Source organism: Phaethon aethereus (genome assembly GCF_964289735.1).
Source record: "Phaethon aethereus genome assembly, chromosome: 3".
Taxonomy (NCBI): domain Eukaryota; kingdom Metazoa; phylum Chordata; class Aves; order Phaethontiformes; family Phaethontidae; genus Phaethon; species Phaethon aethereus.
In genome coordinates this window covers 3,082,537-3,212,405 of record NC_138576.1, presented here as the reverse complement: position 1 = coordinate 3,212,405, position 129,869 = coordinate 3,082,537, and the positions used below count along the sequence as shown (strand labels likewise).

The 129,869-nt window shown below is 45.2% G+C and overlaps 2 protein-coding genes across 2 annotated transcripts; both read left to right on the top strand.

Annotated features, from left to right (window-relative positions):
- Positions 1–18,170: 18,170 nt before the first annotated feature.
- PINX1 (PIN2 (TERF1) interacting telomerase inhibitor 1) lies at positions 18,171–81,983 on the top strand (the record flags this gene model as incomplete). Its single annotated transcript, XM_081997983.1, has 7 exons — positions 18,171–18,189; positions 23,344–23,453; positions 25,808–25,900; positions 26,636–26,714; positions 30,341–30,433; positions 33,165–33,241; positions 81,378–81,983. 7 exons carry the CDS (start codon positions 18,171–18,173, stop codon positions 81,981–81,983), a joined length of 1,077 nt encoding a protein of 358 aa, XP_081854109.1.
- An 8,261-nt stretch (positions 81,984–90,244) lies between these two features.
- On the top strand, positions 90,245–93,038 carry SOX7 (SRY-box transcription factor 7; the record flags this gene model as incomplete). The annotated part of the gene is made up of 2 exons (XM_081997328.1): positions 90,245–90,470; positions 92,140–93,038. 2 exons carry the CDS (start codon positions 90,245–90,247, stop codon positions 93,036–93,038), a joined length of 1,125 nt encoding a protein of 374 aa, XP_081853454.1.
- Between the last annotated feature and the right edge of the window lie 36,831 nt (positions 93,039–129,869).

Here is a 129,869-nt window from a genome sequence, read left to right as displayed (position 1 = left end):
ACTCAAAAATACAGAAAGGCAGAGCTTTAACTAAAGTGAAGCAATTTTTTCTGCCAAGGGTAGTTGGATAGGAAAGAACTGTTCCATCCCTTAAGAACTTTTGTGAATTTTTTTTTCCAGCGCACATGGAAACCTCAAGGCTAGCAGCAAACTAAAAAAAAAAAAAAAAAGCAAAACAATTGCATATGCCAACAAAACCAGTTTTGGTATCTTGGAGGGAGGTTGTTTTGATCTTTCGTGTTTGCATCCCCCTTTTTTTGTAAATTACCCTGCATTTTGAAATGAAAAGCTGTTCTGAAAATGAAGAAAACTGAATGAAAATGTCAAAGATGACATCCAAGAGCCTCAAATCACATCCTTTATTTCCCCATGGCTGTGGTATTTTTCAACAAGAAATGGCTTGAATCTGGCATTTTCCAATAAGTTTTAACTGTGATGCACTGGCTTTTTTGGGAGGGGAGAGAAAACAAATTTTCCAAACAATACCCTTCACATCCCTTGACCCTTTAGCCCACCAGGCACAAACCTTACAGGGCGCTCTGCAATGGGTTTGGCTTTGATACGGGAGCCCTGCGTCTGCAGCAATGTTCTGAGCATTGCAAACAGTTTGTGCCAAGAGATCCTCCCTTGCAGGACGCAAACAACCAGGTACCCAAGAGGAGTTAATCCCCATCAGCCTGGAGAGCACCAAGGAGAGCTGGCAGAGGGAGCTCCACCTCAAGTCCTGCCTACACTTCAACCGAGCCAGGATGGGGCTGTACATCCTTTCTGAGGTGATAAAGTCTTCTACTGCCTTAAAAACAATCAAACAAAAGAAAATCCACTCTTTGGTTTGTGCAGTTTAACTTCCAGCAGCAATACAACTCCCAAGACCAGTACCAGGCATTGAGAAGTTTTATCTAAAGGTTGGCAGGAAGATCCTCTCTAATACTATTTTTAATGTAACCGTGTTTCTTTTCCCCTTTTGGGTGAAACTTGAAAAGTTCCTGGAATACTGAAATTTGGAAAAAATCACCATTACCCAACAGGGAAGTCCATGCTCACACATCCTGCTCCGCACAGCACCTTGTCCATTGCCCCAGAACGATAAGCACACTGTAGAGGTTAGAGGGACCATAACAGCCCATGGCTATGGTGACAAAGAAATAAGCACACCGTTGAGACTAAAGCACATGAACAAGCCTGCTCCACGATCCTGATAAAAACCGCTGCCTGGGAGTGAATTCCCCACTGCCTCTTCTCAAAGGTCCCAAACTCACATTCACACCCCCCCTCCTCCCTTCCCGCACTGCAATTTCTCATCGAAGACATCACCCTCCTCTCCCAGGCCAGGCTTACACCAGTATATTCTGCTCAGAGCAGCTCTTGCCATCAGGACGAACCAGAAGGGAGTCTCTGTGGAAGGTCCCTGTGTGCCAAGGGGTGATTTTCCTGGGAGTGCGAATAGCCCTGGGAGCTGCAGGGGAGCCGTGTCGGCAAACAGGCGGATTTGCAGGTCTACATTAGGTGCGTGCCGGCAGACCTTTGCAGGAGAAGCTGGCCAGCTGGCTTATCCTGGCAAAAGCTGTTTTGTTAGACCTGGCCGCAATGCCTAGAGCTTTGCATCAGATCTGGGCTTGTGCACTTGCCTCTTCCCCGTCCCATTTGCACGCTTTGATTTCCAAGCTGTTTTTTTGTACTGTCAGGAATTTTTTAAACCGTGTTAATTGTAGTCAGCTGCATAATGTTTGTTAGGCCTCTCCACCAAGCTCTTTAAATGAACGTCAGTGGCTGTCTTCCCTTGGACAATAATGAATGTATATATCGTAAGTGCAGACTATACAGAAAAGTGGCTAAGTCAAGGATCAGAGGGTTTTGTAAAGCCTGTTTATTTTTTTAAATAAGTTTGAGCATTTATATTTTACCACCATTTACGTGGTTTTGGGGAACCCAGATTGTGTCAAGATCTCATGCCAAAACAAGCCAAAAGTTGTTTGATTTCAACCTTTTCTTCCATGAACCATATTTTAAATGATACTTTAAATGTCATTTTAAATGTTTTATTGAAACATGTACTGATGAAGAAACAAACAAAATGTCATCTTGACAAAAGATTTATACATGAATCAGAAAGTATTTATTTCAATTTTGTACCTTTCCATTTTAATACATTATAATGTATTGACTCAACTGAGATAATATAAACAGTTCATTTTAATAACATGTTTGCAGCGTGCTGTGTCTTTTTATTCTTTCCTTTCTACTCCACACTGGACACAGAGCCTATGAAACCAAAAGCAGATCTGCAACATTTCAGATCCTGGCAATCCTGAGTTTCTTTTAAACCAGAGCAAGAGTGTGTCTTTAGCAGGATGCTCCAGGAAAAACAAATGGGCACCGGGTGAGGTGACTGAGGACCCACAGGATGAGGTGGCTGGAGAGAGTAGAAGACCTGGTGGGTAAGGAGAGTCCTGGGTTAGAGTAAACTTCCATGCAGCTGGAAATCTGTCTGCTGCTGATGGCACAACCACACCGTGACTCCTGTGTGCACCACTGCAAGGGCAGCAGTTTGCATCCTCTGGCAGTGGTGTGGTCCCCACACTGAGACTCCCAGGTGAGTCTACTCACACAAGGACTGGCTGATACCTGTCCTGTCTCTGCTCATCCCCACTCACTCAATCCGTAAGGATTGACTGTCTCCTCCACCAAACCCCCAAATTCAACTCCTATTCCTGATTTTCTTCCTTCACCTCCTTTGTCACCTCCTGCTGCTCCATGTCCCTGCCCAGGATGGCGCATAAACCCACTATACTTATGGAGGGACACATCTCTATTGCTGCCAATGAGCTGTGCTTTTGTTTCTCTGCTTCAGTTTTCTGACTTCAGTTTGTGCCTCTTACTGAGTCCCTCTCCCAACCTGCTGAAGAATCCAAACACATGTTTAGGCCGATTAATGAGAATTGACCCCTTGATCCATCCCTTTATAGAGAAAGCCGAAGTATGAAGCAGGCTATGCAAGCTGTCCTCCTTCAGACACCGGTCTATCACGCAATGAGTAACTCTTGCCTACGAGCACCAAGGATGTGCCAGTTGTGATGAGAGAAACTTGCTTGTGAGGCCTCTGTATTGGTACTGGAGGCTGGTGTTGCATGGAGAGCAAATCTGCTTGTGACCATGAGGTAAATGTTGACTACATCCTTGGCTCTAAGGCACCATCTGGCCAGGTCTACGCTACCAAACTCCCTCAGCCTCCAGAGCAGCGTGGTAACATCCAAACCACCTGTTGGGAATGGTGTATTCTAACTCTTGAGCCAAGTCCAAGGACTATTTGGGACATTTCCAGCTGACTTGGTCCAAAACTGTACTCAAGAGTGTGCTCATAAACCTGTCCAGGAGCTGTTTAATTTACTGCTATAGACATAACCAGTGTGGGACACGATGCCCGGTTGTCGGACTGCACGGCACGCTAACAACAAAGGGGAGTGGACACTCATTGCAGAGGCCCAGTGGGGTGCTGATCTCTGATGATAGCTTCTGGATATTATCAGGAAAAGCAGATAATATTACCCATGACTGAAATACATAGCTGTTCCCCTCAAGAATCTGCTGTTCTCTTCACTCTGGAGATGGTTTTTGTAGGAATATGGGAATATGAACCTGCAATTTCTCCACCCCCGTATTTCAAAGCAGAATGAAAGCTCAGTACAGACAGACTCCGGGAAGGTTCCTCCTCAAACTTGTCCAGGCCATTAAAAATAAAAACTCTTTGTGGTACCAGTTCTGTTGTCAAACACCTGACCCCGGGAGGTAGAGTGAGGACTTCTTGTACAGTGATGTCCCAAAATTGTGACCTTTTCCAGAAGGTATCAGCTTCACGTTAAGAAACTCCCTTGATACAAAGAGAGTAACTCATTCTGCCACATCTGTCATAGTTTGCAGCAGACAGGACTCCAGCGCTAGCCCTACGCATCTGTGAAGCTCCAGCATTTCATTGTGTATCAAAGAATACACAGTGGGAAGAGAGGCATCTCACACACAACAGTAGCTCAGACCAAACATCCTTCTGCTTCCCAGATGCTCTGAGCTGGATCTGAATTTCAGGACACTGCCAAACTTCACTTGGAGGGCAGGTCTGGGAAATATTGAACAGAGAAGGAAGGGAAAGGGAATGGGGGCTGTGAACCTCAATGTTACACCTAAGGGACGTCAGAGAAGAAAGCACATGGCTTATTGAGAGGCATCTGGAAGAAAATCAGGTGAGCATGGGCACTCACCACAGATAACTTCCTTTATTCTGACTCAACTTACCCTCTTTGAGCTGAGTAATTAATACGTCTCTGATAACCAGTCCAGGACAGGCATCTTCTACATTGCATCTGTTCCTCCCCAAAGGATGGGGCAGCTGCCATCTGGAAAGATGGCATGAGTTGAGGGGAGTCTTGGAGTCCACCTTCATCATGACTCTAAGAGAGAAGAATGAGTCTTACAGATTGCTCTCCCAAAAGGGGTTGCCAGGTGTGCTGGAGTCCTTTAGAGTCAGAGGAAATAGGTCACAGACAGAAACGCTATGTTCCAGGAGAAGCCAGCTTCTTCTAAGTAGAGGCATACAGGGAGACCATTTACTCTGGGGTGGATGTAAGTCAGTGCAGCATACACTGGCTGTTGTGGAGCATCTTCCTCTGCTTCCCACCAGGAAGGAGATAGGATTTTCAGCACAGGAGGAATTGTGTTGGGGATAGCATCCAAGACAAACTTTCACACCATTGTCCTATGTTTGTGTGAAGGCGTTTCCCTTTCCAACCACTGTACCCTTACCTGTTCTTTCAGGCGCAGGAAGACACAGAGATGGACCATTCCTCTCTTACCCCAGGACTAGAGGGATGATGGCCTGTGTGCTGCAGCATGTGGTGAGGGTTGGGAGCCACCAAACCACTCTCTTGGGCTTGGGTAATCAGCCCTGAGATGCAAAGAAGATCTCTTCTTAACCCTCCATGCTCTCAGCTCCCCAGATGCGTCAAAAGTGATGAGATCCCTGCACTTCTTTGCATACAGTGAAAAGTCTGACTCACAAGCATCGGGCAAATGCTTTAGCAATGTGGTCTTCGAGGCTGGGATGTGGAAGAGAAGGGAGAGAAGTGGAGTAGCATATAGGGATGAGGCTGCAGATATCCTGGGACAGTGGGAGAAACTGTGAAGGGACCTAGGGGAAGAAAAAAACAGCCAGGACACATTTGATGGTGGGAAGGGAGGCAGAAATAAATGCCAAGGGAAGAATGCCAAGGAAGTTTAGCCCACACCAGGGCCAGAGCAGACCAGCAATCCTGGAAAGATTTCTTTCACTTAGCAGGGTGGGAAAAAAACAAGTGAAGAAATTGCTTTACGCAGTTATCTTTCTTCCCAATACCCATCCCAGGACATCCTCCTGACAAAATAGGCTCCATGTTCCCTTTCATCAGTCTGTCGAGTTCCCTTTTCCCCAGCTTGCTACTAACAAACAACTTCTGGAGAGGACAACTTCAACTCAGTCTACAACCTGACTGCTTTTTGTGCTGTTCCTCATCTGACTGCAGAGGAGGCTCCTGCCACATTATAGCACAAGGTAGGTAACAGTTGTCTCCACCTAGACCAGGTTTTCAATCTGAATTTTCTGGAGACTTGCCCAGTCTTCGGTTCGATAGGAAGGTTTGGAAGTAGTTTCTTTCACAGGAGCTGAGGCATATATGCCCATTGACCCATGGTGAGGGTCAACATGGTCATACCCAACCTGCATGTTGGGACTGACTCATGACCTCTGCTAACTCCTTAGCAACAGCTGGCTTGGCTTAGTGCTAGTTGGCCTGGGTTGAAACCATGTCTAGAAACTAAGGCTAGTTTCTGGATTGAAACCAGGCAAATAAGAGTAGAGTTGCAGGGACCAGACACCAGCACCTTCATCTTCACAGAGAAGAGCGCCAGGCCATGAAATCATTGTTTAACTGAAGACCACGCATTATACAATGCCTGGCACAAGGGTGGCTTAGAGATCTTACTGTGATAAGATAAATGGTCTAGAAAACAACCCAGTAAGGAAAAAGTGAACAAATGGACTTGAGGCTGTAAAGGAGCATGAGGTGAGACAGTAGGAGAAACTTTTTCCTGGTGGATAAGGCACCACTGGGTAGGTTATGTGCATGGGAGCTGAGCATTCAAAACTGGACATGAAGAAGGGGTTAGACACACTTCAGTAGGACTGGCTTAGGTACCACTGATCCTGTCCTGACCTCTGGCAATGCCTGCTTTCTAAGTACCACTGGGAACGTAGACTCTATTCCAGGGCTTATTTAGAGGTACACCTCAATAGATTAAGCTCTGTTTTTTTCCAGCTCCTTGCCCAAAACTTAACAAAACATCTGATCATGTGTGCATGTGAATTTTACCTGTTTGTAAATCTCTCTCTCTCTCCATAGAACAAGCTGGGACCTGAGTGCTGAGTTAAAGCGAAGATTTTCTTCTCAAGCAGAGCACTTTCCCAAGTGCTTCAGAGAATGCTAAGTAAACAATGGTATTTACAAGCACTATTAGTGCTGCCATTTGTGCTAGATGTGGATTTGAATGCATCTATGGGATAAGTGTGCCATGAGACATTCCCTGGCTCATTGAACAAATGAAAGCTCCAGCCCAGCTCCTCTTTTACAAGGAGCATACGGAAATTAAAAAGTTTGCAGTGTTCGAAACAGAAATGTCCTGAACTATGTCATCTACTGAGTGTTTCCTGGCTGCTTGGGAAGCCACAAGAATGTGAGATCACTCAGTCATCTGTTTTATTGTTCCTGTTGTAGATCATAGATGCTGTGGTAGCCCAGCTTGCCACCCCATTGAGGTACGTAGCAGGGGCAGAGAATCTGTGGGCAGAGTGAGCAGAGTCATGGACTCGAGCAGCCAAATATGCTGTGAAAACCAACTGGTTTGTTGTCTTTGGGCTCCACAAAAAGCACCATGAACCTGCATTCGGTAACATTTGTAAAGAAGAATGATCACGTTAAATCAAATTGAAGGTCTACCTAGCCCAGCACATGGCCAAAAGCTGATGTGCAGGACAAAGTGTAAGACACATGGCAAGTCTGGAGTGACTTTTCTGTTTTGCACATCCCTCTGTCTGCTATAATCATGTCTTTAAGGACATCCTGAACTGGAATCAGCAGCTGGACCATTATGTTTAATGGCACCTGGTGGACCTGTCCTTCAGCAATGTGTCAGACCCCTTTTCAACCCCTGTATCCTTCCACAGTGTCCTGCAGCAATGAGTACCATAATGGAGCATAGAATCATTTCATAGAATCATAGAATCATTTAGGTTGGAAAAGACCTTTAAGATTGTCAAGTCCAGCCGTAAAAGCAGTTGTGATATGGGGGGAATGGTGGCAAACAGAAGGCTCCTGTGTCAGTGCTGCAAAGAAAAAAGCTGGTAGGTTGACAGAGGTCTTGATTCAGGCAATTTCAGTTATACCCCAACGAAGGAACGATGGGGCTGGATCTAACCTTCCCATGCAGGGAAGCACTTGGTTTATTCAGACTCATTTTGCCAAGCGTCCCTGGGTAGCTGAGCCTGGAGGTGCATTCCTACACTTTTACAAGGAGTCCCTCCACAGAAAAGGCACTACCACTTATTTGCTTTGGTTGACGGGCATAACTCACACTTCTCCTCTTCTCTCTGATCTGCCCAACCAGGCTGCAAACCTTGGGGACAATCCTTGTGACATTGACAAATGGTGGTTTTGGAGTTGCCTGTCCCTCTTGCTGCTCCAGAGGCAGCTGATGACCCCTGTGGCTGCCGTGGTGCTCAGCTTGCTCATGATATAGCCCACTAGTGGCAGATGCAAGGCCTGTAGGAAGATCAGCAGATGTCAGTACTTCCCCACCCTTATCGTACACTGGTCCAAAACAAGATGGCTGCATCCACATTGCTCTTGGGAATAACTCCTGGCCTTTGCTGGCTCTTGAACTGTGTTTGGGAAGATAAATGCTGGTTGTTCTGAGCCAAAACCAGGCTAAGGACCATGCTGACAATTGACCACTGGGGACAACAGCTTCCCAGAACCTGAGCCCAAGCTAGTGTAGTAGGATTGGTGCAGTCAGTAAGTCTAAATGATGTCGCAGGAAATACCCTACACACATTCCCTGCCTTGGTGAGTCTAGAGGGCCAGCTTTGTGTAGACAATCCTGTGGTCCAGGATTATGGAATTTGTTACGGATATGTAATTCAGCCATACCTGTTGAATTTGGTTTAAAACTAGAGTTGGTAATGTGGGCACTGCTGTAACCTAAGCTTCATGGATGTCTGTTTAGCTGAACTCACGGTTGCTTTTTTAACACACGCCTCCTACTGAAGATGCACCTGGACTTCATGTATCAGGACAGGCTCTGAGCATTTCAGAGGCTGTTACTGTCACTTCCCACCCTGTTTTACCTGCATTTTCCTTTCCTTGATGCTTGTCTTACCATGGGCTTCATGGGGGGATCCATTCTTCCAATCTGTGGGGAGGGATAAGAAGAGGGACTGGAAGTGAATCATACCAGTGTCCACCAGCCTAAGGCAGCTCCTGGCATTGCCCGATCAATGTCAATGGTGAGATCACAGGTCAAAGTTGCAAGTGTAGATGAGTGAAAGGAAAACCAATGTGTAATTAAAGAGCTAATGAGCCTGTGTTGGCTATTTTTAGTGCTCTTTTATTTTCCAGTGGCTGCTCAAAGAGCCCTGAAATGACAGTACGGGGTCAGCCTTGAAAGTGCAGCTACAGTTTGAAAAGTGAGCAATGTCCTTGTGAGTTTCCCTCTTTATTTCTGTTCAAAAGCCCTAAATCTAATTTGCTGTATTTACAAAGCTGAACCCTGCTGAGACTGTGAGCAATGTTGGTTCTGAAATCTTCAGAAGTAACCTCAATCCTGCCTTGAGAACTTCCAGACAACCAGGGCTAATGAATAAAACAGGCTATAAACTGGATGCATCAAAACAGTTTAAAAACTGTTGCAGATCTATTTGGGGTTTTTCACTGCTGACCCCTGTTTGCTGCTGCTGGATTTTGACTAGTCCTCAGCATATAATTTTTCATGAATAATACCTCAAACAAGCTTTACTGGGCCTGGCATTTTCTCCCTTTCATGGAAAGCAATGAACTTTCCTTGTAACCATTTGCAAATCCAGAAGTATTTGATATCTGGGGCAGGAATGCTTTATTTCAGCAGTTTCATCATTAATATTTTTTGTGGGTCCTGTTGAGCTGAGCCATTGGCGTTGCTCATGTGCTCCTCACCTACTCCTTTTCTTGCTTCCTGACCAGAGAAGCGATTCTTGTGTCTACAAATGTATCATTTACTTCTTATCTCATGTGTGTGGTAAATAACACTGCAACCTGGGTGGGAACAAATGTCTTGTGTAAATGAAATTTTGAAATTTGCTGCCTAGCTGCTTCTCAGAAAATGAACTCAACGATGGTGGAAGGGAATTAATTTTGAAATCCGAACAAGCATCTGCAGGAAATCCTTTTTTTTTTTTCCTTTCCCATCTCATTTTGAATAAAGCAAGTGAGTATTAAATGATTAAATGGGACACTATAATTTGCAGAAGAGTAAACTGCACTTTATGGAAGAGTAAATAGCACAGGATTGGTTTTGTGGTTAAGACACTGCATTGGACCTGAGGAAAGAAGCATTCTGAGAGGGCTACCTAAATTAATTCATAAAGTGATAGATATGGAGAAATGGATGAACTGGAGAAGCCTTTGGGAAGCCACCTAGCTCCTCTCCCCATTCTACGGTCAAGTCAAACAGTCCATCCATGACAAGTTTGACTATCAAGAAAGACAGTCCCACCACTGCTTAGCCAGTTCCAGGTGTTCTGGTACCCTGCGTATTCTCCAACATGCTAAATTATGTAGATTTCTGCTTGTCCAGATGGCAGTGGACAAGGAAACCAATGGCTTGCCCTCATCCCTAGCAGCCTGCACTGGAGTTCCTGTACGCTTTTCATTTCTGGAGAAAACAAGTCCAGTTCCTCCAAGCTCCTCCTCAGACTGTCTTTTCTAATCATCTGGTTGTGCCCCTTCCTCTCTTCTGTGCTTCTTATCTGGTTCATTCCTAATTTCCTTAAGTGCAGTGGCAGGTATGGGAATGGTATGACAGCTATGGCTTTTCCATCTCTGAGACAAGGAGCAATTATTCCCTTTCCTCACAGATAATGTGGTCCAGAAAGAAACTGGTCCTTTTGAACCAGCATTTTACTATAGGTTCTCATTTAATTAGTTGTGTTTTAGCCCTACTCCTTCCTTTTTTATTTTCCCCCAGTGTTAGTGCCTTCTGATCATTCGCAGTTCCCCTACATGTGCATTTCCCAGGATCAAGTCTTATCTTGCTGCCTGCTATCTCATTTTTTTCAGGCTATTCCTCCACTTCAAGTGATTGGTTGAGTTTTGATCCTGCCTTCCACAGTGCTTGCAGCCCTTCTGTGCGTAGCACATCAACAGATGGTCTGCCCCACACCAGGTTGCTCACAGAGCACCAACTAGACACATTGTGCACCCATGCTATGGGGAAGCTATCAGGAATGTAAGTCCGCATATGGGATGGTGCTGAAAGTCTTCTTAAAGACTGTTTTTTCCCTAGAAATGCTCAACCTGGGGCTCTTTGAGTTGCAGATAGTCTGTGGAAAGGCCAAGAGCAAATCCCATATGGGAGCTTTGTTGCATGATTGGCAGCAAGCTGGGGCTGCTGTGGAGGCTGCTGGGTTGTCCAAGTCCTTGGGTGTGGGAGGATGTCAGCCACCAGGATCTGACACCTTCATGTTGCCCTGGGACCTCATCATACATCCTGGGCTTCAGACCAGACTCATCCCACCATGGGGCCAGGGAACCATGAGGAGCTCCAGTCATCTGTGAATGACTCCCAAAGTTCCCCATATCCTCTTAAGGTGTGCACCACAACCTTAGTCACCAAAGCCATCTTTCTGGTCAGAGACAAAAATTAGGCTGGTTTGTTGAGAATTGTTCCCAACAAGTCATGTGGGTAGTTTTTCATCACTCCTTTGTCCTTCAGTGGTCAAATATTGAACCAATTATGTAAGAACTTCTGCAGTGTTTTCCCAGGGACTGGAGTCGAGGTAACTCATCCGTGATTCCCTGACTCCACCACTGTCCTCTTTCTCCCACGATAATGATTAGTGATTCAAAGACTGTTTCGTGACATTTCTCAAATTCCAGGCTGAGCTTTACCCAAGTTACCATCCTCCAAGTAGATATGTCAGCTCTCTCTTCTCACTCTCGAACCTGCACTGTTAAATTGCACTGAATATTCGCTCAGGATTTGGGGAAAGACTAAAACAAGAACATGCAAATCCTTCAGTCTCCTGACACTATTTTTTATTGGCTTGTTACCACCTCATCTACATTATGAGCTGGCCCAGACTGGCCTGTTCTCCTTCTACCTCTCCTGCAACATATTTTTAAAGCCTCTGCTTCCTGACAGTTGCACCCTTTCCTGCCGATTTTATCTGTAGCTGATGGTTTCCAAGGGTACATCTGTGCAAAGACTCTTGACCAGTTTGTAGATCTTACAGTCCTGCTCCATGTCTTGGTTTCCAGCTCCCTTCCCGATTTCATCTCCTCTCAGGTGAGCCTGGTCCTTAATAGTTTCTGACCTGCCTCCCTTTATCTCTTTTAAATCAAGTCCTGAGCTTCTCCCCATGTCTTTAGGATCCTCATCTTCACCCCACCCGTGGATTACACCCTGGCTTGCCCTTGGGGCCTGCTGGCTCTGACTTTTTGGCTTCCTGACCTTCTTTGGACTGGTCCACTTGGTATCCTCTGGTGCCTGGCCTCGCCCTGCCTTGATTGCAGCTCAGAGCAATGCTTCCAACCCACATTCAGCACAGCCCAGCCAGGAAATCTGATCACCAAAATATCAGTCATAATAAAAAACGCACCAAAAACTCCACCCTGTGCCCATCAACATGAGTCTAATTCCTCAGTAGCATCCAACTCTTTAATACTCCTTTATATTTTAAAATATCTCCACAAGAAATGCAAGCTGTTAGCACCTTGACTTTCACATCATGCTTGTGCCTCTACAAACCACTGCTGCCTTTTCATCTGCTCCCTACCTCCTTTCTCTGTTTGGGTAAGAAAAGCTTACAAGAAGACTTCAGTCTCACATCCCATAAAGCCCAGGCTGATGAAATAACAACAGCAATAGCAAAAATAATAAAAACATACTGTGCTCATGGAATAGACAGAAAATTATCTGGCTTTCTGTCTGCTGCCTCCTTTGCCCACACTCCCTCCAGCGTTCCCTGCCAGGCACTGCTCACTGCGGCTGAGCTCTTTGCTGGCAGCATTTCTAGGAACATCACCCCTTTGCCTTGAGCCTGTTTCGGCTCCTGCCCAGTAACTCTTGTTTGAACCCCTTGTCTCCTGGCTGCGGGCACCCGTTCTGACATCTTTTGCTCCATGGGTCAGACGTTGTTAATCTCTTGCTCCCTGCCTGGCACTTGATGGGCAGCTTCTCTGCTCCACTAATACAGCTTTAGAGCAGAGCTCACCTCTAATCCGAGTGTTCTCTCAAATCATTGTCCTAAATCAAACCTGTCTTTTCATTTTAGGATCTCCAGGCAGTCCTTGTCCCTAGTGCTTCCATCACACCTCTCCCAGGACTCACTCAATAAGCATTTCCAGTCTGGCCTCAGGCCATTATCACACAACAGGGGCTGATTTGTCTCACAAATGACCTGTTGCCCAGCCAGGACTTACATTCTATTTCTCTACTTGTTTTCCTCCTCCTTTTTTCCCCATTTCTCCCTTTTTCTTTTCCTGGCCTCCTCACCTCTCCCTCCTCACATCTCCCTTGTTGATGGGGCATTTGAACGGTGCATAGAGAGAGAAAAAAGGCTATTCTGACTGATACCGTTCCTTCTCCATTCGAACCTGGGGCAACACATTCTGATATAGGCATCTCTTGCAGGCAACCTGAACCCCACCTGTGAGTGCTTGTCTCCCCATCAACTCCAAGGGGGTTGTAACACCTTCATGGATCCCACCCCACTGTCCTCAGGTAGCAAGACTGGTGTAGAGCTGTATGTGGCATTAGCCCATCGCTGGTACTCACAGCTGCCCTCCTGCGGGGAAACGTAACTCCCTTCCCCACTCCCAGGTCTACCCTGGGTGCAATGGTACCAGCAAGGTGGGAATCAGGCTCAGATGCGCTTGCAACCCTCCTCCATTCATCTGCTGCTAAATTTCTCCGCATTGTTGGCTCTGTTCATCCCAGCTGGATCTCTCCCTAAGAGCCAGACACTCCAACCTGTGAGTGGGATCAAAGGAATTCCCCAAAGCCTGTGGGGACTCTGGAGCTGATGCTGACAGCACAGCGCAGGCTGCAGCCATGGTGAGATCGATAACAATGTGCCAGGAGGAAAATACCCTGCTCAAATCTCTGAGCCCTAAATGATCTTTGCAGTGCTGGCTGTCAGGAAACACCTCTTTTCAAGTAAGACCCTTGGGAGGAATCACTAGAGAACTCTGAACGTAATGCCCACCAGGCATCTTTATCACTTCATTTTTCAGAGAAGAGCTACATTTCAACCATCCAAGCACACTGGAAATAGGATTTCAGGCTATATTCTTAGTGGGCTATAATCACCCATATCAGCTGTTCTTTCTCTTGGAAAAAAATACATATACAAACATACATAGATAGGCATACATAGATTTTTCTTTCCTGTGACACCAGCTTTTATTCAGGTGTGTAACTGTGAAATACCGTAATTCCCCTGGATGGAACTTTCCCTTTTTCTGCGTATTGCCCAATTTCACTGCCCCTGTATAGATTCATGTACTTAAATGTTTTTAGCATCAGCTCTTTAAACTACTAGTTTGCAAGAACTGTGTCTACATCTACGTAAAATAATTTGGACCTTGACCTCAAGCCTACTGTTAAACAAATACAATCAGCAATAATTAAAGCAGGTATGATCTCATTTGTGTTTTGAGCTGTGATTCTTTGCAAGCAGGGGAATAAGACGGCTTTGGAAGTAGGAGTGCTCTGATGCAGTCGAATATTATGTTTCGAAAACAAACAAGAAAAAAATCTCAACCTCAAGGCATCATCTAACAGAAATTACTTCCAATCTTCCACCTTCAGTGATGTCTTTGTAGCACAGGGAAGCTGACTCAAACATGTGTAATGCTGCTACCTATTGGAGCCATCAAATATTACACTCAATTCTCAGGTAAAGACTTAAGACCTCTCCAGAATCAAAAATGGAAGCGGAACTTGCCTGGTGTGAAACAGCTCATGCAAGTTAGCGACCATTCAAACACATAATGCATGGATGACACTACAATTTAATTGATATAATAGAGTCCTCAGAGGGATAATCCATAGAAATAGCTATTACTGCCAGGAGCAGGAGAACTTTGTTCAAGTAGAAGGATGACGGAGGGGAGGATACATCACCTCCTATTTCAGATCCAGATGACAGCAAAGAGTGGCCACTGCTGAGAATCCCTGGGTGGTGATGAAAGGGGAAGAGGACTCTGGTGGGTGACCTGTGAGCATTAGGAAGCAGACGGGGTGTCATGTTGAGAACTACCAGAATCATAGAGCTGGTGGTGACATGAAAGTTCAACTGGCCTGTCCTTCCTTAGGAAGGGAGTAGGGCTGATGGGATTCAGCTAGAACTATCCAGAGAATCAGCTGCGTATCTAAACACCCTCTGGGTTAGACGAAAAATGCGCACCAGGAATCCAGGTTACAAGCCTGCTGTGTACACAGTTAAGGGAGGTGGGGTGGACCCTGTCCTAGGCTGTCTGAGCAGGTCTCTGCTGTGTATGAATTTTCGTAGGACAGGAAGAAAGAAAACAAAAAGAAGGCTCTTCTAGGGTTGATTCTGATCTCCAGGGATTCCCTCCTGGAAGAAAACATTAAGTGAAAGCTTGAAAGCTGCTACATACCTGGTTATTTCCAGGTGCAAATGATGGTTCCTCTTCCTAGGGCAGGAGAGCAAAGGAGCCAAAAAACATTGACCAATTCCAGATACACCTCAGTAGGCTCACAGAATGACCATGCAGTCTCTTAGGAACCTGGTTTATCAATTAAAGAGAGTCAGTCTTTAATTGAGAGCAGCCCTGCCAAGAAGGACTTGGGGGTTCTGGTGGGTGAAAAGCTGGACAGGAGCCGGCAATGTGCGCTCGCAGCCCAGAAGGCCAACCATGTCCTGGGCTGCCCCCAAAGCCGCGTGGCCAGCAGGGCGAGGGAGGGGATTCTGCCCCTCTGCCCCGCTCTGGGGAGACCCCCCTGCAGTGCTGCGTCCAGCTCTGGAGCCCTCGGCACAGGAGAGACATGGACCTGTTGGAGCGGGGCCAGAGGAGGCCCCAGCAATGCTCCAAGGGCTGGAACAGCTCTGCTGGGAGGACAGGCTGGGAGAGCTGGGGGGGCTCAGCCTGGAGCAGAGAAGGCTCCAGGGAGACCTTACTACAGCTGCCAGGGCTTAAAGGGGTCTTATAAGAATGATGGGGACAGACTGTTTAGCAGGGCCTGTTGAGACAGGACAAGGCAGAATGGTTTTAAACTAAAAGAGGGTAGGTTCAGACTATATATAAGGAAGAGGTTTTTGGCAACGAAGGTGTTGAACCCGTGGCCCAGGTTGCCCAGAGAGGTGGTCGATGCCCCATCCCTGGAAACACCCCAGGTCAGGTTGGACGGGGCTCTGAGCAACCTGCTCTAGTTGAAGATGTCCCTGCTCACTGCAGAGGGGTTGGACCAGATGGCCTTTAAATGCCCCTTCCAACCCAAACTATTCTATGATTCTATGACTATACGATTCCTTATCTAACATTAGTAAGTGCATGAGTGCATAAGACCCAGCTGCAAGCCAGCACACAAGAAGTAGATGTAGGCCTAACTTCTGCAGAGCCCATACAGACATATAGTATGAGCATGAGATAAAATGAACAAAGTTAAGGCATTGAGTGAGATACAACCTGCAGCTGCAAAGCTTTATATAGGGCAGCAGGCATAAGAGCAAATGCAAGGCTGATCCGCTACACAGAAGAGGAAGCAGGGCATTATTCATCAATTCAGTCTTCATTAGAAGTATTAGATGCAATCAAGTAGCTAACACAATTAATGACAGAGGCAAAGGGAAAAGCTCTCTCTCCCAGGTAGTGAAGGACTGGAAAGTATTTATTTCTTTTCATGTCAGTCAAGCCTGATGAATGTGACCTGAAAGCACACAGAGAAATGGCCAAAAAAGTCTGGTGACAACACACACTGTGAGAATTTCTGATGGCTGGATGTGGGCTTAGAAGACAACAGAAGGACCAGCTTGATACTCCTCTTTAAAGGATGAAGTGGAGCAGACAGCTTAATAGGAACTGAATATAAACTATTTAAAAGCATCAACAAGCTATTTTCTCTTTTTATAATTTGCCAACAACGTATCAATCTAACTTTGCTGACTGACAGATTGGCTCTTACAGAGGAAAAGACATGCTTATCGTTTGTTTTCTTTGTCTATAAAGTCTTTAGAAACCGTCTTGCACACTGATCTCATGAGCAAACAGGGAAATGTAATCTAAATCAAAAAGCACAGAAACAAAGCAGTTTGAAAAGCTGAACTGGGGGAGCTGTAATCCAGTTGTCATCCAAATAGAAGTATGGATGAAGAGAGTGGTGGGCAATCTGTTCTGATCCTGGTAGGTCTCAATACTGCCATTAATGACTTAAGGTATAGAGTACACTTATGACAATTGCAGGCGACTCCAAGCTGGGAAAGAGACAGCAGAGACACCGGAGGTCTGCAATTCAGACCAACACAACAAAATGGAAACACCGAAGTATTGATTCCGTAAGGGCAAAAAACAGGATTAACACAGTGCACGAACACAAAACACAGAACCTCTTGTATAGCACTTCTCTGAAAGGGATAGGGAGGTTAGAGAACAAAACATTACACTCAGACGCAAAATGTAACCAGAGAGGAGACAAAGGAAGCTGCCTACTACTCCAGTTAAGTGCTCTGAAGAAGTCAGTAGCATCACATTTTGGGTGTTGAATTTCAAACAAAAAAACTGAAAAGTGGCTAAAAACCAGAAAACATGGATGACTGGGGGCTCCAAAATGTGACCTGCAAGAAAAGACTGCTAAATAGAGGTAGTTAGAGCCAGCAAGTAAAGATCAACAAGGTGTTGCACTCGGTCTTCAAATACATAAATTCTCTTGCAGAAAGGAAAAAGTATTTTTTCCACATCTAAGGTGGGTAAGACAAGAAGAAATGAGCTGATATTATTGGAAGGAAGCTCTGAGTTCATCACAGAATCTTTAAAAACCTTGAAGAGGAGAATAAAGACATAATTTGCCTGAGGAGGCTTCAAGTTGCTGCTGTTAAGACATCTTTGACCGGTTACATACCAATAGCTGTCCTGGGACACAATCACAGGTTCAGCTGTGTTAACAAGAAGATAGAGAGAGGATGGGGCACAAAGCATGCGGGGATCCCCCCACCGCCCACCACTCTTCCCTCCCGCGACGGGCACACATTTAGGTAAGCTCAGGAACGAACTTTCGCCCGAGAATTCAGACTGCCCGTGCCCCTTTATTTTTAACCACACACCCCGAGGCCACAGCGAGCGCCGCTCATCCCATTCCCCCCAACCCGCTCACAACGGGCTCTGCCTGTGCAGACCGTGAAACGCCACGAGGGGGCCGAGCTCGGCCTGTGCGGGCAGCTAAACACCCTAAGGAGCCCCACTACCCGCTCACAGCGGCTTTAATAACTCCAGGGCAGCACTGAGCCGCCTGGAATAAGCCACAGCACAGGCCCGACAGCGGCCGCGTCCTCTCTGTGGAGACAGCTGCCGCCCCTCCGGCGCGCGCGCTTTTCAGCTGCCTGCGAAAGTGCCTGTCCAATAGCCGCCGGGAAACGCTTGAGAACAGCCGATATACAACACAACACGTCTTTTGAGTGCTTTAGTAGAATTTTAGCAGGTTTACACCCTCTGTTTACACTCGGGTGGCCGCTGCACTCTCTTGCTTCGAGACTTTTTTAATCAGGCATTACTCAAACCGCCTTTTTCTGCGCCCGAGGTCACAAAAGTCCCTCTCGGGGATGGGGGGCCGGCGGCGTTCTGTCGCCAACGCGCCGCGGAGGGCGAGAGGCCCCCAAGATGGCGATGCTGGCGGAGCGTGAGTGCTGTTCCCGCGGGGAGGAACCGTGCTGGCGGGGCTCGGGGCGATCCCCTGAGAGCGGGGTGGGTTGGGGAAAGAGCCGTTATCCTGGGCGCTACCCCTGGCCGTCCCCACCGCCCTCGGTGATGGGCCGGGACCGCGCTGTCCCTCCCGAGGGTGGCGGGCTGGACGCTGGCCGGGTTCCCGCAGGCCCCACGGTGACTGGGTATGGGTCTCCGAGGCTCTGTCGCTTCCCGGCCTGGGGTGGGACGCGTACAAGATCGGAGGGGATGTCTGCCCCTTTAGGGCCGGCATTTCCTTTCAGCGCCTCGGTGCCATTTCTGTGGCGGTGTTGGAGAGCAGATACCCTGAAGCCGGGGCTGTGCTGGGGTGCCCACTGCTGTGTGGCAGCCAGGCAGGACTCGGGGGAGCTGTGTGTATGTAAGCATTGGTCTTTTGATCGCACCCAGGGTTAGCGGTTGAGCTTAGCTCGTCCTCTTGCCTGTACAGGGAACTTCAGACATCAGCAACGTTCTGGGCTGGGAAAGGTGAGAGTGGGATGTAAGGGATTTTAGACAGGTGCTTCAGAAAAAAGCAAGTAAATCCACTGAACTGATCGGGAAAACTCAGGGTAAGGCCATGTGGTTGTCTTATGCCTTTTGTGTAAGGGTATTGCTGAGTGAATCGTTTCTGAATGTTTTATTTTATTTCACCTTTTCCTGATATTGGAATCAAACAGAGCTTTGCTTTTAACTCTGAGGTGATTGAGCACTTGGGGTCCCCATATCTAAAACAATTGATTAAAACGATGGATGAGTATCCTGACTGATAGCTCTTTCTCAGGTAAAGCTCTTCAGGGACAGAAGTCTCTTGGGGCTGACCAAAGTGGGAACTAAAACCTTTTGCTGCCTTCTCTTCCAAATTGAAGATGCATTTCTGTAGCCTTTTCTAGTAAATTTAAAACTGTATATGGGTAGAAAGACTAAATTTCTCAACTGTATATTTTTATGTAACAGGACTAATATACTTGTGTATGATTATTGCTAATGTCCTTAAGGGGTTTCAGTAAGCTTGCTGGTGTCAGGACACCCTTAACATGAGAGCACAAAATTTAAAGAATTTGTTTACTTGTCTGCAGGAAAGATAGACTTAACGACTAATTAGAAAATATAGTTTCCAGTGGGAAATACAGGTGTGAATTGAGGAAAACAAAATTGCATTTCCATATGTAACTTTCTAAGTATTTTACATGTAAACTTTCTTCATACAATTTTTTCATAGTGTGTTGATTATTTTAATTGAACACTGCAAATTTCAATAATCATAGAATAGTTTGGGTGGGAAGGGACCCTTAAAGGCCATCTAGTCCCACTCCTTCAGTGAGCAGGGACATCTTCAACTACAGCAGGTTGCTCAGAGCCCTGTCCAACCTGACCTGGGATGTTTCCAGGGATGGGGCATCGACCACTTCTCTGGGCAACCCATACCAGTGTGCTCATGTAGTATTAACTACATACTACTTCGATACTTCTGTATGTAGTGAATTCTAAAAATCAGATACCTTAAAAAACAAATCTAGTTGCTGAGAGCCACCTTTGTGGAGTTCTATGCCTTTGTTCATTACCTTCAACTGCAGTTATAATTGTGAAGCCGTGTTACACACGTGCATTTTTGTTTGCAGTTCTGGATCAAATTCTGATGATCTTCTTAATCTTCATCCTAAAAAAGAGTTGGGGATGGGGACTGAATTGGTTTTACTACAGCTGTGAAAGCACATGCATTTCAGAGACTTAAAATAATTTTTTATTGGTACCCAGTGGCAGAATAAGGAGAAGCAAGTACAGATTGAAACACAAGAAGTTCCTTCCTTTTTTTTATTGTGAGAGTGGCCAAACACTGGAACAAATTGTTCAGAGAAGCTATGGAGTATCAGTCTGTGGAGGTATTCAGAACCAGACTGGACATAGTCCTGGACAACCTGCAGGGGGATGAAGTAGATGATCTCAAGAGGTCCTTCCAACTTTTGTGGTGCTGTGAATTAAACTGAGAAAGGACACACTTGATCATTCTGTGCTTGTGCAGCATGTAAAAATGCATCAGTAGCAGAAATGGCCAAAGAATTAGCTTTTATTTTTCACTTATTTTTAACTCTAACTTTTAATAAACTGATTAACTGCCTATCATAGTGGTGCTCATTGGGGAAAAAAATTTTAAGTTAATGGTGGATTTTGTAGCTTGGATCAAAAATAAAATCCCTTCTGTGGGCAGTGTATTTTTTTTCCGTTCAATTGAGAAATTTAACTTGTTTAGTATTATAAATGTTATCATCATATATGGGCACACAGCAGGGGTTTGGATGGGAACTGATAGGGAACTTTCAGAAATTATAGTTATGCACATGCTCCAGGCACAGAATTAGTCTTGGTCAAAGGGTTTAGTAATGGATTTTTTTCAAACCGTAGGGTACCCAAGTGAAGTATCTGAAGAAATGACACTTTTCTCCACTGGATGGTGCTGCTTGCTCAGACTTACATTACTATCTCTAGCATCATTTTATGAACAGCCCAGAAGTTTGGTGTTAACTTCTGAGCTGAATTTTTTAGCTGGAAGATAGTATATTGTTTCCTTTCTTGCTCTTAAAACATTGGTGAACAAATATTTCTCATAAATTGTTGACTAAACAGGGTTTTTTTGTTGTTTGTTTGGAGAGGAGAGATGGTTTTATGGTTGTTTTATGTGGCTTGAAGTGGTTTCTGGCTTTCTTAAATACTTCTCTAAAGATGTAAGCAAGTTTTTTTATTTTCTTGTGTCTAGCTTGCCATATTTGAAAATAAGAGCATGTTAACCTGGCAGAAATGTGGGAATTAATCCTATAACAGTAGTTAAGAGGTTTGAAATACTTGGATTAAAAGTGCCAGGAAGGGGAAGGTCTCTTAAAATTTCAAGCTTGACAAATCTCTGTATTAGGTGCTTTTGTGTTTTGATAGCAGGGTCCTCCTGGAAGTAAAACATCTTACGGCTTCTCTACAGAGAGATATTCAGGAAAATTAATAGAAATCAACTTTTACAGTGGATTAGTTGAACTACATCAAACAACTCAGTTTGGAAGTGAATTTAAATTCACACATTCAGTTGACATGGATTACCTCCACTGCGTAGACAAATCCTTAGATACATATGGTGGCTTTACAACCGTAAGAATTGCATTGAGTTTAATTTCTTGGGATTTGCAGAGTCACCACCTGAGGATCTAGTTACAGAGAACATAACAGAATATGGGCATACTTAAAATGGTGTTATAGTTAGATTTAAAAAAGGCATTGAACTTTTTTTGGTGACTGAGTGAGGGAAAGTTGACATTAATCAAGAGATTTTAAAGAAAGGGACAAATTATGAAAAATTATTGAAAAGGAGGACTGCTGCTTGGCTGGGCAGCATAACCTCTTAAATTGCTTCTTTTTATTGTCTTTCTTTTTATGTTGTTTGTTTCACAGTCAGCTATGGGTGAAAGCAACAGCCAAGGTGTTCCGTGTTTTTATAGGACTTAGCTTTTGCTGCCAGCTTGATAGCTTTTTAATTCATTCCTCCCACAAACCACTGGAAACCTGGGTCCTTAGCGATCATTTGCATCTTGGGTGAGGGGAGATGACAAAGCCTGTTAATTGTCGCAGATTCCTAGCTTGATGTTTCAAACACTGCAGTATATGAGTGAAGTGAGCCACCTCATTAAGGGAGCCAGACTTTTTTCTTCTCAGTGGGGCAGCAGGGAACCCTAATTTGCTTGGGCGTTTAAAATCACAGTCCACAGTGGTGCTTTATCATCCTTTGTTAGCAGCACAAGGCAAAGCTTGTAGTAGATTCTTCTCTGAAGGCTGCCTTTTGGAAATAAATTGTTGTTTTCCTGTAGAGAAGTGAACTAAGTGAAGGCTGTGTCGATTGCTCCCACAGCACTCGGTCATTTAACCTACTGTAAAATCTGGTTTGTGGACTGTTTGGGGTTTTATGAAATTCTTTATCAGACTATTACTTTTTATGGAGCTGCCACGTAGCACCTATTTTGAGCTTCAAAGATTCGGAAGTATGTTAAAAAAAACCCACCATCATGCATTTTGACAGTACTAGTTCTTCTTTAAGAACGGAACAAAACTGGGCAAAAATGAATCAAACATCCCTGTAATATTCTGTCCCTCTGGCCCAAATCCTAAGTGTTGCGTTTTAGGGAAGGATGACTTCCTGATTATGTTGAAAGCACCTCAGTGGACTTGGCTTCTCACTGACTTTGTATGGCCTTGGGTTAATTGGTCAGTTTTGATCCACCATTTCCCATTGTGTTTAATGAAGTTTGTAATCTTCCTGTCTCCCATTCTTTGTTTGTCTTGTTTATTTAGGTTGTCTTCCTGCATATGTTTAGGTGCACACACTTAAAGTGACTGGTTAACTGTGCTAGCTTTTCTTCCTTGATTTCAATGAAACTATTCCTGATGATAGAGACAAGCTCACGCATGTGGGCCTGAGGGACTGTAGTTTCTTTAGCAGTATGCACAGGACAAAGGAGCCTTGATTCTCGTTTGTATCTCTTAACACCTGCAATAATTTCCGGTGACTTTTCAGTTTCTGAATAAACCATTTTCTGGCGAATCCAAAAGCTGAAATCCCACTGGTTTGTGTTCTGTAATTCAGTTTCTCTGGTCACTTATATTTGATTTTTGACTGGACTTTTGTTATGAAGGCAAATATTAGAACTTCTGTGTTCTGGTTAAAAGGAAAACTGGCCAGTGGATATTGTCCACAACTGGGAAAGCCAGCACTGAAGTTTCAGCCCCTATAGATTTCATGTTGAAGCCAGATACAAAACAAAATTGGAATAAATACGGAATTTAGGTCTGTACACTTAAGTGGTAATCCTTAAAGCCTTCCCTGAATTTCAGCCCATCTGTAGGGATGAAAACTTTCATAGCAATTTTACTTTGGCATTCTTCATATTAATAATTAAAATTTTCATTGGACTTTTTTTGCAGTGTAAGGTTTAGTAAAATTAAATCCCCAGAACATGTTTGATTTGGCACAGGTTCTGTTCTTTTGCAGTGAAGAGCTTTTCTGGAAGTGATAAAATACCAAGAACACTGTGGAAATGTAAATAGAACCTGTTTGAATTTTTTCTTCCTGCTCTAGCCCGTAGAAGGCAGAAGTGGTCTGTGGATCCACGAAATAGCGCTTGGAGTAAAGATGAATCTAAATTTGGCCAGAAGATGCTGGAAAAGATGGGCTGGTCCAAAGGAAAGGTATGATCTAAAGGAGAATTTGTCTTGCTGAAAGGTGGGTGACTTCCAGGGACTCTTGATTTCAGTATTTTAAACAGCCATGTTCTTTCTATTGATTTATTCTTTTAAGTGCGCAGAGAATTTGAGCAATGTCAGATTTCTACAGTTTGTTACAAAGGTAATTGGTTGCTTGTGCCTATCCTGCTTTCCAGTTTTTCTTCCCTCTCTTTGACAAGGTCATGTCCCCAGGTAAGAGCAGGAGTTGGCACCTTAAATCAGGTGGTGGTTAAAGGCTTCAAGTTGCCTTTATGCCCTCAGTTCTCTCTCTGGCTTTTGTTACTGTTTAGAGCAGCTTCAGGACCTGCTTTAATCTTTTACCTGTTTTTAGAGGTTCCTTCTGATCTGTGCCTTGAATGGCCAAAATGCAGCATTATGTGAGCTGTATTCCTTCCAACTTCCAGCCTGTACCTGTGGGGTAAGGTGACTGGTTTCTGGTGCTAAGAATAATGTCTAGGTCAGTGCAGACAGCTGTGGACTTCTCAGTTGCACCTTAAAGAAGTTTAACTTCCACAAAGGTGCCTCAGCAAAGCTGAGATTTGGGCCTGCATGTCAGCATGTTTAATGAAATGAATGCAGGCAAAACTCCCACAGTATCTATTTAATTCTTCTCCTAGATTTTCTCTCACAGCCTTTTTTTGAAAGGAATAAAATTAGGATCATTCTGAATTCTGTGACTGTATTAAAACTTAGAAAAATAAGCCTACTTTTGGATTTCTCCATGTAGCCTACTGTTGCCTCAGTTGTCTTAGTACATATAAATCTGGTTTCTAACTGCCTCTCATTTCATGAACAAGCAGTGGTACTTGATTAAACAACTGCTGAAGTTAAGGAACTGGCATGGGTTTCACTAGGCTTTAGACCAGACTGTTAAGAGTATGAAGCTTGAGTACTGTCTTTTTATGTAAATTGTATGCATAGGTGATTTATGTGTGTAAGATTAAAATAGATACGTAAACCAGAGTAGAAAAAATGCTGTTAAGTGTTCCGATTGTGTTTTAGGCAGCAGCTTCTCTGACCACAGATAACGCCTTTGCTGTTACGAACACTGTTTGTTCCACGGTGTGAAAGGAAGGCCTCATGTTGTTTTCTGTCTGTCACTCCTCCCATCTTCTTCACAACAATAAGTTTCCTACGTGAGCTACCAGATCTTCCTTTACAACAGTTACAGTTGCATGAGAAGGATTCATCTCTCCATTCCACTACAACTTCAGACAAATGGAACCTTAGCTTGATCAAATTAATGGGCAAAAGCCCATCTGTGCAGTGAAATTAAGCTGCTTACACTAGTCCTGTTACTAGTTGTATTGGAATTGGGTCACGGCAGGATGTATAGCCAAGTGTCCTGCCTATAGAGTCATAGAATAGTTTTTACGTCCATAGTTCTTGCTTACTTACATACTTTTTGATTAGCAGAAGTTTCAAGGTACATTTTCCACCCCTGACCAAATAAACTCTATGGGATTTACAGTAGCAACAGCCTTTTTCAAATATGCCTCATCACTTCGAATAGTAAATATGGCCAGGATCTGTCCATAGGGCTTCCCTCCCTTATTCCACCACATATGTGTTTATTACAGCCATACACTTAGCTGGTGATTTGTTACTGATGACAGATTAGTGAAAAAGCAGGTATATACCAGGACTAAAGTTTTAAACCAAATGCTCTGTCTTTTTTTTTTTTTTTCCCCTCTGATCATACAATTAAGGCAGGTAATACTGGGCCTAAAGGTTGCTTCCCAGATTTGAATGATAAGTGGTTTTTAGGATAGACAAACCCAGCATTTGTTTGCTCTAATATCTTCATCAGCGTATTAGTGTGAATGAGATGGAAGAAGTTCTTAATGTCCTGCTAGCTCCATCTGACCCTTCCCCTCCTGCTTCCCCCCTATATAACTTCGTTCTGTATTGTACATTCTATGTGGTATCTGTCTTACAGCCGTTACAGCTGCCTTCCCAATGACGGAGGTATTTTTTGTGAGAGGCATGTTCTTTTTATGTAGTGTCTTGTTTTAAAATTGTAAACACTTTGGACTTGCCTAGGAATGTCAGGTGGCTTCCTGATTAATCACCTAACTACTTAATGTTGTTGCTATTTTAGTGTTTATAATACTTCGCTGGAGGCTTAAGTAGTAAATTAAAAAAACTTAGTATCTTGTGTGTACTAATGCCTGTGAATGAATTCAGTTACAGGCAAGCAAATAAATAGTTGTGATTTCTTGCTGTATTTCATTGCAAACTATCTTATAGTACAAAAGCTCTAGATGCTTAGTCACCACTGTAAAACCCTCATATTTTTACTCTTAAATCCTCCTTAGGGTCTTGGGGCTCAGGAACAAGGAAATACAGAACATATCAAGGTTCAGGTGAAAAACAACATGCTGGGGTTAGGAGCAACCATCAATTACGAGGTGAGCGCTAGACCCAGGTAAGGAAATGGCTTCCATTCCCGCTAAAGCACAGTCTTTGTAATGGGACGTTAGTGAAATCTGTTGTCAGATCTGGTGGCAGCATGTACCTACGCAAACGTCTCTGCAGAAACTCTTGACCTGGAGTTTAGTTCTGTTTTGTTGGGTGTTTTAGGGAGTAAGTACCTGCTTGGAAAAGTTAGTGAATTCTGGGAGCAGGCTGTTCAGAGATTTTTTTGCTTCCAAGCAAATCACTGAAATACTTGCTTTCTCTGTGTCTTCTGGCCTGTGTAGCTTCATGCCTTCTGTCGCTTTTCCTGATGCTGTCACCTTTCTGACTGTAGTTCAGATACATAGGCAGAGCAGAACATGGTCCTAAAGGAGCTTGTCTCATAATCACATCTTAAGTAATTTTGTTTTTGGAAAAAATCACACTAGTATTTCCTGCTTACTTTTGAAAACATCTTGCGCAGACAGGGGACATGCAGAGCCAGCAGCAGCTCAGTATTGTTTAAGGACTCACAAAAGCTACCCTAATCATTTCTGCACTTTGGAGTGTCTGTAGCGAGCTGTTCTTAGCGTTGCTACCTGTGGAGTTCCTGAGGGTCCCTCCCACCAACAAGGATTGAGTATATACAATTAAGTGACTTAGACTGCAGAGTCTTAATATATGTTTTAACAAAGCTTCTGTTAGTTCTGAAGACTTTTACCTTGTATTCATGTGGGTGATATCTACAGGACAACTGGATTGCTCATCAGGATGACTTCAACCAGCTTCTGGCTGAACTGAATGATTGCCATGGACAGGGTGAAACAGGTAGGTTCATGCTTTGCTCAGTCAGATGCTGGAAGCTTAGCAGAGTTTCCATTCTTTGTCTTAAAAGGCTAGCTGAGGCCCAATCCTTTGGGCTGCTAATAGTCTTCCTGCTGAGGTTGACAACTTCCCCTTCTCCCCCAAAGTCAGTGGGAGCTGAAGAATGTGTTGCCATCCATGACCATGCTCAAGCTTGTCTGCTTGGATATGTAGGTCTCAGTGGATCAGTTTTGCTCTCAGTCAGGCCTCTATTAAAGGCTTTTTGCTGGGGAAAGCAAACATAAAATTCTGAACTCGTTCATTTTATCCAGGGCCACAACCTGGGGGACCTTTTGCTGGGATGTACTATAGCAGCACTTTTTTCTTTATAAAGCAACCAGAGCCAGTATGAAGGCTCACAACACACTCACCATTGCAGCGTGTTTGCCTTCCTTTTACTAATGAGCTGTCACACCTAGCTTCCATGCTCTGGTGGTTTCTTAAATACCTACTTTTCCTGTCCTCAGAGAGCTGCTTCTTAGCTTTTGACTCAGAGTTATGCATCTCTGTTTTGAGTGTGGTATAATGTGATTTTTGCAGCTCTGAGGTAGAGCACACAAGTGGGGAAATTACACAACTCTCTCAAGAGGGCTATTTATAAAGTCTTTTAATTTTGAAAAGCTTTGTACAATTTGACCTTGGTTTGTAAAAACGAAGTTACGCACAACTGGTGGGCGTGAGCTTACAGAAAGAACTCTACACATCAAATGTTTTACCATCTCTCCTTTAGTTAGACTCGAGTTTAAACTCCAATTATATATCTAAACAACTCTCTGTGGAGTGTTGTTAAACCAAGGGCTTCTTTTTGGACACAGCAGCCTGTCCACATGCTGCTAAGTGGCAGAATTGCCAGCTTAGTGAATTTAGCAACTGTTCATTCATTCATTCTTAACATTTGAGCACAGAAGGTTTTCTAGGAGGGGAGAGATAGAAAGAGGAGGAAAATCAGTTAGCAAGAAAGATCTTGGTTTCTAATCTTGGAGAACTAGGATTAAAATTCTGAATCTGATAGAGTTTTTTTTAATTCTGTGTAAGTTATCCTTGTGCACTGGAGCCCTAATCATGGTTTGAGGCCACACAGTGCTAGGTGCTGTAGTTAAAGTCCTCAAGAGGTAGAATAGCATATCGTAGGGAAATTCCAAAAGTTCCTTTCTACCTTTATAACTAAATCCTACCCAAGTTCCAACTTGAGCCATGGGAAGATCAGTTAGGTGTAACTGGTGGGAAACCTGCAACCTGATGAGCAGAGAGCTGAAATGACTTGCCCAAGGACACAATGAGTCAGCAGAGAGGCAGGTTCATTGAGCAAGGCTGTCTTGTTCCTAAATCTGTGCAGTATTCCCTGGATCATCTGTACGTATGCAAAGTGGCCCCTGAAAACCATATTTCTCCCAGTTTTATTCAGTTATTTTTATGTGGTCTTTTTAGGAGCTGGGACAAGAGTTTTCAATCACTGAGGACAAATTCGGGTGCATGTTGAAAATTCCTGGTCAGAATCACGTTTTGTAATTTGCAGACTGGAAACATTGCCCTGAAACTTGTTTTTTTGGCAATTGTTTAAGCTGGCAAAACTCATCCAGATAACTCTGCCTGCAGCTGTGCTACAGGATCAAATGTTACATTATTGGCCATCATCCAGTTTCAAATTGCATTAAAAGTCAGCTGAAAAACTTCATTGTTCTTAAATAACTGGTGTAGTTGCCAGAGTTGGATTGCAATTAGAGATCGGGAAGGAAGGGCCCCGTGGTGGTTAGTATGCCAACATTCAAATACCCTTGATGTATAGTTTTAGCTTTTTTCTTTTTTTTTTTTTTCTAGCTGAGCACCTAGTGAGGAGTTTTGATTCCTGGCTGTTTACCTGAGATACTAAGTGATGATGACTTTGTTCCTTTCCCATTTGTAAAATGGGGCAACAACACACTGGCCGTCTCTGTAATGTGCTTTGGAATATTCATCTGTATCAGATTTGCTATAGAAATGACACTTGGCTTTATTACTATGACTAAATTGCTTTCAAAACCACATTCATATTCCTGCAGTGCTTGCTCAGTTTGTCAGAGGATTTACCAGGCACAGGGATGTACCTGCCTGTCCATTGCAAGTGCCAGCACGTTTCCGTAGTGAAATTCCTCCTTGAAGGCACAAGGCGGTGCTGCTGCCCCTTTCGCTGTAAGAATAAAGTGGAGGAGGAAGCCCTGTGGAAATCCTTTGCTGTGTAATATTCTCTTCCGTACAAGTGGGTCGGAGAGCAGACTCAAAGTGCCTCATCTCTGGTCGGGCTATTTTAGTTCTGATGCTTACTTTCCCCATAGACCCTTTTTATTGAGGATTTTCGAGTTGACTGCAAACTCTGTCTAAAACTGTGTTTGGTAGTCCTTCCTCTTCTTACTAGGGCTTAGTGTGTAAATGGAGGAGTAGATCTCAGACTGCTTTCTGGTAGTCAGCTCTCCCACTGCAGGCTGTGGATTTCATTTTTAGGTCAATGACTCTATCATCAAGTGTCGTTACCTACAGTAAAGTGCTTTAATTCCAATGTCAGAAAAGCTTGGTCTGCAGAGCTTTCAGGGGTGGGATCATATCAAAAAGGTGACTCAGCTTGGCCGTCAGGGTATGGGTTGATTTCCCTACCTGTCCCAGTTGCCACTGGGAGGAAAAAAGCCATCTCACCAGAGTAGCCTTTTCTGGAGTTACAGAGCGGAGAATCCTGTGGTGCCTATTTCTTTTCAGGACAGGACTAATAAAGTAGTTATTAACCGGACAGCGGGTTACCTTCTTCTGAGAATTTCTTGTAAATTCGTAGTCTCTGTGGATGCAGAGAGTATGTCTGTACCAATAAAATAGCTTGCCACGACACAGGAGCTTGGTATCTTTACTGTTACATAGTTAAGACTTCACATCGTTTTGACCTATGCAATCTAACATTCTCCCCAACAGTTCCTGAGTGAGTTTGGGACTTAGCCAACCCCGGAGACCATTCCCAGTGGACAGTTTAGATGCAGCCCCTTTTCTGGAAGCTAGGAAAATTAAATAATATGGATGTGGCAATTTTTTCTAGCTGACCTCAGGGACAGAAAAGCTCTGTGCCACCGTTTAATTTCCTTACACAGATGTACCTTGTGTAGCATTAGAAGTGGAAAGCCTGTTTGTGTGATTCCCGCCACCCCCCCCTTTTTCTTTCTGCCTAGTCAGGTTCAGTATTTTATTTGGTACTATTTCTTACATCTTTCTCAGACTCTGGCACTGGAGATATTTTGTAACAAACAGCACAATAAACCCTGACCTGTTATTCTTTTCTTACTGTAGAAATGGTGTTGAATTAAACTTTCCCTTTGACCTGGAGTACCTGTATCTGCCTTTATAAATTAAATTAGTTTGGAAATGGGAAAGGAAGGGGATGTGGCAAAAAAAATCAAGCACTAAACATGTCTCGGACAAAAGTTAGCATGCTTCCTTCAGTAATATATTGTGGTATGTTGTTGAGACTTGGTTTTGAGAGAGAAAGTTAAATACACTGATGTTTGAATTAGGTGGTTAGAATACCTCTAATAGGGTTCGAACCTGTTTGTTTTGGGGTTTTTTTTTTTTTTTAGAGTCTTCAGTAAGTAATCAGAAGAAGACATTCAGTCTTGAAGAAAAATCCAAATCTTCCAAGAAACGTGTCCATTATATGAAATTTGCAAAAGGTAAGAGGAGTTTTGTTGTTTTATAAGCTCTAGCCAAGATTAGAAAAAAAAACAAAGCGCATGTGTCAAGGTGATCTGTTGCCTTCTGGGGTCTAAATTTGGCAAGTAAAGTCTTGGTTAAGAAATACCCCCTGCAGCAACTTACATAAAGCTATAATATGCTGTTCCTCTTTATTTTGGAGAATTTTGGATGGCTTTAGGCTGATATTGTTGAATAAAACAATTTCTGTCTGAAGGAACCATCAGCTGAATGAAGGAGCAGTGAATATTCTGAGTGATCTGTGCATGGGCAGGGGATGGGAGGGGGAGGCAAAGGTGGTAACAGAGTTGCTTGGGCATCTGCACCGCACTATCCTCTGCAGTCTCCAATAACCCCTGCTAAGAGATCATGTGGATAAGATCAGTGATCAGATTAAACCTGAATGCAGGAAGAGGAAAGCCCTCTTACATCTATCAGATGCTTTATTGGATAAATGAGGACAGTGGTTGGTGGCCACAAAAACTGTATCAAGAACTCCTGGAGTTTAATAATTTCTTTCTTTCTTCGAGTGATGACATTATTTCAGCCATCCCTGGTTTTAGCTCTTGACCACTGTTCAATCCCGTGCTCTATTTCTCTGTTGGTTGCATTCCCCTTTCACAGACCCATGTGTACATGGTGTGTGTGTATATATGTATTTCAGTGTATGGATAGGATTGGTTTTCATAAATGGCTAATTTTTTGTAGTTAAAGCTCTGTGTAGTGTTTTCTGATAACTTTCTGCTAAAACAGAAGTAATTGACATCTGAATGGAGGCCAAATTCTGATATTGGGGTTCAGGTTTTCTGATTAAATAATTCAGCCTAGAAGTCAAACTTGTCAACATGACCCTGCCGCTTTCTGACACTAAACAATTAAATTGGTTCAGGGCTTGCAAGTACAGAGGCCATGGCCTGTTTGAGGTAGTAGCAAAGAGGATTTGTTTTGATTTGGATTTAACCTTTTGCTAAATATAGAGAAAAAAGAAGTGTCTTTTGAACATGCAAAATACGGAGCAAGGCTTTCATACTAACAATGTCCCTTATTTGTTTGGCTGCAGTGTTTCTATAAGGTAAGCCCCTGTTTGATTGTACTCTCTGTGGTCTAAAACAGGGAAATTGTCCTTTTTCAGGGAAAGAGGAAAAGTTATTTGAGAAAGGCTAATGTTGTTGTGGCCCTTGTTGTTCAAGTCCAATCCTGCTTCCTTTTAGACTAAACAAGACGAGCTGACACAAAAGCGGGAGAAGGAGCAGCAACGATAGAAAATGCAGCTTCCGTTTCTGGTGCTTTTTTGTAGCCTCGCTGCTGGAGGAACATAGGCACCACATATAGCCTTAGCAGCCACACTTGGATCTGGGAAATACACACCAGTATGAGATTAAGACACTGATTTCAATTGCTTTTCTAGTAGCTGTTCCACTGTGATGCTGCAAAAGATTTGAACTTTCAGCTGAGTTGGTTTTCTATTAGAGAATGCAAAAAGAGGAGGAGGATACATTTGCAGGGGGCGAAGGCATGGAAAGAAAGTGTAGGGTGAGAGGAGGAGCAGCAGGAATATTAAGTCTCATGTTCCAAGCCTTGGCCAAGATAAAGCTGGAAGGAGCCAGCAGTTTCATCCATCTTGCTTGGGAAAGGACGTACAGAAGCTGCGCTGTGAGACACCAGAAAACTGGGTAGCACTTTCTCCTCTAGGTTGATGTGTCTGCTTACCTTCTGTGGGCAGGAAAGGATCCTGAGAAGAAGAAACAAGTGGAATAGTCACTTTTTTTTTTTGTCCATTATAAGTATTTAGTTTAATTTTGAGGTCAGTGATTTTGAAATCAGACAATCGGGTGGATTAAGATAAGACCCCAGCAGACTCCTGAGTGCTATCACTTGGACTATGTGGACTAATTTTGTTTCTTTAACTTTTGCTGACTTTTTAAAAAAGAATTTTCTGAGGCAAGCTGTGGACAACTCAGAGGCTTCTGCACTGGAGAATCAGCTAAACTTTTGCTGGTATCTCAGAATATCACATCGCATCCTTTTGCTTCCCCCTCCCTGCTCTGTGTTTGATAGTCAGCTAGCCACACAACAGTCAGGTGGGAATAACAGTCCTACTGGAACTCAGAGAAATCTTTGCTTCACCCATGAAATTGTTTTAAGTCGGAATAATCCAGTACGTTGCAGAGATGGAGGTTTTGCTTTTCAGAAGCAATTTCATGAATCAAAGAAAAGCCCCCACTGAGTAAAGATAGATTTTTTTTTTTTTTCATTGTATGAAGGAGCTATAACTCCCTAACTCTGTCAGAGATGGGAAATTCTTGTGAGAATCCCAAGGTATGCAGCTTCTCCTTGAACTTTTCTTGTGTATTGGAGGTTACAACTCTTCTTTCCCTTTAGCATAGTGCAGGCTGCTTCCTTCATCTTGCTATGACAATTGCAGTATCAGGTGGGGGAAAACAAGCTGGTTTTTTTCCCTGTGGACATCCACCAGCAGGCTGTGGTTGTCTCCTCACCAGCCTTTCTGTCTATGCACACACATTTCCTCCTGTGTGTGGGAGCCATGGTCAGCCTTCATTTAGTGTCTCTAACATTCTCCTCCTGATTTTTTTTTCACCTCCAAAACCAATTTCTCTACCTCTGTGGGTCACGGTTTGTGACATCAAAATGTGCCTGTCATTACCAGATGTGAAAATTCAATGGTTTTTTACCTCCCCTTGACCCTTTCAGGTAAGGATCTTTCTTCACGCAGTGAAGATGACCTGTCCTGCATATTTGGGAGGCGACAGAAGAGTATGAAGACACAGGTAAACAAGAGGCTTCACCTTTCTCTTCTTTCCTTGCCTATTTTCCCTTATGACAAAACCATATTTAAATGTCTTTCTGCTAATGATATTACCACATGCTCATCAAAAGCAAAGGGTCTTCTGCCTGTGAAATTACTGTTCTTTCTATGTGCAGGCTGCAGGTGGAGAGCTGTGCTCTGAACCATTAAGAGTGAATTTAATGCATGTTTTTATGAATTACTGTGGTGTAACTTCTTTGGAATTAGTTACGAATCTTCATTATTTTAATTTTACACTTGTTTGGCGATATACACTGCAAAGTACTTAAATTTTGGTTGATCTGAAAGTTCTATAAATATATTAAAAAAAATTTGACATTCAACAGCAACTGGCCAGTCTCAGCAAACAGCCCTTATTTTCACAAGATTTGGGAAAAGCTGACCATCTGCAAAGGCTTGCTCATCTTTGAACAATGGATTCAAAGATGGCTTGAACATTGATAAACATTTAATGAGAAGACTTATCTCCAACTTTATATAATGAGATCAAGGTTTGTACTAAGATTTATTTTATTTTCTTTATGTATTCCTCAGCGTTTTGCACTTGCAGAGAGTAGGCCTGCTATATCAGTATATAAAATAACGGACTCACACTGCGACATGACTAATGTGTCCAGAAAAATTCTTTGGAAAAGAACCTCTGGAAAGCACAAATGAATACATTGCAAGAATTGCCCTGTTGGTTCAGAGGTCTCTGAAGTCATTTGTAGTTAGAGGGAAAGATTGGGCCTGGAATTGGATGGAAGTATCTGAAATACCCTGTATATGTTTGACACTTTGCTCGTTCTGCAGTACTCTTGAAAACTGTTCTGTTAATTTGGGAGGAGAGGAATAGAGGGAAGAATGTACTAAGGGATCCTGGGTAGCAGTGAAAGTAATATAAGGTTCGTAGCAGTGTAAATTCTAGGTGGGATGACAAGGGAGCTTGTGAAGAATGAATAGTGATCCACTGGGGATTATTCACTGGAAAAACTCTAATTATAAAATAACGACTACTTCAGCTGGGTGTCTGCAGTTGAGCCATTTGAAGGATTTGGTCTTGCCATTATCCCATATGGTGTTACAATTTCAGTGAATGTGGTGTAGGTTTTAAAGTTATTGGTAGGACAGAAAAATGTCAAGTCTGTTGTCTGAGCACTGTTCTCTAAACTGCAAAAATACAGTTACAGTTAATTAAACTGGGAGGTTAGAAGAAATTTAAACAAATTAAGAACTGTCCTGTCTTGTCTGCCACTGTGAAAAACAGTATGAACCTTTGTTACAAGTCACGTGGTTTGGCTTGAAACGTAAGAGCTTGGGAGGAGGCCATCAGCCACAACAGAACCCATCTTAATTTATTACTGTCTTGAAATGAGCGTTTGGGGACTTCAAGTCTGTGACAGCTGCTAGAGGTCTCAAATGCTGTAGCTTGCACCATCAGAGCCCTCTTGATTAACACTTCTGATCACCTAAATATGCCATGGATAGACTTCTTTGGTCCCTTGCTGTCAGGTCAATATGAAGCAAGACAAACTGGGATTTAATGCACATCAACAGTGCTATGGTTAAGGGAGTAGATTTTGCCCACCTATGAGTTGTCCCAAATAGTTGGTCTGGTTTTTTCTGCGTGTCCTGCATCTTTTGAAACAAAAGTTTGGACAGTGCTGTTGCTTCTTCGGGGACTTAATTCTGCAGAGCATTTGTTCTTTTAGAATCATAGATTACTTTGGGTTGGAAGGGACACTTAAGGTCATCTAGTCCCACCACCTTGCAGTGAATAGGGACATTTTCAACCAGAGCAGGTTGCTCAGAGCCCCGTCCAGCCTGGCCTGGGATGTTGCCAGGGATGGGGCATCGACCAGCTCTCTGGGCAACCTGGGCCAGGGGTTCACCACCCTCATTATGGAAAATGTCTTCCCCATATCTAGTCTGAATCTGCCCTCTTTTAGTTTAAAACCGTTACCCCTTGTCTTATCACAACAGGCCTTGCTAAAAAGCCTGTCCCCATCTTTTTTATAAGCCCCTTCAAGCCCTGGCAGCCGCAATAAGTCTCCCCGGAGCCTTCTCTGCTCCAGGCTGAACAACCATAATTCTCACAGCCTTTCTTTGTAGGAGAGGTGTTCCATCCCCCTGATGATTTTTGTGACCTCCCCTGAACCCGCTCCAACAGGTCCACGTCTCTCCTGTGCTGAGGGCTCCAGAGCTGGACGCAGCCCTGCGGGGGGGGGGGTCTCCCCAGCGCGGAGCAGAGGGGCAGAATCCCCTCCCTCGCCCTGCTGGCCACGCGGCTTTGGGGGCAGCCCAGGACACGGTTGGCTTCTGGGCTGTGAGCGCACATTGCCGGCTCCTGTCCAGCTTTTCACCCACCAGGACCTGTGGGGTTGCTCCTTCTCTGTGGGGCTGCTCTCCACCCCTTCATCCCCCAGCCTGTGCTGATACCTGGAGTTGCCCCAACTCAGATGCAGGACCGTGCACTTGGCCTTGTTGAACCTCATGAGGTTCACATGGGCCCATTCCTTGAGCTTGTCCAGGTCCCTCTGGATGGCATCCTGTCCCTCAGATGTGTCAGCTGCACCACTCAGCTTAGTGTCATCTGCAAACTTAGTGAGGGTGCACTTGATCCCACTGTCTGTGTCATTGATGAAGATATTAAAGAACACTGATCCCAGTATGGACCCCTGAGGGACACCTCTTGTCACCAGTCTCCATCTGGACCACTGCTGCCTGGGTGCAACCAGTTTGCATCAACCAATTCCTCATCCACCTTTTGTTGATAGACACTGCATTTATGGCTGCTTGTGAAGGGTATGTAAGTTTGTGCATGCTTTTGCTAATTCCTTGACCGATGCAGGAGTTGGCTGATGGCTGCTGGGCTGATTTCCATTTTCCCTTCACTGAACACTAAAGGTAAGATTCTGGCAAGAAGTCGCAGACTGTTCCCTGTGAAGCACGCAGATTTCCACATGCAAATACAGGCAGGAGGTAATGTAATTTGGAGCTGCGTTGTCGTCTTCTGGCTACCGACTGCTGCTGAGCAGTTACAGGGAGAGAAAGCCAGAGGCAGCATAATTGCTTTTTTTTTTTCCTTCCTTGTCCTTTTCTTCATGGATCAGACATCTGTGGAGTTTGCACAGAACAAAAATGCATTGCTCAGGCTCTCCAGCTCTGAGCAATTTCATTTCATTGCACCCATGAACTCTTATGATCCCTTTCCATCATGTTCCAGAGCCTGGTCCTTAAGGTGGCACAAAATGGCACTGCCCTGTGAGGATTTGGAGTACTGTTCTCTGTGTGTGTTTGCATTCTGTGTTGAAATCCCTAGGCTCTGGGCATTTCCATGATGTGGCAGAGCGCACACTCCAGGAGCAGAAAAGTGCTGTCATTCTCTTGGAAGTGAGTAGTTCATATCTGTTCCTGTATAGAGATAATGTAAGAAGACTCCTGGTGTCCATCAGAGCCCTGGGGTATGCCTTCAGGCTGTGGTAGGCTGCAGTCCCTTTTAATTGCAGCAAGTAACCGTTGTGTGCTGCTGTCCCTGTTCCAAGTAGATGAGTACAGCTTCCTTACTTACTGAGGTGCCGGAAGACCTACTATCAATTAGTCTGAAGGTTCCCAGCTGTAATTACAGCTGAGATGATATATGGAAGTACCTGTTATGTATTAATCCTGTAGCTTGAAGTCCTGTTTTTAAGGCTCTTTCTGAGGTATAAGGTTCCTCCTCTTTTTTCAGAGGGACGGTTTGAGAAGCATTCAGTCAAGATTTTGTTTGGACTGAATGACCTATTCTCAACTCGCAATAGAGTTGTCATTCCACTCTTGATCTTTTGACAAAGATATTCAGCATAGTTCTGTTTCCCATATTTCTAGTTGTTTCCAGGATGAGAACCATCGTGGATATAACTTGATGTAAAGATGCAGGAACTGCTTTTCATAGAATCACAGAATTACTGAGATTGGAGGAGACCTTTGGAGGTCTCCAGATCAACTGCCCTGCTCAAAGCAGGGTCAGCTACGGCAAGTTGCTGAGGACCTTGTCCAACTGAGTTTTGAGTATCTCCCTCAAAGCCTCCATTTTAAGCCTGTCACAAAATTCAGTGGATAGATGAAACAGATCACTTAAGAAGCAGTAACAAAATGCTTGTAGTATAAATGGACTCAGTTGTGTGACCATTTGCAATTCTGTAGGCATCAGAAACACGGTGGAAGTTATGGAAAGGTTTAAGCACGTATACCATTGATGGCATTATGGCCAGGTTTTTCATCTGAGTTGTGGAGCTTCTCTTATTCCTGAGAGCTGTTGTACCCATGGGCTTTGAGCTTTTCTATTTCTGCAAATGGCTTAATGTGCAGTAGAACCTGGTAGTGGCATTACATTACAGAATCACAGAATCATTAAGGTTGGAAAGGACCCTTGAGATCATCAAGTCCAACCGTTAACCCAACACCACCACGCCCCCTAAATGATGTCTCAAAGCGCCACATCCACACATTTTTTTAATACTTCCAGAGATGGTGACTCCACCACCTCCCTGGGCAGCCTGTGCCAATGCCTGACCACTCTCTTGGTGAAGAAATTTTTCCTAATATCAGATCTAAACCTCCCCTGGTGCAACTTGAGGCCATTTCCTCTCGTCCTATCGCTAGTTGGTTGAGAGAAGAGACCAACACCCTCGTCGCCACAACCCCCTTTCAGGTAGTTGTAGAGAGCGATGAGGGCTCCCCTCAGACTCTTCTTCCCCAGACAAAACAACCCCAGTTCCCTCAGCCGCTCCTCATCAGACTTGTGCTCCAGACCCCTCCCCAGCTCCGTTGCCCTTCTCTGGACACGCTCCAGCACCTCAATGTCCTTCTTGTCATGAGGGGCCCAAAGCTGAACACAGGATTCAAGGTGCAGCCTCACCAGTGCTGAGTACAGGAGCACGATCACTTCCCTACTCCTGCTGGCCACACTATTGCTGGTACAGGCCAGAACTGATGCTCATCAGCACTGTCGTACTAGGTCTGTCTGGTTGGCTGGCATTATACCAGACTGTTCTTAAAGATCAGGAAAAGCTGGGGGAAAAAGCAAAACCCAGGAAACTCCCATCTGTGCTTGTGGTCCAATGGAAACTAGTGGAAGGGCTGAAGGCTAAGTGACATGGTCCCTGGACCAGCAAGATAATCCTGGCTCTTCTGAAGTGCTTGTCAAAAATAGGTCACCTCTGAACTGCTGCTATGGTAAATGGTGTCTCCACAAATCAGATATGTCAAAGAGACACTGTTCCAATTAGTCATGTTCAATCTTTTCTAGTACAGTCATTAGCAATCATTTTATGATCTTGATCTGTGGAGTAGTCTTTGGCAGAAAATGTTTTGTGCTAGCTTAGTCTGAGCTGTCTTAACTGTAGAGCTGATCTCAGACTCACTTTTTAACTGTCTCAGTAGCCTAGGACTGATCTGGCTAATGGGTCTTTTCTCTTGTTTTGCACTGACACTACTGCAGTAAATGGGGATGTTGAAATTTGGATTATCTGCCTTATCAAAGGAAGAGGGAGTTGGCTAGAGGATTGTAAAGATTGCAAAAGAGTGGAATTGCAAAGGATATGGAAGGAAATGCTGTTTGCCCCTGAGGGTCAAAAGGAGTTTCTCTAGAAGTAATAAGACAGAGATACTAGTTTAAGCTATTGTTTTGATGGTTTGGGGATATGTGTTAGTAATCATAGGCACTTGCAACGTTTAATTTTCCTGAATGTTAAACATAACGGTACTTTTTATTATTAATTATTTTTGATAAATCATGTGTCCAACTAAAACCTCTTTAATAAGCTACACAGGGACTTTTGTTTAAAAACAAAACAAAACAAAAAAATAGTAAAAAAACCAGGGGGAAGAAAACAATGGCTGGGATTCAGAATGGACCTAAATTGAAAACGTCTGCAGTTTTTCCCAGGGAGAGTAAGTGATCGAAAATATTGAATTGTAATTATGATGCTCTCTGGAGACCTGCAGTGAGGACCTGTTTTGCAGGGTAAGATCTGCCAAACTTTTTTTGCCCCCACTTTCCCTCTGATTTTCTCACTTGCTTAGGAACGCTGGGAGCTGGGGAGACAGAAAAACAAATTCCATTAGTTCCTATCTGGTTGAACTTCCTGGAACCCCCACTATTTTTTTTTTTTTTGCTTCTCAGAATTTCCTTCCTCCATCCAGCTGTGTTTCCTGATGAAGCCTTATCACTGGAGAAAATGCTCCTGAGTGAGACTGAGGATTTGGGAATGAGTTACAGACAGTTCCAACTTGGTTGCTGAACAACATGATTCTGGCACTGATTTTGTTTTGGGGGCTGGGGGAGTAATTCTGATTTGCTGGCGCATTTGTAATAACTCTGTTTCAGATGCAGAGAAAACTGAATGTTTTGCATGTATCTCACTTCCATGTCTCAGGCCATTTGATGAGTAATCTACTTCCTCTGAATTTTTGTAACTTGGATGTAAACCTGCGTAAGTTCCCTTAAACCACCTAATCCAAGTAGCCCGAAAGTCTCGAGTTCATGGTGATTTCTTCCATGTTAGTCATTAGAAATGTAACTATCCACCCTGTTGGTTTTTCACTTTTTTTTTTTAAATCAGGAAATTGTCTTCTGACACATTTTGCAGAACTTCCTCAACTGACTTAGATTTCCCAGCACTTATCAGAAAAGCATGTTGGCTAATCTTAAGGGACATAACCGAAAATCCATTAAAGTCTGGCTCTGCCATGGGCTCACTGAAGCTGTGGGTAAACTGATGTAATTCCCTTCACCTCAATTTTCTCTCTGCAAAATACCCATCATGATATTGGTGTTTGTGGGTTTCACAATTGTGACTTTTAAGCAAGTTGTAAGTTTAGTCTGGGCTTTTTTACCTGTAACAAAAGTCTCTGTTGCAGAGGTAGCGCATAAACTAATTTTGTGTTCCTTTTTTCAGCACTGTTGGTGAACAAAAAACTGCAGAAGAGAAAAATTAGTTAAAAATTAACTTTGATTTTTCATTGTTCTGCTTTAAAGAAGGCAGCTAGCATGAGGTGTTTGGGACTGAGAAGCAGAACAGAAAAAGGACATCAAAAACCTGGAGGGAGTCCAAAAGAATTTAGTAAAATGGGCGACAGGGTTAGAGGGCATGTCCTAGAAGGAGAGAGTGGAGGAACTGGATACGGTCGTCTCAGAAAAGAGGCAGAAAAAGATGACCTCTCTGCCTATAAATATCTGGGGGTCGGGGGGAGGGAGGAACAGAGGAAGGGAAGGGATAGTAATCAGGGTATGCAAAAGCCAAGAGTGGTACTGGGGGTGAGAACTTCAATTAGAAAAAGGAAGACACAAGCTTACTCTTCAGCAGGCTTCCTCGCAGTGATGTCAGCGGGGCAGTGGAAGAGTCTCCTAAGGGAAATCCCAGCTCCTTAGTAAGTGACACCATTTTAGACCTGTTGGAGTGGGCAAAGATGAATTGGTTTAAGTGAAACATCTCCCAACAAGCCACTCTGTGAGCGGCTCCAGTACTGAAGCTTGGTTTCCTGTGGTTGTGTTGTGCTTGGGTTCTGTGTGACTAAAGGAGATGAGCTCATGCTGAATCCCCGTCCATGTGCATGCTGATCTGTTGGCCTTCTCTGTCCAGCTGCCTGTTGTCATGGAATATCTTAGAGTCTTAATACCTTTGAATCTCTAAGCTTCTGCTAGGTTGGATTAAAAAGTTGCTGCAGAGAAAGGAGTGCGTGATGTACACAAATATCCGGGGAGAATGAATGTGGAAACTTTGCTTCCATAAGAAATCAGAGTAAAGATGTAATTGCTGTTATCGTGTTCCAGAGGAAGACAGTAGGAAAACACTGAGATGGTGTCTTTAACATATTTCTTCCTTCTTTTATTATACATTTATTGTCAGATAGAGTAATTGCATTTTTAGAGGCACTGAGTATCTTATGCCTAGGTATTATAATTATCCCCAGGCTACAGAGTTTGTCAGATTTTGGGTTAAAATTCAGAACTGGACAGTGCTTATTCCTATATATGACTTGACCATTTCAGCACAGACGTATGTAATGTGTTGTATGTCATTGGGAAGACTGATTGTTATGTTTTACCAAGAATCAAGGTAAATGAAAACATCGGTAACGAAAGATGGGGTTTAATCCCACCCGACTTTATTGGTAGAAGATCTAGACATCATCTCCAGAATCCCTTCATAGTGGTGAGACACAAGTGCCCGAACAGATACGTTCACTGTCTGCAAAGATGATAAAGATGCATGAAACTGAACCCTTCCTAGAGATATACACCTCTTTCCTCACCGATCATAGGGGACAACTAACAGTGAGGTGCATCCTATCCAAAAAGTTATATTCTGCATATATATTCTGTTTTGGTGCAAAAGCTATGTTCTTGTAAGCATGTGATTACTGCTCAACCCTCTCAACCTATTCAGTTCTTGTGGTTGAAAGCTGCTTTGTTGCTTTTTTAACATTGGCTAGTGGGAAGAGGCTGGTGATCTAGTGGCAGAGCCTGCAAGGCAATATAATGGTGCTTTCATGCATTTGGTATCCTTGTGGAACCTGCTTTTAATTTGAAAGGTTTCTGTCAGCATCTAGTTCACTGCTGTTTTGGCCAGCATGGCTTACTCACTACAGATTTTTAGATGCGTGATCTAGGGAATGGTAACACTCAGCTTACAGTGGCTTAGTTCCCCTTGACTTCTATGGGAACTCGCTGTGTTCTGCAGCATCGGTATTAGAGGATATCATCAGGTTTGTGCATTTATCTGTTTTGGTTTTTTTCTTTTTAATACATTTGAGTGAAATGTATTAAAATTACCATTAGCAAGGGCTTTTTACTACATCTGTAATACTGCAATTACTTCTTTGGCCTCTCGAGTTTTGCTCTGCTGTGTACCATGGACTCTAGCAGCCAGAGGGATCATTTCCTAAAAAAAGGGAGTGGGGAAAAAAGCCCTGAATCCAGACTGCTCCAGCAATTAGCAGTACAAGGCCTTTTCCCATGCTTGCAGGGCAACCAGGATAGGTTGGTGAGACAAACTCACGCTGAGGACAGCATGACAATACAACTGAAGGGCTAAATGCATCTTCAGTGTACACAAGTGGTACAGGTAGAGCAAATCTTCTGGCAGCAGAGACTAGCATGAAGTGAATCTAAAATCCTGTTGCTCTGAGCTGGTAATTTGTAACACTGTAAGCAAGTCAGAAAAACAATTAGGCTCGAGGTGTTAATTTGGGCCATATTTTTAATACTTCCCCATGCAGATAAGATTGTTCCAGGAGCACCAGTAAAAATTACTTTACCCAGCATGGTGTCCTAGTAGTGCCTTTGATAAAAGGAGGAAGAGCAAAGTATTGATGTTTTGTTGCCTATTCTATAAGCACGTTGTTAATCAACTGAGGATAAATTACTGCTGTTGAGATACCAGCAGAGAGAGGAAGAGACATCTGATCTGGAAGAAATGGTGCTTTTTCTTCTCTCTTCACTGGAGAAGAGTCTTGCCTCTAGCTTTAGTTCCTTGGGGGGGTTGTTAGGAACAGAAACAAAACTGAGGGGAGCTCTGTTGATTTATCTTCTCTCCTTCACTTTTGGTCACTTCGATAGGCTTAAAGAGCCGAGTTGGCTTTAATGTGTTACCATTAGAGACCATGCATTAGCTGGAATAAACCATCATGCCTCACAGTGAAAAATATCCCTTGATTGGCTAATTAATCAGTCAAAGGGGAATGACATGGCCCTCGGCTTGAGGGACTCTGCTGCACAGGTAAACAGGTCATTGATAAATGGTTTACCCACAAATTCATATATCAAGAAAACTTAGTCATTTTTTAACTACACTTTGTGTGAAAGCTGCACTGCATTTTTGGAGGTGTATTTTTGCTGCCCTTGCTTTTTGCATTGTGGGAGTTTTTAGGTTACGAACGCTTTCAAGAAGAAAAGCCCAAAGAGAACTTTGTTACAATTGTAGTTCTTCTGTTTTCTGGATTGCAAGGAAAAAACCCTCAAGTTTAAAGAAGGAGAAGAAAAAAGTCATTGTCATGGCTTTGTATCAAGATTAAGTCTCTCATCAGAGCGGCGGATAGCTTTTTGTCATTTCACTATACTGAGACTATTCTGTGGGTCGTATCTTGTCCTCAGGCACTGCATGAACAAAGCTGACATCCATAAATGGGTCTAATGAAATAATTGAGGAAAGTATATGAAGTAAGACGCAGGTCTGTGTTGGTAAAAGACTTCATCTTAACCAATTCAGTTAGTACTAGCTTTTGGCATCTGTATGCTGAATTTTGGCATCTGTATACTGTATAACACCTTATCCTGAAAAGATAGTTCCCCTGTGGGATTCTTTACTGAGAGTTTAAAAAAAAAAAGGAGGTGGGAAGTCCATCTGTAAATAAAACTGCATGAAAATGTGATCCAGAACCACTCTTATACGCGGGGTGTATAAATAGGGTTAAATCAGTGTAACCATGTAAGGAACCATAAAACTGATATTTGGCATAGCTGCTTAAATGGGTGCACTGGGTGCAGAAAACAAATCCTAATTGTGCCTTTTTTCTTTTTTCCTTTTTTTCTTTTTTTTTAACTGTGTGTATACTGTGAGAAAGTAACATGCCAGTACCTAAAAATATGGGCTTGGGTACTAGAGAACAAAGTTCACCTTATTTTTGTCATGTGTAAACCCTTCCTCCCGAATGGCCCTTGTCATAAGCTTGCGCTTTTATAGGATAGCTTTGTTTTGTTTTTCCTTTTAAAAATATTTGTCTGATCAAAGAGCTTGCTTAAAAAAAAAAATAAAATTCCACTGCAGTAGTTCAAAACAAGGAAAAGTACATTTTTGATCCTATCATAACAGGATTTGTATATGGAAGTGTGAGCTAAGCAGGTGGCTTCCTGTTGATTTTAAAGCCAGGTGGGCAAGTTCTTGACAACAAGTTGATCTCACAGGCTGCTACCTGCCCTGCTTTCCCTGGTGTCCTGGTGCAAGAGTGTGCTGCGCGCTCTTTCCTTCTGCTGGTGTAGCACAGGGCCAAGATGATGGTCCTTTGTACGAGAGAGCTTATTCCTCTGTGCACAAGGAATAGGGGTAGTGTGAGATGGCGTTTGGGATTGGTACCTTGTGGGAATAATACTGCTGTGGGAATGAAGGGAAAGCAGCAGCATGTGTTCGCTCTCAGAAATCAGGGAATAGAATACATTTTATTACCCTCTAGGAAGGTTGCTGGATCCACTCAAGTAGCGTGCAGAAGGATTGGATGTTCATAGCACAGTCTTACTTTTGCTGACTTTTAGTTATTAAAGGGTGCCTAACCTTTCTCCAAGGGTGTCTTCTGATTTTGGCTTGTCAAACTGATTATGAAACTGCTAGTTGGTTCAGATGTGTTAAGCAAACCAGAAGTTGGAGCAAAATAAATGATTCAGCCTGAGAAAGTGCTTAAAATCAAAGAAACAAGATTTTCCACTTCCAATCCAGTATTTCAACCTCTCTACTGAATTGTTCTTTCTTCAGCTGTGAGTATTTGCTTTTTTTCCCCTCCAATCAGGAGAAATAGCTCGTGCTGGCGTGTGACTTAATAGTAAACTTCCCTATCAGGGTAACCTTGAGAGTGGATGAGGTACTCCTTCCTCTCTCTGACCTCACATCAGCTGCCTGATATATTTGAAAGTTTAGCAATCTGAAGTTAATTTGGGCTCATCTGAGTTTTCTCAAAGCAGTAAAACACGGTCAAAATCCAGTGTCTGTGGTTTTCCCTACATCTACAGCCTCACTCTGCAAACTATCATCAATCCCAGTGTGTTTTCTTTGAATGATTGTGTTGTTGCCATATATATAGGCAAATGTGACCTGCTGACTAATGTCACTAATTTGACCATCTGCTAGTAACTGCATGTATCCCTCAGTTAAGAAAAGAGGAAGACTATGATGGATATGGTGATCATGCAGTGGGATAGTAGGTACCTTCCATGCTCTGTTTGCTTTAGTATCATCTGTAAAATGGTATGTCAGTTCGCAGTACCTTGACGATGGCTTACTGTTCTCCATCACAGAATACTGTGGAGGAAAGACCTCAGATTTGGTGTTAAGGATGAATGTTGTCCAACTTTGATTGCTAAGCAAGATTGTCTGTTGTTGACAGGAGGGAGTGAGGAAGTGAGGATCTAACAGCTGAAGTAAGCAACAGAAAAGGGAACAGAGGGGAGCTCAAACAAACCTGAGTTTTGCTGATTTGGAAAGCGTTTGGGTGCTGTATTGTACAGATTCTGAAGTTTCCGTGCATGTAACAGTGTCTGAACTCTTGGCTGCACTGGATTAAGGGATGTGATGTCTGTCTGTTGTGCGTAGTTTGTTCTTTCCCTCCTTGGGGGAAATTGGTTGTGCATTCGAATGTTTTGATTTGGCAGACTCTCAGTAATACAAACCCAGTGGGTATTAGTGAAGACAAGTTGAAGTGTGCTCTGGCTTCGGAGCAGAAGATGATGCTGTCTGTGATAATTAGTTTCTGTGGAAGTTTGTTGCACTTTCTGCGATGGACCTCCAGAAGGTTCTGCATAGATGAGTTTTAACCTGCTGGTAGAAAATGCTCATGTCCCTCAGGATCCAGAATCCCCAGGGCCGTTTTGGTGACCAGCCCACACTTACCTCAGCTGAAGTTAAGCGCTAATACTTTGTTGGATGGCCCTTACACTGAACCTTAAGCTCCGAGGAATGATTTGACTGTAGATATCGGAGTGGGCAGAGGGTGAGAAGTGTGGCTATCTGCAGGGTTGAAGAGTTATGACAGTTTAGTTCTTTCTTATTATTTCTCTTTTGCTGGGGTTTATTTTAAATCTGCTCTGTTGTCACCATGAGCTGATTTCTTCCGATTGTTGGGACATGTTGTTGACAGCAGCAGAATCGAACCCAGCTCAGGCTAACTAGATCCTATGTCACCTGTGTGTTACAGGTTGTTTTTTAGCAAATGAAGAGAAGATCAAAAATATTGTCTGCCCTAAAATCCTATTTTCCAGAATATTGAAGAATTTACATGTCAGTCAGTACTTCAATACTTGAAAGAAAATTATTTATTCTCAATACTTTTTTTACAAAGAAATATCTGTAAGCTTGGGAGTAGAAGAAAGTTACTGTAGTACAGTGAGTTTGTCAAAGGTAATGCTAATTAGGAAATGCTTTATAGTTCACAGAAAATATGATAAATTTGCTTTGGAAAATTTCTAAAATTATTTTTGTTTAAAATAGTCAACTTGTATGTTTTGCAGTGAAAACTTGCAGTTAGAGAACTAGGCATTACTACAAATGTCTTGTTGCAGTCAAGTGCAAGCTTGCAGGTGCTTTTTTATTATTATTCGTTAGACCACTGTATTTCATAATGGAGTAGAAATCTTAAATGAGGGAAAAAATCAGCCATTTTTAGTTATTTGTTAGTCCAAGTATCTTTTGTGCGTATATATTTGTTTGATGTCTTATTAATATGAATATAGTTCATATATTTCTAGGAAAAAAAGGGGAACAGTGTAAGTAATTAAGCAGGAGCTTTTTGTTGATCCTCCCCACCTCTTATCTGCTCCTTTAACTCTTAACTGTGTTCAAAAAGCACCTTAGCCTTTACCAAACATTCCACCGTGCCTGCAACACTTCCTAGGTTTAGCTGTTATTTAGTAAAATAACTATAAAGTCCTCTGGATAGCAGTAGATGTAGAATTTCTCTGCAGCTACTAATGTATTAAGACACAATGGAATTTGGTATGAGAAGTGTCATAGAAAGCAGCAAAGACAACTTCTTCAATTCTGTTTTGATGCATGGCGTTTCAGGGGCTACTAACTATATGCCACTGCTGTCACATTCAAACAAAAGGTCTCTCCTCCAACAATTCTCAAATTATCTTAGAGCTTCAAATCTTTATTTACTTGTCTGCCTCAGCTCGTCCCAGTATCAGGTCCTTAATCAGTAAACAACACATTTAGCCCAGTGGGTTATTAAGTTTTCTAAGTATCTTCCTTTTCTATGTTCTCAATCTGTCCAGTAATGGCATCAGTTCAAAAGTCGAATCGTTGCATGAAGACCACCATAATAGTCTGCTTATATAAACCTTCTGGTGCTACTCAGCTTGAATCTGGGACAGTGATATAATGAAACACATGACTGTCGGGTTATCCAGTTCTCAAGTTTACTTCTACCTAAAAACGTTTCTCCTCCTAAACTGAAGAATGAGTGTTCTTCAGGGAGGGATTCAGTGTTGGCCAAAGTGACCTAATTTCAGCCTCTTAATATCTGTGACTGTGCTAACGCTGAAAGCTTAGGCATTCATTTCCATTTCATCTTAAAAGCAGTGAGAATGCTGGGCCAAACTTCGAGGTGATGAGAGAAAATTGTGTAATCTTACACGTCAGCAATCGACTAGAAGAGGAAGTTTTTTGTTGTAACTTGCACACTGAGAATTTAGAAGGCAAAATGTCCCTATTTTAACTTATGCCTTGTTAAGCCTTCTATTAATCACTGCTTTTAAACTCCTTTCTCCCAGCCTTTTGGCATTTTTATGCCAAGATGGATTTAAGCATGTGATTTGTCTACAGAGGACATCACCCCGCAGTGGATCCCAGGAATGTGGCTTGGGTGAGGCTCAGCAAGCCTGTAGTCAGGGCTCTCTGGTTCGCTTTCAGCACTGTCCTACTCACATGCTATGCAGCCTTGGGTCAAGTTACTTCTTTGCATCGCAATTTCACAATCACTAAATTTGGGGTTGTCACATACCCTGTGTAGGTGGTATTAGCCTGATTTGTGTTAAGCGTGTAGTTCTTTATGAACTGCACTGAGATGTTTAGATGGTGAGAATGTTTAAGTGCAACGTATATCATACATGCTCGGTTTCTCCTGATGGTCATTTCTGGAGAACTAGAAGAGCTGTTTGAAGTGCGCTGTATGTGCTTACCTGTTTACCTTTTGAACTCTACAGCCCTAGTGCCTATAAAAGCTATATTGTGGTTTTAGGAACATTGTAACTTAATTAAACTTTCAGAGATTCGTGAAGCGTGACTGTCTCTGGCTTTTCTGAAATCCCTGCAAAAGCAAGGCTGTTTACATAAAATCTGGGTGGGAGGAGGGAGTGTGCTCCAGAGCACCATGTTACTTGCACGACTGAGGGTGCAGGTATGTAACCCTGCAGATTTGTGAATCTTGGAAAGTTGAGGTCAAGCAAGAAATGGAGAAGTATCTACCTGCAGGAGTGTTTGTATAAATGGTTGCTTCTGGTCAAGTGAAGTAGCAGCCCTTGTTTTGACAGCTAGTACTTAATGTATCATTTGGGCTGCTGATTCTCTGACATCCATTCATTACAGCAGACCTCCTGTGACCAGTGCTTACCAAGCAGAGCACTGCAGGTTTGGGGTTTTTTTCTTTTTAATAAGCCTAGTGTTTCGCAGTTACCAAATGGCAAAGGAATGCTGCGTGTAGCAACTGCAATGGATCGCATCCAAAGGCGCAAAATATGGCCTGTTCCTTTTTCCTCCATTGTCGTAGGGAAATGGGTGTCTCCAAGAGACGCCCATCGCTATAGCTCTTGCTCTACAGCAACAAAAGTCTGGGTGTTCTGATTTTAACAGTTGCTACTAGAAAACAGAGGTTTGTCACTCCTGGCAACTGACTTTACAAAAACACTGATAACAATAAAGGGCTTCATGCCCAGTCCTGGCTTGTGCTTGCTTTCTGGGAATCTTCCAGTGTAGTGGTGATGCTGCCCCTCTGCTTTAACCCACAGAGCTGTCCCTGGATAGCAGAACTCACAGCATGGTTTGTAGAGCCTATCTGGTCCCAGATGCCCTCTGTACCTCAAAGTCTGGCACCTCCACAGGCTTGATGATATCTAAATTAAAGTTCATTTAGTCTTGAAGCTTCTTTCTTTCCTGTGAGTATTAGCGGAACAAAATGCTCTTCACCTGAACACAGAAGAGCTTGAGTAAATTTATGGGAATTTAAGATGCTTCTGTTCCCAGGAACCTGCCCTGCTGCAGTCATCTGAAGAAAAACAGCATACATATGCCTCAGCCACTAGTATACAGTGTGGCTCCTTAGCTTAACATGTTGGCAAGGTGGTTTTGCACTAGCTTGAGTGATTTACAGGCAGATGTTCTTCAGTGCTGATTTTTCTATATAGGGATGACGGTGACCTTCAGCAAAGAGATGCGCAGAGCTGGGTTTGCTGACATGTTCAGCTGCCACAGCAAGATTTGCCAGCGTTCACCTGTCAGCCCTTGGACTAGCACTGAGACCAGACCACTGTGGGGCAAAGTTGAAAAAAACAGGTGATTTTCTTTTAAAGAGCAAGGATGGGAACGTAGCAAGGATGGCTGAAGCATTGGGAACTGGTAGCACACTCAGAGGAAGCTTACAAGGTTGGTAACTAGGAAAAATTTATCTCACACTGATGTCAGGCAACAAATACTAAAATTTTGCTGTGACATCTCTAAAGTACTTTTTGTATTCATTTTTCCAGGAAGCTTTTCTTTTAAGGTTAAAAGTTTCGAACTGAAAGCTGCAAAATTCTTTTGTCCTAATTAGTAACCAATTTTTCTGGAACCTGTATTGTCAGGCTGGTAGGAGAATTCTCTGTCTTCCTGGGTCTGAAGTCCTTGAAAGAAAACATGAGATTGCTCTCAACAGAGAGTCATGGGGTTTAATACCACTTAAGGGCCCTGACACACAATCATCTTCAGGGTGTCGTGCAAGAGGTACCCACTTAGCTTTCTTGTTTTGTCCTTCAGGATATCTTGTTGCTGTGGAGATTTGCTGATAATGATGGAGTCAAGGCAATATTGTCCAATTTTTTCAGAGTTAAGCTAGATGCCTAAAGTAGAGGGAGATTAATCCTAGCTGAGAGGTTAAATATAGTGATGTAACATCTAAGAAGCAGGGGAAGAGGAAAAAGTACCAGTGAAGGGCCATTTAACCCACTTAAGGTATGACCTGTGCATTTGAGGGTCACCTCCCTCCACGGAATATGATGATTTTGGCCTCCAGATTTAAAGCTTCCACTAAATATAAATATGTGGAATGGTTCGAGGTCTGGGTACAAAGCTCTTGAATTATATGTATATATTGTAAATGTATAAAAGCTTTATGTTATTTTCCGTTACATTTGGATGCTTAGGTAAGGCATTACATTTGTGACAGTTTCTATCTTGCAGATTTGGTACTGCTGAAATGGTTCAGCATAGGACCTCAAGAAACCTTGGAAGGGACCACGTGTATACAAATTATTCTGTAAACTAATGCCATTTCCTAACTTTACCATAGACAAATGATCTCCCTCTCTCTGAATCACTTTCCTTAATCAACCTTTGGAAATAAAAATACCTTTATGTAGGAGATGCAAGCAGAAAGCCTTAAGGTAGTAGCTTTGTATGTCCAGTAATTTATAGGCACCTTTTCCCCAGCGTGCATCTCTGAATTGGTAGCTGGTTCTTATTTAGGAGGGCATATTATTCACTTTTCTCTAACATTTGGGAAAGCGGGACATGCTACTCATTTGAAAATCATACCAGCTCCTTTATCACTGCCAGTCACAGTTAGCAACGCTACATTCCCTGCTTGACACGAAGGAGGAGGTTTGCCCTGAATAAATATAGTAGATAAATGGTCCTTCTGTTCCTCAGAAGAATTTGGGCCACTTCTCAAAGTTGGTGCCAGAAGTACAGTAGCAGAGTGGCATGGTTAAAGTTAATTGCACTCAGATTTTAGTTAAAAGTCTAACTAGCTTGTCAGCTTTGAATTTATATTTTCACAGTTCACTAGGGAGTGATAATAGGGAGGCTTTGATGTGGCTTGCTGTTTTTTTGCTTTGTACCAAATGCCCTAAAGTTTAGTAAATAAACCTTTTTATTGGGGGGTGGTGGGGGCATGAATGACAGCTTAAAGCCAGCCAGAAGAATCACGATATACCCTCACTGAGGGGCAGCAGGGGCATCATAGCTGCATGGCTGGCATGTTAAGGAAGATTTCTGTGGAGCACCAATGCTGAGCCTTCTAAGAAACAGCTCATCAGAGATTTGTTAATTAGGTGTTACTGGAGACTTGCTGAAACAGTGAAGCTGTGATGTATGAAGCACTACCTAATTAACTCCTTAATATCCCTGTAATACATTTGGTGGTTATCTCCACTCAGGGAAACTGAGGCATGCTGTTTTAATTGCTTAGGATTCCCAAGGCTGCCCTGAACAGCAAGTGTTTGAGAGAATATAGATGTGAGACTGATTCAGAGCTCGTAACATGAGAGTATGGCTTCTAAACCAAGAAAAACCTCTCTAAAGTAACTGTTTTGAAAAATGGTGGTTCTAGCTTTAACTGGAACCAAAGTTTCCATATTTTTTAATTGCTGGAGAGAAAGGTTTGTGATGTAAAGAGCTGGATACTGTACGCCCACCCTATAACCAGGTGGGAAAGACCCAGGCTGTTCAGTCATCTTTTAAATACATAAGCAAAAAGGCACATTTAAAAGCATTAATAGTGTTTGCTGTGTCTTATTCTAAAATTACTGGTTAACTTTCTATTCAAGAGATTACTAGGGTTGATACCTCCCAGGCACCTCTTCTCTGGCTGGAGGGCAGATAAACTTCCAAAAGTTGGAGGGCTCCCCCTGATTCTTGTTAAAACCATTCTTGAACACTTTTAAAGGATTTGAATGTAGTTTTAATTCTTTCTTATTAAATGAAAAGAATAACTTATTCTCCTGCTTTGCCTGGTGATGTGTGAACAAACCACTGAGCTGTTTGAAGGTGTTTTTCTTGCAACTGCAGCCAGTTGCATTTTCCTGGACAGATGGATTCCATCACCAGGATCTCAGCGCAATAAAGACCTCGTCATACAGAAGCTACGAGTTTCCGTGCTGCAGTAGAGACTAACTGCCACAAATGCATGATGATGGAAATCATCTCTAAAATGCTTGTCTGATACCAAAGAAAGCTACTGATTATCAAGCCAGTGACCTTGAAATCATTCTTCAGTGGGCTGCCAATCCTTGGCGATCTGTTCATTGAGCTGTTCTTTCCGCTGCGAGTGGTTTTGCAAAGCAAGCTAGCTGCATTCAGACGTGGAGATAAACTTCTGCCTTTATACCTGAGGTTGCACAAGCGTAGATTACCACGGCCAGAGTTGGCTAACAGGAATGTGGTTTAATCCTGTTCTGGCTAACCCCAGTGAAAATGGGAATGTGTATTGCCAAAACTATTGGAGCATCCAGTTGCTCTGAGGAGTCCAACAGGCTACAGACAGGTTTTAACCACCTGAGTGGGAAGTGACTTTCTGTTTTGCAAGCCCTGGAACACTGATTTCAGCACCTGTCTGCATGGTTCAGGGGTAATGTCATCGCCTGGAGGAACAGCTGGCTTTATTTGAAAGAAAAGTTGGGTTTTGTCCATTCTGAACCAGAAGACTAAAAATTTCATTGTATTCAGAAGAGTCCAGAAGGGACATTCGACAAAAAGAATCCATTCATAACGCAAACAAGATGAAACATTTACTTGTAAAAACCATTAGTGCTTTAACACAACACATATAGTGTGGCTTCCTAAATTTCAGTGCAGGCTCTATTGTTTGTACTGATATTTTACAACACGCTTATCTTCTGTGTATTTGCAATAAATGGGCTCCACAGTGGACAGAGTCAAATGATCCAATGTAAATCTTTTTTTCCAATTAGTTCTAGTAAAGTGTATGTTTGAGTGTTGGTTGTACTCAAAATTCTAAGATATTTCACGATTACTGTCTGGGGTCATAAGCACTGTGTTTTAAAATTATTTGGGGGAGAGGATGTTGCACTTGTTTTTTTCGTGGCAAGGTTTTGAAAGAAGTTTCTCTGATGTCTTTAAGAAGTTTGCATGTATTTCTTTAGGCTGTCTTGACAGTACTTGTATTAAGAAAAAAAAAAAATCCATCAAAATTTTTGGTTTTTTCCCTACATAGCACACGTGTGGATGTCACACAAGGAATGTTTAATTTATCAACCGAATTTCATGCTTGTGCTTAGGCAAGGTTGGGTTTGCATGTTCTCACAGACGGAGTTTGGGCCGAGTGTGGATATGGGCTGGCTGTGCCTGTAGCCTGTGTGGGTTGAAGTGGATCAGACTGCATCTCCTAGAGGCCTTTATGTAATGCACTTCTTTTACAGTTAGGAGTTTAATGTTTATTTCATCCTGTTTCTGCACTATATAATATCATTTCTCAATATTTTATACTGAGCCTAGTTCAAATACCAATTCATGTAAATACTGAAAAAATAGAGATGCTGAATCTGAGATCAATCATTAGCTTGACTCCCTCCAATTCTACTATAAGATTATTTAGACAATCATAATTTTTAATTAGATAATTATGTACTATCCATTTCTCTGGAAATGACACTCACATAATGAAGAACTATTCAGTATTTTGTTTCCATTTGGGGTGTGGCCTTGGTCTTTATTTACTACATACAATTCAAATACTGCTCAGAAGGCAAAATTATGAATATTCTTGCTGGCTTTCTACACTGTTTGCTACATACCTCCTTTCTGTTCAGCATTTCTTCTGTGGTCTAGGAAGAGATCGGGTACTTGTAGAGGACAGTTTGTTATATCCTGAAGTAGGATGAGTCAAAATCTGGAGGAGCCTGAGCAAGAAGAATTTCCCCCTCAGCTGTCCCTGTCCTCACAATGTTGCTGTGAGATGGAGAACGTACAATCCCAAACTTTTGATGGGTGACAAAGCTCAAAAATTGTATTTTTAATAGTCAACTTCAAAGGCTGGGGTACTGGCCTATTCACTGACCTATGATTGTCCATGCTATTGAACTGGAAGCACAGTCCCTGGCAATATGGCATACTATGCCCTGGTCTGTTTTAGGAAAATAACAGATTTCAGGATCATTTCTTAGAAAGTAACTTGGGTGCAGCTGCCCCATTTTTTAGGTTTGCAGCTTGAGATAGCAGATACCTCAGCTTTTTTTGTTTTCATATTGTTTCAAATCATAGAGTTGTGTGTATTCACAGTATTACTGCTCTTGACTTAAGAAAAGCTCTGAATCGTTTTCAGATTGGGGTTTTTGACAGGCACTTATAAAAAGAGAAACAGAAATTAAGGGCATGACTTCATATCGGTGTGCTCTGTGGCCAAGGCCAAAGAAGAGATGAGTTTCTCAGGCCAGCGTTCAGCTAATTTAACCACAGGACTCTTGTTCGTTTGGCTCTATGCATTTTGCACCAGATGAGATGTGATCCTGTAGAGCACTGCTTCCTTCACTGCAAACCTCTGATTCATCTCTGAAGAAGTCTGTCCTGATCACTGCATGAGAGGAGGTCCTGGGCAAAACATAACACATAGCTACATAGTTAAAATGGTATCAGAATGCAAAAGCACAGAGGTGCTGAAAGAGTCAGACACCTAAATATTCTTGTGGATCTGAGTTACAGCAATCCCTCCAGCACCTATAGACTTAGAATCATAGAATAGTTTGGGTTGGAAGGGACCATTAAAGGCCATCTAGTCCAACCCCCTGCAATAACCAGAGACATCTTCAGCTAGAGCAGGTTGCTCAGAGCCCCGTCCAACATGACGTGGGATGTTTCCAGGGATTGGGCATCGACCACCTCTCTGGGCAACCTGGGCCAGGGGTTCACCACCCTCCTTGTCAAAAATTTCTTCCTTCCGTCTAGTCTAAATCTCCCCTCTTTTAGTTTAAAACCATTACCCCTTGTCCTGTGTCAACAGGCCCTACAAAGAAGTCCATCCCCATCTTTCTTACCAGCTCCCTCTAAGTACTGTAGGGCTGCAAAAAGGTCTCCCCAGAGCCTTCTCTGCTCCAGGCTGAACCCCCCCAGCTCTCCCAGCCTGTCCTCCCAGCAGAGCTGTTCCAGCCCTCGGAGCATTGCTGGGGCCTCCTCTGGCCCCACTCCAACAGGTCCATGTCTCTCCTGTGCCAAGGGCTCCAGAGCTGGACGCAGCACTGCAGGGGGGTTTCCCCGGAGCGGGGCAGAGGAGCAGAATCCCCTCCCTTGCCCTGCTGGCCATGCAGCTTTGGGGGCAGCCCAGGACACGGTTGGCTTCTGGGCTGCGAGCGCGGATTGCCAGCTCCTGTCCAGCTTTTCACCCACCAGGACCCCCAAGTGCTTTTCCATGGGGCTGCTCTCTAATCCTTCATCCCCCAGCCTGTACTGATACAGTGATGACTGGTGACCCGCCTAGTGGATGAGGGAAAGGCTGTGGATGTTGCCTACCTGGACTTTAGTAAAGCCTTTGACAATGTCTCCCACAGCGTTCTCCTAGAGAAACTGGTGGCTCGTGGCTTAGACAGGTGAAGTCTTTGCTGGGTAAAGAACTGGCTGGATAGCCGAGCTCAGAGAGTCGTGGTGAATGGTGTTAAATCCAGCTGGTGGCCGGTCACAAGCGGTGTTCCCCAGGGCTCAGTTCTGAGGCCACTCTTGTTCAATATCTTTATCGATGACCTGGATGAGGGGATCGAGTGCTCCCTCAGTAAGTTTGCAGATGACACCAAGTTGGGTGGGAGTGTTGATCTGCTGGAGGGTAGGAGGGCTCTGCAGAGGGATCTGGACAGGCTGGATCCATGGGCCGAGGTCAACTGTATGAGGTTTAACAAGGCCAAGTGCCAGGTCCTGCACTTGGGTCACAACAACCCCATGCAACGCTGCAGGCTTGGGGAGGATTGGCTGGAGAGCTGCTCTGCGGAAAAGGACCTGGGGGTGCTGGTCGACAGCCAGCTGAACATGAGCCAGCAGTGTGCCCAGGTGGCCAAGAAGGCCAACAGCATCCTGGCCTGTATCAGCACTAGTGTGGCCAGCAGGAGTGGGGAAGTGATTGTGCCCCTGTACTCAGCACTGGTGAGGCCAAACCTTGAATCCTGTGTTCAGTGTTGGGCCCCGCACTACAGGAAGGACATTGAGGTGCTGGAGTGTGTCCAGAGAAGGGCAACAAAGCTGGTGAGGGATCTGAGAACAAGTCTGATGAGGAGCGGCTGAGGGAACTGGGGTTGTTCAGCCTGGAGAAGAGGAGGCTGAGGGGAGACCTCATCGCTCTCTACAACTACCTGAAAGGGTGTTGTGGTGAGGTGGGTGTTGGTCTCTTCTCCCAAGGAACTAGCGATGGAATGAGAGGAAATGGCCTCAAGTTGCACCAGGGGAGGTTTAGACTGGATCTTGGGAAAAATTTCTTCACCGAGAGAGTGGTCAAGCATTGGAACAGACCGCCCAGGAAGGTAGTGGCGCCACCATCCCTGGAAGTGTTCAAAAAACATGTGGACGTGGCACTTTGGGACATGGTTTAGTGGGCATGGTGGTGTTGGGTTAATGGTTGGACTTGATGATCTTGAAGGTCTTTTCCAACCTTAATCATTCTGTGATTTTGTGATACTGGGGGTTGCCCCGATCCAGGTGCAGAACTCTGCACTTGGCCTTGTTGAACCTCGTAAGGTTCACTTGGGCCCATTCCTCGAGCTTGTCTGGGTCCCTCGGATGGCATCCCATCCCTCAGGGATGTCAACCCCACTACTCAGCTTGGGATCCTCTGCAAACGTGCTGAGGGTGCACTTGATCCTACTGTGTCATTGATGAAGATGTTAAAGAGTCCTGATCCCAGTACGGACCCCTGAGGGACACCACTCATCACCGTACTCCATCTGGACACTGAGCCATTGACCCTCTGGATGTGACCATCCAGACAATTCCTCATCAACCCAACAGTCCGCCCATCAAATCTGTATCTCTCCAACTGAGAGAGAAGGCTGTTGTGGGGCACCGTGTCAAAGGCCTTACAGGAATTCAGACTGACAACATCAGTAGCTCTTCCCTTGTTCACTGATGTGGTCACTCCATCCTAGAAGGCCACTAGATTGGTCAGGCAGGACTTGCCCCTGGTGCAGCCATGCTGGCTGTCTCGAATCACCTCCCTGTCCTCCGTGTCCCTTAGGATAGCTTCTAGGAGGATCTGTTCCATGAAGATGACTCATGAATTCTGTGACAGTTTAGTGTTTAGCTCTGAAAATTGTCTCTCCGTGTAATGCAGGTTTCAAAACCTAGGTTCACATACCTGGACCTGCAACATTTTAGTTTTTTGCTATTAGTCTTTGGCAAGAATAACTCTGAAGTACTAAAGAAGAGTTTTTGATGTCAGCCCTGCTTCTTTGTTGTTCATTTGTTATACATAGGAATGTTATTTTCATCCTTCCATACATGCCTGGATTAAAGAAATACGCATTATTTCAGGTGATATTATTCATGACTGCACAGTGGGAAGTTATTGTTTTATTAGAAAGGCAAATTATGCCTCAGGGAAACATCCTGGTCAAATCACCTTTCATTTAGAAGGCTATTCTGTATCCAACATGTCTGCTTAAAAAACAGACAAATTTGGAGTTTTTTGGGTATTTGGTTTCATTTTTGATGCATTGACACTTCTGCCTTTTTGGGGTTATATATTCTTATATAAGTACAGTCAGCTCGCTCACAATGGGAGGTGATATAAATAACTGGATAGAAACTCATCCTCTGAAGTTGGTCTATTAATCCATGCCATCAGGGATACTTCTCATATATGTCACCTTGTGAATGGTACAGGTGAGAAGATGGAGCATGAGAGCTTTCCATTCAAGTGGTGTTTTCTGTAAAAATACTGGGGGATATTTTTAGATGCCTGTGGCTATCTAAGTCTTTATATGTGATGTCCTTGTGTATAAATGTACACATACCTGGTTCTTGCCTACCACCACGTCTGTGCCTATATGTGCCTAGAAGTGATCATGAGCACAAATATACAGACAGACCATGTCTTGCTATCATGGTTTATTAATTAGATCTAATTCATTGCACTCATTGGGAATTCCCTCTGAACACTTCAAAGCACTCGATGCAGATATTTGCTTGCTAGTGTGTGATTCCTGGTGCGTTAGTTACTGTCATGTGGCTAGAAGACTTCTTGAATCCGCAAAGTACCTCATTTGTGATGAATAAAGCTACACAGACACTAGAGTCTTCAGACACTTGATAGCTGGTTGAGAACTGTGTTAATTGCTGTGTTACACTGGGGAAGGCAGCACTTCTCAAGCTCTTAATCAAAGGACCATAGCCCCTTTGAGAGAAACATCTTGCAGACTATCTTACCTCCAAGTGTTTGGCAGCTGGGGGCCAGAGAGGTACCCAAGTAGTTTATATTGAAGTAAGCAAAACCATATTATCTTACAAAACCCTCATCTTACTGTTTCAGTTAGCTTTTTAATTAGGTACTGACTGCTGTGGGGAATTGGTTCTTGCCTGTGTCTGCCTGCATGCAGTGACTCGTCCCCGTCAGCTGAGTGTGAACGGATTGCATGTGGGGGTTTTACAATCAGCCCACCTTCTAGTGTCTCAACGAACCAGCATGCTAAAGTCTTGGTTACAGAACAAGTAGAAGTCAAGCTCGTCTTTTCATCTGTTTTTGTGAAAAGAGCTTTCAGAAGAATAAAAAGGAATATCATAGTGTCCTGGTTTCAGCTGGGGTAGAGTTAATTTTCTTCCTGATAGCTGATATAATGCCATGATTTGAGATGAAACCCAGGTCAGTGTTAAACTACAACATATATGAAAGGCAAGACTGGTTGGGAAGGCAAGAGCTCGTTTGGTACACTTGGTTACAGAGAGAAAAGTGCCTGTGTGTGTGTGTGTGTGCAGAGGTAGTAGTTGCTTTTTACTTCAATTTACATGGTTGCTATCAAAACCTCTTTCCGGTTTTCCTACCTTCCCCACAATAGTTTCTGACTTTTGCATTAATGTAGAAGGCCCCACGTGAGTAATGTAGCAACAAAATATAGTTTAGACCTCTCTGAAGTATCTCAAAATGTCTTTGCTTGTGTGTGCAGAAACCATTTATGTATTATTACTGTGGAGTATTTTAAGAGTATGTGAAGAAGTAGCATTTACAGATTAGGTAAAAACTTTTCGTGCCAAGGTGCAAAAGCATCAATAGCATGTTAATGCTTTCATATTATGAGATGCTTCTCCATCATGACACATTCCTGTGATATACCTTGTACTTTCATCCTCAGTGTTCCTGACTCCACAATATGAACTCTGGTTTGAGGGTGTATCAGGGCAGAGAAGGAGAGCTTTGTGTTTCTTGGAGAGCTGTTACAGTTAATCCTGGAGAGCCAGAAGCTGCTCAGGTTTTCTTCCCTTCAGAGTGCTTCAGATACATGTTATCACACATTAACTTATCTTGATTAATTCTGCAGAAGATATGGGAGCAGTTCCCTCGAGTTCTTGTGAAAATGAGAGGGACGTACTATCTCACCATCATCCTCTCTTGGCGTCAGAGTGTCTGTCTACTGGCATTACTTTAAGCCAAGGGAAATTGCTTGACATCACTTAAATTTCTGAATATCTAGACAGCGGGAGTTTGGCACTCCGAGGATGAATTCTGAAGCCAATTTTATCCATTGGATGGTATAGATCATGTTGACACACACGCTTTATTGCTTTTACAAAATCCTCAAGGTAGACTTCCCCAGGTGAAGCAGCAGCAATTTCAAGGCATGCTACTAACCAAGCTCAGGATTTTTTTTTTTTTTCACCTTTTTTTTGGCAGAGATGAGTGGATGCCACGCTCCTATCTAAATGCATGCTATTTCTGAGCATAAGTTTGTGATTATGGTTACTCTAAGAGAAGAGATCTGGATGCTTTTCAGAGTCCAAGGCAAATCCTCTTCTGCGTAATGTAAGCAGATTAATCTACACTGTATAGAAAATCACACCGTTTCAAACCATGATTTCAGTACACTGGTATCGTATCGTATCCAGGTAGTCAGTATAGATCTATGTAAACTGCATGTCTTTAAGGCAGAGGTTATTAAAATGTGTCACTTTTGGCTTATTTTATTTGATGGAAACCTCCTTTTTCTAAAAAAAATAAATTCAAATAGCCTAGTTTCTGCTAGGGAAACTTTCTTCTGAATTGAACATGAAATGTTGCAGGTTTTTTCTTCTTTCAGAAAATCTTTTTCAGATGTGTTTCAGACTCTTGCTTTGATCAAGAAAGAAGTTGCCAATCAGACTATTGAAATTTGCAAAAGGCCCTATACTACTTTTCCAAAGGAGACCAAAAAAAATGTTTTAGGAAGTTCATTCTGAGTTTTGTTTCTTCAGACACTAGCTCAAAGCCAGGCTTTGCCAAACAGATTCCCCCTGAAATGGCTGTTGTCTGTCTTTTTTTTTTTTTTGCTTTTCATTTTTGTTGTTCTTTGACAAGACTATCTTAGTAGTGTCAAAAAGGACCTCACTTAACCAAAACAGCAGCAGTTAACAATATCCAGTCTCTGATCAGTGTTTTTCTCCTGAGACTTGTGTAAGTTTATTTTGCCATTCTTGAGAGGTGGTTGCTTTTACAGTCAACTCTGCCTTTGATATTACAGCTAAGTAAAGCTTCTAAATTTGTCCTGGCTGTGTTTGCTTTTTGAGGATTTTCTGGACAAGTGTTTCAGCTCTTCCTTTCCTGTTCTGTCTGATATCTAGGGATAAACACACCGGGACACATGCACATACACACACATGCTGTTTTATTCAGAATGCTGTGCATAATGCTGTTGTTGGATTCATGTCATTAGGGTCTTAAAATACTTGTTTCATTCCAGTCTGGTCTTGAAGAAATATTTGACTTTTTTGATGCCATCACCATAGTTCTTGTCTCGCCCAAGGATCATTTTATCATCAGTCTTTTCCATATTTTCCTATTATTGCAGGGGATTTGAGTAAGTACATTGTGCTGTAGCAGAACTTAAAGAGAAATGGCAGAGTGACTTAAAGATATGCTAATATATCAACATCTTTTTGAAAACTTCACTCAATAGCAGTAAGAGTAACAAACTAAGTTTTGGTATTCTGGGCATGTAGGGAAGTACTTTTTTCAGTTTAATAAAGATACTGAGTCAGGTTTAAGGGTAAAATGTATCAGGAGCACATTAATTTTAAAAGCAAAATTTTAGAAGCTTCTTTGTTTACCTAACAGGAAAATCCTGCTTGCACTAAAGAACCAATACATGGATTAGAGCTTCAGTGGTTTGTGTTCATTTTGGATATCCAGATGTTCTTCTGTGTAGATATGTAGATAGGTCTTTAAGTCACCTAGAAAGTTAATATGTTTGAGGATCTTGTGTGCTTTTAAAAATGAAACTGGACTGTTCTTTTAAACTTCACCCAAAATACCTTGTCCTACAAGAAATTAGTAGCAGAAGCGAGTCTGGAAGTCAGGAGTCTTGAACTACCCAACAGCTTTCCTGCGGCTTGCCTTTCAGTGATACCTTGCACATCAGTAAAGTTCTCCCCCCATTTTTATGGCACTCCATGACTTCTATGATGTGTATTTAATAGATGCTGCAATTAAATGTGGTATATTTTCTAAAATCATTTCAATGTGCAAAATGACTGACTATGCTGGTTTATTTCCTTTCTGTGGGCAAGAATAGTTTGGGTTTTGGTACTTCAGAAAGGCAATAGTAAATGGTCAGCAGTCATAACTGTCATAATGATGTATATTGAGGGCTGAGGAGGAACATAAGAGCAATTGCTGATGTTTCTGAAATATACCACGTGGCAACGATACCTGGGTATATGCTAAATGGTGTTTGGTTTTATATACATTTGTAGGTGAAAATGGGGCTTTGTAGAGATACTCAGAACCTGGTTTCTGTCTGGAAGGTATTTATCACCTGTATGTTCAAGTCGTAGTTGAGGATGCCTCCAAAAGTGGTGTTGATGTGTTAAAGGGGCACTTGGGGTGTGTATCTGTCCAGCTGGGGTGATGAATGTCAGTGCCACTTGCTATCACTTGGGCGGTAGGTGTAAAACCAGGGATGGTGGGATCTGACTCCTGGGCCTGCACTGCACAGGCAGTTTGCACCATCCCTGGAAGGTGAAACAGTGTCAGTAGATGTCAAAAACACAACATACATATATAGACATGGATGTATGATCCTGATGGTGCTGCTCACCCGCCAGAGTAGTATTTGAGGAGAATTTGAGAAGTACAACCACATCTTCCACAAGATTAGAAAGAAACCTTCAACTCTGTAAAATCCCATTATTGGACCAACATGCTGCTGTGATGTTGAGTCCATGTCACGGGTGGATGACAAAAGAAGTAACACCAGTTTTATGCAGGGTGGAGACTGAAGCACCCACAAATTAAATCGTATGTGGGCAGGTGATGGAAAGATAGGAGATAAACCGAGGTCCTTGGAGGCTCTGTCTTAGCCTGTCCTCTGCACACTAAGAAACTGAGGTGGAAGGGCAGAAGTAAGATAAAGAGGAGGGAGCAGTAGAGAAAGAATGAAAAGCAAAGGATGCCATGGAAGAAGAATTTTAGTATATCAACATAATTTCCACATGCAAGGAATGTCCTTTTGACAGCTAATTGTTTTTTTTTTTGCAAGGGAAATATTTCTGTCTTTCACATAACTAGTGAGATGTTTTAAAATGTAAGTCGTCCTGGGTGTGTCAGAGAAGATCAGTTTATATTGAGGATACAGAAGATTTTAGGTAGTTTTCAGTGCTCCCAAAAATCCTAACATGAAATTTTCCCCAAAACTTCAACCTTTTGGATTACATTTATGAGAAATACTTGAGTCTTGAGGTGCTTTTCTTTTTTCCTTTTGCTTAAGCAAGTTTAATTTTTACTGCCAGTCTTGGTGGTGTCTGTTCTGGAGAGTAGCAGGAAAAGCTGATAAGGGGCATAGGACAGAAATCTTTGTGCTTATCTCACTGCAACACATGGAGCTGAGAGTGCATCCTTTTCCTGTCCTAGGACAGGAGACGTAAACTGACCATCTCCTGACAGCAGTGACTTCAAACAGAGCCTCTAACGTCTAGAGGGTATGAATCTTCTCTCAACTTCAGAGGCCAGCTAGGTGAAAGTGGGTCACTGGCTGTTTAGAAAGCTGTTTTTGTGCCAGAAAAAAAAAAAACCCAAGCCACATTTCTGATAACTGCTGGGTCAATAGACATCTCTGTAGACATTGTAGTGTTTTGTGGGTTTTTTTCTTCCCAAAGGGCATAAATTTATCATGACTTCTAATTGTTTAGACTTCTACCAGAAGGTGAATTAAGTTTAAAAAAAACCCACTTGTTTAACTCTTTTTTTTTCTAAGAGAGTTTTATAAAAATCAGAGTTGTGCTATCAGATTTGGAACAAAGGTCAGACAAAAATTGTCCTGAAAGAAGGGGTTATTTGGACAGTGAGTGTCTTTATAGGCAAACATCAGAGGTTTTCTTTTATATATTGTTCTTTATGTGACCTAGAAATGAAGGGTCTAAGTCAAACAGAATGTGAATTAGAGCAAAGAGAAGCTTCCACCAGGACTGCCTGAGCCTTGGTATGACTGGACCTCAAGGTCTTAGCCAAGGTCTGTGCTGTGACGCTAGGTTAGTAACCAATTCTTGGAAAAATATAAACACAGTTATGAATTGGTTAGACCTGGTCTTTTCTGCTACACTTAATAGTTAGATTTCATTCTTAATTTTCACCATTAAGATAAGCAGAAGAAGCCCCAGCTTGCAGCTCTTCCTCTGGCCACATGTGGAAATATATCTTGGTAGCCAAAGCCCAGGACTAGAAATCCAGGAATGAAGTCAGGAGTCCCACATCAAATATTGATGCTGTACAGTTTGGGGCAAACTGCTTTGCTGCTTTCTGGGCCTTGGTGTCCCTATTGGTAGAACAGCCTAAGAACTTCATGATAATGCCAAGTTCAACACAGAAGATCACAGTGGGAAAGAGGCTTTGGAAGTGCACAGTATTTCTCTTCTAATTAACTGCCTGCCTGGTAACCTAGCACTTTATATAGTGGCTGTGCTCTGAAGTCTACCTTCAGGTAAGTGTGGCGCCAGGTCTTCAGTTACCCAAAGATCCTGGGACTAATGCAGTTTGCCCAGGTTTGACAGCAGTGTAGTATGCTGCCACATCAGCTGAAGGTGCAGCCTTATTATTCGAGCATTTATTTATTGCTATGACATTGGCATGCCTTGCTAATGCGAGTCTCCTCATCTGTTTCATATGTTAACTTTGAGACCTTACCAAGGCTGAAGAAATAGGTATGATCTCATCCTTTCCCTTTGTTTCAGGATGCAGAACGGTTCCTCCAGATTGATTTTTTTAATTTTTTTTTTTTTTAAGTCAGTCCTGTTAAATGTGAGCACTGTATGAATTATTAGCATTTCAGCTTTAGTCTGGAATTTCAGGTTTACTACAGTCCTTAATCTCAGCTCGTGGTCACATAAAACTTTGATACAGGCTGGCTTTGACGGGAAAATCAGCAAACTTTGTATCTCTTCCCTCCTTCCAATCAGATATGTTTCTGTCCCAGCAAACCCAAATAACTTCCTAAATGTAGCTCGGATAGTACAAAGTGGCTTTAGGACCCTTCAGCAGTGGGATGAGTGGAATCCCTAGAGTTGTATGATTAATCTCATTATAATCTCAATTTTCTAGTTCTCTACCAGTCCCCATGAATCAGATGCAAATTGTACCCTGTAGAGTTGGCTAATCTGTCACCTATAGCAGACTGTCAGCTACCTATCCAGACCTTCTCTTCTAGTATTTAAAGAGTCATCTTGGAACCTTTTACATTGTTTTTCTTACATGGCTCTCATCTCTCCACGATTCATATTATTTTCAGCTCTGCTTTAAAGAGAAAAGCACAACTGCTGGTGAAAGTTGCAAAATCTTTTCCTAAAGTGCTGCGAATCTGAGACCACGTTAAATTTATTGAGACTAAGCATTTTGCTCTGCCTTCAAACTAGTGATGGACATAAATTTTGGCAGTTTCGGATTCAGAATCCAAATATAGGGATGCTGAGGCTGGTCTTCTGAGAAGCAGAGCAGCTTGAGCTGGGAGTTCAGCTCCAAGCTTACACCCACATCCCCCTTTTCCTCAAGAGAGGGAAACTGGTCTGAGCACTGGGTGGGAAGATCCCAGTCTGCAAGGGAACATACCGCACCTTGTGCGTAGCTCACCCTTCCCCTAGACTTTGCAAAATTAGATCAGCTTCCTCTCTCTGAATCAGTTTTAGTTTCTGCAGTAGCACAGGGTTCCTCGGTGTCTGGCTGTATGGTGTGCTATGAACAGGGGCATAAAATGCAGAGCCAGAAATGTGGGTGGTAAATCTACCCACCCTTCGTTATTCGTACCTTTGTTACTTGTATTTCTTTGCAAGGTTCCCTTTTTCACAATAGTTTGGTCCTATTTAGGTCTAACACTGATAAAGCATTTTGAGGCTTTCCCATAGAAGGGTTACTGTTGACTGCGTTGCGTTTTAACAACTGGTCAGTAACTCTTGTGTAAAGAAACTTGCCGTTTGCTTTCGAGTCTAAAGAAAAATTCAAGTAGCTGTCAGTTCTGCAAAGCTTTCTTTCCTTGCAGGAGGAGCCTGAACAGCAGCTGTAATTTATCACCCATCCTCCACATCACTTGGCCACCGTCCGAAAGGACACTTTACCAAGTTTCAGTAGTTCCTGTTGCATATTGCACAGCTCGGGGAGGCTGTCACTCATCTCTCAAACTACCCAGGCTTCAGCAGCGTGGTAGGAACCGTTGTTACGTGAGTCGCATCAGCTTTTCCGTGCCCCAGGACATTTGGGAAGCTAACCCCACCGCCTTCCACCCGCCTGCCAGAGATTTCATGACTGTCGGTAAATTCCTTAGTTACTTGAGAAGCCGTTGCTATAGAAAATGTCCTTTTATGCGTGTTTGTACTGGCTTGTCTAAACGAGTGTCAATACCGGCATCTGACTGGGCAAAAAAAACCTGTCAGTATCTGCCTTCTGATGTTAACATTGGCAGCAGCTTCTTGTGACTGTTGCAGGGAAGTAGCTCTGTTGGCCAAATACTTTCAGAATTCAGATATTACCTGTTTGAATATTTAACTCTTTCATGAGATCTCTAAATCTCACCCTTTTCTGTTACCAAGCTGCTGACCACCAGAGCTTCTCAAGACAAGAAGCAAGGTGATCTGGAACCATTTTTCACTCGTAGAATGCAGTTTTTAATTCCTCTCTTCTGTGTTTCTGTGCATTAGGTTTCTTTTCATAGGAAGTAAGTTTGGAAAGGACCTTAAGGGCTCATCAAATCCATCACCTTTTCTCTAAAAGGGATCAGCTCTGCTCTCATGAGTCTTGACAGATGTGTTTTTAAAACAAAACCCTAAATGGGTGCCTCTTACATGAACTCCACAAACTCTGCAGAGTCTGTTGTGTGCTTGGCTAAACATGGGAAGGCTTTTCCAACACTTGAAACTGTATCTCTTTTGCTACTATTTAAGATCATTATTTCTTTACTATGGAGAACAGAACATGGAGATAAGACTGCTGTTCTTTTCTGGCCTTTGACATTAAGGTTGCTCTAGGAATCGTAAACCCCAAATCATGCGTTCCTACTTGTAGCCTTGGTTAGGGTTTTAATAGCTTCTGGCATGCCAGAGAGAGATATGACTGGCATATTTTAACTTTTTTTTCAATCGTGAGTCTAAATTACCATCTTTCTACTTACAGCAAGTACAACCTGGCCAGCCCTTAGTGTGAAGCAGGGGAAGGCTCAGACTCTGAATCTGTAGTATGGCATCTTAACCATTACCATGACCTTAAACCAACAGATTTTTACTGTGTCTGGCCTTCCCTCTGAATATATTGTAGGGAGTTAAACAGTATTAAATGGTTTTTCCAGTTTAGAAAGTGTGTATGGGAAGTGGGGGAAGATGTTGTATAGGGTAGGGCAGGTGGAACGGGAAGCTTGCAGTGGCTTTGGATTAAGTTCTCTTAAGTTACAGTGTATGCCTTTGCTCATATAACTTGGTCCTTCTTTTCCCTCCTGGATCCTTCTAACCAGTCATCCACATAAGTAAATTCCCTCCCAAACTCTTTCAAAGTGAATAAGCTGTTTCTCTTCAAGACAAAACCCCCTGTAACGTCTGGAGGTAGCATATGCCAGGGACCCTTCCCGGCCCAACCATGTGGACAAGAAGACTTTGTCATGTCTGGCTTCTTCCACCCTGTATAGTCCTCCAGTACCATTCCAGCAGTCTCTGAACTCCCAGACGTGCCCGTATCCCTTCAGAGGATGTGTAACAGATACCCTCAGTTTCATGTTGGGAAGCAGTGATGCCACAGGGCTGGCTTGTGCAATGTCAGGTGGGCTTTGTGGCTTGCAGAGGACTCTGCTCCTGCAGTTATACTGTCACTAATTTAAAGTTAGCTTGAGTACACATACACGAAAAGTATAAAACAAGAATTCCCAGAGCAGCATCCTATGGTGAACTCCTTCTGAACCGAAGCAGAGAGATAAATCAAAGTTTGTGCTTTTTAACTACTACAGATGGGCAGAACACACAGGCAAGACTATTAGAGAAAAGAGAATATAACCTCTCTCCAGAGAGTTGAACCTGTCCTAGTGACTCCAGGCATAACAGGATATACAAATGGTTCTATTTCGCTGCTTTGTTTTAATGTTGATTTGTTTGTAGTCTGCCCAAGATACTAATAGGTGTTTTACAAGTATAAAGACAAAGGTGTCTGCCCTGAAGAACTCACTAACCAAGAACTCTACTGTACAGCGCTAATGCACAGTCAAATTTTCTGCCTAATGAACCAATCACTTTGATAAAATCTCTACCTCTTGGTGAATTCTCTGCTTTGATTTTTCCCCTCAACACCCATCATCTTTTACATCTCACTTTATATTCTTTTTTGCTCTGCTTTAAATTTGGGGGAGCAGTTTGTGCTTTAATCAACATTTTACGGTGTAGCTCCTTGAAATGAAGTGAATTATGTCTTTCATTAGGAACAAAAAAAGTTGGTCTGATGTTGCAACGATATGGATATTTAAGCTGAAAAATTGGAAGACCCCGGCCTGGCACAGGATTTTAAGGGGACAGTGGTGCGACGTTAGCCTTTAATCCCTTCAACATGCTGCGGTTGATAACAGGTTGTAACATGGATGTTAGTTCCTGCATTTGCAATGCTCATATCCAGAATAATAATTGAACAATTCCTCCTCTTTAGTGATGTGTTGGCTTCTTACCACCTATGACTTAGCATGGATTCTTTTTTTCTTTGAGAGGTGTTGATTGCTGCAAAAATAGTCATGTTAATGGTTGCCATCTGCACCTTACCCTCACCACTTCCACTTCATAACAGGGGTATGTCATTGCCCCTTTTCCAGAGGTGATTTCCTCTGCAGCAGAGGTGGTAGAACAGACTCTGTGACTGCTTCTCATCTGCTTCAGCACAAAATCAGCCAGTTACTCCAAATCGTCTTTAGTGATGGTTTATGCTGTCATTATTGTTTTCCTGTTTCTTATTGGGCCTCACTTCCACCTTAAATCAACACCTACCTTTTAGCACAAATGTTCTCATGAAGGAGTTATGTCTGAGAAACTGGTTTAAAGGTAGTACGAATATGCATTAATGATAATCAGTGATGGCACACTTTACTGTTGGGGACTTTGGACTTCTTTAATCAGCATGACATGGATTTTCTTTTTAACCTGTATCTGTGTGGCATGCTGCTTTTAAAGTTGTCCAACTAGTAATGTATGCCACATTTTAGACGCGCAGAACTGTCAGTAGCAGTAGCAGGCTGCATGGACTGCTGCAATATGTCCTGACTTCCTAATTTTTCTGCTATTTAATGTTAGGTTATCTTTCACCCAAGTGCATTGCTTTATATTTATCAACACTAAATTTCTTTTGCTTCATTTTAACTACTTCAAGTGCTACCTCATTTTAAGCCTGGTTTCCAGGTCAGTTAAGCATATATGATTATTCCACTTGTCTATTCCATCCTCTCTTACTGATTTCAACCACATTACATAGGCTGCCAGCAGCCTTACAAATATTAAGTTCCTACTCTTTGTGAAAATAAATAATCGCATAAAGAGGAAAGTCAAATTGTTTTCCCAGCTGGGCTCAACTGTATTATCAGACATCAGAGAATCCACATAGAGGAAAGCCGTTATGAATGCTGTAACCACAGGAACAGCTTCTATCAGAACTTGCACTTCATTAGATATGGGGTCATCCAGCCACAAGATGCAAAACCACAGGAAGCCAAGTTGCTTTGCTTAAAGTTATTACAACTATCCTTTTTTAAATGAAAAACGTAGCTCAAATCTTGGAGTAGCTGTGACCTTCATCTGTGCTTGGAATGACTTCTTTAAAAACTCCGTGGCTCCACCCCCGCCCCCCGCTTTTCTTATGGCATTAAGTGTGGGGTAATGAAGGGAAGAAATAAAACTGAGCTGGCGTTGCTGAGTCACTGCTGAGATTTGAGACTGGCTGACTTGCTGGTGGAGCTCTGCTCATGATGGAGGGACCACCCAGCTTTTGCAGGTAGCAGAAGGGATCAGAAGGGAATAATAATGAAAGGAGAGCAGGGTAGTAGGAAGATTGACTGAAAGGAGGTAAAGCAAAAGTAGAAAGCAGCTTTTAAGAGTGGATTGTTAAAGTCTAATTGGAGGTAAACAAAAACTTCTAGAGCTTCTGTGCTCTTCCTAAATGCTAAGCCACTCAGGTCTGTTGGACAAGGGTCTCTTTTCCTCTTTTTTCTACACACTTTTAGTGCTCAACGTAGAGCAAGAATTTCTGTGCTGTCTGGCATCTGGTTTCTCTCCGCTGCAGTACACTTTGGACATCTAGGTGAACTACTCCAAGCCTTCCACTAAGGATTTGAGACCTTAGCCAACACCACTTCCCTCTCAACAGAACAGCTTCCCGCAAGACGGCTGAGGGACGAGAGTCAGCAGCTGTGGCTTACCCTGTACCCGTAGACAGGAGAGTATTAGGAACAAATGAGACATTGGGAATAAATTGGTCCTTCCTTTAATCTGACATTTCCTCCTGAGTCTTCTCTTCATTTTGCTGGTTATTCCTGGAGCAGTTTGCCGTTAAGCTGTGATAAGCATCCCGTTCCCATTCCTTTTTCAAAGCTCCTGTGCCAGGAGACGTTCCGGCATAGAACACGCATGCTGCCTGCGGGATTGCCTACCTGGCAATTATTTGTATTGTTTCGTACCCACTCATAGCTTTAATCTGCAAGTCCCTTGAGGCACAGGTTATGTGTTTTGTGTGGTTCACTGGGCAGCCATAGAGCACTTCATTCCCCTTAGGGCATTACATAAAGTGTTAATAATAAAATCCTAGGAAATCTACTTGGAATTACAGACATGGGGATTTTCTCATTGTCATTTTTACATTACCTCTAAACCTTTATGCAGGACCATAAAGCTAATACTTAGCATAATGAAAGACATGTGTGTCTTTAAAACTCACCGAGGCCAAAATTACAGAAGCAACCATCGCAAAAAAAAAAAAAGAGATAAGGAGGAAGGGGAGCAGCAAAGGGTGTGAAATGAAGGCTATGCTTTGCAAGGTGCAGAAATCAAAGGGAGGCAAGAAAAGCAGAGCAGAAACACAAAGGTCAGCCATGGAAAGCAAGCCAAAGGAAATGAAGTCTGAGGAGGGGTTTGAAGGTGGAAGGTGAGGCTCTTTACTCCCAGGGGAGGAAAGTAATGTAAACCGAAGAGCAGTCTGGACAGGTACAGATGTGAAACACAAATAAACTAAACGTTTTCATCTTTAATGCTTGGGAGATCAGAGCTGGATTGCCTCTGAGCAGAAAAGCTGAGGTAAGACCCTGACTGTGAGGGTACAAACTGTCTCAATGTCCTACGGCTGTCTATCAGTTTTGAAGCACAAGACCTGTCTTCTTCTTGGATATTTAAGGTTTTCTTTGGCATTGAAGCAGGCCTTGGTAACGTACCTAGTGCACATGCTGATCTAAGCTATTCTCTGCTCAAATGGCTTGCTTGCATAGGTTAAAGCAGATGAGTTGTTTTGCAGGTTGATAGAGCTAAAGTTCTGCCAAAGATTGCAGATTTCACAAATTGACCATGAAAAGCCAGGTCGCAGCATACGTGCTCTGTCTTGGTCAGGCCACAAGGCTGCACAGGTCATGCTGGAACTTTTGGTCTCCAAAGATTACCCATAAAGTAGTGCCAGCTGCTTGATGGTAGGTTTTCCACCTGCCTTGTGGTTGAAGTAGTCTGTTTGCTGTCATGTTCTCAGTAGGGATCACCTTAATGTGGTGTTTCAAGACAAGATCAGCTATTGCTGGATCTAAAATCAGTATTTCAGAGTAGGGTCACCATTGCTAACATACTCAAGGATGAGAAATGTGGAGATGTAATCACATACTTTTTCCCTCTTCTTTCCTAAACATTATTCCTTCTCTGTACATTGAAAGTGCCATTTTTCTTCATCGCAGCAAACACTCCAAATGGATCCTTTCTCCTTTTCTTCCCTTCTTTCATCTTTCTTTATGCTTCCTTAGCTCCCCAGGTCCCCATGAAGTGGGAAGTCTACTTCAGGCCTATTAGAAACCTTTGTCTAATTGCTTTGGCACCTTAACAGCCAGACTTATTTTTCAGTATCAAGGGGATTGAGACAGCATTGAAGGGATACCCAGGGCTCTTTACAGAAATACCTGTCCTAAAGTAGGAGGTCTCAGGAATGGGAAATACTTTGTTTCCTGCTGAAACAAGAGGGAGTTTTTATGTTTCCCCTGTTAGGACAGCAACAATTGCTGCCATTCCCTGCTAGCTGTTGTGGAGTGTGAGGATGAATACCCAAGGACGGATGTTCTGTCCTTGCCTCCTCAAGCAGTTTTTCCATACTAAATGATGTCACTTACGAAGTTTGTGTTGCATCTTGCTCGTGGTTACAGTCATCCTGTCTTTTCTTTCTTTGATACCCTTGTTGCCAAAGTTAATGTAGAACCAAATTATGAGCCTTTCACCTTGAATTCGGGGATTTATTAACTGTAGTGTTCTGTGTAAATATTTACTACTGGTAATGTTAATGAATGTGGAAAAATCGCAAGCTAAATCCAAATAAAGTCAGAACATCTTCTGTTTTCTTTAAAGCACAGTGTTCACCTTTGGTTTTTGCTGCTTGGAGTATAATACGTGCCTCCAGGAACTTGGAAGCTAACACTGCAAGTGACTACAGAACAATACAAGTCTCTGCAGAAATGTTGCTCTGATAAGTTTGCTTTTTTGGCCTACATTTCTCAGTGGTTATTATTTGTTAATTATGTTATATAGTGCTCACATGTGGGCTAATTGCTTCCCCAGAGAGCTTACAATAAAATGATGGACAGAACAAGGGCAGGATGTTACAGATATCACAGAGTAAAAGGGTAAGGTAGGACACGGGCAATATGGTTAGTTAAGCACTTAGGTCTGTGTTTGAAAACAGCGTAGCATTATGAAGCATAGTGTAGAAGAGTTGAGTTGGTTTGCTGGGGGAGAGGATGGGTTCTAATTTGAATTATCTGAGGAGTTGACTTGTCAGAATAGTTGTGCAAGGAAGCACCAAAACTGAAGGCAGCAATGAAGAAAAAATCCAGAAATTTATGAAAGAAGGCTGCAGGGAGATTGTACCTGGCTTGGTTGTAGTTGCAGGGCTGTACTGTGTGAATTCTTGAAAACAAGAATAAGGTCCATACGAACTGTAGGTATATTGCACAAGTGATATTCCTTGGAAAAGAAAACTCTCTCCTCAGACAAACTCTTTTCCTCAGACCCTTATAGATGGGAGAGAAGAAAAAAATGTGCGTATACATCCGTGCAGTTGTATTTCAGATTTCAGTTCTTATTCTTGCTGTTTGTCTTGTTTTTCTGCATCTGTCTTTTAGTCTGCACGGTTTCAGGCAGGAGGACTGTGATGGTATTTATGGTTTATGCTGCTCCAAATTGTAATGTTCTGATTCATTTTCCTGTGCTGCGAATACTTCTTCACACCTGCTTAGAGAAAAGGAACCAAGTCATCATGAAGGCACACTTAAGTGACGGACTAAAAAGTGACACAAGGTATTTCTCAGCAGCTCCTCAGCCACTGCTTGTGCTGAAAAACAGGAAACGTCTGTACGCTTGCACAGAGGTCTGACTTGATTTTGATACGTGGATCAGCTCTCTAGCATATTACCCTGTCAGAGCAAAGAAGCAGAAGAGTTTCAAGTGTGTATGTTCCTTTTGAGAAGCATTTTCTAAGGGGAAGGGGAAAGGAGCAAAGACTTGGCCATTTAAATTATCTGCTTTAAATGCTCCTAGAAGTACTTACTTTATACACAGATATTTTTCTACATTTATTATTAGAAAAGAAATAGAAGTGAAGTTTTACATAGGCAGGTCCTACTTCCCCATTTCAAAGTACATGTAGTTTCCTCTGCCAGAAGCCAAGCTGTGATGCGGGCTATGCTTGCTCTCAGAATGCCTTTTTTTCCTCTGGATACTTCCAATGATTTTTATTGCATCCCTTCTCTCAGTGGCTTATCTCAGCATCTTAAATCTTCAGAGCCCTCGTTAATACGTTTGGTTGTATCCACAATTTGGCTGGCCAAGCCCACTTGTTACTTCTCATGTAGTCCATGTAGTTTCTTCTGTATCTGTGGGGTATAAGAAGAAGTCCTGAACTCAAGAGTCAAGAAGGGTTCAGCCTTCTGAATCCTGATGAGAAAGGATTAACAGCAGCTGCCTATTCCACACACGTTACAAAGGGATAATGAAAAGTGCCCGGGGAATGACATGACAGTAGTAAACTGCTATGTGAAGAAGACTTGGATTGCTTCTGAGGGTGCCTTGCAGTACTACTGCCATGTGAACAATACCTACACTACTGGGATGACTGTCCTGGACGTTTGAAGGCATTGACATTTAGAGTATGGGTACAGGACAAAAAGATCAGTCTGCACTGATATGATTATAGTCCTACCCATTCCTTTACAATACTGTATTTGAAAGTCTCTTGATGATTTGATGATATACGGGTATATTGCAGAACAGACGAAAACTGTGATGTGTCTGTTCACTGGTAAGCGTTGCAGCCACGTACCACTGTCAGGCGAGGGGAACAGCGGGGTTATTTCAGTACTTGCACAGTGCCTTGCAGGTCTGCGATACCTCTTTGAAGGATCTCAAAGCACTTTACAAACACTTAATGAAACTCTTAGCTCTGCTGCGAGTTTCATATAGTTGATAAGGCATGTTTTGCGCTTTGATAGCCTGTACCAGAGCTGGAGGGAATAATTTCTCCTCCAGCGTTTCCCACCAGCTCTGTTTTTTAGCAGGGAAGAGAACTTGGGAAACGTGACCTTCCCAGTCCAGTGTTCGCTTTGCCGGACCATACTTCCTCTGTTATTCAAGGTGAGAACAGGACGGTTAGAATTGATTTAGGTGCTTCTGGGAAGATGAAGTCACTATGTTTGGATCTCTGTATTGTGCCAATAGAGAGATCCTAGGGGAAATCTCTTCCTTTAGTTTTGTTTATATTCAGTCTAACGCACAGATGTAATTTGCAAGGAAATGCAAAGGAAGAAAGGTTTTGCTGGCCTCAGCAGTGTAGCTAGAGTGAAATGAGATGTCACAAGGATATCTAAGTGTCTCTCTTGCGAGATATGAAAAGGATTTTTCTTTGCAGTGTGCTGATTTTTTTTAACTCTTTCCCTATGTGCCTTCAGTCTTCCGCACCTCTTGCGCATTCTCTCGCTGTGTGTATTCTCCCTTAGCCATTCACAGGCTGCCTCCTGCTCGTGGATTTTACTCACTGCCTTTGTTTGCTAAAACTTAAATGAATGCCTTTTTTTTCCTGAAAAGTGTAAGAACAGTAGGAGGAAGTTTGTCTGCTCTGTGCGACACGGCATCAGGGTTCCCAAGCTGACATTAGAAATACAGGTGCTGTAACTGCGAATATTGTAACTGTTAGTCCTGTAGGACTGACTGGGATCTGATAATGACAGCTGGAATGAATCCCCAGGACTATCTTTGTAATCAAGTCTCTGGCCAAAATTTAATCCGTTGCACTTTTGCAACCCTGTTGCTTCCTGTTACGCTGTTGTTTTCAGGCTGAAGGCAAAACCCGGCTGAGTAGTACAGCTTATTGTACGGCTCCCGTTTATTGACGGAAACAGGCTGGGATCCCATACGTCATACGACACTAAAAATGCGTTTATATGACAAGCAAATGGCATTTTGGATACCTACAGATTGCCTTCAGCAAGTGAGATGATGGCTTTCTATTTTAGCGGTAGTAATGTATGAATTATAAGAATAAATGAAAATGCTAAAACTGGCCACTTGCTGAGGGATGAGCTTTTGACAAAAATATAACATAAAATTACAAGACAGCCTGAGAGAATTTGGATGCAGTTTTAATAGAAACACATCACCACAGAATTTAAAATAAAAAGTGGAGTCAGCAGATACAATGTAAATATATTTGAAAACCAAGCACGTATAGATTTATATAGTAGAATGAAACAGGCGCTGTTTTGCGGTAATATCACTAGGATACGGTGCTGCATCGGAACAGGTATCCAGAAAGACTGTGGAACCTCCATCCTTGGAGGTTTCCATGACTCCGCCACAAAAAGCCGAACTGGTCTAGCATTGGTGGGAGTCCTGCTCCAAGCTGGAGGCCAGACTAAAGACCTCCAGAGGTCATTTCCAATTAATGATTCTGTGACTAACACCAGAATTATTCTACAGGTATTTATTACAATAGAATTTCTTTGCCTTTTTAATTGCAACGAGAGCAGTCTGATTGCTCCTTCCTTTGTAGTTGCAGATGGAGGCAGGTGTAGCAGAAATGGATCTTCATAATTCCATGGAGAAAATAGTTGGATTTTTTTAAAAGGTTTTTCCGTGTCCCCTTTCCATTAGTTACTTCCTAACTTCTCTCCTTGTCTTTACTGGGTAAGAGACAGAGCTGGTAGTTCATGTGGAGTAATTAGTTAATATCCAACTGCAAGATAGCAGCTGATTTTTCAATGTATTCTAGCACAGAATGTATTTTAATGGAGTCAAAAAGGAAGGGGCTTCTGTATAGTAATTGGAACTTGTCCTTTTAAAAAGTGCTGTCATGTCATACAGCCCAGCCAGGTATTAGACATTCCAGATCTTCATTCCATTTCCCATAAGTGGATTCCTTGCTATATTGGCATTCAGTATAAATAGTAATAAAATTAAACCTTGCTGTGGTTATGTGAGGTATCCTGGTGATTAGGATATCAGGGTCAACAAAAGAAGGAAATTGCAAGTGACCTGAATTTTTACCATTTCTTTCCAAGTTTAGTGTTCCTGCTTTTCATCTCTTTCATTAAACCCTCTTTTATTACCAGGAGGTCAAATTGTGTCTCTCTTTAAGTTTTTAAAGCATTATGGGGCTGGAAGATGCTTGTAGAGTCCAGATCTTCCATTTTCCATTCCAAGCAAGGACTAACTCCACCTAACGCTTTCCTGATAGTTGCCTGAGTTGCTTTCAATGGTTGAGACTCCCAGTGGTTGTCGAGGCTTTACATATATACTGATAGATTTGTCATGTTGGTAATTTATATCTGCTTGTCCTCTTCCTCGTAAGCACAAGGAAAACTGTCTCTTTTTCTCTCTGCATCAGCCCTTTCTGCATTGGAGTCTGTTATCATTAGTTCTTCATAAGATGCTGTCTGCAGTATACCAATCTTAATCGGGTAAATTGAAAACATTAGAGCCTCCTGGGTACCTGTTCTTATGCCAGAATTGACTTCAGAACTGATGGTACATGGCCTTATTTATGCATGTATTTATTTTAATCCTGCTTAAACTCATCATGCTACAAGTCTTTGTTCACTCTCTTGCCTGTTTGATCCCAATCCAAATGTTTATGCTCATAGTTAACTTTAAGTTGTCAACTCCTTAGAGCAAGACTCTGTCATCCTTAAAGTCTGCAAAGCTCCAGAGTGACCCTTCATGAATAATCTGCTGTGCTTCCCTCCATTAGAGCTAGACCTGGGTTAGAAAGATACAGGGATGCCCTCAGTTCTTGCCTGTCGAGTTTTGTGCGCTGCATGGGGGTCATACCAAGGCACCTCTGCAGTGAGGATCTGAAGTAGCAGAAACGGAACGGGATTATTCTTAATCTTATTGTTATGGTTTCTCAACAAGAAAGTAGCTAATCACTGTGGTTCAGCCAGACTGCAGAAAGGGGTTGTCGCATTTAAAAGCTATGAATGATCGTGTGATTGCCTTGTAACTCAAGCTGGAGGTTTACCCTCTACTTACTTATCTAGCCCATTTTCTGTCATTTGAGTGAGAATCACTGAAATTATAGTTTAGCTTTATTCTGCCTTTATGCTCACCCCTTCTGTGCTTTTCCTTTTGTGTCATTTTTGTGAACTTGAGCTAATAAAATTGCTTGTGAATAAGTTACCCCCTCATTTGCAAACAAGGAAGCAAAGGTGTGTGAAATTATGTAAGTAATTGTAGTTTGTATGTGGCAGATCTGTGACTGTATAGTAAATTTTTTGATTCCCCTTTTTTTGATTCTAAGATGTAGGTGCTAAGACAGAAACACTTGCGGTCTGAGGAGGAGGGGAACTTCACTGAATTAATCCAAGCTGCTTCTGTTGCTGATGTACTGGCAGCCTTTGTCTTTGCTGGTTGGTTATATCTCACTTTTCCTCCCAGAGTGACATGCGGATGCAGTTTTTCTTTTGGGACTTTAATTCTTCAACCTAAGGTCTTAAATCTCCAAAGATACTTGGGTTTCAAACTCACTTGATTTCATGAGGTGTCTAAATACTTTCCACTTTGGGCTTCTACTGTTGCCGAACTGTTTACACAATGTGATGGGAATTGTTTATATAATTGACCATACTCCCCTATTTTTTTCTTCACTAAACAATTGTGGCTGAAAGGTGCTCTGAGAGTATGATGCCTTAGAGATGCAATCCTGATCCTGCAGGATTCAAGGGAACCAGGTTTTCACTCTATAAGTTTAGTGTACTAACTTAATGATTAAATCAGCATTGTGTGTCTCAAGTGCCTAAAGAAAGCAGGCAGAAAAAAAACCCAACAGTGGTATTTAGAGTGCTTTATGTGCTTCAAATAATTTTCCATACCTTTAACTAATTGCATAAGCAGATGATATTTACAGGGGACTTCTGGCTATAATTGACCTTCATCTTTTCCTGTGCACTTCCAGCCTCTCCTTGAATTTTCCTATTATTTCCTCTTCATCATTCCACGTTTAACACCATGTTTCAAGCAGTCCTTGTCTCTTGCTTGGGATCATCCTACGAATTCCCTGGAGGCCAATATTCCCAACTCCTTTTAACTTTACCTTCTCAGCCCAATTTTGTTGGCAATTTTGGAACTCACAGTGTGGACAAACATATCTCCTCCAAAACCCAATCTTCAGGCCTCCGACTGGTTCCAGCACGATTGCCATTCTCCTTTTACTTGATCACCAGTTCTTTGGAGCAGGAGTGTTTCCTTCTGTCTTTTATCTTGTTTAACAAATTGCTTTTTAGAGGTTGCCGCAACACAGTACACATTTAAGTATGTGTATCTTATTTTTCTTTGAAACTTTTATATGCATGTGTTGGGCCAAGCAGGGGAGGAAGTGCATAAACGGTGAGTCTCCTGTCGAGAGGTTAGAGAAAACCCATGTTTAGAGTTCAGCAGTGTTCCCATGGCTACTAGGACAGGTACATCACGGGAGGGGGAACGCTTCTGCCATTTAACAGCCCTTTCAGGTGATTTATGGTTTCACATAAGCTTTTCCTAAACTGAGAGGTTTTCTAGGGTTGGCACCTCTTTGCTTGTCTCCATGCCCTGTTAGTTCTGTGTTCAGTGGCCCATGGTTATTAAAATTCTTATCAATAAAGGAGTTTCTGAGCAAGGTTCTTATTTTCTGGGATCATGCCTACCTTCTGAACTCCTCGGCTTAACCAAAGGAACATTTTTTTTTTTATGTCTAATGTATTTTATAAAAGAAATGTGTAGAGTTCAAGTCATATTTGCCTTCAATTACAGTAATTAAGTTGTCAGGACTTGAAGTCACCAAGGGAATGAGAAAATCCTTTCCTGGTTGGCCAGGGGGTAACTGGTGTTCTGGTTGCAAGTACGTTTTACATATTGGGGTGGGGAGGAAAACTGTTCTGGCTGGCATCTGCAGCAGAATACCTGGGAGACTGTTTGTCATTTTGCAATACAAGGTGTCAAAATCCTGCTGTGGGTAGAAGGAAAAGGAAAAGAAAGTGAGCTGTTTAACTCTGCTTTAGCAGGGCATCTATTTTTGATCCGCACTAACGCTGCTTGCTTGGGTTGGGAGATATAGCTTATTAAAAAGAGAGTGACTACAAACGTAGCACAATCCATTTACTCTGTGGATTCTGTCATGTCAAACTTCTACTGCGGCTCCCCTTTCAAATGTAACCTATATGTATAGATGTACGTAGATACATGCTTTTTTTTCCCCCGTGTTCAACATCTCTTTGCAGACCTCTTTGCCAGAAGTCAGGTAGTTTTAGTTACTTCATAAACTTACTTGAAGGTACACTACAAGATATTCCTACAAGAAAAGCACCTAATTTTTATAAGTGCCCACACAAACATTACTGGAATCTCAAGTGTAGCGTTACTTTCGTTCCACTGGAATGGCTCTCTTGAAAGCAGATGTATCGTAATGCACCACTAATGACACAAATTTTTGCATTCCTGCTCGTGTGAGTAAAGGTTATGGTTGCACAAGGAGTCAGACATGCAAAACCTTACTCACAAGCCCTGATAAACCTCACTTCAGCTAGCAAGTTTAAGGATGCCCTGAAGAGAGCCAGATCACTTATCTACACCATCATGCAATAACTATAAAGTGTTGAGATAAGTGGTTTTCTATCTCCCAGTTTTCTGCTGGCCTTCACCCTATCTATCAGTTTATGCCAGTGAAAGTGGGTGTGAAATATTACTGCTCCGAGTTGGTTGCATTTTATAGTCACTTCAGTTCACATAGGAGAGGCATGGGTAGAGTGGATGCTCTTACCTGTCTGTGCATTTCTGAATGGAAAAACAGTGGAATAGCTCTGTCATACTCACCGCGTTTGACTGTAATAGCCGTGCCACTGCCGCCCCTTCAAGAAGCGTGTTGTAGGCCAGATGGTGGTAGGGATTCTACCCAATTCTTACCTACTCAGCTTTTGCCATCGAGAGGGGTGTGCTTGCTTACCTGCAGTTTGTACAAGGCTTTAAAAAAAACCCACAATGTAAAATTTGGGGCATTTCCAAGAGTCATCTGTGACTTTTGCCAAGCAAAAGGATATGCCACAAAGGGTTATTTCAGAGTGCTTCAGTATCCATGCAAACAAGTCTGAATTTCAGCTGCCTTTTGGGCTTGTTTATTTTGTAAGTCACAGATAATTTAACAAGTTATGTATTTTCATGTTGTTGCATTTGTTGCAGCTCTTTCAGAGTCAGTTCTCTTCATGCCATACATAATATCCAGCTCCATAGCTATACTTTGCTTTTTGTTTTATCTTTACTTTCTAGATAAGAGACTTTTTTATAGATACTCACCTGCAGCTAGAGTTCAGCAGCTATTTATTTTGTGTATGCAGAAGCCTTGTAAGATCTAACCTGTGATGTTGTTTTTGCCATCTGATAACGTATGATCAAATGGAGCATGTTTAAATAACAACATCTAGGACACAATGACAGTAAACTAGCTACGAAACAAACATTTCTAAAGATCAGATAAGATGGAAGAGATGCATCAATGCTGGATTGCCCCGTATATCATAAGTTCTTGCACTTTGCTGTAGAGGTATTCCAGGCATGGGATTTCCTTTGTGCCACAGGCTAATAGATTGTACTGCATTATTTTTCATGTTGTTTTATATCTTGTAGAGACATGTGCCTTTGCAAAGTGAGTGTAATACACCGAGTATGATAGTGTTATACATAATAGGCATGAGCTGCACAGGAGTAGGTAAACAGTAAGAAATGCAAAGGAACAGAGAATTGTCTTGTTCTGTACTCTCTTGCTGCCTTCTGTACTGTCACCTCTTCTCCCTAAATTTACGCCATCTTCTATATTAAGGACTGCCTCTCACTTCTGCCCAAGTCTATACTTCTACAATGAATTTTCAAAGCACCGTATTGGTTTTTAATATTTTTTGTATTAGTGTGCAAAAAAAATAACCTTATGTTTAAAACCATTATTTCTGACTCTCACTCCTGCTGCTCTTTGTTCACCTGCAGGAGGATAGTACCGATCCTGAGTCTCAGGAAGAGAAGCGGAGAAGCCGATGGCTGTCTGAGCCTGCAGACGGTTACAATACAGTGAAGAGCGTTCTCACTGTACAGGAATATTTCGCCAAGCGCATGGCAAAACTGAAGGGATCCCAGAATGAAACAGAAACAAAGGTAGACAATTCCTGCCCAACAGCTGGCGAAGCTTTGGAGCCTTCAGAAGGACTGAAAACCAAAGTCAAAAAGAAAAAGAAGCAGCAGAAGAAAGATGAGGCGGAGAGTACAGAGCATTGTGAGAAACCAAAAGTGAAACAATCTAAGATAGGTAGCTTGAATGGTAAGGAACTGGAGGCTCCATTAAACGAGTGTCACTCAGGGAAAAAGAAAAGGAAACATAAAGAGCAGCACAAAGGGGAAAGTGTCAGTTGTGATGAAAATCTGGGCAATGGAGAAACTTATACAGGAATATCTGATGGGGAAGATCTCAGCATAAAGGACTCTGAGGAAAAGCAAAAGAAACGCCATAAGAAGAAACACAAAAGGCAGAAAGAGGAGACAGATGAGTGTATCGAAGGAGCACAGAGAAAGAAAAAGAAGCACTGCAAGCACCTTTAGCCATTTAAGAGTCAAGCTGGGACTCTGAGGTGATTTGAACTTTAGCACGTTAGAGGAGAAGTCTGTGTAAACACAACCAGCCAGACATCATGTTGTAATCCAGTCTTGAGCACGCTGCTCTACCTCCAACTGAAACCACAGACTGTGTTTAAATATATCTCTTTCAAGGGAGAACACGGTGACAGGCCAATGTGAGCTTCAGTGCCATGTTAAAAAGGTCTCCATATGTAAGGCTGAGGCTTGCGTGTCTGCAAAGACTTGATAAAAACCAGTTAGGCTTTGCCTCTTCCAGTATGGCAGACGGTTCACCTCAGTGGCTTTGCAAGAGCTATGTTTTAACACGACAGACCCTGTGCTGCACCAGAGATTTGCTCTGGTGCAACTTCATTCAAGTCAGATAACAGCAAGCAAAATCAGGCATGGTTTTAACCACTGTGGTTAAGACTGCGAAAGGCAGCGAATGCTGCTTTACACTGACTGTATTTTTCTCAATCCAAGGGGAAAAAAAAGTCACCCTACTACAGCCTTTGTTATTAGAGCCACTGTCGTTTTCACTTGTGATAGCCCAGCTCTGCTTCTGGAAACAGGAGGGGTTTTGCAAAGCTGTATGTATTTTTTCACTGATTTTTGCAAAGTCCTGTCTAATTTTTTCATTCATCTCCTTTTATGTATAAAATAAATGTTGTTTCTTCCCAAAATACTTATTCTAATTAAAGGTTTACACCTGAGTGTCAGTACTAAAGAATGAAATAAAAATACCTCTCTCTGTTTCCTAGCCAGTTGTTAACTATTCTCAAGCAATTGTAACTTTGCAACAAAGCTAACGAGCTGTGCCTTTATTAACCATATCCAAATCTTTGGTTCCCAGGCAACAGGGTACCTTCACTGATGCATCTGGCATTCAAAAAGTTGTCTTGGATAGAGCAATGGGTTTTTTCTGAAATTAGGAGACCAAATAGATTTTAAAAGCATAGCTGATCAGATGCATTAGGATTGCTGCTTACACATTGCAAACTTGCAGTTTAGATTAATAACCAAATTAGTGTTTGTTTCTAATTGTAAATTTGGAAATAAGTAATGCTGGAACTCAGCACTACCACCAGCAGTTTTGTATGAGATCTTAAACATTCAGCATGAATTTTGACATGTTAATCTCACTCAGCTAAGAGCTGCCAAAAGAGGTGGGTGAGCTTGGAATTAAAGTGGTGGAATGGGAAGAAGCATTCGCTGTCCTGGAGTCCAGTTCTGATATTGCTTTGGCCACAGCCAATTGACAGCACAACCCTGAAAGCCAGCCAGTTGTCATGGCATAATTCAGAGTAGTTGACCAGAATTCAAGTTCATTAGCTGTTTGGCTGTGTTTCATCAGTGTAAATCTAAAACATTCCATTGGCCTGCTCTGCTGAATAAAATGGGTACATTTTAATTGTCTTAGCTCAGTTGAGTTGCTTAACGTGGTTTGAAAAACATTGTCAAGATGCAGATGTTAATGTCAAAAAAATTCCTTAAGCTGCTTTTATTGTCCAGTGGAAGAAACTTAGTCTGCAGCACACAGTCTTCATGGCTTCAGATGTTTTACTTGCAGCTGAGCTCTTCCTTTTTCAGATATCTTGGTTTGCAGTGCACCTTTCTTGCCTTCAGGACATGCTCATTCATTGCAGCAAAATTGCTGTAGTTTTACTTACTGGAAGGGAGAACAAGATGCCTTTCTCTGTGTTTCACTGCTGGCATGCCAGTAGTTTTTACCCCTTGTAGCATTTGCTTTTCAGTGCTATACAAATATTAGCCATTATGATGCTGCTGTGGCTGGGCTTGTTCCGCAGCTTCCTTAACCGAAATACCACTTAATGCCATGAGGTTGCTATAGAGTTGTGAGTAAGCTCCATGCTTGGGATGGAAAAAATAATCGTCTCAACGGAAGACAGCAAAATCATTTTTCATGTCATATTGAAGCATCTGGAGTTTTATGGGTCCCCGGCAAAGCAGCCTTTCTAATTTCACCCCGAATTTGGATTTTTGTTTGTTAGCAGAAGCCAAAAGCTTGACTATTTCCAATGTTTTGGGGGTTTTTTTAAACTCTTGAGCAGCTAAACTTCACAGTCTGTCTGCGATTTCAATTTAAAAAGGTGCTAGTCAAGGAATAGGTTTTCCTTCTTCAAATATTGCTGGGCTTGTTTGTTTGTTCTCTTAATCTTCCATGAGTTTCTACGTGCTAATTCTTATGAGTGTGTGGCCAGATTCCAGTGTTAGTTATAGAAAGAATAAAACCAGGAATAAATCTTTAAATTTATGGTGTTACTACAGTTAAGCACAGCATACCTAAGATTTAAATCTGGCTCAGATTGAAATATCAGCTACAAATAGAAGATTTTGTATTTGTACAAGAAGTGGGAATTTTGCTTTGTCCCAGGAAATAAAGGATTTTTATGTGCCTCGGGCTCAAAGCTTGTGCAGAATATGGGTTGTAGGGGGAAAAAAAATCATAGTAGACTAACATTTGAAACAAGCAATTCACTTAGCTGCTCTGCTCTGTGTGTGTTAGTAGTCAGTCAACTCTGCATTACTCGTCAAAAAGCTGTTCTTACCAAATACTGTCTAGTGAAATGGATGATTGAAACAACAGGAACATGTTTCAAAGTAATAAATTGGGGTTTTTTGTTTATGGTGGGTTGTGAGTCCAGTTTTAACTGGACTCTGGTTTGGCAAGAAGGTCATTTTTAGAAAGCATAAGAAAAAGAATTATGTCATTACCCAAATGGTGAAATTAGCAGAATGTAAGCACAAAGAAATTACTTGGTTTCATTCTGTGAAAATAAGACACTTAAACAGCAGAGTCTTCTGTTATATGTTTGTCCATCGTACTCACATGTTGCAGCAGAAAATTACGTACCTCCAAGTGCAATTACCTAGAAACTAAGCAAAGTGAGAGTCGCCACTCTGCTTTCGCTTCCAAATCGAGAGTGGTGCACACACAGCAGATACTAAAATGCTTTCAGTTTTAGTAATCCCAGGTCACCAGTGACATAGAAGAAAATTTTTCCTTTTTGCATTGGGAGCCTTACGCAGATGATGGTTTCTTGCGAGTTACTTCCCTTCTTCGCAGGTACAGCGTTGTTCTTGCTTTCAGCCTTGAAATTAACTGTCAGTGCAAGGGGTGCTACGCGCCAAGCTGCGTGAGTTGCAACTGCAAGTTTGTGAACAGCAATACAGATGCTGACTTCTGCGCTTGTAATTACCTGCAAGCACAAAACTGTCCCGGAAAGGAGAGGCCACGGAAAAGTAGTCTCTTACCAGCATCGGACCAAAGTCTGCGTGAGCTTTATGGACTTCGACTGTTTTGATCTTGCCGAGTCCCGACTCTGCAGAGCCTCCCTTCGAGCCAAGGACGGGAGATTGCACTGGTGCACGCTGCGTGACGACTCAGATGTGTGGAACAGGCACCGTTCCTTGAATTTCTTTGCAAGATGTACTAGATCTAGTGCTTTTACACACAACCGGTGTGAAGCAGAAGAAATAACCAGGGTTATTTCAAAGCATAGATGCGGGATACTATTAAGTACAAGTTTCAAGACAACTCGTTAAGATTTCAGAACCCCGTATCCTTACGTCTACGTGAATTTCAGTCCGTTAGGTTGTATCTGAGATTCAGCTGCTTTGTGAAACTTAAGAAATGCACTTGGGGACCCATCCAGTTTAGCATCGCATTCAATTAATGCAATTTTCCCTTAAGCAAAAGGCAGTTCTGGTGCCGACGTCTTTCAAATAATCAGCTCTCAGCAAAGAAAATTAGCTGAATGCACCAATTTTCTCCTGTTTAAACACACAAGATTGAAGTTCTTGAAGCATCCACCTTCAAAAGGCGCAATTTACGTCACGAAACCTCCAAACCTGCCAGCACTAAGAGGAGGAAGGAAGCTCCAAGAAGGGAGGAAAACCACACAAAGCCTCTTGGAAACACTGCAGAGCATCACACCTACCTTAAAAAAAAATCGTCTAGTAGTGTGTCCTCAAACAGCGTGAGGATTGCTCGCATCTGGAGCAGCATTTGCTTCATTCCTCCTCATTCCTGGGCGCTATGAGATTTGCTACGTGAAGGGTTATAAATCTCACCCGCGTGGTGTTAGTGGCCGAGGAACCCCCAGGAAGGATCAGAGCTCAGACTACTTGGAGAATAACCAAGGCTGTTGTCTCTGTACCTATCCCATAAGCAAACTTTCGCTTGTATAAGCAAAATTTTAGTGATGTGGGACTGGTGAATATGGCAAAAATACAGACTTGTAGTGGCACAAGTGGGAAGATTGTTCCAAAGCCAAACTGAAGCTGGATTTCTCAGCAAGTCAGAACTTAAATTCTGTTTCTGAGTCACTCAAAAGATTTTTTTTTTTTCTTATCTTAATCCATTTTTATAAACTTTAAACTGGGAGAGAGAAATTCTGCTCATCCCTTTTAACCTAAAGGGACTAATTTTTTTTTTTTTGATAGCTTTAAGCTGCGTTTTAAAAATAGTAAGAGCAGAAATATTCAGCACCATGACTGTGTGCATGCTGAAAATTTTAGGGTTTTTTTGTGCGTGTGTGTCTACATTTTTCACTGCGGGTTGCGTAAGGGGAAAGCTCTGGTTTCTCCTCCTAGCAAATAAATGGTGCTGGTAGCGGTCCCTGGGGAAAGCCTGGTGGGCCCGGGGAGGATGGGCGGCGGGCAGGGTTGGTTCTTCTCTCTCGGTGGCAAAGCAGCTGGGAGCTGCACCCCTGAGAGGTGTCTCTTCTGCTGGGAACCCCCAGCTGGCTGCAAAAACTGCCTTTGGGAGACGAGAGTTTCATTAATAATTAAGGAATGTGTGAATATCGAGCTAATTTTGGATTTGCACTTTCTCACACATTTTAATGTCTCTGAAGCGGGGAGCAGGGGGAAGGTGAAAATAGACCCGTCATTTGCCAGCCGAGTAAAACGCCAGATGCCGGATCCACGCCAAAAGGGATATTTTTAAAGAGTGGGGATGGTCTCGCCTATACGGCGCGAAAGCCAGGTTCAGTCACGGATCTTCTGTGTGACCCATGGGAGTTGCTGCCACCGTTCCCCATCCGTGAAAATGGGGAGAACAAAGCTTTCTTCCACCCTTTGTCTGTTCGGTCTATTTTAGCCTGTAGCTTTTAGCCGTAATTTCCCTGCTCTCAAAGCCCTGGGAGAGCTCTGCTTCTTCCTGTGCCCCAGATACAGGTAAGCATTGCACCAGAATCGGGAAGGTAAGCATAAAAAGTAAAGATGAGTTTTTCCAGACTGCTGCTAATTACCCCGATACGGTCGCAATTAAAAGGTGGCATTTTCACATGGCCCCAGCTGCCTTTATGTAATGCAGAGCTTCCTACAGGACAGGTTTAACCAGCATTTTAGGTACGGTGCAGAATGAAACCCATCTTACTAATGCAATCAGAATGCCAGGTGCTAAAGGAGAGGGGGAGAAAAAAAAAAAAAGTGTTTATTATTGTTTGCACTCAAAATGGGGGCCGCTAGAAAGGTGCTGTCTTCCAGCGTGGGAGAAAGTCCAAAAGAGAAATATTTTGCAGTATATTACGCAGACGGGAGTCCCAGCGTGCGTCTCGGGGAAGGAGGGGGGGTCTGAAAAGCCACGTGAATCTACCCCTGCAAGACCCAGGGGAGATGGAGCGATGTTGCCCGCCACGATGCGGAGGGAAGAGCAAGGACCGGGAAAACCCAGCGAGTTGCTCCGAGAGTCTCCGGGCATCTGCGGCAGGGGCAGGAGGTGGATGCGGGTCCGTTATCCTCGCCCAGACCCTTCCTCCCATCCCGCACACCGCGCCTGGAAAACGCGGCGCAGGACGGAGGCACGGCCGCGTGGCGTGTCAGAGGGGCTCGAGTGGAATTCTTCTGCTCCTTTTCTTTTCCCTTGAGGGGGTATGTTGTACTACGACTACTAAAAACTTTCTGGCCTCCAGGGCCTTGAGTGCAGAGGTGGTGGTTTTTATGGTAATGATGATATTCAGGCCCTGTGCATCCTGAGGGTCGAAAAATAATGCTGAGCGGTGCAACGCCATATTCACAATAAACCCTTGCCACTTCGGGCAGTCTCTTTTTTCAGTGCACTTCAACCCCTGCTAAAGGGAGATCAAAAAATAAAGGATGTCACGGGTTTTCTTCCCAACCTCTGCAGCAACTCCCATCTGCAAAACGCACCCGGGAGACCTGCTCGGAGCAGGACGGAGGGCTCGGCATCCTCTCTCCCTGCCCCATCCCGGCACATCCCGGCGTGAGACGGGACTTTCGGAGAGAGCCGGAGCCCACTGTGCAAAGCCTGGGACGGCACGGGCCGTCCCCAGGAGCGTGAACGGCTCCAAAACACAGATGAAAGGCAGTTGCTATGCACCGGCGTGTGTGGGGTGTGTGTGTGGGATGTGTGTGTGTGTAAAGGGTTTATAAATCTGTCCTGAGACCAGGAAATCTCCTGCGCCTTTTAGATTTAAGAGAAGTTGCCTTCCTGTTGTATTCCCAGATAACGCAGCTCTGATCAAGCCCACTTGTAAATAGCTTAATAGATTTAATCAGTTCCTTTGGAAAATGTTGTCGCTTCCGCAGGGTTTTAATTCGGTCCCGGGGAAAAGCTCAGAATGGGCAGTTGCTGCTCCTGCTGTGAACGAGGTTGGCAGCTGCCGCCTCTCTGGACCCCCAAATCGCCGTAACCCACGAGAAACCAGCACCGCAGCCATCCCGCTCCGCTGCGAAGCAAAGGGGAGACACCGGGAAACCCGGGCGGATCCTGAACCCGCACAGCTTACGTTTACACACCGCGCTCTCCACCGCTTGTAGTCTGACAAGAGTCAATAGGAACACCCAGGCACGTGGTAAATCGCTGCCTACCTGCACGAACAGCCCGGCTGGGGATCCGCACTGGGTTTTTCCCCCCCGGTCGCACGGATTCGGTGGGGCAGCGGCCGGCCAGCCCAAGGAAATGCCTCCACGGCCCGCGCCCCGGCCCGCCGGCTTTCTGGCAGCGCAGAGAGGAAATCCACCATCGGTCAAAGCGGAGCCGCTGCAGCCCTGCAGCCCATGTCAGGGGGTCAGAATCATAAAGGAATCGAGCAACTAAATATATTCCTCGGGGCAGGTTGCAGGGATGAGCTGGGCAAGGGGATCCGGCTGGGGATTTTTGGTCCCATCGCCCTCATCCTCAGCTGGGGGAATGCTTCTCGGGGGTGACTTTCCTGCCCTTGTGAGCACCAAACTGGGGTTAGTGGGAAATACCGTTACATGACAGTGGTGCATCCATCCCAGCCGGGCTGGGGTGGCTTTGCAGGATGGGGCAGCGCTCCATAAAATGCAACAGCAAGAAAAAGGCCCCAAAGCATCAGACCGGCCCTTCGTCTCCCAGCGTCCCACAGATGGGCGCTGGGGACCGACTGGGGATGTTGCAGCCCCTCTGGGCTGTGCCCAGCCTCAGCCCCCGCCCGCTGTGGCCCCTGCAAAGCTCACTCGGGGACCCGACCAGGCTGGACGAGCATCCACCAGTAGGTTCATTGGGACCCAGTTTCGGACCTGGGAATTTGGGGTAACTGGGTGAAAAACCACACAGGGTGGCAAAGTGGAGTGGTTAAAGGAGGAGGTGTGGGGGAAAAGGGGTACCTGCCCGCAGGACCCCCACCTTGATTGCAAACATGCATGCTGCAGCTTGCCAAAGCCTGGGGAGGGGGCTGGGGGGGACCTTTTGCACCACTATGGGGACCTTCCATTTGGGGCCATTTTCCTTTTCTTTCCAGGCCACCCCAAAAAGACTTCAGCCCCCTCATTCCTCCTCTCCCCACAGTTGCTTCAGCCTTGAAGTTTTAGGGGCTCGGGCGGGGGGAGGGTGCAGCAGGGGCTGTGCAGGGGTGGCCGGGACATTTCCAGCTCCCTCCTCACTCCCCTTCAGCCTTTCAGTGGGCAAAACAAGAAAATAATAATTGGGGGGGGGGGGGGGCGGGAAGCAGAAGAAGGGTGCTGCCCCCCCTCCTCGCTTCCCCGGGGGGTGCCGGGCAGAGGGTGGGGAGAAGTTTTCTCCCCACACCATCCTGGCCGGGGCTCAGGAGTTTGCAAACAAGGAGGAGCAGCGAGTTACCTTCGGTGTCATTGGAGGAGGCTTTTTCCAAGGAGCTCATAAATACGGGGGAGGCCGGACGGGAGGCTGGGACTGCGCGGGGACCCCGGGGGCAGCGCAGCGGCCGGGGCCGGGGGGGTGCCGGGGGGGTGCCGGGGGGGGGGGGGGCCGGGCCATGGCTGCGCTGCTGAGCACCTACCCCTGGCCGGAGCGGCTGGAGGGGGACGCGACCGAGGGGCTGCAGCCGGGGCCGCCTTCCCGTTGTCCGCCGGGGGAGAAGGGCTCCGAGAGCCGCATCCGCCGGCCCATGAACGCCTTCATGGTGTGGGCGAAGGACGAGAGGAAGCGTCTGGCCGTGCAAAACCCCGACCTGCACAACGCGGAGCTCAGCAAGATGCTCGGTGAGGAGCGGAGGGATGCGGGCTTTGGGGGTGGGCGTCCGTGCGTCCACCCGGCCATCCCCGGGCGTGCAAACCCTGTCCGGAGCCCCTACCCCAGAGTGGGCACCCAGGCACCCATCGGCCGCCCCCGGGGGCGCAAGCCCTGCCCAGATGAGGACCCATGCACCCTCCCCACCACTCCGCGGGGTGCAAGCGCTGCCCGGGTCTGGCACTGGCACCCTGGGGTGCATGCATCCCCCCGGCTGCCCCATGGGGTGCAGGCGGGTCTGGCACGCAGCGGGTGGGCACCCGTGCACCCACATGGCCATGCTGCGGGGTGCAAAGCCTGTCCCAGGTCCAGCACCCTGGGACAACATCCACCGGGCTGCCTTTGGGGGTGCAAAACCTGATGGGGTTCCATGCCCCAGGGAGCAGGCACCCATGCGCCCATCCCACCATCCCGCGGGGTGCAAACCCCAGCGGTGACCCACACTCTGGGGACGTGCACCCACCTGGCCACCTCTCAGGGTGCAAAGCCTGATGATGTCCCGCACCCCGGGGGACAGGCACCCACCTGCACACCCTGCCAGGCTGCAAACTCCTTGTGCTGCCAGTGCCAGGGATCCCTGGACACAGTGCAATGATGAACCCCCAAATTTTCGTGGCCTGTCTTTGCTGTCCCACTTTGTCCCCAAACTTACTAGCCCACCCCGATATTGCATGTCCAGTGGGTGGCTGGGGTGCCATTTCTGCTGTTTCTTTTGAGGGATCGCAACTCATTTTGAATTACACATTTGTTTCCCACCCCCCCTCCACTGTTTCCCCCTTATCCCAAATCCCCATTTTTTGTGCAAAACCGAGCGGGCAAACAGAAACAACCAGCCCAGACAGCCTGAGAAAGAGCGTTGCAACACAGCTGTGCTGTCCAGCCTCTTGCCCAAAGTTTGTGTTTCCCTGGACAGTTTTGTGGTGTTTTCTTTGGTGGTTTGGGTTTTCTCCTTGCTGCTTTGCCGTGCAGCATCTCTGCTTATTAGTGGTATTTCTGCTGTCTCTCTGGCAATGGGAAGGCATCAAAGGCTTTGAGCCGTACCCTCATTTCTCCCCCCACCCCAAGGAACAGCCTGGGGTGGCCTCACCGTGGGACACAACCCTCCCGCCCCCGGCGCTGCTTCTCTGTCCTGTGTCTTGGGGACATTTTGTGTCTCTCAAACAGGGAGCGGCGAGGTCGTGGCACCCGGGTCTCTGTACGCCCCAGTGCCGGGCACGGGCTGGGACACATCCAGGGGTGCCACGTCCTGACCCCCGCTCAGCCAGGCATGGCCTCGGCCGTCCCCGCTCAGCAGCCGGGCTCTCCGTCCCAGGGAGGCATCGCACGATCAGGCCATGGAGCTGGGGAGTTTATTTGCCCTGATTTATTTGCAGTGGGGCCCAGCTAACCCTGAACCCACCCTGTCTGGGGGCTCGGGACAGGGGCACTCAGTGCACCTATGGTCCTCCATCACCCTCCCACTGCCGCCTCGTCCTCCTGTGGGGTTTGCAGGCTGCGTCCTCCGTGTGCGCCGGCTCGGATATTGGGAGCCCCTGCCTCGCCCTTGGGTTGTGTGCCCGCAAGCTTTGGGCGGCAGCCCCCTCTCCCCGCCGCCGACACGGCCTCCACGGGTGCTGAGGGGAGTTCCGTTCTCCGTTTCAGGCAAGTCCTGGAAGGCTCTGAGCCTCTCGCAGAAGCGACCCTACGTGGAGGAGGCCGAGCGGCTGCGGGTGAAGCACATGCAAGACTACCCCAACTACAAATACCGGCCCCGGCGGAAGAAGCAGGTCAAGCGGATCTGCAAGCGGGTGGACCCCGGGTTTTTGCTGGGCAGCCTGACGCGGGACCAAAACGCGGTGCCGGAGAAGCGGACCTGCGGCCGGGCCGGGGGGGAGAAAGAGGGGACGGGTGAGTACCCCACTCGCCCGGGGCTGCCGGCCATCCGGGGATACCGGGAGGCCCCGGGCAGCGGCAGCAGCACCACCGTGGACACCTACCCCTACGGGCTACCTACCCCCCCGGAGATGTCTCCACTGGACGCCATAGACCCTGAGCAGAGCTTCTTCTCCTCGCCCTGCCCTGACGAGCATCACCGCTCCCACCTCGCCGGAGCCACCTACTCCCCGGAGTATGCGGGCAGCTCCCTCCCGTGCAGCCACCACCCTCTCAGCCCCATGCCGCAGCCCACCACCTGCATGATCCCCCCGGCCTCCAGCTGCCCTCCCCTTCCTCCTCCTCCTCCTCCCAGCTACTACACGCCTGCCTTCCCCTCCCTGCACCCCCCCAGCCTCCATGCCCACCTGGGCCAGCTCTCCCCGCCACCCGACCACCATGGCTTTGACACCTTGGACCAGCTGAGCCAAGCCGAGCTCCTGGGGGAGATGGATCGCAACGAGTTCGACCAGTATCTCAACAACCCCAGCCACAGCGACCACCATGGTGGGGTCTTGGTCAATGGACACGTCCCGGCGGCTGGCGGCTCCCACGCCTCCGAGACCAGCCTCATCTCTGTCCTTGCCGATGCCACGGCCACCTACTACAATAACTACAGCGTCTCCTAGACCCCCGGCCGGGGCCGCCTGGACCGGCCGAGGAAGGACCCGACTCAGTATTACGAGGTGTTGCTCCCTGGGGACATCGCTCACCGCCCCTCAGGGTAACCGAGTCCGAACCGCGAGGGCCGTGGAGTCTCCTCGGTGGCGTAGGTAAAGGATTTCGGTCGTCAGCTCGCCACCGGTGCCAAGGCTTGGGTGCCCTGCTCTGAACGGGGCCGGGGCGGGGATTTCCTAATCCCAAAGCCCTTTGGCCCAGTCCCTTTTCCAAAGCGGAGATGCTCCTGGGAGTGCGGGAAGGTCGCCCCCCATTTCGGGGCACCCCGGCTCTGCTTTGGGGTCGGGAGGGCGGCAGCGTCCCGCAAACGTCAGGTCAGAAGTCCTGGTAGGGGCAAAACCCCCTGGAAGGGGAAAAGGCAGGGATGGAGGGAAAAGGGACGATTTTGGGAAGGGGGTGCAAGCCGCGCTCAGCTCCTGCTGTCGGCGCTGCCGCAGCTGCCCTGACCCGACTGACCGCGCTGGGGGGGGTTAAACCTGCCTTGTCCCTGGGCCCCCAGGCCACGAGTCGGGGGCTTCATCCCCAGAGGGGACAGGGCACCAGGGGTGCTGCCGGGGGCGGGGGGCTGCGGGGGGGCAGCCAGCCCCCAAGGGCGCTCAGCCTGCACCTTCCGCAGGGCTGGTACGGTCAGGGATTGGAAAGGCAGGATCTGGCAGGATCTGGATCCACCCGCCTCCATGGCTTCCCCTTGGCCTCCCAGCAAAATCGCTCCCAAAGCGGGGCGGGGGGTGAGCCCCCTCCCTGCCGGGCTGGGGACGCGTCCTGGGACGAGCGCTTGGGCAAAGAGGGGGTGATGTAGCAGACACGGTTTTTCACCAAACGTCCTCCGAAGGCGAACGCTTCACGTTTCAAGCCGCAGTGCCCAATGCCTCTTCTGACTCCGGCGTATTATTGCTTGTAATAAAGCTGTACATTGATTTATTCCTTCCATTATTCCTCCCCTCAGATTTTGTATTGCTCGAGTTCTCTTCCTTTTCATAAAGATGAAGCTTTATTTTAAATCAGTTATATGACATGATTAATCTTAGTGTTTACTGTATGGCACTTGGTAATGATTAGTTAGTAGCGTGGCTATGATTTTCTGGTTTCAGTCCCGAACGTGTATTAATAATAATTGCAAATAATACTTAAAAAAACCCCACGACTTCACAGGTTTTTAAGCTAATACGTTCCATCTTTTTTGTGTGACTCTATGCATTTTGAATGAGTGTAGATACGAGTTTGCATAAAATATTTAATTTAAATAAATATGTTTTTATACAATGATTGTTTTATGATTTAAATTGCTGTAGCTATTGACAAAGTTTTCAAAACAGAAACATTTCCTGTGCGAGTGCTATTTTTTAAATTTTTTTTGTTTTGTTGGTATTTTCAGCCAAACTTTTTTACTTCCATTTTTTTAAAATAAAAAGGATCTGTGGTTATCTTTACAAATTGTGGCTTGCTTTCTAACAAACTGGCTCGAGGCATGATGTGTGCACACCTTCGCTTTCCATGGTGTGTCTCAGGGGCAGCAAGTCACTTCGATGGCCTCGATCGCACCTTTCGCCATCTCATGAATATGACCTTTTAATTCCGGGTCCCGTGTAGATATTACAGCGAAGGCAAAGCTTTGCCTTCAGCGTGTTGGTGAGCACAGATGATGTTGCCTATTTATGGAGCGAGAACCAGTGCCTGGAGCATGGGTTTTATTCACATCTAAGGCTGTCTTTCACAGTTTGTGCTGATGGCACCGTTTAAGATGCTCCACAACACGAGGGCCATGTAAAGGGTCCTCAGCGTAAATGCAGACCAAGGCAATGAGGCCTGAGCAATGCCATGTGGGTTGAATTTAGGGAGCTGGAAGGCCTCTCTTGTAGGTGGATGTGGCGTGGTGGCCTTCACGCATCACTAGTGAAGAGAAATCTTAGTCCTTGTGGTCTGTGGACACCAACCATCACGGCCTGCTCTTGCCAGACGTTAAATAAAGCTGTATCCCTGTGGTGCTTGAGGTTGAGCCAAGCACACCTGCCAAAGCAGTGTCCTCTCAGACTGTGTCCTCCTACTTGGCCCCGAAAAGCAGAGCAGCAAGTTTCTTAATGTACTTTGTGGTGGCAGCTTATATGTGTTGGGTGGAAGGGGTCTCCAGAGGTCGTTCAACCCAAAGCAACGCAACCCAACTGGGCTGGCTTGCCTCCCACAAATGACTTATCTCTGACTCAGGGAGCTCATGGTCCCCGACGGTGGGAGACTGCATGAGTTGTTGGGGAGGCACCAACATGCCCCCGTTCTGTGCTTGTGGTTGTCCTTTGTCGTAGCCGCCCTGGAGACAGCCCTTCCGTCACGCACACCACCTCCTCCTTTGCCCATTGCTCGCATGTCCAAACCCACCCTCGGCCACGTGCAGCTGGTTTCTCTTTTAGGAATGAAATGGATGCCTTTATGTGTCCTGCTGGTTCCATGGACCTCGGAGGCTCTTGGACCAGCACAGCACAAGGGTGCGACACTTGGTGCGGCGCTGAGATGGCCGGCGCTCTTCCAAGAGGATTTGTGAATCAGCCTGAGGGGGCTGGAGGGAGGGAGGTGCCATGAGCCTGTTTGGCCTCTCTGCCCAATGGCGTTGACTCATGTGGGACCATGCCAGGATGGAGCGGGGTTGGAGATGTCCTGCTCCTCCCACCTCCTGCTCCGCCCACGATCCCTGGGGTGGCCCAGGGCCGAGGGATGTTCACAGCCCCTCAGCAGCACATTAAAAATTGTTGATAGCAGGGGTGGCCCAAGTGCGTGTGTCCAAACCTGGACCCGCCTTTCAGCCAGCAAATCCAGGCAGCGGCTCCCCTCCAAGCAGGCTCTCGTTAGAGGGTCACCCCCCCGGGCATCGGAGGGTCACCCCCCCGGGGCACTCTGCAAATGACGCTTTCTGCCAGGTTTGCTGCAGGGGCAGCTGAGAACGGCGTAACGAGTTTTTAAACTGCCTTGGTGAGGAGGCCCAGAGCACATCCCACAGCCCCCCAATGAGGTCCACTCCCGCCATTGCCACCGCCATGCCTGATTTGGGCTGTCACATTCACCCCCCCATGGGACCCTCTCTCTGGGACACTGGCTGCTCCCGCCTGTCCCGCTCCCTGTTCCCGTGCCCCGAGCAGGGATGGGATCGGCCGCAACACCCCGCGAGCCTCTTCTCCCCCTTCCCTTCTCACAGGCAGGGTCACATTCGGGGTTGGCGGAGGCAAAGCCCACGCCAAGAGCGGCGGCCGGGGTCTGCTTTCCCGAGGAAGAGGGGTTTCTCCCTGCATCCCAGCCTGGCGGGCTGCTCGGGGCCAGGATGCAGGGAGACTCCCACGAGCCGAACTTGTCCCCGCTTGCTCAGCCCGGAGCCACGTGAGGGGAGGTGGGAGCGTGTCCCCGTGCTCTCTGCACGTCAGGAACAGCTACAGGCCCCAACCGGGAGCCGGGGCCCCCCGCGGGCGTTGGGAGCCGCAGCCAAGGCGAGGTGCGGCTCCCTGGGAGCCAGGGCTCGCCGGCCGGATCCGGGCACACGCCCAGCGCCGGGAGCAGCCAGCTTCCACCTCCCAGGACACTGGCAGCTGAGACGAAATTCGGGAGTGGAGTCATCCGCCCCTTCTCCGGCAGGATGGAAAATGCAGCGCTACGGGTTGCCTCTCACCCCGCAGCAGGTTTTTAGGACGCAGGGCATCGCCGCTGGGACCGGCCAGAAAATGTGGCAGACAGAGGTGGGAAGGAGCCTTTTTTGCTTGGAAAATGGATGTTCCTGCAGAGGACTGATGGTCATGGTGGTTTATGGGTGTTGGGAGGGGTCTCAATGCCAAGTGGGACTCGTTCTGCATCAGTCCTGGGCATGTTTCTCCTCTCTCCCCATGACAAACCCGTGAGCCCAAGGCTGTCTCTGTGCACGTCGAGGAGTCTTGTGGTTTGTGAGTTGCCTTCTCCAGGCAAGGATGGGCTGGGGATCAGCAGGAAGATCAAATCAGGGCTGCAGGAAGGGATAAAATGACCTCCGGCCACATTCGGGCTCCTGCTCAGGGCTATCAGGTTGGGCCAGGGCAAGGGCCTCTCCTTGCCAGAAGGTGGCCAGGGTGCGAGTCCTCTGCCCCCGGTGTCCGGCGGCCCCAGCCAGCCCTTGGCTCCCGTGGCGGTGTGGGTCGCGGTGCTGGACGTCGGGAGCAGGGATGAGGTCACCTTCCCGGATAGCGCTGGGGCCCGGGCTGGCCGGGAGCTGCGGTGTGTCATGCCCCAGCCCTCCCAGGACGGGTGATTTCCTTTGCGTCCCTGGAGCAGGTGGTGACCCCTCTCCATCCTTGCTCCATCTGCTTGTCCCAGTGCCACCAGGCAGGGCTAGATCCTGATGACAAGCAGCCACGTGGCTGCGCCGTGCCTCAGTTTCCCCATTTGTAAAACAGAGATACTACTTCCTTCCCTGTCATGGTTTTTTTGTCCAGCACTGGGACATGATCTTACCAAGACTGTGAGCAGGACGAAGTGCTTGTGCTGCCCTTGTCACAGGGGGTCTCTACCCCATGTGAGGGCTCTGGATGCTGAAATTAGCTGGGAGGTGATTATTTTCCCGCCATCACTCTCAAAGCAGAAGGCAGAGGAGGGAAGTAGAGGCAGAGAAAGGGGCGAGGAGACTTGACTGAGGTCACCCTGCAAATCAGTGGCAGACCCTAGGGGAGACCCTCGACACCACCAACTCCCCCAAAATCCCTTTTTGCCCCTGCCAACCCTTTTCTGCTCATGAATAAACACCTTCCCGCTCCATCTCTCTTTGCCCTCATCTCACCCCAACTCCGAACCCTGCCCCACCTTGCGGGCAGCCATGGCTGCTCTTGCGGGCAGTGGGGAGGACAGGATCAGGCCCTCCCTCCCATCCCTCCAGAGGAGGGAATGAGACAAGCTGCTGAGTGGTTTCCTGCCCGGCACTGCCAATGGGAGCTGCTTGGGGTGCCGGGAGCAGGGGAGGATGTATCCGGAGCTGAGTGTTTCCTGGCAGATAAGGCCAGCCCCTCCTGCCGGATGTTATGAGTCCAGGTCCTACCTCCACGTTTCAAGCGAAGGGGCCAAGGAAAGGCTTGGATGTTTATGTCAAGGAAAAATAACTTCTCCCTCTGTGTACAGTCCTCCGGCTCCCCCAGGGCTACGTGCGGGAGGGTAAATGCTGGGAATAGGAAAGCAGGGGCGAGGGGCTGGATGTGGGTGATGGGGGAGCAGAGGTTGGCCCCAGGGCCGGAGGGCTGTGGGCAGGCTGGGTGGGCTGGGGTCTCTCCCTCTCTGGTGGGGCTGGGGTGGGATGGTGCTGGGGCAAAGGCAGGGAGATGAGCCCGGGACTGGATGGAGCAAGCTCGATCCTGTGGGCTCAGGCTCAGCATCAATCCAGAGTTACCTTGGTGGCCACCCGCTTGGCTGAATCCAGCACGTCACCTCTGGTGCACAACTGAAGGAGATCCAGCCCCCAGTAAGGACTTGCTCAGAAGACCCCCATCAAGGCAGGAGCTCCGTGGCTGAAGGTCCAGGGTTAGCTCCTGCCCACCCCTGTCATCCAGGGAGTCAGAGATGTTGAAAGGGGGAGAATGGTGGAAGAGTTGGGTCCCACAGCCCAGCAGCACCCAGCTGGCTGGGGAGGAGGGAGAGGTTGTGCAGTGGGTATGGAGGGAATGAGGCAAATAGGGATCTTCTCCATCTTTTTTGCAATAAATAAGTAAACACCAGTGTCGGCCAGACCCTCCTCCTCTGAATGCAGCTTGCGCATTCCTGTCATCATTCTGGGACCATCCACAAGGCTCAAGCCAAAATCTCTGCACTGCCTCAAGGCTGGTACATGTTCAAGGTCATGTCTGGACATGGGAAGGGACACAGAGAGACCTGCACTAGGCTCACACTGGTCAAGAAACCAGGACAGGGAAGACCCCCAGCCCTCAACTGCTACCATCCACACTGTGAAATTTCCACAATCCCCAGCACAGTGATGCCCAGGCCAACATGTCCTGCCCCCCCTGGGATGGGGGCACTGAGGACATCCCCAGGGGAGGTTTGGATGTAGCCAGACCAACTGGGGGGCCTCAGGGCCCGTTGAGTTGGGCACTACGAGAGTGTACAGACTTTTTTTTTGCTAGCATTGACCAAGAATTTTGTCTTTGTCACCAATAGAGAGAAGTCTCCTAACAGAGAAAATCTGGTAATCTCCCATGCGGGGTGGTTAACGAGAGCTGAGCTGCCTCCTCACCCCTATTTACTCCTGTTTCAGTGTAAGAGAGACTGGACTACTGGGGGTCCCGTTTCCCACCCAGTAGGGCAGAGAGAGGACTGGAGGACACCCTGAGAAGAAAAGAGAGAGGGGGAAGCCCCTTCCTTTTACCTCCTCCTCAGAGCCTGGGGAGCCCATGAGGGTCCCTGCCAGCAGCTGAAGGGCATCCAAGGAGCATTGATGCCCACAGGGGGAGTTTGGGGTTAAGAAGGCTCATGTTGGAGACCTGACCATGCCTTCCTTCCAGCTCTCTCACCTCTCTTCCCCTCAGCACCCCGAATTGTAACCTGAACCCCCTGCCCAGCCTGGATGCACCCCGCCTCGGCAAGCTCAAGATGTTGTTCTTTCCCTTTGATTTCCAGGAGCTCCCGCTTGGCCCCCAGAGCTTCACAGCAAACAAAACATCAGAAGCCCGGGCTGGCAGTGCAGGAAGGAAACCCACTTACGTGGGGGCTGAGTCACGATCCCACTGCTCCCTTCTGGCATCCCAGGGAGCGGGCGGCATCGGGTACCAAGGGATGGCAGGTCCCACTCCCCCCTTGCCCAGCTAGGGCACCAAAAATACTTCTCCCCTGACACTACCCTATCTTCTTGTTTTGAGAAACAAAACACTCCTTTTGCATTTTCTTCCTGTGGCTTGAGTGGGAAAGGCTGGATTTGCTTCCCCGGCAAGGGAAGAGTCTCCATGCTGTCCCTTTGGGCCTCAGCCAAAACCCAGGGAGGGTGCTGAAAACCTGAGTTTAAAACAGGCTCCTCAGCACCCCTGACCTGGAACCACCTATTTGATTCGCTGCTGTCAGAGTCAGGTTTCTTGTCTTGGGCATCACACGATACCACAAAATGTTGTCATTACTCAGACCCCTCCAGAGCAGCAAAAACTAGAGGTCTGAGCCCAGGAGCACCAGGAACTCTGGTCTGCAGGGGCTGGTATTCCCAATTCTACCCCTCTCATTTACAGGAAATATGAGAGAGATATAGAGAGAGACATATATACACATACACGCAGGAGATATGGCATATATATATACATAATCACAGAATCACAGAAGGGTTTGGGTGGGAAGGGACCATTGACGATCACCTAGTCCAAACCCCCTGCAGTGAGCAGGGACATCTTCAACCAGAGCAGGTTGCTCAGAGCCCCGCCCAGCCTGACCTGGGGTGTTTCCAGGGATGGGGCATCCACCACCTCTCTGGGCAGCCTGTGCCAGGGGTTCACCACCCTCAGTGTGAAAAATGTCTTCCTTAGATCTAGTCTAAATATAAACATATATATACACACAGGCCACATCTGGCCAGTCGTAAGGCTGATGCAGCCCATGATGTTTCTGACAGGGTAAGGAAAGCATGTCTGAAGATCAGCATAGGAATGAGGCAAGCAGAGCGATCCACCCCAGCACCCTCTTCAGACCACCTGCAGCTCAGGACTTTGTGATCTCTCTTAACTAGACCTCAGTGGGATTTTCTCCTGTATATTTGGTCAGTTGTGGGTTTAAAATTTCAGTACCCTTCACATCCCCACTCTGTGTGAAGAACGACATCCTTCTGTTGCTTTGATCCTGTCACCTGCCAGGTTCATCTGATGCTGTATTTCTCCAGTTGTGTTATTCCTTATTTACCCTCTCTGGGCCATGTGTGATTTTCTAACCTCATATCATATCCCACCCCTTTAGACATCTCTTTTCCAGTCTGGAGACCTCCAGTTTTCATCTCTGTGTATCAGTCTACCTCAGGAGTGCTGAGACTTGATGTGCTTATTATTCACTTCAGGAATATTTGTCAAGCACTGGGGGCATGTTGCTGCAGAGGGACACTTGTGCGTTGAGGCGTTTCAATAGTTTTAAACTATCCTTATGCAGGGGCATACTGGGTGGAGAAGACACCGAGGGATGTTGGGTGGGTGTAGGAATGGTGGCATGCACTGTGAACTGCAAGCAGGAGGCTGAGGGTGGAACACGGTCTGGCAGACACGGGAGACAAGGAGTTGGGGTGTCAGGGACAGGACTAGATGGTGAAAGAGGCTGGAGATAGCAGCCAAGGAAGGAGGAGGTGGATTTGAACAACCATGGTCTGGCAAGGAAGGGTAGAGCTGAGAAAGAATGACTGGAAGGACAAATGTTGGATGAGGAACTAGAAGATGGAAAAGAAAAAGACCAGACTAGTGGAAGGAACCTTCTGCTGTGGAGATTGGACTGGGAAAGGGAGTGGAATGGCATCAGAATCTTCTGGACCAGGTGGGGATGACAGACCTTGCAGTAGGGTAAGGTCTTTCTAATAGAAAACAGACAGGAGAGGGACCAATGGCCCAAGGTGGACAAGAAGTGATTGGGCTGCCTATGAGTGGCCAAGCCAGAGGACAGAGGTCAGACTAGCCATGGCTTGGGGAAAGCAGCATCTCCTGGTCTCCTTCTCCACAGCTGCCAGCACAGACTGGTGAAAGCCTCAGCAGAGTGCACATCCCATGGTGTCCCCTTCAGAGCTGGTCTGGGAGAGGTGACAGCTTCCTACTGTGCCCTGGTGGCATGGTGGTTCCAAAGGCCCTGATGACCCATGTGGATCCATCTGTGCAGAAAAATAAACAGGTCAGCTCTGAGCCCAACTGGTCCATCCTTCCTACTAAACCCTCTCAGCCTCCAAAAAGAGGACAACAACACCCAAACAACCTACTGCGAATGGAGCCCTGGCCTTTGCTCACCTTGAACCTTACCTGGGCCCTGGTTGCATCAGTGCCACTCGACCCGGGCTAAAATAAACACCAGGGAGCATGCTACAAATAATTGGAGAGTCACTGCAGAAACGTGTGTGCCCCGATACTAGTCCTATTAATTTATGAGTATAGATGCAGACTGGAGCCCTTGGGTAATGCTAGAGTGTGGGATTTGGGTGGCTTTGTCTGTTGGGGTCTTTACAACCTTAGAAAACATTCCTGCTTCCCTCCCCTGCGCACACGAGGATGGAAGAAGTATGTAACAGTTGCAGAGTCAAGTGCTCCAGAATTAGGAAACGCCGGGCTGGAGCGTGTTTGTACAACCTCTCTGCTCCATCCAGGTGCTAGGCATTGCAGGAGACCTGGAGTTACAGGAGATCCCGTGATGTGATCATGCAGCTCAAGGCACTCATTGCATGATCACACTGCAGGATTACACGTGAACCTTTTTTCCCCCCTTTGGACCACTGCCCCTTTCAGCTCACAGGCAGATTTGGATGCATCCACTCAACATTTAACTGAGCCTGCCAGGTCCCTCCCCAGTGATTGCACAGATCTGGGCAAGGCTGATCAGTGATTTAGGGTGGGATTTACTTCCCAGACATGCCCATCTGTCTCCACTGAGATCCTAGGGTAGCAGACCTCCTGGCTTGAACACCACAGCAGAAGCTGAACTTAGACCACAGCCCCTCAATAATTAGCAGTTGCTGTATTTATTCTCTCTTCACCTGATGCCCAGCTCTGGGCCTTGTTTTCTGCTTGCTTTACATGCCCTGATGCAAAAGCAAACGACTTGTGTAGGAAGTCCATCCTGCCAATACCCTGGTGCTGCACAATCTCAGCCATTTCCTTGGACTGCAGTGAAGCAAGGTGTTGGAGAGATGGAAGGGTTGCTTATCATCTTGGGATGCTGGATGCCCACTGGTCAATATATACTCAGCAACTCAGCTGTCACCTGTAGTAAGGTCAGTCTACACTGTAGGCTGAGTCTATTTGCACCATAGCCACTGGTCACAAACTGAGCATCTGGAAAATAAAAGACCTGCTGTCAGTGACTCCAGCAGACAGGTCCCCTAGCAGCCCTGATGGACAGTCTGAATGGCAGAGGAAAAGACATACCTGGTTCTTCAGGGCAACCTGTGTCCATCTGAACACAGAGGGTGAACAACCATGCCTGCTCAACATCCCTATATGATTCACTACATATCTTCTTCTGTCCTCAGCCAACAAGGCCAGGATCCTAGAGATGACATCTTCCTTCATCACGCATAGCTGGTCCACCCAGTAGAGTAATCCTAGTTTGGACAGGGAATAGGATGAATCATAGAATCGTAGAATCATACAATGGTTTGGGTGGGAAGAGACCTTAAAGGCCATCTCGTCCAATCCCATGCAGTGAGCAGGGACATCTTCAACGAGAGCAGGTTGCTCAGAGCCCCATCCAACCTGACCTGGGGTGTTGCCAGGGATGGGGCATCCACCACCTCTCTGGGCAACTGGTGCTTCACCACTCTCACCGTGAAAAATGTCTTCCCTATATCTAGCCTGAATCTTCCCTCTTTTAGTTTAAAACCATTACCCTTTGTCCTGTCGCAACAGGTCCTGCTAAAAAGTCTGTCGCCATATTTCTTCTAAGCCCCTTTAAGTCCTGGCAGCTGCAATAAGGTCTCCCCAGAGCCTTCTCTTTTCCAGGCTGAACAACCCCAGCCCCAACTTTGGGCCCTTCACTACAAGAACAATATTGACATGCTGGAGCATGTCCAGAGAAGGACAACGGAGCTGGGGAGCGGTCTGGAGCATAAGTCTGATGAGGAGCGGCTGAGGGAACTGGGGTTGTTCAGTCTGGAGAAGAGGAGGCTGAGGGGAGACCTTATCGCTCTCTACAACTACCTGAAAGGGGGTTGTGGCGACAAGGGTGTTGGTCTCTTCTCCCAAGTAACCAGAGATAGGATGGGAGGAAATGGCCTCAAGTTGCACCAGGGGAGGTTTAGATTGGATATTAGGGAACATTTCTTTACAGAGAGGGTGGCCAAGCCTTGGAACAGGCTGCCCAGGGAGCTGGTTGGAGTCACCATCACCGGAAGTATTAAAAAAATGTGTGGATGTGGCACTTTGGGACATGGTTTAGTGGGCATGGTGGTGTTGGGTTGATGGTTGGACTTGATGATCTTAAAGGTCTTTTCCAATCTTAGTGATTCTGTGATTCTCTGAACCCTCCCAGCCTGTCCTCCCAGCAGAGCTGTTCCAGCCCTCGGAGCATTGCTGGGGCCTCCTCTGGCCCCACTCCAACAGGTCCATGTCTCCCCTGTGCCGAATGGCTCCAGAGCTGGACGCAGCACTGCAGGGGGGTCTGCCCAGAGTGGGGCAGAGGAGCAGAATCCCCTCCCTCGCCCTGCTGGCCACGCGGCTTTGGGGGCAGCCCAGGACATGGGTGGCTTCTGGGCTGCGAGCGCACATGGCCGGCTCCTGTCCAGCTTTTCACCCACCAGGACCCCCAAGTGCTTCTCCATGGGGCTGCTCTCCATCCCTTCATCCCCAGCCTGTGTTGATACCGGGGGTTACCCCAATCCAGGTGCAGGACCCTGTACTTGGCCTTTTTGAACCTCGTGAGGTTCTCATGGGCCCGTGAGAACCTTGTCCAGGTCCCTCTGGATGGCATCCCGTCCCTCAGGCATGTCAGCCTCACTCCTCAGCTTGGTGTCCTCTGCAAACTTGCTGAGGATACACTTGATCCCACTGTCTATGTCATTGATGAAGACATTAAAGAGTACTGGTAACAGTATGGACCCCTGAGGGACACCACTCATCATCAATCTCCATCTGGACACTGAGCCATTGACCCTCTGGATGTGACCATCCAAACAATTCCTCATCAACCCAACAGTCCGCCCATCAGATCCATATCTCTCCAACTGAGAGAGAAGGCTGTTGTGATGGACTGTGTCAAAGGCCTTACAGAAGTTCAGTTTGACAACATCGGTAGCTCTTCCCTTGTTCACTGATGTGGTCACTCCATCCTAGAAGGCCACTAGGTTGGTCAAGCAGGACTTGCCCCTGGTGCAGCCATGCTGCCTGTCTAAAATGACCTCCCTGTCCTCCGTGTCCCTTAGCATAGCTTCTAGGAGGATCTGTTCCATGACCTTTCCAGGCACAGAGGTGAGGCTGATGGGTCGGTGGTTCCCAGGAACCTCCTTGCTACCTTTTTAAAAACGGGTGCAATATTTCCCTTTTTTTCAGTCTCCAGGGACTTCACCTGACTGCCAGGACTTTTCAAGTATCATGAAGAGTGGGACAATGGTAAAAAGCTGGATCATAAAACACTGGCAGGAGGAGATACGAGGGCTGGGCAGGCATTTTTGGTTCTGTATTCATCCAGTGCCCTGCACAGCAATACCCTGCTGTATGACAGGGTCCCACACATCCTGCCCAGAGAGCAGAGAAGTTGTATTGTCTGCTGAAAAGAGAATGAATGAATGGGTCTTGCTGAAAAAAAAAGTAGAGAAGAGAAAACAGTTGGTTGCTCCCAGCCACACTGTGTCAGTGCACTGACAGCTTGGTTTTGTAAGACTGTGTGGATGGTGTTATAGAATTGCCAAGAAACATGGCTACTGGCTCGGTGGCCTCCAGATTTCCATGAACACAGTACATGATCATTTGGCATGTGCAGACATAACTCTGTTTTGTCCCCATCTCAGCTAAGTTTCAAGAGCTTGTGCTGTGCTTTGCGTTAAGCATTTGTGTTCCTGGGCATGTTCCCAGCACTGCTCCAGTTCACTTACATGGAGTAAAGAGACCAGAGGAGGTAAAGGACCTTGCCTTAAGGATTGATTTACAGTAACTGGCTGATCTACAATAAAGAGCTGATCTACTATAATGTGCACAGAAGGACCTGGTGGGGCTGCAAAGCAGCAGGATATTTCATTACAGTTTGGCCACCTTGAGAAATGCCAAAATCTCCATGTCCCTGTGGTAGCTAAGAGTCAGGACGAGACAGAGCTCACCCACTTCTGATTTTCCAGTGGCTGGTGCAACACCAGCGCCCTGACTAGAGTATGCCCAGAGCTTCCTGATGATGTAAGGATTAACAAGTCCTTTGTGAAGCCTTTACACCTGGGCCTCCAAATAAACACAGCTCTCCTCCCAGGAGCCTATCTTGGTGATGAATGGTACAAGTCACACCCCGAGCTGAAAAGGTCTGTCCCCACCGTGCCTCTGAGGAAGATGCTGCCTGGTCCCCCTCCTGTATCTGTTGATTATAACGCTGACATGACTGAGCACAGAGCAGAACTGTATTTCTAATCTGGGATCTCTAGGGTTGGCTTGAAACAGATGGCTTCAAGGCTAGTGTCTTCTGGAATCTCAGCTCCAGGATCTCAAAGGTGTTCTCAGCCTGGAAATTCTTATGCATGGATTCTACCTTGTCACTGATCACCTCTTTCATGAATCCTCCAATCTCTAAAGGAGCAAACAGAAATGCAGGAAAGTTTGGGCTTCTCTTTGTAGAGTTCCTTCTTGCTGACAAACTGACACAGGTCCAAGCAGAGGGTTGTCTTTTCTGGTAATCCTCTTGAAACACATGTATGAGGAGAGCTTGAGATCTGGGTTTGCTCAGGTTGGAGAAGACAAGGCTCAGAGAATATCTTATTGCAGCTTTCACCTACCTAATGGGGGGCTGTAGAGAAGACAGAGCGTCTTGTGAGAGGTGTGCAGAAAAGGATAAAATGCGATGAACACAAGCTGCAGCAAACAAAATTCTGGAAGTAGTTAAGCCTGAGGACAAGGACCCACAGTGACCATGGGACCTCTATCCCTGGAGACTGTGAAAGCTCAACTCATCAAGCTCCTGAGGAACCTCCTTTAATTTGCCCTGCTTTGAGCAGGGGCAGGGGGTTGGACTGGAAATGTCCACAGGTCCCTTCCAACCTGAATTATCCTGATTCTCCTTTGTAAACCTTGCAACTCTTTTCTCTCCCAGCATGTGGGACTCACCATCCTGGATGCCTAGAGAGGAGTGTCCCTTGCAAAACGGGATGCTTTCCATAAGGGGTCTTGTGTGGTAACATGCCTTGGTGAATTGCACAGTGTCCCAGTCCTGTTGGGACCCTGTAGGCCAAGGGTGGGTGATGGGCAAATCTAGCCTGGTGCAGCAGCTTCTCACAGAAATGTTGATAAGGGATATCTGGAAATCCAGTATGGGATCTATGACAGATATTTTCCGAGATGGAGGCCTAGCTTTGAGGCAGAAAGAGGTGGGACTCTCCTGATGTGAATGTCCCTCTCCAAACCAGCATTGCATTACAAAACAGCTTTTTCCTGGTGTCTGAGGCGGGCTTGAATAGGCCCTTCACTTGAAACAGAAGCCACATCTCCACTAGCCACAAAATAGTGCCTTTCTCTGGTTAGCGAGTAGCTGTGCACCAACGTCCCATGGAGGATCCATGGAGGTTCCTGCTCATCACCCAGCTCTCCCAGGACCTCCCATGCCAGAGCTCCCTCCAACCTAGGCTCCTGCCTACTCAAGGGAAAGAAGAAAAGGAAACCTACAACGCAGACCACCATCGCTGACCTGCCTGCCTTCCACGCCCCAGCCTCCTGAAAAGTCACAAAAGTGATGCAGAGGGAGTTTCTTCAATGTACGGGACTCACATATAAAGGACCTGCTGTAATTAAATGACCCATTAGAGCTTCCTGGTTGTTCTTCCCTGCTGCTTTCCCGAGTTCAAAAGGTGATTTAGGATGACATGCTCTGCTCTACATGAACTTGCCAACTATTTGCCAACAGTATGACGAGACGCCCCTTCATTGTACATTAATTCCACTAGGCATACGGCCCAGCAATCAAAGTACCTCATTAAAGTTTAATTAAATTTCCCAAGTGATTTGCTCCCGGGCTGAGAACCTGTGATGCAAGCCAAAGCAGGTCTGTATGTGTACGTGTATGTGTGTGTATGTGTGTGTGTACGTCTGGGTTTTTGGGTTTCTTTTTTTTTACTTGCACACTGAATTTTTTTTCCTAAATGTTATCAACACTTCGTGGCTGGGATATGAAATCAAACCAGAGGTGGCGGTCCAGTCCAGACTATATAAAGAAAAGCCAAATCTTACAGAGTTTTTGCACCCACCACTCCTGCTGAGAGTGCTCTTCTCCTGGAAGGACAGCTGGATTTTGCACTACAGTCCCCTTGTAGGACATAGGCAGGAGATGCAGTGATCAGGAATTAGAAGTTGCTGTCAGATGGATTAGTGCCCACTATCTTGGCAAAAAAAAGAGAGGGACAAAGGAATCCCAAACTCAACAGCTTTGGATGGCAAAAAAACCCCAGAACTCTTCACATCAAAGACAAGTCCCTTATCTCATCCTCACCCTTGGTCTCATAGGTGAAAAATGAAAAGACAGAAAGGTCAGAGAGTGAACTGGTGGCAGAGTGCTGGAGCCATCTCCAAGCCCTTTATTCTGCTCCAAGTGCTGCACCAATGGCATCTCTCAGTACAGGGGGTTTTGCTGCTGTGTCTGGCTTCTTTCCTGGCTCTTCCAGTGTTGTGTATACTTTCTCCAGGGTGGTATCCTTCTCTACCTGCACTAACTTTTGCAGAAGCAACACAGGTATGTTTTTGGGTGTTGATGTCCAACAGGGCAGCAATGTGCTAATGGCGTTTTTCAACCTCTACATCTATGCTATCCTCCAGTGGGAGGGCATATGGAGGCACACAGACCTCCAGGCTGGTGTAGCTCTGCTACCACAGCTCTCTTGTGCCATAGCAACAATGGTTAGAGGTGGAAACGTTTGAAGTACCTGTTGAGAAAGTAATCACACAAGATGCTCATCTTGAGCAGTCTCAGCTTCGGCTAACAGGCTGAGACTTCTTCCCAGAAGACCTGCAGGGTTTGTGAGATGGTTAGATGTGGAAAGAGAATCTAATGGTTCCTGAGGCTTAGATTCAGTCCAGTGAAGAGAAACGGGGTCTTCCAAGGGTGATCCTCCTGCTTTGAGTTTTTTGTAGCTTTCCAGAGGAGACCACTTCTTTCCATGGACTCCAGGGAGAGACTAGTCACTTAAAATCCTTTAGGAACCTTAGCTATGTGCCCAAAGGTGAGTGAATGCAGGCCTAAATGAGCCTGCAACAATCCTGCACTTATCAACACACTACTATGGTACTCTGTTTGTGGAAAAAAATAATGCAGCTATTAGCATCAACCGATGCTCACTAAACTGGAAAATATAACTCAACCTCCTCTTCCCCTTTATTATTGTTATTTTATTTCCTTCAATTCCTACCTGAGCTGGAGAAAGGATGGGAGGCTGGCATTTCCAAAGACCTGTTAAACCAGTTCTTGTTTAAGGATTCTCTAGTACCTAACCTAGTACCCTTTGCCTAGAGGATTTTGACAAGTAAAGCAGATGGACAAGGATTTTGGTAGGACAACGTTCATCAAAGGACAGGTTCTTCTGCTACTTTGCTCCATGGTACAAAGATGCACTTGAGTCATTAGTCTCAGAGGAAGAAAACCAGTCCATGACGAACGCAAATAGTTGCTTACAGGCAGACTGACCAGGACCAGTGCTCTTTCTCTGCCTTGATGTCCTGGTCTGGTGAAGTCCATATAGCTAAACTCTCTCCATAGCAAGGTGTCTGCACCTAAGCAACCTACCAGGAATGGTCCTTGGACTATGCTAACTCCTGACCTATGACTGGGGATCATCTGGGTCCGGGCCAGCAGGCTCAGGCCAAAACCAAGCCAAGGGCTATGTTAATAGCAGTGCAAATGACTGAGCTCTGATGGCCAGTCCATATTGAGATGTATCCAGGTTGTCTCTGTTATTTCCTGCAAGCTGGAAGTTAATCTCTAGATTAAAATTCCCTGAAGACTAAAGAAGGAGCCAAGACGGAGGCCTTGTTCAAGGGACTGCAAAAAAATCAACAAGCGTGGACTTCACAGATCCCTGCACAGTGGTCATGCACTGTAATGGCAAAAGGGGAAATTTTCCTGTATTTTTCCTTGGACTGGAGTGGATGCATAGCAAACAAAAGCAAATACTGAAACACTTACTCATATCAAAAGAAGTATGAGCACAAAATCCAGTCACCTCCTTGAAACTACAAGTGAGGTGGGGATTTCCATGTATTGCATGTGTTTCCAGATCTAAAGATAAGAGTACAGCTGGTCAAACATTTTCCATTGATGATTTCCTTGCAGAGAACATCCTTCTAAGGAAAAAAAAAAAGAAACTTAAAAAAATTTCTAGTTTAGCTTGGTTTCCCTTAAACATACCTAAAAAGACAATGCATTTTGCACAACTTTTTCACTTTTCTTTCCTTTTTAATGGCCCACATGCATAAAGGAAAAATAAAAATGGTGACTGACCAGTCAGAGTGAGATTATTTGATTTTTTAAAAGACACATTGTGTATTTTTTGAAAAATAACATTTTTCATAGCAATACCCAAGCTCCCACAGAACACCCATAGAAAACAGAAAATTAAATATCTTTTTTTCAGGCACTGAGCTTATTTCTTTCCATTAGCTGTAATTAACAGTTTCTTGGTTAAGTTAGACTTCATGCTCATCATCAGATTCAACCAGTTTGAAGGCCTATTTAGTTTTAGAAGATTAAAGAGAACATAATGAAAATATAAAATGCCCAACACTGATCTTTTCTGGTTTAGCAAAAACTCTCAGCTTTTAAAAGATAGAAAAAACCTAAAGTGCTATGGAAATGTGACCTTTGCGATCACAATATTTATCTGCACCTATTGCCCCCTTCTCCAGTTTCAGTCCAATCTGACAGCATGGAAAAAGTCCCAAAGACGTGAAGCTCAGATAATTTCGATTGTATTAATTGAATTCTGACACCATAATACTATTTCTTTCCGAGGATATGGCCACAGCACGCACACAGCTGGACATGAGCACCTACGTGGGCAAGACTTATTAGTAGTGCATGGTCTGCAAGACAAACTTTGGAGTAAGCTCCTCACAGCATGACATCGTATGACGCGAAATTCCTCGGAATGGGCCAGGCTCTCGGGTGCTGCTTCCTGGTCATGCCGTAACCTGCTGCGGGACTCTGGGCAAATCACAGCATCCCTCTTACCCTCGTTTCTCAGCCTGTAAACCGGGGATGTTTTCTGCACTGAACAAGGTTAAAGGATTGGAGTTATTTGGGAGGAAGGAAAGAACCTGAAGAGGTAGGTTATTTATCTCCCAAAATTTGTGAGTGTCATTTGATCTTCACGGAGACAGCTAACGCTAGGTGAGCTGAATCTTACCTCTAATGTCTATAAAGCAGACATTGGCTTGAGACTTAGACTCTACTTATGGACAATAGAGGAAAGGGTATTACTGGGACATCTGTCTCATAAACTGAGATCAAATGATCATATCCCACAGCAACATTTCTGATGACACTGTCTTCTAATATTGAAGACTGTTCCTACCTCACCCTGTCTGAATGGGAAATATTTGAGGAAGAGTGAGAGGAAATTAAATAAAAAATACTACTAATCTTAAAGCCTACCAGTGTTTAGAGGAGTAGGATGACAGCAACAGAGCTGGGAAGAGGTGGGGTTTCTGTCACACAATCACTTTGCAGCCTGTGAAGAGGTAGTGGGAGGCAAAAATGATCAGAAGGCTCCAGGGAGACCTTACTGCAGCCTTCCAGTGCTTAAAGGGGCTTATAAGAAAGACAGAGGGAGACTTTTCACCAAGGTCTGTAGTGACAGGACAAGAGACAATGATTTTAAACTGAAAGAGGGTAGATTTAGGTTGAACATAAAGAATTTTTTTACAATGAGGGCAGTGAACCCCTGGCCCAGGTTGCCCAGAGAGGTGGTCGATGCCCCATCCCTGGAAACACCCCAGGTCAGGTTGGACAGGACTCTGAGCAACCTGCTCTGGGTGAAGATGTCCCTGCTCACTGCAGGGGCCTGGACTAGGTGATCGTCAATGGTCCCTTCCAACCCAAACCATTCTATGATTCTAAAGCCTCTTTAAGCACTCTCTACTTAAACATTTACTACACTCAAGTGAACAATTTTTTTATTGACTAAAATATGAGATTTTTCAATAAACATATGAGATTGATAGATTATTGTTTTCAATTAAACAAAACAAAACTGTATCACAGAATCAGAGAATCACAGAATCACAGAATCACTAAGGTTGGAAAGGACCTTCAAGATCATCAAGTCCAACCATTAATCCAGCACCACCATGTTCCCTAAACCATGTCCCGAAGCGCCACATCCACACGTTTTTTGAACACTTCCAGAGATGGTGACTCCACCACCTCCCTGGGCAGCCTGTTCCAATGCATGACCACCCTCTCAGTGAAGAAATTTTTCCTAATATCCAATCTAAACCTCCCCTGGCGCAACTTGAGGCCATTTTCTCTTGTCCTATCACTAGTCAGAGAAGACATGTTTTCCATTTAAAAAAATGCAGATTTTTACATGTGGTTTTTTTTTGTTTGGTTGTTTTTTTTTAAGAAAGGCAACTTTTTTTTGAAGAAAGAATTATGAAAACCTAAACTGAGAGAACAGTTCAGATTGTCCAATTGTTTATTGCTGCTTTGGCTGTACCTTTCAGCCAAGCTGCAAAATGACTTCTATAGAATTAGGGAATATTTCTAAAAATCAGGTGTGGGGCTTAAGTATGTTTGGAGGCTGGAGGAAAACAGGGATCCACTTCCTAACCCTGCAGTCTGAGTTATGTTAAAGGCAGACAGTAATTATGCATGGAGTGAGTCAGGACTCCGCAATTACAGTCTTGCTTCTGCCACCAAATCACTACATGCTCTTTGCCAAGCTCCTTAACCTTGGTGAGCTCTGGCTAACCTGTCTGCAGTATTGGAATGATAATTCCTCCCTTAAGGGATCTGGGAGCATCCATTATTCTCTGCAAAATTCTAAAGAGCTGGTGAAAACGCGCTGTTGTTCGTTTCCTCCAAGGTGACAGAAATGAGTTGGAGAGAGATTGGTGTCTTTTGGGAGAAATGTCTGTAGTAATAGGCTGAGCCTTGGGAGATAAAATTGTTAACATGAAAATATTTGGCTAGGAAAGAAGATCCACAGCCACACATGGCAAAAACATGTGTTTTTGCCAAAAAGCCAAGCCCATTGGGGAACTCAGGTGAAACAGTGTTGAATAAGCTGATGTGGTGATTAAGTACACCATTCCCTTGATGCTTTGTGATAGGAAATATCTGAAAGAGCTTAATTACATGAAGATGTAGAAGCCTGATGCACACTTGGAGGTACAACTCCTGGATTTTCTTCAGGCTTGATGTCCACAAATGAGTCACTTCATGGGAATGGTGTTAGGGGGGTTGTACCAGGAACCGACTGTGCACACCTGATCCTGCCTAGGCATGAAAATCTTTCAGGAATCCTATGGGATGACCGGGAACAGGTTATTACTGTGCAAAGTGCCTAACTACCCCACCAACCACTTGCAAATATAGGTTCACACGCAAAAGTGAAGTCTACATCCTTTGTGCGATTATACAGGAAAAAACATGTAATATGTAAGTTCCCAAATCCTGCAGCTTTGCACACATTTCTCAGCAGGACAAGGAGATGAAATGTGTGTGTTATCAACATCACAGTGACACACCAGTGTCAGCCAGTCTTGGGAACGGTATTTGTTCAAGGTGCACAGTGCAATACAACCCTGTACAACACCAGGTCTGCAGTGTTTAGCACTGAAACAGGCACAACATCTGGGGAGGCAAGAGGAGAAAGAACTCCTCACCACGGTTTATTATCATTGTTACTGCTGGTATTATTTTGGGGGAACTGAAAGCTAGAGATCCATCCCCTCCTTCTAATCTATGCACAGCCCCATTCACAACCTTTGTGAATGCCCTCGTAGTGAAAATGGCAGGATAAGCCTCGGCATCCATTTTAGGATAGCAGAAAAAATGTAGGGTGGTATTTATCCCACCTAAGTTTAGGCACTCAAAGTTGTATCTATCCCCATTAGTTATGTAAATACTACTATGCCCATTCTCTGCCCAAATAATCATCATATCAAACCTCTTATGAGGGTGGTACGCTTACATTGCCTATTGGGAATCGCCCTGATCAGCGCAAAGTCCCCAAATATGCACAGGAATCACCTGGGTCCGTGCTGAACTTGTTCAGGTTACCCGAACAAAAACCATGCCAATGCCTGTGCCATTTATCAGAGTGGATAATGGTGCTCCAGCACTGGTGCCTTGCAACTTCCTAGTTTTCTGGAAAAGGCATAGCCTAAAAATCCCAAACTGTGCTAATTTATTTAAGTTCCCTCTAGTCAAAAGGGAGGGCTGAGCTCCTCCAGTGCCAGGCAGGGTATTGCATACATCTATTTTAAAATAAGGCAACTCGTCCTCTGTAAAAGCACCCTTCGTTCTTACTCCGTTCTTCAATGCATTCTCCAGAAGGTCTAAAGGGCAGCATGAGTAGTGAAGTTGGATTTATCTGGCTCCAGCATGCTTCCTGCAGTTCAGTGAATCCCAACAATACATAAAGAGTCTGGAGCAGCGTAGACAAGACCCAGATTCACCAGGAGTGTTTTATTGCCGGTGTAAGTAGTGTTATCACCACTGAACTGCCAGAGGACTTCGACCAGGGCCCAGCAATGCTCCATGCCAGCTCTGTACTAATGCAGAACAACAACAAAGTCCTTCACCCCAAGCACTTTACAAACAGGGGATCCAGGAGGCTGAGATACTGGATCAACATATGGATATTAGGATATGGTTTTTCTCCAACCACATGCTGGTTTCACTGAGTACAACCCTCTAAGGTTCAGTGCAACTACTTCTCATTTGCTTCCTTGTAATCTCAGGCCCACCAGATGTAGCTTATTCCATCCCTTTCTTGCACTCCCTTAGCACCTAATCACACCCACGTCAATGTGAGGTAGCTCCATGGTTACCCTAGATTTACGGCAGTGCCACACAAAATGGAATGAGGTGCTGTCACTTCCACCCTGAGACCTTCAGGGAAGAAACAGGCTGATGGGACACCAAAGCTCAACTGTAGCGGAAAGAGATCTCAAGCTGATGGTAAAAGCCCTGAGCTCCCTGCAGCTGCTGAAGTTACTTAAGGATCTTAGGTCTGTGGTCACACAGCTTACTGGTAGCTGTCTGCAAGAGACCTGAACCTTTCTATGTACCTATTCAGAAGCACCTAAGAAGATGGAGCACAGCCCATGGGTCTGCTAAGGTCCAAATTCTCTGTGAAACCCTTTTCTTCTCAGAGTAAACAAAGAACTTGTATTTAATACATTTTAATGCACTCCTAATACAAACTCTTACAAGCCTGATGAGGATCTGGCATCTTCTGGGGCTTCCAAGGTGGAATCTGGCCTGTGGTCCAGCCAGAAGCTGATCCTGATGTAAACCCAGAAGGGATCACAGAATCACAGAATCATTAAGGTTGGAAAAGACCTCTAAGATCATCAAGTCCAATGATCAACCCAACACCACCATGTTCCCTAAACCATGTCCTGAAGCGCCACATCCACACGTTTTTTGAACACTTCCAGAGATGGTGACTCCACCACCTCCCTGGGCAGCCTGTTCCAATGCATGACCACCCTCTCAGTGAAGAAATTTTTCCTAATATCCAATCTAAACCTCCCCCGGCACAACTTGAGGCCATTTCCTCTTGTTCCATCGCTAGTTCCCTGGGAGAAGAGACCAACACCCACCTCACCACAACCCCCTTTCAGGTAATTGTAGAGAGCTATGAGGTCTCCCCTCAGCCTCCTCTTCTCCAGACTGAACACCCCCAGTTCCCTCAGCTGCTCCTCATAAGACTTGTGCTCCAGACCCCTCACCCCTTGTTGCCCTTCCCTGGACACGCTCCAGCACCTCAGCATCCTTCTTGTAGTGAGGGGCCCAACACTGAACACAGGATTCAAGGTGTGGCCTCACCAGTGCCGAGTCCAGGGGCACGATCCCTGCCCTGCTCCTGCTGGCCACGCTATTGCTGATACTGGCCAGGACGCTGTTAGCCGTCTTGGCCACCTGGGCTCACTGCTGGCTCATCTTCAGCCGACTGTTGACCAGCACCTCCAGATCCTTTTCCGCTGGGCAGCTCTCCAGCCACTCCTCCCCAAGCCTGTAGTGTTGCATGGGGTTGTTGTGACCCAAGTGCAGGACCTGGCACTTGGCCTTATTAAACCTCATACAGTTGACCTCGGCCCATCGATCCAGCCTGTCCAGATCCCTCTGCAGAGCCCTCCTACCCTCCAGCAGATCAACACTCCCACCCAGCTTGGTGTCATCTGCAAACTTACTGAGGGAGCACTCGTTCCCCTCATCTAGATCATCAATAAAGATATTGAACAAGACCAGCCCCAGAACTGAGCCCTGGGGAACACCACTTGTGACCGGCCACCAGCCAGATTTAACCCCATTCACCACAACTCTCTGGGCTCGGCCATCCAGCCAGTTCCTCACCCAGCAAAGAGTAAACCTGTCTAAGCCACGAGCCGCCAGTTTCTCCAGGAGAATGCTGTGGGAGACGCTGTCAAAGGCTTTACTAAAGTCCAGGTAGACAACATCCACAGTCTTTCCCTCATCCACTAGGCGGGTCACCTGGTCCTAGAAGGAGATCAGGTTGGTCAAGCAGGACCTGCCTTTCATGAACCCATGCTGGCTGGGCCTGATCCCTTGGTTGTCCTGCAGATGCCCTGTGAGTGCCCTCAAGATGAACCTCTCCATAACCTTCCCCAGTACCGATGTCAGGCTGACAGGCCTGTAGTTCCTGGGATCCTCCTTCTGGTCCTTCTTGTAGACGGGTGTCACATTGGCAAGCCTCCAGTCTTCTGGGACCTCCCCTGTTAACCAGGACTGTTGATAAATGATGGAGAGTGGCTTGGCAAGAGCCTCTGCCAGCTCTCTCAATGTCTCATTGCTCCTGATACCCCATAGCTTCCTCTCTCTCTCAGTAGCCCACATCTCTGATTGCCTCCTTCATTGGTGTGTTTGTGGGGGTTGTGTGAGAACAGAAGCTGCCTCAGGACTTATTTTCAAGCATTAGTACTTCTGCTACAGTGAGAGATGTGAGAAAATGTAGTAACAGAGTGAGAGCCCAGAGGGTAGTTTCTGAAATATTAAAAAAAACACACCTCCAAATATTTGTCAGGAACTCACAAAGTCCTGAAAGCTGTGTTTTCCATCCTAGTATCTTAAGCTGAAATGAGCAGGTGGGTTTTTTTTTTCATTCCCCTCTCCACTCCACCCCTCCATAAAAAAATGAGTGGTGGAAGTACACTCTGGCTCCTCCTTAAGACTTCGCTCTGTCATTAGTATCCCATGCATTATTCAGTGGGCTGATTATGAATGAATCAGCATAGATCCCTCCCCTTTGAAAGCTGAGAAAAGCTGCATCTTCGTCAGAATGCCCCATGGCCCTTCCTGACCCAGCTGCCTGGAAAGGGAAATTTAATTTCTTAGTGATATTCAATTAAAATTTAATTAATTTGTTAAGAAGCAGTGGATGTCCTGAATAGATTTTTATTTCAAAGGGAATGCTTGAAAATTGGTGCTCTGATCCTGTGTAGTGTTGGGAAAGTAAGGAATAGATGCATTTTTTGTAAGGAATCATAGAATCATAGAATAGTTTGGGTTGGAAGGAATGTTTCAAGGTCATCTAGTCCAACTGCCCTGCAGTGAATGTTGTTAGATTGTAAGATCTGTGGGGCAAGAAGCACAGGAGGATTGGAGATAGATGTTTGATCCGTGACTGAAGTTGTATTATTTGCAAAACAAATAAGGATTGAATTACTATTAAACGTCCTCTGATGTCAGCGAGAAACAAAGATCCCATCAACTTATAAAGCCGCAGCTAAATTCTGCCTGAACCTAGCAATCCAGGAGCAATTTCACAGTAAAGTCCAGCTACCTTTCTGGTTGCACTTCCCTTATCCTCCTTCCTTTCTCTTTGAGCATTTTGAATCCGCCCTGAAGCAATTTCATCAGACTGAGATCTGATCCCATATTGAATGTGCTGAATGGATAAAATCTGCAGTAGAAACAAGTTGTCTGTGAGATTAATTTGCCTCTGAAATCAACATTATGCAAACAGGAACCACCCTAATTTGTGTGAACAGGCTGTGCATTATCTTATGATTAAACAGCTCTGTAAGCATCAAAATATCCAATCTCTCAGGCTTCCCTGTGCAGGGTCTAATCCAGGGCAGATGAGTACATTTGCTTCAGCTCTGCTCTGCACCTTCAATATGATACTTAGGGCCTGGCAGGGAGAGGGTCCAAGTACTACCCAGGCGCAGGCACCAGCTCTGTGTTGAGTTATGTGTTAGTGGAATCTTAATTTTATTTCATAGGTACTCTCAAAACCCAAGTGGGCAAACAGGTTTACTCCAGCATCAGCACAAAACCCTGTTATCTCTCTTTGTCCGAGCAGTGGACATGGACCACCTCAAAAAAATAAGTGAGATGGGAAGCCAATCAACACATCGTGCAAAATAGCACGGTGCCGTTGTAGCATTCTCTTGTCTTTTTCCATCCTGTGCAGGAGATGATAGATAGGCAGATAACTGACTTTTCATCCAACTGTTATGTGGACATCTCCCACTGAACTGTGTTGATGGAGCTTTGCTGCTGGTTTCTCTCATCACTTGCTTCATCCTTCTCATTCTCAATGGAGGCATGAAGGAGAAGAATCTAACATCCTCACCACTCTCTTAGCTTACGTCTGATTCCTGCCCTACGTGCATTAGTTCAAGTAAGAAAGAATTTCAAAATGCCAAGGAGATGGATGGAAAAACAGCCCAAGAGGAGAATAACCCTTATTACACCTTCTGGAGTGTAACAGAAGAGTGTAATAGTGTAACAGAAGACCTATTCTCCTTTGTATAGAAGTGTTTGGTACTTGTAAGACGCAGGCAGAATACTGTATCTGGTTTCGGGCTTCCCAGTTTTGGGCCTTCCTGCAAGGAGACTGACAAATTGGAGAGTGTTGGGCAGAAGGTTGCCAAGATGGTTAGAGGCTAAAGGACAGGATTTGCAAGCAGAGACTGAGGGCACTGGGTTTGTCCAGCCATAAGAAGAGATGTCTAAGGGGGATCTTATTGCTGTCTTCAACTATCTAACAGGAGGATATAGATACGGTAGAGTCAGATTCTCCTTGGACGTCCACAGTGAATGGAAAAGAAGTAATGGACTTCGATTGCAAGAATAGAAATCCCAGTTAGACATCAGGAGGCGGGAGGGAAATCCACCATGAAGACAATAAAAAATTGGAGGAGGTACCCAGAGATGTTGGGGGATCTTCATCCTTGGAGATACTCAAAACATAGCTGAGTATGACTGTGAACAGTATGTTATAACTTTGAAGTTGGATCTAACTTCAGACTTACCCTGCTTGGGTAAGTCCCCCTGAATGGGGGGTTGGACCAGAGACCTCCCCGAAGTCCCTTCTGAACTGCATCACTCCGTGATTCTGTGAAGAGTCCAGGACAAGCTCCCAACGGCAGATGTTCTTCCCAACATTGGATGTAAGGGAAGCTTTAAGGAAGTTCACACCAAGCTTCACAGTCAAAGGTGACTGCCCATCACTGAGCTGTGCTGAGTACACATTGGGCACACCCAGCGGTGTGAAGCGACTCTGTTATCTCATATGCAAACAAGGGAATTATTAACTCTAATTTATGTCTTGGCAGCAAGTGGGAGCAAGAAAGAAACAAACTGCCTGATGTTTATAAATGGCCATAACAATGCAGATACTTCAAAGTGCTAAAGTACTGAGTGGTTTTACCCACTCTGAAATGTCTAAGACAATGCTTTAGCAGGGTAAAGCCCTCAAGGTACCAATATATTCATATCCAGCAAAGCCACAACCAACAGAGGCAACATAAAAAAAGTTTATTGCAATATCTGTAAATCAAACAGTGCCTTGTCCATTCTGTGGGCCATGGTCCACCTTATATGGTTTGGCCATGTCCATAGTGTCAAATTCAGTCTTTAAAACAGAGTGGTCCTGTACTAACTTCTGGTCCACGCCTGCAAATTTTTTGTGAAAGTGGTGTAAGGTCATGCTGAAACCATGCCAGGGACTTGACATTAGTTTTAGTAGTAGCCAAAGTTGCCAGTGACTCAAGTCTGGTCATCCATACACACGCTCAAAAATACTTTAGGGCTAATTCAATCCTTATACTTATCAGTGCATTCCTGGTGGTCCTCGGGGGACTCCACTACTAGAAGTGAGCAGAAAATGTCCCTTAAGGGGACTTCACAGCTCTCATTAAAGAGTTGATGGGGCCACCTCAGTGAAGAGTCAGAGCTGGGCAAGGTGGTGACATGCCTACATCAGCAGGGGTGAAAGATTAACAAATTGAGACAGTGGTTTTGGCAACAGCAAAGTGTAAATGCTACCCTTGTTCACTGGGAAGAACCTATCTGCACTGGGGTTTGCAGCAGTGGCAGAGCCAGGTTTCTGCAAAATTCCCTCCAGTAGAGCCAATTTCTCACTCGGAGACAGACTGCCATACCCAACACCATTATAGTACTCAGCCTCAAGTGAGGGGTTGAATTCTGGATTCATTTAAGTGGTGTAAAACCATAGTAACTCCTTCAACTTTAATCTCATTACTCTGGATTAATACTACTGTGATGGAGAATTTGTGTCTAGAACTGATGCCTAAGAACATATGTAAGTCCAAAGCAATATAAGAAACAAGTAAAATCATTAGCAATATTTTTTGCTGCCATCCAAAGGACTGATTCTCAGTTTTTTATTTAACTTTTCACTTCTGATGTGGTGCAAGTACACCTTGAAAAGTTCCGGAAAAGACAGCACAAGGAAAGTGTCTGAACAGAACCTGAGAGCTGAGCCCAAAGCCACATTGCCCGACAAACAGTAGTCCCTTGAGCCAGTCTTACAAAGGAGCAAATTCTCACACACCTCTGTATTGTGAGTATATGTGTGTTGAGTAAAGTTGTTTGCTGCAGCGAACCGCAGGCGCGCGTGGGGGTGAGCACCGTTTTGCCCCGCACTGGCGGGAGCAGCGGGCAGGACCCCCTCTTGCCCGACAGCCTCAGGGGAGCTCAGGGATGTTTACCTGCCGCACTCAGATCCCTGCTTGGCAGGGGATGGATGGATGTTGTCATCTTTATTACAAAACAGGGAAGCTCTTCAGCAGCTCACCGGGAGGTAGGGTGAGGGCATGATTTCATACTAATCACACTGGTAAGAATATGCCAGCAACCCTGCCAGACTTGTTCTGCCGGGCTGTGCTCCCAGACATTTTGCCCAGAGCATAGCAGAGCATGACTGCTCCTGGTGTCCCCAGCAACCGCCGCGCTAACAAACCCTTCCCTCCGGGGCTTTTCCCAGCCTGGGGCAGCTCTCAGACCACCATGGACTTTTCTGCCTGTATTTACACACTGTGCAAATTGTCCTCCCTCTCTGAAAAAACATCCGCCTGCTATGGCCTGGATTTTGAGCTAACCATCCCACGCTCTTTACGTAAACCCTCTCTGGAGGAAACTTTTCCTTTCCATTGGCAGTGAAGACCCAAAGGTTGCAACATGCCTTACTTAGACACCTTGGGAAGGTCCTAAGTGTATGTGGGATGAACCTGGGGATGACCAAGCTGCAGAGGTCGGGTGGTGCTTTGCAAGGAGCCCAGGTGTGGGAATTGTGATGGGGTAGAGAAAGCTGTCGGTGCTGGGCTATGCACGGGCTGGGAGGTTTGGTTTCATGTGCTGGGCTAAAGGCGTCCCCTATTGCCTTACCCAAAAGGGGCCTGAGCTGAGGCCATCCCATGGTCTGCATCTGGCCCACTAGCCACCATGCTATAGGTGTAACAAATCACTGAATGCTCAGATGAAAACTGTGCATCAAAAGTGCACATTCTGTGTTATTTCTTCTCCTGCTGATCTTGGGGTATTGGTCTCCTCTCAGCTTCCCCCCACCCTGGGGAGACATGATGAACAAACAGCTCATCCCAGACCACATGAGCTCAGCCCTCCATTTCCTTTCATCTCCTTGAGGAACTCCTGCGTCTTCTCCACCACTGTTGTAGAGGATATCCAGGCAGCACTATGCTGCAGGTCTCAAACTCAGTCACTGGGCTTCCACACTGGGAGCTCTAGCAGGACCTTACACCTCATTCCTCTGCAGTGGCTCCTTTTGCAGTTGTGAAGGGTCTTTGGGCTCTGCGAGAGGCTTTGGGAAGCCAGACCAAGATCTGGTGCCCCGCTAGAAAACTACTGACTCCCATTAGTGGCTATTTCCAGGGGAAAAAGAAGTCAACCAAACTTGTCCTTGAAGGTGGAAAGCAAAATGAGTGGGAGAAAAAAAGAGGGAGGGTCTGGGAAGAGCAGAGGTTCAATGAAGTAGCTGATGGGGTGCATATTGACATATGGTGCATCTTGTAATGTTGTTGTGTTGGGGGGTTCTAAGGCATTTCCCTCTCCAACACAGCCAGGAGTAATCCAGGCCACTTGCCCTGGATGTGTCTAATGTCCCCAGTCCCAAAGTTGGGAATAAATCTCTCCCCCTAAAAGTTTTTTCCAAGAAGGCCAAGTTTGGGGGTCGGTAGGCAAGGAGCCTAGGCACACAGTAGCAAGTCCTTGGGGAGGCATTTCTGCACTGATTCACAGCCCCTCTGCCACTCGAGAGCCTGACCATAGTCAGCTTTCCTCTTCCTCAAGGTTCATCCCTCTCCACCCTCTTCATCATGTTCCTTGCCTCCGTCTTAGGCTCCAGCTTTTTCTTCTCACTGAATCCAGCAAAGTGGTTATGCTGAGAATGGCAACTTAAGCCGGAAGCAATGGGGTAACTGGTCTACATACAGTTACACAGCACAGTCCCAGGTCTGGCTTTGGTCTAGACCAAGTAAGTCCCAGGCCCAGACTGGGGGATAGCATGGGCCAAAGACCATCCCTGGTCCCACACAGTTAGGAAGCATTCACCTTGTTTTGGTGGAAATTTAATACTATGGACATTGCCAGCTCTGACAATTGGCCTCACGAACAAAAAATGACGATAAGCACCATTTAGTTTCCTAGAAGAGGTATCATCTTCCTGTTCTGTATCAGTATCACATCTCCAAAACTGATGCATGAAAATGTTGGAGTGACCAATCATGGTAATCATTACCTCTCCTCTCTAAAACCAAAGAATTAGTGGTGGCTTTGTCTGAAATCTGAGATTATCCACCCTTCCATGCCTCTCCCTTCCCAGTACCTATGTTTATCAGGATAGCTGCTCCTGTGGTCATTTGTGTGTACAACCCAGAGGACACATGACATTCTCCAGTGTGAGAAGGTGCATTTACCCAAAGGCTGCCTGGTGCATTGAAGTCCTACATCCTCTGGTTAACCACGGCTGCCGATCAGGTGAGCTGAAGTAAGAGTTCATGTCCCAGTTGCAAAGCATGTGCTAGAGCGTTCAGAGTCTGTGGCATAACCAGGAGAGCACTGCAGATTTTGGTGTCCTACTTGGCAGTATCATTTCCATCACTACTTTTTGGAGTTCAAAATGTTCAAAGCAGCAAGCAGCTCCTGGGATGAGTGGGAGACATTTCCCCATGTGCTGATACAACTGACGCCAAATCTTCAGGTTCAAATTTAGAGAATACAGAATACAGGAGCTTTCCACATGCGATGTTCTCCCACCTCTACCTCCTCTGTGTGGCCTGAATTCTTCCCAGCAAGGATCTTCCTTAAGGAAGTTCTCCACTTACTCTGTAAATGCCTACCGCTTGGTTGGATGAATTCAGACAGATGTAGCTGAAATTGTGGAAAAAACTAGCCATGAAAAGTTCTGCTTTGCAGAAACTACCTGTAGACTGAAAGCAAGATCTCAAAGTGGAAGTGTTATGGTATGGCTATAGGAATCAGTCAAAACTGCTTGCAAAGCACTTGATTCCTGCTAGGAGCTTACATCATCTAAGGAGAACAGGAGACACCAAGCCTGTTGCTGACACATGGCTGTATTTTAGTATAGCTGCAGAAGGTGATGAGCTATTGCCAGAAGGCACAAGGACCAGGCAAGGATGGAGCCCTTTAAAGCACAGTCATGGGGTGGGTGGGGGTGTGGAGGTTACAGTACTAATCAAGCCCCTAATGCTCTTAGTGCTAATGCATTAATGCCTTAGCACATAAGGCAGTTCTTTCTCATATAGATTTTGGGTACAAGTAGATTAGCGGGAATGGTCTATCATCTCTTGCCCTTGTGTTTTGCTTCAAACCTATCATTCTCTGTATCACGCAGTCTATTGCAAGAGACAGCCTTAGAGGGTGGAAAAAATCCAGTCCTGAAAACCCTTACCATTACCTGCTGCAGGTGTAACCACCGTAAGGCCAGAGACCTTCACCCCAGCCCAGTTAGGCTTGTGGTACTTGAGCTGCTTCCCAACGGCAACCCAAGATCCTAATCTCAGAGCCCACTGCACAGAGAGCGTGGTAAGGGCAGGGGTGTTGGACCGAGGCAGCGATATCACCCTGTGCATCTGCTGGTAGGCTCTGCCGGATTGTGTCACAGCACTAAGAGATGAACCTGTGAAGATATGTCAGAGGCTGCACCCCAGCCAAGATAAGATAAGTACAGCAAAGCCTGGCAAAGCTCCAGCTCTCCTTTTGGTTCACCCAGAAGAGCAGCTGATGATGGAGGGTCCTGCTCAGATCTCCCACTGTGGTTGTAGCCCCAACAGAAGCCTGGTGTTGGTCTTAGAGAGGGGCCCATGCAGAAGGTGATGTCTGGGGAGATGCTCAAGCATCCCACAGCCATCTCTTATCTCTGTAACGGACCAAAGCAAGGTAATCTCACTGTCCTGACAGTCAAACGCCTCCAAGGTGACTGGCACTGTGAGACCCGTGGGTTTGGCCTCACCTCTATCCACCTTGATGGGTCTCATCTTTTTGGTGTTGTGGGCAGCAGAAGACAGCACAGCCATTGCTTGTGGCCTGGTTCAGAAAAGCCAGAGAGCTACCACCTTAGCAGTAGTAATACCTTTGTAGTAAATATCATCCAATGTGCCTGACTTTACCTGTGCCCTTTTAACAATTTAATTTTCTCTGTCCCTTTCCTGAATTAATTAACATGACAATCACTTCAGACACTGAAAGCTAAATTCCTCCATCACCCCCAGCAGTGCAAATCCAGAGATATTTTATGAAAGTGAACAGAAGGCAACTGAGTAACTTCATTTTCACTCGTGCTGACCCTGAATAGTTTAATGCATTTGTACAGCTGAATTTCAGGACAGAACTGGGCTTCCTTGTTTGGTTCATTTTCAGGTTTTTCTATTTTTATAAAACACAGGAATGAACATAAAGATTTTTTGAAGTGACCCTGCAATGTTGAAGTAGGGTGCGTGCTTGGTGAGGAAGGAGCGGAGAGATTTGGCAAATAGATAAATTCAGTCTCAATGGGAAAGAGGGATCTGCTGTAGCTAGGACAGAGGTCTGCCTGCAGCTGTATTTCCTAAGTTTCTAGACTCTCCAGAGGTCCTCATATAGTCTTGATAACACCTAGGCTGCATAGTCCTCCTAGAAGTTGGTCATCCACAGTTGGGATCATCCAAGCAAACCAGTCGTTAAGTACAGTCTGCCTAAAATTGTACAGTATTGACATATCACGATACACATGGGGACTGGAATGAGAATTATTAATTCTGGGAATTACTTTGGTCCAGAGCAGTAACTGATAACTGAGATAAATGAGGAGGTCTACACTCATTCTCTTCTGCTGTGCAGGCTGGACAGCACAACTACCCCTTGATGAATACCTCTGGGACGCCAGGACTGAGATCCTTTCATTATGTGTAAAATAATGCTATATAGAGAAAATGAGGCCCTGTTCAGCAGAGGACAACCTAGGAGGAAGATAAGCACCTCCTGGAAATGAGGTGCTAGCTCATATTCCTTTGTGAACAGGGAGTAAATGATTTGCCCAAAGTAACCCCAATTGTACTGTACTCAGTTTTTCTGAGTGAGACTTAACATCCTTGGCGATTTCAGCTGTTAAGCGTAAAACCTTTAAATAATGGATTAGAAACAGGTGCTAATAATACTGAAACGTAAGGAGGATTTTAATGGGAGTCAAAGAGCTTAAGTTCTCCCTGTCTCTCAGTCAACAAATTTCTCCTGTCTTCTGTTAAATTTCTGATTGTAGGGCAAGAGGTGTTTATTAATGGAGGAGGGGTATTAGAAAAAGGGACCCCTGGGTTTGTTGCATGACCTGCTGCTGTGTCATGTTCAACGTGCTACTTCATCGGCCTTTCTCTGACTCTCAATGGAGATGAGCATCACGGCTTTCTCTTGGGCTCAAAATCTTAAAGGACTCTTTATTCAGAGGGGAGACAGGGTCAGGACAGCCACTGTGGTGTGGAGCTGGGACCTGCAGCAGGATTCTTAATTTATTAAAAAATCTGAATCTGGGTTAATAGCTATCCACCCCGGCTGTTTTCACTCCCCTGTAGATCTGACTAGGGTTCAGCCCTGAATTTGAGAAATGTTCCCAGCAGGAGTTTTCTTAAACCTAACACATTTTTCAAAATGCCTTTTCCCCCTGAATTCTTCCTTAACACATAAATCCTCAGCCACCTCTGCGAGTGAGTCCGTTTTCATTAATGCCTTGAAGTTGCGTGGAGATTTACAGGTAAAATAGACCAGGGAGGCTGCCAAAATGCAGTTAATGATAATAAACAATTAATTATCAAGACAATCTCAGAAGACAAAACTGCTGGAAATCCCACTCTGAGCAACTCAATGTGAAATCTTCTTTTGGAAAAAAAAAAACGCAGTCAACAACCACAGCATAAGGTCAAGCTGATCACGTGCAGCTTTAACTTACAAAGCCATTGCGGAGGGTAAAGCTGGAGAGATTCCCCTCGTTCCGATGATCAACAGCGATCAATCCCTCAAGACTGGATGTTTGACACCTGCCTGAAGTTACAGCCTGCAACATGTGGAGCCCTCACACATGTCTGAAGTGAGCCTTGTTTTCAGTTACAGTTTGAACATCACTGCAGATGTGATTTAAGTTTCAGATGGGACAAGGGTGAGGAAGGAGGCGGGAGAACAACACACAAAAGGAAAATCTTTTTGCACCGCTACTCTTGCGGTCTTGTCTTTTGCAGTATTATTTTTGGCGAATCATGCAGAATTAGATTCTGCTCTAGTTATAACCGTTGAATGACACATGGCAAACAGCCTCTGGTCTGTCATCAGTGGGGCAATGGCCACTTGCAAGGGTAATTCAGAGCTGGCTGAAGTCTCTGCCTGTCTCCCTTCATGTAAAAGAAACAGAAGCACCTGAGGGTAGGTAGTAATTGCTGGGACTACTTATTTATGGCCACAGCTCATGTGGAGTAAGTATGGGATTCATTGTATAAACTCAGACATTGAACTCTTTATACTTATACTGTATACAGCATTTTGTCTGTGATGTTGTTCCTCCTAGATGAGACATGGTCAACAGAGCCTGCAAAATGGTTCAGCTCATTTTAAAGCAGAGGGCCCAGAGCTGCCTTTCTTCCCCTGGGTGAAATTCTGAAATTTTCAGGTTTATTCCATAATTTTTCCCTCCCCAAAAGAAAAAAAAAATACACTTCCAAGGGGGACAGTACTATTTCTTATTTCAGCACAAATCTGACTTATTTCACAAGCATCCAAAGAGTGTCTTCAGGCTCAGTTGTAACAGAGCATTGAACCCCTCTTTGAGATTTGCTGGCTTTCACACTGCTGGGCTGAAGCTATTCGGTACCGCAGTTAGCTAACAGTTTTCACTCTAGGATACAGAAAGTTTTTGGGAAGCGTTTATCCTCACGAGCACTATGTGACTGGGCAGGCTGAGAGTGGGCACCCATCTCATTTAACTCTAGGTGACTATCGGGTAGAGTTCAGTATCTGAGCTAACATCTCAGACTTCAGGTACTCCCTGGAGAGAATGAGGCACTCTTGAGGGTGAATCAGCTGACCTGTTTTTGACATCAGCTACAGCATGTGAGGAGTTGCGCCTCGAGAAGCATGCTGAGCAAGGAGTGTAGGCTGCTATCTCACAGCGTCTGCAGTGTAGACACCTCTATTCAGTCAGGTAGTTTCCACCCATACTGTGTCCCAGCACAAGGCTGGGGAGACACTCAGTGATGTACCATCATGTCCGTGTGCTCTTGGTCCAACCCCAAGGAAGCCCAGATGAGGAAATGGGAATGGAGGCTCAGCATAAGCTGGAAACTTTTTGGGTGAATGATCATTAACAGGGACTGCAGAGCACACCAGCTTTGCAAGCCAGGCAATGTTTTTATATAAGAAAACATGAGAGTCTTTGGGCCAGGAAGCATGGTCTGGGGTGAAGTTAAGCATTAGGACATTTGGGGTCTTTACCTGGCCTAAACGTGGAAAAAATACCAGAATTTGAAGACGTCTCTTTTCCCACTGCTGATTGAGGAATAAAGTTTCCCCTCGCCTCTCTGGGGTTGTGATTTCTTTCATTCCTTATCATTTATAGATACCCTTTAAGATCCCCTGATGGAATCTATGAAACTTTGTCCTGGATTCTGACTTGTTGTTTTTGCCATTCATGAGGGATTTTTCAAGCTGGGAGGTACCTTTGCAATAATTTAATCTGATTTATTTATTGCATATCACATACTGGAGACTTAAAACGTGGGCTTTGTGATCAGAAAAGGCAGGAAAGCCTTTGCCACCAGGAGCCAGCTTTTCCCCTGTGTTCAAGCTCGTGACTCGAATACATGTGTGCAGAGGAGAAGGCAGCACTGGGTCAAGCTCGTCAAGCAGCAGAGACCAAGAAGCAGAGAGTGATGCAAATTTCTCAGTCACCAGATCTGTACGAGGAACAGGAAAAAAAGCATCTTTAAACCCTCATTATTTAATTATCGTCACTGCAGATGGTGCCCAGCTGTAAGCTCCTTTCTGCTCATCTTAATCCCATTTCAAGCGGCTACCCTGGGCAGAAGAGCCTGGTTGTTTCTTCATCTGCAGAAGCGGTTGAGCATGGGAGCCCATGGCAGTGGGGAAAGCTGTGAGAAAGGGAAAGATGTAAAGGCTTAGGAAGGCAGGTGGGGGTCTATCCCCCTGTGTAGGCAGCGAGTGAGCAGAAGTGTTCCATCTTTCATTTGTAGGGCTGAGAAACGTAAACCGGGGAGATTTCCCTGCCTGGCTTTTGATCGCCGCTGTGAGCACTCGAGGGAGGCCTGACCTGGGATGGATTATTGACCCGAGCAAAGCAATGTACCTGGATTACCTTTGCTGTGGTGAGTTGAATCTGCCTCTCTCTGTCCCTCTATACGCTTGTGAATCAATCCAGGGAAAAGGAGCAGCAAGGGAGACCCTGGGGAGATGGAGAGCAGGCGGCAGCAGGAGGTCTGATGTTAGTGTCGATTGCCATTTTTCAGTAGCTCTGTTGTCCTTTTTTCTTACAGCTTTGTTTCTTACTAGGAAAGTGAGATGTGGTTGATTTTCACGTGGGAGAAATAGGTACCCATGGTAAATAAGAGTTATGCTTAATGGGGGAATGTTGCTGGTGTGATCAAGCCGTAGCTGGTAGCTCTCTTTTGCTCTGTTGAGCAATGCAGGTGTTATCCCTGGAAGGTTTCCAAAGGCTGTTTTTGTGTTTTCCTGGGAAGCTTTGCAGTGGGCTCTGGGTCCATCCTTATTGAGGTATTTCCCAAGCAAACAGGTCTCCTTTCTTACCACAGCTGGATTCCAGTTTTCCTGATATAACTCGCTGCAGCCGCTCAAAGTCTCTGCTGCTATTCAGGGGCAGCAGGAGATTGAGTGGACCAAGGCCATAAGAAGATGTGGGCTCCTGCGCACAGAGCGGGGACTCCTGTCCATTTTAAGAG